Source organism: Pristiophorus japonicus, chromosome 19, assembly GCF_044704955.1.
Source record: "Pristiophorus japonicus isolate sPriJap1 chromosome 19, sPriJap1.hap1, whole genome shotgun sequence".
Taxonomy (NCBI): domain Eukaryota; kingdom Metazoa; phylum Chordata; class Chondrichthyes; family Pristiophoridae; genus Pristiophorus; species Pristiophorus japonicus.
Window position 1 is genome coordinate 71705577 of NC_091995.1, and position 144179 is coordinate 71849755.

The 144179-nt window shown below is 50.2% G+C and overlaps 3 protein-coding genes and 1 pseudogene across 5 annotated transcripts; 2 read left to right on the top strand and 2 right to left on the bottom strand.

Moving 5' to 3' along the window:
* Window positions 1-15133: 15133 nt before the first annotated feature.
* Window positions 15134-78696, bottom strand: LOC139229930 (alpha-N-acetylgalactosaminidase-like). 3 transcript variants are annotated; one of them, XM_070861573.1, is made up of 10 exons: window positions 78647-78696; window positions 78347-78388; window positions 68069-68246; window positions 64897-65071; window positions 39123-39300; window positions 36226-36320; window positions 34175-34336; window positions 29585-29782; window positions 26187-26330; window positions 15134-19151 (listed from the first exon to the last, which is right to left on the bottom strand). In XM_070861573.1, exons 3-10 carry the CDS (start codon window positions 68221-68223, stop codon window positions 18984-18986), a joined length of 1275 nt encoding a protein of 424 aa, XP_070717674.1. In that variant the 5' UTR covers window positions 68224-68246; window positions 78347-78388; window positions 78647-78696; the 3' UTR covers window positions 15134-18983. The 3 variants fall into 3 exon arrangements, with proteins under 3 accessions (XP_070717674.1, XP_070717673.1, XP_070717675.1); XM_070861572.1 differs by lacking the exons at window positions 78347-78388; window positions 78647-78696 and adding an exon at window positions 71449-71533; XM_070861574.1 differs by lacking the exons at window positions 78347-78388; window positions 78647-78696 and adding an exon at window positions 71371-71439.
* On the top strand, window positions 77537-77738 carry LOC139230791 (U2 spliceosomal RNA; annotated as a pseudogene).
* A 12476-nt stretch (window positions 78697-91172) lies between the features above and the next one.
* LOC139230484 (essential MCU regulator, mitochondrial) lies at window positions 91173-108411 on the top strand. Its single transcript, XM_070862305.1, has 3 exons — window positions 91173-91361; window positions 105588-105734; window positions 106971-108411. Exons 1-2 carry the CDS (start codon window positions 91200-91202, stop codon window positions 105723-105725), a joined length of 300 nt encoding a protein of 99 aa, XP_070718406.1. The 5' UTR covers window positions 91173-91199; the 3' UTR covers window positions 105726-105734; window positions 106971-108411.
* Window positions 108412-114160: 5749 nt separating this feature from the next.
* On the bottom strand, window positions 114161-124199 carry ndufa6 (NADH:ubiquinone oxidoreductase subunit A6). Its single transcript, XM_070862306.1, has 3 exons — window positions 124034-124199; window positions 117364-117479; window positions 114161-114365 (listed from the first exon to the last, which is right to left on the bottom strand). The coding sequence occupies exons 1-3, from the start codon at window positions 124161-124163 to the stop codon at window positions 114234-114236; spliced, it is 378 nt and encodes a 125-aa protein (XP_070718407.1). The 5' UTR covers window positions 124164-124199; the 3' UTR covers window positions 114161-114233.
* Window positions 124200-144179: the final 19980 nt, after the last annotated feature.

The following is a 144179-nucleotide window of genomic DNA, read 5'->3' on the forward strand; positions in this document are numbered from 1 at the left end:
GTCCACCTCACTGACATCTGGGGACTTGTGTCAAATTGGGCAGCTTGTTCTGTTACATGTTTTATCAGTGTTTTATATAGCTGTTGCGTTTGTGGACTACACCATGTGGGAAAATAGATCCGTGCCAGATTCAATACCGCAGTCACAGGCTCGTGGTGTACATTATCATACAATATTCTCTGATTGCCCATCAATACCAGTCCACCTTTAGGACCTGGGGTTGTCTCCAGACATTCCCAGGGTTTCAGTGTCATAGTAGTTGTCTTCGTTGAAGTTGGTGCAGCTGTGGGTACCATTCGAGTATCCTCCTCCTGCGATGGTTCCATCCCGATCACTTCCTTTGACGAAGAGGGATGGTTTTCCGTGCTCTTCACATTTTACGCATCCTGCTGCCCGTGTGCTTTCCTGGATTGTTCTGTTAATGCATGGTACACCATTCTCCGTGTTAAATTGTATATCAGAGTGGTATCGCTCACGTATACCCTCGCCGGTGGTAAGCCCAAGGCCAATGGCAACCCATTATAGCGGCCTCATGGTTGCGGTTTACTTGTGAGGATATAATATGTCTTGGTCATCACCAAGGGTTAGTGGCCATTACTGTTATACCTCTTAAACTGGGTCCAGTCTTTCCACCGTCCCTCTCTATTCATCTCCACCCATGCACACGTACCGCTTGTCAGTATTACTTCACGTGGTCCAGTCCATTGCGGGGCGAACCCTGGTTGCCCGGGTAATGTCTGGACCATTAGAATCTCCTACATTTGGGTTCTATTGCTTCTACATTCTGGTTATCTTGATCTTTAATGATCTGTTGTTCCCTGACCTCCTTTTGTCTAATATTTTTACGTAATTTCGAATTCGCTCTCTGATTGGCCCTAGCTCTGTGTTTCCTGTGGATATTCCTTCATTAACTCATACCTGGTCAGTCCCGTTGTTTGGTTGGGCGTTGCTCAAAGATGCATTAATGCACTGGGCAACACATCTGACCATGATTTTCCTGTTGCTATAATGGTTTTAGCTATAGCTGCTTTAAGGGTTTGATTCATCCATTCCACCATCCCAGAGCTTTGGGGGTGGTAGGGTATGTGGAATCATTGTCGGATTCCTAGTAATTTACCAGCATCTTTCATTACCTTTCTCATAAAATGGTTTCCTTGATCGAAGTCTGTCTGTAACGGGATGCCCCATCTCAGGATAATTTCGTACGCGAATATTTGGGCTACAGTATTGGCAGTGCAATCCTGTCTGGCCTGGTCGAGGACGCTGATGTTGGTGCGTCAGTCCTCCCAGAGGATTTGTAAGATCTTGTGGAGACATTGTTGGTGGTATTTCTCCAACGACTTGAGTATGGTCTATGTCTCTGAGCCATATAGAAGGGTGGTTATTACTACAGCCCTGTTGACATGAGCTTGGTGGTAGATTTGAGAGCCTTTGATGACTGGGGGAAAGTGCTGTGCGGCGGGGACAGGCTGGTGGAGGACCCTTGTCTTACGGATGTTTAGTGTAAGACCCATGATTTCATAAGCCTCAGTAAATATGTCGCCTATTTCCTGGAGTTCAGCCTCTGAATGTGCGCATACTGTAGCTCGACGGCAGAGGTTGGGGTGGTCTTGGACCTGGCCTGGAGACAGCGAAGGTTGAATAGCTTCCCACTGGTCTGTAGTTTAGCTACTCCAGCAGGGAGCTTGTTGACTGTGACGTGAAGCATGGCAGCGAGGAAGATTGAGAAAAGAGTTGATGGCTGTTAACTTACCAATTTTAAACTATCCCTGACGAAGCTGTCCTAAATTGAGCACAGCCACACTCTGCATTTACTTCGTGTTCCCCCTGGAGGGATAGGGAGACGGAGCAGGAGAAACCAAAACTTGGTCTCCCCCCCTAATAGAGGGAGCCCCCACCATCTCCCCGGGCCAAAAATTTAACATTTGATTGATGTTAGCATAGTCCCTACCCAAAAAAACATATACGGCTGCTGCTCAGGTCTCTCATGCGTCACCTCTTTAATATCAAACCGTCCGATCATCGGGCATTACATATTAAGATGAACTGCTGACTGTGACTAAGGCATTCCATGCAGTTTAATCGGAACATACAATAAATAAAGCAATATCTATCACTTATGTTTTTGCTCACATGTTTAATTTGTTTCCTTATTTGCATATCCCCAGCTATTCGCCAATTGCACAGCAGGTTTCTCTTCGTCCCCACAGCTCAGACCCGGCGTTCCTTCACAGCGAGCCGCTGATTGGCTCAGCAAAATGGCAATCATATTACTGACCCGTCTTTCCGTTTTGATTATTGGTTGGTCGTAATGCCACTCAACTGTATCCGAGCCATATGATTGGTGGAGCGGTGTGTGGTGGGGACTGGGATCAATGTCCTCACGGGAAGGTTAACTGGTGCTGAGGGGGAGGGTTTAAACTAATTAGGCCGGGGGATGGACACCAGAATGAAACATTGGAGAGGAGCAACCAGGGCCCGAAATTGCCCCTTCCCTTCAGGCCTGTTACCGCCGCGAACCGTCGGCCACGCTGCGGAGTACAATGGCCGCCGAGTTTTCCTGTAATGGTCGAAAGTTTGGAAATTCCGCCCCTGCGGTATCCCGGCGATGGGGTGGGACGGACCAGAGACCGGGGAAAGAGCGAGACGGGGGAGGAGACGGGAGAAGAGAGATGGCGGGGGGGGGGAGAGACAGGGTGGAGAGGGACGGGTCGGGCGGAGTCTGGGGAGGGAGGGGAACTCACACACACACACACACACACACATCATCACATCATCAGAGGCAGTCCCTCGGAATCGAGGAAGACTCGCTTCCACTCTAAAAATGAGTCCTTAGGTGGCTGAACAGTCCAATACGGGAACCACAGTCCCCGTCACCAAAGAATGACTAAAAAATGATTAAGAAAGGGAAGATAGACTATGAAAGTAAACTAGTACGAAATTATAAAAACAGCAAGAGTTTCTACAGATATATAAAAAGGAAAAGAGTGGCTAGAGTAAATGTTTTTTTTTTGAAATTCGTAGCCAATCGTTCCAATTCTTTGTCAAATCACAAACGCCAGAGGTCACCTTGCACACGCCAAGGATCACTCTGCGCCAATGCTCTTAGCCAAAAGGCCTAGAGCCACTGCACCGTTCCTGGAAGTACTGCAATACCAGGTTCGTGCCATGGAGGTGGATGGGTCAGGTCCCCCACACACCTCCGTGGAGGTGGATGGGTCAAGCCACCCCACCCACCTAGAGTAATTTTTTTTTTTTTTTTAATTCATGTCCAATCGTTATCCAATCGTTACAATTCTTTGTCAAACGCCAGAGGTCACCCTGCACCAGTCAAGGATCACTCTGCGCCAATGCTCTTAGCCAAAAGGCCTAGAGCCACTGCACCGTTCCTGGAAGTACTGCAATACCAGGTTCGTGCCATGGAGGTGGATGGGTCAGGTCCCCCACACACCCCCGTGGAGGTGGATGGGTCACCAATCCCACCCACCTCCTGTTTACAAAAATGTAAGCATATACCTTCCTGACCAGGGAGAAACCACCCGGAAGTCATGGTGGCTGGTCAGGTTAGTTATGCAGATCTTAGCCAAAAGGCCGAGACTAGAGTAAATGTTGGTCCCTTAGAGGATGAGACCGGGGAATTAGTAATGAGGAACTTGGAGATGGCAGAAACTCTGAACAAATAGTTTGTATCAGTCTTTACGGTAGAGGATACTAACAATATTCCGACAGTGGATAGTCTAGGGGTTATAGGGGGAGAGGAACTTAACACAATCTCAATCACTGAGGAGGTGGTACTCAGTAAGATAATGGGACTAAAGGCAGATAAATCCCCTGCACCTGATGGCTTGCATCTGTGGTTGGGAAAATGTTGGAGTCCATTATTAAAGAAGCAGTAGCAGGACATTTGAAAAAACAAAATTTGGTCAGGCAGAGTCAGCATGGATTTATGAAGGGGAAGTCATGTTTGACAAATTTGCTGGAGTTGTTTGAAGGTGTAACTACAGGGTGGATAAAGGGGAACCAGTGGATGTGGTGTATTTGGATTTCCAGAAGGCATTTGACAAGGTGCCACATAAAAGGTTACTGCACAAGATAAAAGTTCACGGGGTTGGGGGTAATATATTAGCATGTATAGAGGCTAACTAACAGAGAACAGAGAGTCGGGATAAATGGTTCATTCTTGGGCTGGCAAACAGTAACCAGTGGGGTGCAGCAGGGATCAGTGCTGGGACCTCAACTATTTACAATCTATATTAACGACTTGGAAGAAGCCAAGTTTGCCGACGATACAAAGATGGGAGGAAAAGCAATGTGTGAGGAGAACACAAAAAATCTGCAAAAGGACATAGACAGGCTAAGTGAGTGGGCAAATATTGGCAGATGGAGTATAATGTTGGAAAGTATAATGTTGGAAAGTATAATGTTGCACTTTGGCAGAAAAAATCAAAGAGCAAGTTATTATTTAAATGGAGAAAGATTGCAAAGTGCTGCAGTACAGCGGGACCTAGGGGTACTTGTGCATGAAACACAAAAGGGTAGTATGCAGGTACAGCAAGTGATCAGGAAGGCCAATGGAATCTTGGCCTTTATTGCAAAGGGGATGGAGTATAAAAGCAGGGAAGTATCGCAGCACTGCAGCAGTCCGCTGGTCGAAACACTCCCACGGCAGAGGATGACGAGCACGCCAGCCCAGGTGCAGCAGACTTTTATTGTAATCACCTATGCATTCCGGAACCGGCCACTGGGCAGACCTCGGACTTAAAGGACAATTTATTTGAAATGTAATGTTTGTAAACAGTAACGTTAAGATGGATTTAAAAATTGCTACTATTAACATGCGTAGCGTAAAAGCCACTACGCGATGTGTTTCCACCTTGGGGTACCTCACCAAGGTCAAAGCGGACCTGCTGTTCTTGCAGGAGTGCGGTCTGCCGCACTTCAGCAGTTACCGGCAGTGGTCACGATGGTGGGCCCATGGACCATCCATATGGTCAGGAGGCAACGATTGCCGGTCCTCCGGCCTGGGCATTCTGCTGCGGGGAGGCCACTTCACCATCACCGAAGTTAAGGAGGTGGTGGGCGGCCGCCTCCTCGTAGCAGACGTAATATACAAAAATTCCCCTCTAAGGCTAATTAACGTGTATGCCTCGCTTCTCAGAAGCGAGCGGCTGGCCCTCTTTCAGCAGCTCCCACTGTTACTGGCAACATCCAGGTCGGTCATTCTGGGCGGTGACTTCAACTGCATCATCGATGCGGCTGGACGATCCAGCAGAGCCGACAGCAAACTGGACACCACGTCCAAACTCCTGATGGATGCGGTAAAAGATGCCAAGCTGTGCGACGTCTTCAGCAACCCTGCAGACGGAGCACCGCGCAGATACACCTGGTCGAGACCAGACGGGTCCGTCCGTTCCAGAATAGACTTCCTGTTTGTGTCCCACACGCTCAAGATCAGATCCACCGACGTCACGCCGGTGTTCTTCTCTGACCACTGCCTCCTGCTGGCCGACTGTCGCCCACAGGAAAACCAGAAAGTTGGCAGAGGGATATGGAAGCTGAACGTGAAACTGTTGACTCCGGAAAACGTGGAGGAACTCAAGAGGGATTACAAAGATTGGAGAACCGTAAAACCCCTCTGCGATTCCCCGATGCACTGGTGGGAAACAATCAAGACAAACATCAAGAGGTTCTTCATCCTCAAAGGTGTTCAGGAGGCGAGAGGGAGACAGAGGGAATTGTCCCAACTCCAGACGAATATGCAAAACCTGCTCCTGCTGCAGTCGATGGGGGTCGATGTCGCGGAGGAACTCGAAGAGGTGAAGGACCAGCAAGCCTCGCTCTTTGCCTCAGAGTCCTCCAAGATCATCTTCCGCTCCAGAGTCCGCTCCGTCGAGCAGGACGAGACGTGTTCGCGTTTCTTCTTCCAAAAGGTATACAGGGGGAGCTCTGTGATCACCAGCCTAAAGGAAGAAGACGGTTCTGTGACGTCTTCGCAGCCTGACATGCTGAGGATCAGCAAATCCTTCTTTGCCGGGCTGTACGACGTCAAGCCCACAGACCGCGCGGCCTCCCAGTCTTTCCTGTCGTCTATTTCGGAAGTCTTAGACGACAGCGAACGGGAGAGTCTGGACCACCCGCTAACTCTGGACGAGATGACAAAGGCCGTCCGGTCCCTCGAGACGAATAAAACTCCCGGAAGCGACGGCTTACCGGTCGAGTTGTATTCGGCTCTGTGGGACTGGATAGGCCCAGACCTGCTGGAAGTGTACGAGGGTATACTTCTAGCCGGCAGTATGTCAGAATCGATGAGGAAAGGCATCATCAGCCTCATCTACAAGCAGAGGGGGGAGAGGGAGGAAATTAAAAACTGGCGGCCCATTTCGCTGCTCAATGTGGACTACAAGATCCTGTCAAAGGTCATCGCCAACAGGGTCAAGTCTGCTCTTGAGCTGGTGATCCACCCGGACCAGACCTGCGCTGTCCCCGGCAGGAAGATCTCTGATAGCCTGGCGCTACTCAGGGATACGATCGCCTACGTGCGGGACAGGAGGGTGGACACCTGCTTAATCAGCTTAGACCAGGAGAAAGCCTTTGACAGGATATCGCACACGTACCTGATGGACGTGCTCTTCAAAATGGGGTTTGGGGACTGTTAAGCTCATAATTAAATAATGTAACTGAGTACTGTAAGCAATGAGTAAATGTGACATTAGCTCTTTTATTCAAACTCCAGAGCGTTGGTACAGCATGGGAGGCCTGATTATATAGTGCTCCCAAGGGATGCTGGTGGCGGTATGGTACAGGTTACCTAGGGTTATGTACATAACATCACTCCCTCCCAAAGTCAACAGTACACTTATTTACAGGGTGAGATGATCTGGAGCTTTTCGTTCCCTTGTCGATCGTCTCGGTACAAATGCGGGTGTGGGTGAGTTGGTTGGTTCTTCGCTGGGTTGCTGGGCAGCTGGCCTTACCGAGCTGCTGGGGATAATGAGTTCAGCTTCGTGGTCGACCGTGATGTCGGTTGCCACTTGTGTGTGTGTTGGAGGGTCGAAGTTGGTGGTGTCCTCTTCGGGTTGCTCGTAGCCGTTTTTGAATCGCGGTTTGGTTTGGTCCAAATGCTTTCTGCAAGTTAGTCCATTTGCAAATTTGACCTGAAACACCCTACTCCCTTCTTTGGTTATGACAGTGCCAGCAAGCCATTTGAGACTATGTCCATAGTTGAGTACACATACAGTGTCATTGATCATGTTTGCGCGATCATGGTATATGCTTTGTTGCTGCCGCCTGCCCTCGACGTGATCATGGAGATCAGGGTGGACAAGAGAGAACCTTGTTTTCAGCGCCCTTTTCATGAGCAGTTTGGCTGGAGGAACCCCGGTGAGCGAGTGGGGTCTGGTGCGGTAGCTGAGCAAGACTCGGGACAGGCGGGAGTCTTCCGACACTCGTTTCAAGCTTCGCTTGATGGTTTGGACTGCCCGTTCTGCCTGGCCGTTGGATGCGGGCTTGAACGGGGCAGATGTGATGTGCTTGATCCCATTGCAGGTCATGAATTCCTTGAATTCAGCACTGGTGAAGCACGGCCCATTGTCGCAAACATGGCTCGTAGGCTTTCAATGGTGGCCTTGGACGTGCTTACAGACATTATTACACATTCAATCCATTTTGAATAAGCATCCACAACAACCAAAGCCATTTTGCCTAGAAACAGGCCTGCAAAGTCAACATGGATCCTAGACCACGGTTTGGAGGGCCATGACCACAAACTTAGCGTTGCCTCTCTGGGTGCATTGCTCAGATGAGAGCAAGTATTGCATTGGCGCACGCATTCAAAATTGACTCCAAATCCGAGTCGATGCCGGGCCACACCACATGGGATCTGGCTATAGCTTTCATCATTACTATGCCTGGGTGGGTACTGTGTAGGTTGCATATGAACGTTTCCCTGCATTTCTTAGGCAAAAACACACGATTGCCCCACAAAAGACAGTCCGCCTGTATGGACATTTCGTCTTTGCGACGCTGGAACGGCTTGATCTCTTCGTGCATCTCCGCTGGGATGCTGGACCAGCTCCCTTGGAGGATACAGTTTTTTACAAGGGAGAATAAAGGAGAGTAAAGGATCCTGGCTGGTCCAGGTCCTGATCTGGCAGGCCGTAACGGGTGACTTTTCGTTTTCAAATGCAACGATCACCAAGAGCAAGTCTGCAGGCTTGGTGGTGAGCAATGGTAACCTACTGAGAGCATCAGCGCAGTTCTCTGTGCCTGGCCTGTGGCAGATTACATAGTTACATGCAGACAGCATGAGCGCCATCTTTGGATGCGAGCAGAGGCATTGGTATTAATACCTTTGCTCTCTGAGAATAGCGATATGAGCGGCTTATGGTCAGTTTCTAACTCAAACTTGAGACCAAACAAATACTGGTGCATTTTTTTCATTCCGTAAACGCATGCCAGAGGTTCTTTTTCAATCATGCTGTAGACCCTTTCGGCCTTGGACAAACTCCTGGACGCATAGGCGACTGGTTACAATGTTCCAGATTCGTTTGCTTGTTGTAACACACACCCGACCCCGTATGAAGACGCATCGCAAGCTAGCACTAAACGTTTACATGGGTCATACAGAACAAGCAGTTTGTTGGAACATAACAGATTTCTGGCTTTCTCAAAAGCAGCCCCTTGTGATTTCCCCCATACCCAGTCATAACAGCACATGTAGGGGTTCTAGCAAGGTGCTTAACCCGGGTAGGAAATTACCAAAATAGTTGAGGAGTCCCAGGAACGACTGCAGCTCCGTCACGTTCTGTGGCCTCGGCTTGTTCTTGATGGCCTCCGTCCTGGCGCCGGTGGGTCTGATGCCGTCTGCCGCGATTCTTCTCCCTAAGAACTCGACCTGTGGCGCCAGGAAAACACACTTCGAGCGTTTCAACCTGAGTCCCACACGATCTAACTGACTTAGAACCTCTTCCAGGTTCTTCAAGTGTTCGATGGTGTCCCGACCTGTGACCAGTATGTCGTCCTGGAAAACCACAGTGCGTGGAACCGACTTTAGCGGAACCGACCTGTTCCTTTGAAAAATTGCCACGACCGATCGAATCCCAAATGGGCATCTATTGTAGATGAACAGACCTTTGTGTGTGTTGATGCAGGTGAGGCCTTTCGAAGGTCTGCCAGCTCCTGCGTCATGTAGGCCGAGGTCAGGTCCAACTTGGTGAATGTCTTTCCTCCAGCCAGGTTTGCAAATAGGTAGCAGGGACTGGTCCTGTAGCGAAAAACAGTTAATCGTTGCTTTATAGTCTCCACAAATTCTGACCGTGCCTTCACCTTTGAGAACCAGAACAATCGGACTGGCCCACTCGTTGAACTGCTCCGGTGTGATGATGCCTTCTCGCTGCAGCCTGTCCAGCTCAATTTCCACTTTGTCTTACATCATATATAGCACCGACCATGCCTTGTGGTGGATGGGTCGTGTACCGGGAACTGCACCTCGCCCCCAAGAAACTTCCGATGCCTGGCTCAAGCAACGACTGAAACTTGCACAGAACCTGGGCACATGAGGCGTCATCGATGGACGAAAGTGCTCAGATGTTGTCCCAGTTCCAGCGGATTTTTCCCAGCCAGCTTCTGCTGAACAGTGTGGAGCCATCTCCTGGTACTGTCCATAGTGGGAGTTCATGCACTGCTCCATCATAGGAGACTTTTACTGCTACGCTGCCAATAACAGGGATCAGCTCTTTAGTGTGAGTTCTTAGCTTGGTATGAATGGGGCTAAGCTTGCACCACAGCCTGTTGAAGGCCTTTTTGCTCATGATGGACTGACTCGCACCAGTCTCCAGTTCCATGGATACTGGAATTCCATTCAGTTCAACTTTTAACATGATCGGTGGACATTTTGTGTTGAAGGTGTGTACCCCGTACTCTTCTGCCTCCTCGGTTCAAGTCTCTAGTTCAGCCGGATCCTCTGCAACGTGGTGGTTTGCAGGGTTTGCAGCTCGTCTGCACATTCGCTGGAGGTGTCCCATTGTTCCACACGATTAGTGTTTGAAACGGCATTGATGGGCTCGATGATCACCTCCGCAGCATCGACAAGGTGTTAACTGCCTCGCATTAATGTTTGATGGCGGACTCTGGGTCATCTGAGGTCGTGCAGCTGCAGGCGTGTACGTTCTGCTGTATGCATTCCTGCCTGAAAACGATGTTACTTTGTGTACAGTACTTGCCGAAACCTCTTTATGCTGCGAAATTTGTTTGGTGTTATCGCCATAAATGCCTGGGCTATCGTTATGGCTTTGCTCAGGTTCGGTGTTTCAACAGTCAATAGTTTGCGAAAAATTACCTCATGGCCAATGCCAAGCACAAAGAAGTCTCTTAGCATTTGCTCAAGGAATCCATCGAATTCGCAATGTCCTGCAAGACACCTTAGTTCGGCGACATAGCTCGCCACTACCTGGCCTTCAGACCGTTGACAGGTGTAGAATCGATACCTTGCCATCAGAACGCTTTCCTTCGGATTTAGGTGCTCCTGGACCAGTGTACACAGTTCTTCATAGGATTTGGTTGTTGGTTTCAAGATTCTTCATGAAGCCATAGGTTGTTGCCCCACAGACGGTGAGGAGGATCGCCCTTCTTTTGACAGCATTCTCGTTCCCTTCCAGCTCGTTGGCCACGAAGTATTGGTCGAGTAGCTGCACGAAGGCCTCCCCCTCTGAGAATTTCTCCAGGATACCAACAGTTCTCTGCATTTTCGTGTGGTTGTTCGTTATCTCGTCGCCAGTTGTTATGCTCACAATAAAGTAATGCAACTGAGTACTGTAGACATGAGTAAGTATGACCTTAGCTCCTTTATTCAAACTCCAGAGTATTGGTACAGCATGGGAGGCCTGCTTATATAGTGCTCCCAAAAGATGCTGGGATCCCTTGGGACTCCAACAGGTATGCCCTCTGGTGGCGGTATGATACAGGTTACCTAGGGTAGCATACATAACAGGGAGGGTATCCGCAATTGGATCCAACTGCTCTACACAGACATCAGTAGCACAGTTCTAATCAACGGGTGGGAAACTGAAAGCTTTCCGATCAGGTCTGGAGTCAGGCAAGGCTGTCCTCTCTCCTCTGTCTTGTTTGTGTGTTGTATCGAGCCCTTTGCCGGGTCCATCAGGAAGGATGCAAGCATTAGAGGGGTGATGATCCCAGGCAGCGGAGGCACTCAGGTCAAGACCTCCCTGTACATGGACGATGTCGCCGTCTTTTGCTCGGATCTGCAGTCGGTCCGCAGATTGCTCACAATCTGCGATCAGTTTGAACTGGCCTCGGGAGCGAAGGTTAATCGCAGCAAAAGCGAGGCCATGTTCTTTGGAAGCTGGGCCGACCGATCCTTTATTCCCTTCACCGTTAAGTCAGATTACCTGAAGGTGTTGGGAATATGGTTCGGAACGGATGGGGCGTGCGGCAAAAACTGGGAAGAGAGTATCGCTAAAGCCAAACATAAACTGGGATGGTGGAAGCTGCGCTTCCTCTCAATTGCAGGAAAGAACCTGGTCATCAGGAGTGAGGTGCTCTCGGTGTTGTACGTGGCACAGGTCTGGCCCATCCCTCGCTCCTGTGCTGCGGCAGTCACCCGGGCCGTCTTCCACTTTGTCTGGAGGTCCAAAATGGAACGTGTTCGCAGAGACACAATGTACAAATCTCTGGACAGTGGAGGAAAGGACGTTCCGAACATGGCCCTCATCCTGATGGCCACCTTTGTGTGCGGCTGCATCAAGCTGTGCACAGACCCTTCGTACACAAACACCAAGTGTCAGTACGTGCTGAGATTCTACCTGTCCCCAGTGTTGCGAAGGATGGGTCTGGCCAAGCTGTCACGGAACGCTCCAACCAGTTGGACCATGCCTCAGCACCTGTCCTTCGTGGAAAAGTTTTTCAAGAAAAACACCTTTGAACACAAGGCCATAAACAGTGGTCAGCACGTAAGGTCCTGGACGCCCTACGAAAGAAGGAGATGATGGATCCAGTCGGGTGGTTCCCCGAGCAGACTGTCGAACTCATTTGGCAGAACATCTCATCGCCAGAGCTTTCACACAAGCACCAAGACGTAGCTTGGTTGGCGGTGAGGAGGGCCCTACCCATCAGATCCTTCATACACAGCTGGGGTTTCAGAGACATGGCACTCTGCCCCCGAGTTGGCTGTGGTGAGGACGAGACAGTCATCCATCTCCTTTGGGATTGCGCCTTCGCAAGGCAGGCCTGGAAGGAGATGCAGTGGTTGCTGTCGAGGTTCATCCCAAGCAGCTCCGTAACACAGGACTCTGTGCTCTACGGGCTGTTCCCAGGGACACACACCGAGACAGACATCACCTGCTGCTGGAGGGCCATCAACTCGGTCAAAGACGCTCTTTGGTCTTGCCGAAACTTGCTGGTCTTCCAGAGCAAGGAGATGTCCACGTCTGCGTGTTGCAGACTGGCGCAATCCAAGATCCAGGATTACGTGCTGAGGGACGCACTTAAAATTGGTGCAATTGCCGCAAAGGCACGGTGGGGAAGGGCCACAGTTTAAAGCCCTTCTGCCACGGTAAACCCAGGGGGATGGAATCAGACCCCCCTCGGCCTGTACTTGTTAATCTGCTTGTATACAAAGAGCACCATGTACTGAAAAACACCTGTGTTGTGCCATGTATAATGAAAGTCTCCGCACTGTTTAGTAACTTGTAAAGAAATGTAAATGTATCCCCATCCGTTCCGTGTACTGCTTTCGTCTGCATAGTGCTACATGTAACGTGATTAGTGATCGGTATTGAAATGTATCCTGGAATGTAATGTAAACGTGTTCCCATCTGCTCCATGTAATACCCCCATTTGCACATTACTACATGTAACGTGATTTACGGATTGTACTAAACTGTACCTTGAAATGAAATGCACGCTAGTGCATTGTATGGAACTGCTGTCAGCATCCAAACAGATTGTATGGAATTGCTGACCGGAATGTACTGAGCTATTTTCCAGTGTATTGTGAAAATTTTATATGAATAAAGTATATTTTTGAAAAAAAATCTCTGAAATCTTAGACCACAGCGAGCGGGAGAGTCTGGATCACCCGCTAACTCTGGACGAGATGACAAAGGCCGCCCGGTCCCTTGCGACGAGTAAAACTCCCGGAAGCGACGGCTTACCGGTCGAGTTGTATTCGGCTCTGTGGGACTGGATGGGCCCAGACCTGCTGGAAGTGTACGGAGGTATGCTTCTGGCCGGCAGTATGTCAGAATCGATGAGGAAAAGCATCATCACCCTCATCGACAAGCAGAAGTGGGAGAGGGAGGAAATCAAAAACTGGCGGCCCATTTCGCTGCTCAATGTGGACTACAAGATCCTGTCAAAGGTCATCGCCAACAGGGTCAAGTCTGCTCTGGAGCTGGTGATCCACCCAGACCAGACCTGCGCTGTCCCCGGCAGGAAGATCTCTGATAGCCTCGCGCTACTCAGGGATACGATTGCCTACGTGCGGGACAGGAGGGTGGACACCTGCTTAATCAGCTTAGACCACCTTTGACAGGATATCGCACATGTAGCTGATGGACGTGCTCTCCAAAATGGGGTTTGGGGAGGGTATCCACAATTGGGTCCAACTGCTCTACACAGACATCAGTAGTGCAGTCCTAATCAACGGGTGGGAAACTGAAAGCTTCCCGATCAGATCTGGAGTCAGGCAAGGCTGTCCTCTCTCGTCTCTCTTGTTCGTGTGTTGTATTGAGCCCTTTGCCGAGTCCATCAGGAAAGATGTGGGCATTAGAGGGGTGACAATCCCAGACAGCGGAGGCGCTCAGGGCAAGACCTCCCTGTTCATGGAGTTTAAGGCCCTTCCGCCTTTGTACCCCGAGGTGCTGGGACCAGTATAAAAAAAAAACCTCGGGCTGGATGATGTACAAAATGTTTTCAATGAAAATGTACTTGTTAATCCGTTTGTGTAAAAGGAGTTCCATGTACAGGTTAAACTTCCTTTATCCAGAACTCCCTGATCCAGAACCATCCCTCGTCCAGAACCACTCCCAGCCACCGGGTGGCGCATGCGCAGAACTCCGAGATGAACAAATTGAAGTCCTTCCTCGCTGCTGACTCCCGCAATCGCTGGCCTGACCACCACCCCCACCATGATCTCTCTGCCACACTCCCAGCCCCAAGCCAGCCAGCCCCGCTATCCCCTTGCTCAGTACCTGTACCATCCGATTTAATATGGCCTTCCCTTATCCAGAACAGGCCAGGTTCCGAGGGTTCCGGATAAGTGAGGTTCAATCTGTATTGCTTTTATCTGTATAATGCTGGATGTAATGGGATTGGTGGATTGTACTGTAATGTACCTTGAAAAGTAACGTAATGTATTTTGACAAAATTCTATGAATAAAGTATATTTTTGAAATTTAAAAAAAAGTATAAATAAATGGTTTAGTGCCAGGAGCAGACAGAATCTCCATGTCCTGGAACAGGATCTCTTTTATAACGTGGACTTAAACGCTTGAGGGGTCCAGGTACATCGATCATTAAAATATCATGAACAGGTACAGAAAATAATCAAAAAAAGGCTAGTGGAATGCTGGCCTTTATATCCAGACTAGAATACAAGGGGGTAGACATTATGCTGCAGCTATGCAAAGCCCTGGTTAGACCACACCTGGAGCACTGTGAGCAGTTCTGGACATCGCATCTTAGGAAGGGTGTATTGATTGGCCTTGGAGGGAGTGTAGCGTAGGTTTACCAGAATGCTACCTGGACTCCAAGGGTTAAATGGACGGAGAGAATCTATTTCCGCTGGTTGGCGAGTCTGGGGCTAAGGGGACATAGTCTAAAAATTAGAGCCAGGCCTTTTAGGAATGAAATGAGGAAACACTTCTACACACAAAGGGTGGGAGAGGTTTGGAACTCTCTTCCACAAACGGCACTTGATGCTGGGTCAATTGTTAATTTTAAATCTGAGATTGATAGATTTCTGTTAACCAAAGGTATTAAGGGATACGGGCCAAAGGCGGGTATATGGGGTTAGCCACGATCTCACTGAATGGCGGAGCAGGCTCGAGGGGCCGAATGGCCTCTTCCGGTTCCAAACTTCGTTGATTCTTTGAGGTATTAAAAATATACAATGGGAGAATTTGAGGTAAGGTTTTATTTTTAGTACAAAAGCACAGAAGTAGCAACTTGATTGAAAAGCATTATTTAGTACATCGTTAACAGGAAACTTTCACATGGTTTAACATTAAAACGAATCCTTCCCTCTCCGTTAGTTATCTCCCTCCCTCAGCCTCGCAGCTTGTGACATCCCTCGACCGAGACCCACAGGGAGACCATTCATCATCATCATCACACTCAGCTTCAGCAGCAATTTTAGATTTATTTTGTGTCTTTCATGTAATAAAATTTCCCGAGGCCCTTCACCGAGGCATGGTCAGACCAAACAGGACACCGAGTCACGGGAGAGATTAGGACAGGTGATCAAAAACTCGATCAAATGGAGTTTCAAAGAGGAGCGAGAGGGAGTTCCAGAGCATAGAGCCTCGGGAATAGAAGGCACGTCCACCGATGGCGAGAAGAGGCGAGTGGGCGGGGTGCGAAAGAGGCCAGAATTGGAGGAGCACAGAGATCTCGGAGGGTTGTGGGGCTGGAGGAGGTTACAGAGATAGGGAGAGGCGAGGGCCATGGAGGGATTTGAAGACGATTTTAAAATCGAGACGTTGCCGGATTGGGAGCCAGTGTAGGTCAGCGAGCACAGGGGGTGATGGGTGAGCGGGACTCGGTGCAAGTTAGGACACGGGGCAGCGAGCACAGGGGGTGATGGGTGAGCGGGACTTGGTGCGAGTTAGGACACAGGCAGTGAGCACAGGGGTGATGGGTGAGCGGGACTCGGTGCGAGTTAGGACATGGGGCAGTGAGCACAGGGGGTGATGGGTGAGCGGGACTTGGTGCGAGTTAGGACACAGGCAGTGAGCACAGGAGGTGATGGGTGAGCGGGACTTGATGCGAGTTAGGACATGGGTCAGTGAGCACAGGGGGTGATGGGCGAGCGGGACTTGGTGCGAGTTAGGACATGGGTCAGTGAGCACAGGGGGTGATGGGCGAGCGGGACTTGGTGCGAGTTAGGACATGGGTCAGTGAGCACAGGGGGTGATGGGTGAGCGGGACTTGGTGCGAGTTAGGACATGGGTCAGTGAGCACAGGGGGTGATGGGTGAGCGGGACTTGGTGCGAGTTAGGACATGGGTCAGTGAGCACAGGGGGTGATGGGCGAGCGGGACTTGGTGCGAGTTAGGACATGGGTCAGTGAGCACAGGGGGTGATGGGCGAGCAGGGCTCGGTGCGAGTTAGGACATGGGCAGCGAGCACAGGGGGTGATGGGCGAGCGGGACTTGGTGCGAGTTAGGACACAGGCAGTGAGCACAGGGGGTGATGGGCGAGCAGGGCTCGGTGCGAGTTAGGACATGGGCAGTGAGCACAGGGGGTGATGGGTGAGCGGGACTCGGTGCGAGTTAGGACACAGGCAGTGAGCACAGGGGGTGATGGGCGAGCGGGACTTGGTGTCAGTTAGGACACGGGCAGTGAGCACAGGGGGTGAGCGGGACTTGGTGCGAGTTAGGACATGGGCAGTGAGCACAGGGGGTGATGGGTGAGCGGGACTTGGTGCGAGATAGGACACGGGCAGTGAGCACAGGGGGTGATGGGTGAGCGGGACTTGGTGTCAGTTAGGACACGGGCAGTGAGCACAGGGGGTGAGCGGGACTTGGTGCGAGATAGGACACGGGCAGTGAGCACAGGGGGTGATGGGTGAGCGGGACTTGGTGCGAGTTAGGACACGGGCAGTGAGCACAGGGGGTGATGGGTGAGCGGGACTCGGTGCGAGTTAGGACACGGGCAGTGAGCACAGGGGGTGATGGGTGAGCGGGACTTGGTGCGAGTTAGGACACGGGCAGTGAGCACAGGGGGTGATGGGTGAGCGGGACTCGGTGCGAGTTAGGACATGGGTCAGTGAGCACAGGGGGTGATGGGCGAGCGGGACTTGGTGTCAGTTAGGACACGGGCAGTGAGCCCAGGGGGTGATGGGTGAGCGGGACTCGGTGCGAGAACTTGAGGTCATCCAAATCTTAGCTGCCTGTGTCGTGACTCGCATCAAGAGAGCTCATTTTGTCAAATTCGGGATTTATTGACAAGAGAGCCAGGAGGGGGAGGTGAGGGTACTGCGCGGCGAGTTATGATGGTCTGGGACGCCCCAAGCCTGAAACTGTGGTGGAAGCGGGTTCAATAGTAACATCCAGATAAGGCAATTGGGGAAATAGTTACAGGGCTGTGGGGAACGAGCGGGGGAGTGGGGACTAACTGGATCGCTCGTTCAAAGAGCCGGCATGGACACGATGGGCCGAATGGCCTCCTTCTGTGGCTGTATGATTCTATGACGGACACCGTTTCGTAGCAATGCTGCGCCCCCTCACTTCCCCAATCAGGCCCAACACGCTTTAAACGGAGAGTCGAGCACCCCAAGGATCAGGAACATCACAGACGAAGGCAGTCACGCGCAGTAAGACTGCCCCTACCCAAATGCATCAAACTGGGCCAGTGGCCGCTGTTCCGTTGTTGTTAATTCTATTTACGAAAAAAGTGTTTTACCCCCTTAAAATTTGAAGACATCAGGAGCCCAACATTGCCAGACGTTAATCAGACAGCACCGACTTGAAAAACATGGACCACCCTTGCCCTAGGCCCCCGTGCCTCCACCCCTCGAGTTTTCCCCACTGTAATGTATACCCCCGTGAGTATGCACACGGGTTTGTGGAGCTGTTGAATTATGAGTGGCTTAGCCAGTCACGTGATGTTCACAAGACTCAATAAAACCCCAGCCAGTTGGGTTCGGGGGGGATCCACGATGGGGCAGGCAGTTGTGAGCCTGGTGGATGAACTGGGTAATGTGCAGTGCGACTGTTAAAAACCTTTCGCTAATAAACCAACTAGTTCTTGATAGCCAAAGCAAAATCCTGCGGCGTCTGGAATCTGAAATAAAAAAACAGAAAATGCTGGAAGTCTCAGCGGGTCAGGGAGAGTGTCTGTGGAGAGAGAGAGAGAAACAGAGTTAACGTTTCAGGTCGATGTCTCTTCGTCAGAACACGAAGGGACCTGAAACGTTAACTCTGTTTTTCTCTCCACAGATGCTGCCTGACCCGCTGAGTATTTCCAGCATTTACTGTCTTTAGTTCTTAACAGTAATGTGTTGCCATGAATTCTTAAGCAAAGGACCCACAAAGCAAATACATCACACCTACCCCTGTCTGCCATGATCGTGTCCACAGGCATAGTTCATATGTGAGCGGAAACAGAGGGAGGACGGCAGGATATTCGAACATGGCCTTGAAAGGAAGTGTCTGAGCAAGTGTCCTTCCACGGTGTATCAGGTCGGAAACTGCACACAGCAGGTAAAGCACGGACTATTATTCCAAACTTTACGCAGAGCAGGAAACAGGGACATATTAGAAAGAGGCAAATTTTGGTAGTGCTATCAGGAGGTTGTCAGAGAGAGAGGGGTTGTGGGGGTCACTGGACGGCGATTGACCTAGAGATCACGTGACTGAGTGGAGAATTCCCGTGCCGCTTGTTTAACCCCTCGAGTACTGGAGACCCCATAATTCAAGGAAGGCTGTAAATTAAACAGGGCACAAAACGAAAAAAAAACCCATCAAACCCTCTGATTAAAATTCTCGCCCCAGAGGATTTGCAATACGCTCAATTAAAACATTTTTTAAATGGACATTCAAAGGGTTAATATGCCCGAGAGGATTAAAAAAAAGTAAGACTAGCTGTCACCAAGGTGGGAAAGCACCTTTCACAGCGGCACTAAGCAGGCTTCGGGCCTTCTGTTGCCATGGTGATAGCAAGGAGCAGGCTTTGGGCCTTCTGTCATCATGGTGATAGCAATGAGCAGGCTTTGGGCCTTCTGTTGCCATGGTGATAAAAGCCCCTTCACAGCAGCAATTGGCCAGCTTCATGCCTTCTGTTCCTGGCGTTCAGCTCGAGCCGCTTTTCGGGATACACGTACAGCATAACCACGCCGCTCGGGTTGATGGTGACGGTGAACTTGGTGTCGACCTCTAGGTTGTGCAGGGCCTCCCCACTGTACACGTCCATAGCCTAAATACAGAAGAAACGATAAAGAGAGACAGATCATGTCAGGGCAGCACTCTCTCACAAACTGCACATTCTGCTTCAGACTGGCCATTGAGTCCGTGATGGCGGAAAAATGTATTCGAAAGAGAAACAAAGAAAGAATTTGCATTTCTATAGAATCTTTCAAGACCCAAGGTGTCCTAAAGCACTTTATAGCCAATGAAGTATTGACACTATTGCAATGTAAGAGACGCTTTGCAGACTATTTGCGCACAGCAAGCTCCCATAAACAACAATGTGATAAAATGACCAGATAATCTGTTTTAGTGATGTTGATTGAGGTACACCAGGGGCTAACTCCCCTGCTCTTCTTCAAATGGTGCCACGTGATCTTTTGCATCCACCTGAGAGAGCAGACGGGGCCTCAGTTTAACATCTCATCCGAAAGACGGCACCTCCGACAGCTCCCTCATGACTGCACTGGAGTGTCAGCCTAGATTTTTCTGCTCAAGTCTCTGGAGTGGGACTTGAACCTGCGACCTTCTGACTGAGAGACGAGGGTGCTACCCACTGAGCCACGGCTAACCCCCCCAGATCTGGGGCCTGGACTTCCCGACGTGTCAACTTTTTGACTTTTTGTTGCCTGCCTGTTCCAATGGTGAAGACCCCGCCCGTGATCGAGGCCCATCGCCAACACGATAAATCGTGGGGTCGCGATCGCGGAGGGTCTGGGCGCTGGATGACAGCGGCCCAGATTATTTTGTGAGGACCTCGGAGGTTCCCTCATTTAAAAAAAATTAGTTCCTGGGATGTGGGCGTCGCTGGCAAGGCCGGCATTTATTGCCCATCCCTAATTGCCGTTGGGAAGGTGGTGGTGAGCCGCCTTCTTGAACCACTGCAGTCCGTGTGGTGAAGGTGCTCCCACAGTGCTGTTAGGGAGGGAGTTCCGGGATTGTGACCCAGCGACGATGAAGGAACGGCCGATATATTTCCAAGTCTGGATGGTGTGTGTAACTTGGAGGGGAACGTGAAGGTGATGGTGTCCCCATGCGCCCGCTGCCTTTGCCCTTCTAGGTGGTAGGGGTCGCGGGTTTGGGAGGTGCTGCCGAAGAAGCCTTGGCGAGTTGCTGCAGTGCATCTTGTAGAAGGTACACACTATTGTGTATCTGTAAAGCATGCTCTGCCATGTTCTGCCACCAGGGAGCGCATCCCCTGAAGTCCCAAGGGATCCCAGCATCCCTTGGGAGCACAGTATATAAGCCGGCCCCTAAGGCCTGTTCCTCATTCTGGAGTGTCTTAATAAAGACTGAGGTCACTGTTACTTTAACCTCCCTGTGTGCAGCCTCATCTGTGTTAGGAACACAATAACTGGCGATGAGTATACGAATCCAACGCAAAGATGCAGCAAACTGTGGACATCCTGGAGAAGTTCTCGGAGGGTGAGGACTGGGAAGCCTATGTCGAATGGCTAGACCAGTACTTTGTATCCAACGAGCTGGACGGAGAAGGAAGTGCCGCAAAAAGGAGAGCGGTCCTCCTCACGGTCTGCGGGGCACCGACCTACAGCCTCATGAAGAATCTTCTGGCTCCGGTGAAACCCACAGATAAGTCGTATGAGGAGCTGTGTACACTGGTTTGGGAGCATCGTAACACGAGGGAGAGCGTGCTGATGGCGAGGTATCGGTTCTACACGTGCCAGCGATCTGAAGGTCAGGAAGTGGCGAGCTACGTCGCCGAGCTAAGGTGACTTGCAGGACAATGTGAGTTTGATGGCTCCCTGGAGCAGATGCTCAGAGACTTTTTTGGACTGGGCATTGGCCACGAGACCATCCTATGAAAACTTTTGACTGTAGAGACACCGACCCTCAGTAAGGCAATTGCGATAGCACAGGCGTTTATGTCTGTGATAACACCAAACAAATCTCTCAGCACACAAATCTCTCTAGCAATGTTCATAAATTAACTGGAACTGTGTTTGCGAGCAGAAATGTTCAGGGCAGAAACCACGAGTCTGCAACTGCCAGCAGGTCTCAGGTGACCCAGATGACTCAGAGTCCGCAACAAAGGATGAATGCAAGGCAATTCACATCTTGTTGGCGTTGTGGAGGCCTATTCATGCCACTTCAAAGGGTATGTTTGCAAGAGCTATGGAACAATGGGGCACCTCCAACAAGCTTGCAGACGAGTTGCAAGCTCTGCAAAACCTGCTAATCACCACGTGGCAGAGGAAGATCAGTCCATGGTGGATCAATGCAATTTCGAGCCTCAGAGAGAGGAGGTAGATGCTGAAGTACACAGGGTGCCCACATTTTCGACGAAATGTCCACCTATAATGCTAAATGTAAAATTGAATGGCTTAGACGTAGCCATGGAACTGGACACTGGTGCTAGCCAATCCATCATGAGTAAAAAGATGTTTGAGAGACTGTGGTGCAACAAGGCATTCAGACCAGCCCTGAGCCCCATCCACACTGAAACTGAGAATGTACACCAAAGAGCTTATCACTGTCCTGGGCAGCGCCATGGTCAAGGTCACCTACGAGGGCACGGTCCACGAACTGCCACTCTGGATTGTCCCGGGCGATGGCCCCACACTGCTTGGAAGGAACTGGCTGGGCAAAATCCGTTGGAACTGGGATGACATCCGAGCGCTATCACATGTCGACGAGGCCTCATATATCCAGGTTCTTAACAAATTTCCTTCCCTTTTTGAGCCAGGCATTGGAAACTTTTCTGGGGTGAAGGTGTAGATCCACTTGGTCCCAGAGGCACGACCCATTCACCACAAGGCGCGAGCGGTACCTCACATGATGAGGGAGAGAATGGAAATCGAGCTGGACAGGCTGCAACGCGAGGGCATCATCTCCCTAGTGGAATTCAGCGAGTGGGCCAGCCCGATTGTTCCAGTACTCAAAAGTGATGGCACGGTCAGGATTTGCGGCGATTATAAAGTAACTATTAATTGTTTCTCGCTACAGGACCAATACCTGCTACCTAAGACAGGCGACCTACTTGCGACGCTGGCAGGAGGCAAGACGTTCACCAAGCTCGACCTGACTTTGGCATACATGACGCAGGAGCTGGAGGAGTCTTCGAAGGGCCTCACCTGCATCAAAACGCACAAGGGACTGTTTATCTACAACAGATTCCCTTTTGGAATTATTTCGGCTGCAGCGATCTTCCAGAGAAACATGGAGAGCCTACTCAAGTCGGTACCACGCATGGTGGTTTTTCAGGACGACATATTGGTCACGGTTCGGGACACCGTCGAGCACCTACAAAACGTGGAGGAGGTCCTCCAGCGACTGGATCGCGTAGGGCTGCGGCTGAAGAGGTCGAAATGCGTTTTCATGGCAACAGAAGTGGAGTTTTTGGGGAGAAAGATCGCGGCGGACAGCATTCGGCCCACAGAAGCCAAGACAGAGGCTATCAGAAACACGCCCAGGCCATAGAACGTCACGGAGCTGCGGTCGTTCCTGGGACTCCTCAACTATTTTGTTAAGTTCCTACTGGGGTTAAGCACCCTCTTAGAGCCCCGACATGTGTTATTGCATAAAGGTGAGAATTGGGTATGGGGAAAAAAACACGTAATTGCTTTTGAGAAAGCCAGAAACATTTTATGCTCCAACAAGCTGCTTGTATTGTATAACCCGTGTAAAAGACTTGTGCTAGCATGTGATGCATCGTCGTACGGAGTCGGGTGTGTATTACAACAAGCTAACGTTGCGGGGAAGTTGCAACCTGTCGCCTATGCCTCCAGGAGCTTGTCTAAGGCCGAGAGGGCCTACAGCATGATTAGCGTGTGTGTTCGGGGTAAAGAAAATGCATCAGTATCTGTTTGGCCTCAAATTTGAGCTGGAAACCGATCACAAGCCCCTCATATACACGTTTGCTGAAAACAAGGGGATCAATACTAATGCCTCAGCCCGCATACAAAGGTGGACACTCGCGCTATCAGCGTATTCCATCCGCCACAGGCCAGGCACCGAGAACTGTGCTGATGCTCTCAGTCGGCTACCATTGCCCACCACGGGGGTGGAAATGGCGCAGCCTGCAAACTTGTTGATGGTCATGGAAGCATTTGAAAATGATAACTCACCTGTTACGGCCCGCCAGATTAGGACTTGGACCAGCCAAGATCGTCTGCTGTCCCAAGTAAAAAACTGTGTACTGCATCGGAGCTGGGCCAGCATCCGTGTTGAAATGCAAGAACTAATCAAGCCGTTCCAGTTGCGAAAGGACGAGCTGTCCATTCAGGCAGACTGCCTGTTGTAGGGTAACCGCGTAGTGCTACCCAAAAAGGGCAGGGAGACGTTCATCTCGGGTCTCCACAGCACACACCCGGGTATAGTAATGATGAAAGCGATAGCCAGATCCCACGTGTGGTGGCCCGGTATTGATTCTGACTTAGAGTCCTGTGTACAGCACTGCAGCGTGTGTGCTCAGTTGAACAACACGCCCAGAGAGGCACCACTAAGTTTGTGGTCCTGGCCCTCCAGACCATGGTCGAGGATCCATGTCGACTATGCGGGCCCATTTCTCGGTAAAATGTTCCTGGTGGTGGTGGATGCTTTTTCAAAATGGATTAAATGTGAAATAATGTCGGGAAGCACTGCCACTGCCACCATTGAAAGCCTGAGGGCCATGTTTGCCACCCACGGCCTGCCTGACATACTGGTCAGTGACAACGGGCCATGTTTCACCAGTGCTGAATTTAAAGAATTCATGACCCGCAATGGGATCAAACATGTCACCTCGGCCCCGTTTAAACCAGCCTCCATTGGCAAGGAAGAGCGGGCAGTACAAACAATCAAACAGAGCCTGAAACGAGTCACAGAAGACTCACTCCAAACCCGCCTGACCCGAGTACTGCTCAGCGACCACACGAGACCCCACTCGCTCACAGGGATGCCCCCGGCTGAGCTACTCATGAAAAGGACACTTAAAACCAGACTCTCACTGGTTCACCCCAATCTGCATGATCAGGTAGAGAGCAGGCGGCAGCAACAAAATGTAAACGATGGTCGCGCCACTGTGTCACGGGAAATTGATCTGAATGACCCTATGTATGTGTTAAACTATGGACATGGTCCCAAGTGGATCACGGGCACGGTGATAGCTAAAGAAGGGAGTAGGGTGTTTGTAGTCAAACTAGACAATGGACAAATTTGCAGAAAACACCTGGACCAAACAAGGCTGCAGTTCACAGACTGCCCTGAACAACCCACAGCAGACACCACCTTTTTCGAGCCCACAACACAGACCCAAAGGATCAACGACACCACCCCGGACCAGGAAATCGAACCCATCACGCCCAACAGCCCAGCAAGGCCAGGCTCACCCAGCAGCCCTACAGGGCTAACAACACGCCAGCCCAGCGAGGGCACAGCCAACACACCAGAACAGACATTTGTACCGAGGTGATCCACCAGGGAAAGAAAGGCTCCCGACCGCCTCACCTTGTAAATAGTTTTCACTTTGACTTTGGGAGGGCGAGTGATGTTGTGTATCTGTAAAGCATGCACTCCCATGTTCCGCCACCAGGGAGTGCATCCCCTGAAGTCGCAAGGGATCCCAGCATCCCTTGGGAGCACTGTATATAAGCCGGCCCCCAAGGCCTGTTACTCACTCTGGAGTGTCTTAATAAAGACTGAGGTCACTGTTACTTTAACCTCCCTGTGTGCAGTCTCATCTGTGTTAGGAACACAATACACACTGCAGCCACGGTGCACCGGTGATGGAGGGAGTGAATGTTTAAGGTTGTGGATGGGGAGCCAATCAAGCGGGCTGCTTGGTCCTGGATGGTGTTGAGCTTCTTGAGTGTTGTTGGAGCTGCACTCATCCAGGCAAGTGGAGGGTATTCCATCACACTCCTGACTTGTGCCTTGTAGATGGTGGAAAGGCTTTGGGGAGTCAGGAGGTGAGTCACTCACCACAGAATACCCAGCCTCTGACCTGCTCTTGTTGCCACAGTATTTATGTGGCTGGTCCAGTTACGTTTCTGGTCAAAGGTGGCCCCCAGGATGTTGATGGTGGGGGATTCGGCGATGATAATACCGTTGAATATCAAGGGGAGGTGGTTAGACTCTCGCTTGTTGGAGATAGTCATTGCCTGGCACTTGTGTGGCACGAATGTTACTTGCCACTTATCAGCCCAAGCCTGAATGTTGTCCAGGTCTTGCAACATGCAAATGGAACTGAACATCCCCACTTCTGACCTTATGATGGAGGGAAGGTGGTTGGGCCTAGGACACTGCCCTGAGGAACTCCTGCAGTGATGTCTTGGTGGCCAATCATCTAAGCCCCAACAACCACAACCATCTTCCTTTGTGCTGGGTATGACTCCAGCCAGTGGAGAGTTTTCCCCCTGATTCCCATTGACTTTAGTTTTACTCAGGCTCCTTGATGCCACACTCGGTTAAACGCTGCCTTGATGTCGAGGGCAGTCACTCCCACCTCACCTCTGGAATTCAGTTCTTTTGTCCATGTTTGGACCAAGGCTGTAATGAGGTCTGGAGCCGACTGGTCCTGGCGGAACCCAAAATGAGCTTCGGTGATCAGGTTATTGGTGAGTAAGTGCCACTTGATTGCACTGTCGATGATACCTATCTGCTCACTAAAAGAATGTGATGCTTGCCTCTGGATGGGCTTCCCATTGCCTGTGGGACTTGTCGGGAGCGAGCACGGTGCAGGCACGGAGGGAGTGCTGCCCTGTCGGAGGGGCCGTCTTTCAAATGAGACATTAAACCGAGGCCCCGTCTGCTCTCTGAGGTGGACGTAAAAAGATCCCATGGTACTTATTTCGAAGAAGAGCAGGGGAGTTATCCCCGGTGTCCTGGGCCAATATTTATCCCTCAACCAACATCACTAAAAACAGATGATCTGGGTCATTATCACATTGCTGTTTGTGGGAGCTTGCTGTGCGCAAATTGGCTGCCACGTTTCCCACATTACAACAGTGACTGCTCTCCAAAAAGTACTTCCTTGGCTGTAAAGCGCTTTCCTGAGGCCGTGAAAGGCGCTATAGAAATGCAAGTCTTTCTTCCTTCTTGCACTCACCGAGAACACCTCAGGGGTGGTGATATTGAGCTGGCTGAAGCTCGTGGAGTAGTGGTACGGCATGTCTGTCCGCTGACTGAAGACAGCCAGGGCCATGGTCTCCGAGGAGAGTTCTCGCATCCAGACTTCAATGTTGTCTTTACCCTGGGGCGTGGGGAGGAAAAATAACATCGATATCGAAACCATATCAGCCCGCAACTTGCTGGCAAAGGTAACAGCGTTTTAATGGTGCAAGCCGTTATTAATGTGCAAAGCAGCCAGCAAACTCGGGGGATTAAGAGATACGCCGTGAGTTGCAAATCTTCGGAACTTGTGGGTCGATTTACACCGCTCCCTCAGCCTCCCCGTTATTTTAAAGAACTTGCTGCATTTGCACATTAATCGCCCATTAAACTCGTCGCGGAAAGTTAAATCTGGTTATTAATAGCGTCAGTACCTTTGAACAACGTGATAATCATGACTGCCGCTCAACCTCTCTGGCCCAGAAAAGGAACCATTTAAACTGTGGAGTGTCATTCCTCCAGGTAATAGATAAGAACGTAAGAAGTAGGCCCTATGGCCCCTCGAGTATGCTCCTCTGTTCAGTAAGATCATGGCTGACCTTCGACCCCAATTCCACTTTCCCGCCCTTAATTCCCTTAGAGTCCAAAAATCTATCGATCTCAGCCTTGAATATACTCAATGACTGAGCCTCCACATCCCTCTGGGAGCAGAGAATTCCAAAGATTCACAACCCTCTGAGTGAAGAAATTCCTCCTCATCTCAGTCCTAAATGGCCGACCCCTTATCCTGAGACTATGCCCCCAAGTTCTAGGCTCTCCAGCCAGGGGGAAGCAACCTCTCAGCATCAATTGATGTTGGAGATTTAAAACTGCCAAATTTTAAATGTTCTTACTTTTCCTGTCTGTCTCTTTTTTTTCTCTCTCTCTCTCTTAATCCAATCTTTCATTCTCTTTCAGTACCTGATTTGACTCTAATTCACCCGATTTACTTCTCAGTCCTTTCTCGGTTTCTTTCTCAGTCTTTTAATCTCATTGGTTAACATAAGAATTAGGAGCAGGACTAGACCATTCGGCCCCTCGAGCCTGCTCTGACATTCAATGAGATCATGGCTGATCTTCGACCTCAACTCCACTTTCCTGCCTGCTCTCCATATCCCTTAACACCCTTAATATCCAAAAATCTATCGATCTATTGAAGATGCTCAAAGACAGAGCCTCCACAGCCCACTGGGGTAGAGAATTCCAGAGATTCCTCACTCTCTGGGAGATGAAGTTTCTCCTCATCTCAGTCCTAAATGGCCGCTTCTTTATTCTGAGACTGTGACCCCTGGTTCTAGACTCCCCAGACAGAGGAAACATCCTCCCTGCATCTACCCTGTCAAGCCCTGTAAGAATATTGTATATTTCAATGAGATCACCTCTCATTCTTATAAACTCTAGAGAATATAGGCCAATCTACTCAATCTCTCCTCATAGGACAATTCCCCCCATCCCAGGAATCAGTCTGGTGAACCTTCGTTGCACTCCCTCTTTGGCAAGTATATCCTTCCTCAGGTAAGGAGACCAAAACTGTACACAATACTCAAAATTCGGTCTCACCAGGGCCGTATAAAATTGCGGTAAGAAGCATTTACTCTTATACTCAAATCCTCTTGTAATAAAGGCCAACATACCATTTGCTTTATTAATTGCTTGCTGTACCCTAAGGAGAGAGACTGTTGCTCCTATTGTTCACCGAGGTCCCAGATTGTTGGCCTTTATTGCAAGGGGGATAGTGTATAAAAGCAGAGAAGCCCTGCTGCAACTGTATAGGGTATTAGTGAGGCCACATCTGGAGTACTGCGTACAATTTTCATCTCCGTATTTAAGGAAGGATATACTTGCATTGGAGGCTGTTCAGAGAAGGTTCACTAGGTTGATTCTGGAGATGAGAGGGTTGACTTATGAGGATAGGTTGAGCATGTTGGGCCTATACTCAATGGAGTTCAGAAGAATGAAAGGTGATCTTATTGAAACATATAAGATAATGAGGGGGCTCGACAAGGTGGATGCAGAGAGGATGTTTCCACTCATAGGGGAAACTAAAACGAGGGGACATAGTCTCAGAATAAGAGGCCGCCCATTTAAAACTGAGATGAGGAGGAATTTCTTCTCCCAGAGGGTTGTAAATCTGTGGAATTCTCTGCCCCAGAGAGCTGTGGAGGCTGGGTCATTGAATATATTTAAAGCGGTGATACAGATTTTTGAGCGATAAGGTAGCAAAGGGTTATGGGGAGCAGGTGGGGAAGTGGAGCTGAGTCCATGATCAGATCAGCCATTATCTTATTGAATGGCGGAGCAGGCTCGTGGGCCAAATGGCCTACTCCTGCTCCTATTTCTTATGTTGTTAAGGCCCAATACCCTCACACCTCTGGCAAGTTACGGCACAAAACAGTTTGAGTTTTGAGTTGAAGGTTGCAGGAACAAGTCGAACTAACAGAACGCCGTGAGCTGTCTTGCTCCAGAAAGTTCTGGCTAATTGTATCACCACAGCGGTTGGTGATGGCCTGATTTCTAACCAGTGACAACCATTGATCTCTTTGTTCTTCCGACAGCCTCTCTCAAACCGATTGTTCCATTCCAGCTGGGGTCCCGACTCCATGACCCTTGACCCTGGTCGCTAACCACAAGCACCCAACCCCTCCAAGTCTCTGCCACCGTTGGGAATCAAGGTTGGGACCAGACTGATTCCTAGGATGGGGGGATTGTCCGATGAGGAGAGATTGAGTAGACTAGGCCTATACTCTCTTGAGTTTAGAAGAATGGGAGGTGATCTCATTGAAACATATAAAATTCTTGCAGGGCTTGACAGGGTAGATGCAGGGAGGATGTTTCCCCCGGGCTGGGGAATCTAGAACCAGGAATCACAGTCTCAGAATAAGGGGTCGGCCATTTAGGACTGAGATGAGGAGAAACTTCTTCACTCAGAGGCTGGTGAATCTTTGGAATTCTCTACCCCATTGGGCTGTGGAGGCTCCGTCTTTGAATATATTCAGGACAGAGATCAATAGATTTTTGGATGTTAAGGGAATCAAGGAGATGGAGAGCGGGCAGGAAAGTGGAGTTGAGGTAGAAGATCAGCCATGATCTCATTAAATGGCGGAGCAGGCTCGAGGGGCCGAATGGCCTACTCCTGCTCCTACTTCTTATGTTGTGTCACACGCACATGCCACAATCTATTCTAGCCCCTCTAGTTTACCCCGTGAAATTCCACGTGGCTTAAATGGTGCCCCAGACCTTTAGCCCAGTCAGCCAGCAGGAGAACGGCCAACCCACGTTCCTTCAGTCTTGCTTTGTACGTTGGGGCTGGGCCCGATGCCCCTGGAAGCCCCCTCGGCACCCCCACCCGCCGCTCACCTTCAGTAACCTGTGGCCCTGCAGCCCCAGCGGATCCTGGTTAATCATGATCAGCAGCTTGTTCTGCAGGATGTACGAGTCCTTCTTGGAGATAGTCCGCAGGTCGTTGGACATGAATAGCGGAGCGGCCAGAATGGCCCACAGAGCCATCTGAGACTTGGACTGCTCGTAGCTGAGACCAAAGTTCCCGATAATCAACTGGAGAGGGAATAGAAGAGTGTGAGAGGGGCGGAGGCAACACACTGCTGCGACTGACGGCAGAACAGATATCACAACTTGCATTTATCTAGCGCCTTTAACATGGTAAAATGTCCCACCCGACTGAGATCAGGCAGAATTTGAGGCCGCGCCATATGAGGAGATATTAGGACGGGTGACCAAAAGCGTCGGTTTCAAGGAGAGTCTTAAAGGCAGGGAAGCAGAAGCGGAGAGGTTTAGGGAGAGAGTTCCAGAGCCTCGGGCCTAGTCAGCTGAAGGCACGGCCACCAATGGTGCGGCGATTAAAATAGGGAAGAAGCAAGAGGCCAGGATTGGAGGAGCGCAGAGATCTCGGGGAGGTTGTAGGCGATGTTCCCTCTCATTTTTCTTTCGTGCGCAGTGTCTGTAAAGTTGCTGTGCGTGGTATCTCCCAGCAGCAACAGCCTGTGAGCGGCCTGCGCGGAAACTCCTGATTGATACGTGGCCACGAGCCTGCTCACCATAGGGGGAGCATTGGTTGTGGGGCTGGTTACAGAAATTGGGGGGGGGGGGGGGGGGAGGGTGGGGGGCGAAGCCACGGAGAGATTAGAAAACCAGGATGAGAATTCAAGGCACTGCGGGACCGGGAAGCACTGTGCGTCAGCGAGCACATGGGTGACGGTCCAACAACTCCTCCAGTGCAGCCTTTGGCCACCTGAGGAAGAGTGTGTTTGAAAACCAGGCCCTCAAATCTGGCACAAACTCATGGTCTACAGGGCTGTAGTAATAACCGCCCTCCTGTATGGCTCAGAGTCATGGACCATGTACAGTAGACACCTCAAGTCGCTGGAGAAATACCACCAACGATGCCTCTGTAAGGTCCTACAAATCCCCTGGGAGGACAGACGCGCCAACGTTAGCGTCCTCGATCAGGCCAACATCCCCAGCACTGAAGCACTGACCACACTCGATCAGCTCCGCTGGGCGGGCCACATTGTCCGTATGCCCGACACAAGACTCTACTCGGAAGTGAGTCAAGCGCTCTACTCGGAACTCCTACACGGCAAATGAGCCCCAGGTGGGCAGAGGAAACGTTTCAAGGACACCCTCAAAGCCTCCCTGATAAAATGCAACATTCCCACCGACACCTGGGAGCCCCTGGCCAAAGACCACCCAAAGTGCAGGAAGTGCATCCAGAAGGGTGCTGAGCACCTCGAGTCTCGTCGCCGAGAGCGTGCAGAGACCAAGCGCAGGCAGCGGAAGGAGCGTGCGGCAAACCAGACTCCCCACCCACCCCTTCCCTCAACGATTATCTGTCCCACCTGTGACAGGGACTATAATTCCTGTATTGGACTGTACAGTCAGCTGAGAAGTCATTCTAAGAGTGGAAGCAAGTCTTCCTCGATTCCGAGGGACTGCCTATGATGATGTTGATGATGATGATGATGATGATGACGGGGGAATGGGACTCGGCGCGGGTCTGGTCAGAGTTTTGGATGAGCTCTCTTTACGGCGGGTGGATGGTAGGTAGACGGTCAGGAGTGCGCTGGGATGGTCCCGCCTGGAGGTAACAAAGGCCGGGACAAGGGTTTCAGCCGCAGCTGAGCTGAGGCCGGGACGGAGTCGGGCGAGGTTACGTTGTGGAAGCAGGTGGTGCTGGTGACGGGAGAGAATTGGGAGCTCAGCTCGGCGACAGCAGAGGGGAGAAATGTGCGTGGTTTGTGCCTCCCGGGGGAGTTAACGGGGCGCAAACGCTTTCTCGCTCGGGGCCGCTAATGAGACATTCGGCGGGAGTTAGCGGCGGTGCAAAGCGTCAACGTTCCACGCGCTCAGCGGCACGTTTTCACCCCGGGGCGGAACGTCGGGAGCGCCCCCGTGAGGCTGCGGCGGGCGATGCCCGTGCCCATCTCGTGGACCGAGCCGCACTGCCCTCGCGGGGCGAACATTAAAGGCGGGGGTGGTGCGGGGCGCCATTTTATTTCCACGGCCGACTCACCGGCTGCGGACTCGCCTCGTGGAATTGGCGGAGTCCGTGCCGCCATGTTGGTGCCACGGCGCGCCGCTCCCCAGTGGAGAAGTGGTGGCCCCCCCTTTAATGGACAGGGAGGGGCCCTGTGCTTCCGGCTGTGCACTGGAAATTCCCCCCCTGGAGAGGAAGTGCAGCGCGCGACATTACCCTCCACTCCACTTCCTGTCGGGGGCAGGACCTCAGTGCGGGGCACAGGAAGTCCCGCCCCACCCCGGTTACCACCCGCCCCTCCACCCATGATGGCGAACTATTTGGCTCAACCTCCGATCGTGGTCAGGGAGAGGGATGGAGTCAGTGTCTGGGCAACGCAGCTTGTGGAGGGTCCAGAGAGACATTAATCTGGCAGGTGGAGTACAATGTGGGAAAATGATAGATTATCCACTTTGGTAGAAATAATAGAAAAGCAAATTCTAATTTAAATGGAGAAAAATTGCAAAGTGCTGCAGTACAGAGGGACCTGGGGGTCCTTGTGCATGAACCACAAAAAGTCAGTATGCAGGTACAGCAAGTGATCAGGAAGGCCAATGGAATGTTGATCTTTATTGCAAGGGGGATACAGTATAAAAGCAGAGAAGTCCTGCTACAACTGTACAGGGTATTGGTGAGGCCACACCTGGAGTACTGCATACAGTTTTGGTCTCCGTATTTAAGGAGCGATATACTTGCATTGGAGGCTGTTCAGAGAAGATTCACTCGGTTGATTCCGAAGATGAGGGATTGACTTATGAGGAAAGGTTGAGTAGGTTGGGCCTATATTCATTGGAGTTCAGAAGAATGAAAGGTGATTTTATTGAAACATATAAGATAATGAGGGGGCTCGACAAGGTGGATGCAGAGAAGATGTTTCCACTCATAGGGGAAACTAAAACTAGGGGACATAATCTCAGAATAAGGGGACACAATCTCAGAATAAGGGGACACCCATTTAAAACTGAGATGAGGAGGAATTTGTAACTCTGAGGGAGTTGTAAATCTGTGGAATTCTCTGCCCCAGAGAGCTGTGGAGGCTGGGTCATTGAATATATTTAAGGCGGAGATAGACAGATTTTTGAGCGATAAAGGGGTGAAGGGTTATGGGGAGCGGGCGGGGAAGTGGAGCTGAGTCCATGATCAGATCAGGCATGATCGTATTGAATGGTGGAGCAGGCTCGAGGGGCCAAATGGCCGACTCCTGCTCCTATTTCTTATATAAATGCTCGAGGTGATGCTGTGCGACACTGGGATAAGAACACTCCCTGTGTTAACCCAGCCAGAGGAATTTCTCGCGTTGCTGCAGCCTGGAAGCGCCAGTCAGAGGTCCTCGGTTTCCCGCTGGGATTGTCCCGATCTCCCACCGACACTCCGGGAGAAACGGTGTGGGGCCCGTCAGCCGATTCCCTGCGGGTTCCTACAATCATTCAACCCGCCCCCCCTCCCCCTCCCCCAATGCGATTGGCTACTCCTGCGAGGAGGTTTCAACAACAACAACTTGAATTTATATAGCGCCTTTAACGTAGTGAAACATCCCAAGGCACTTCACAGGAGTGTTATAAGACAAAACAGATAAATTTGACACCGAGCGACACAAGAAGCAATTATGACAGATGACCAAAAGCTTGGTCAAAGAGGTCGGTTTTAAGTAGCGTCTTAAAGGAGGAAAGAGAGGGAGAGAGGCAGATCACAGGCTGCAAACAAACTTTCCAATCTCCAGCCACCAGGGCTGGTTCCAGGGACAGATTGGGCCGATTGTAAAGTCAGTTATGCTGCAAGGACACCGGCCGACACACTCAGAGAGAAAGGACTTGCATTTATATAGTGCCTTTCACAAACACCAAAGCGCTTTACAGCCAATGAAATACTTTTGGAGTGTAGTCACTGTTGTAATGTGGGAAACGCGGCAGCCAATTTGCGCACAGCAAGCTCCCACAAACAGCAATGTGATAATGAGCACATTATCTGTTTTTAGCGCTGTTGGTTGAGGGATAAATATTGGCCAGGACACCGAGGATAACTTCCCTGTCCATTTTCAAAATAGTGCCCCGCAATCTTTTACATCCACCTGAGAGAGCAGACGGGGCCTCGGTTTACCTCTCATCTGAAAGGCGGCACCTCCGACAGTGCAGCACTCCCTCAGCACTGCACTGGGAGGGTCAGCCTAGATTGATGTGCTCAAGTCTCTGGAGTGGGACTTGAACCCACAACCTACTCAATGGAAACCGGCAGTCCCCAATATAAATGTGGACAGAGGAATGTGTAATGGAATATACAAGGACTTTAAAAAGGGGGCGGGGTTCCCACAGCGTGCCCTGGTCCAATCAGCGCGCAGCCTCGAACCCGCTTTGTCTGCAGACTCGGTGTGCGGCAGTGCGGGAGATGACGCAGCGATGTGAGCGAAGGCGCAGTACCATGTCTGGGTCGTTCCACCTCCCCGGGCCCGCTGCTGGCTGCAGCACTTGCTGGTGGTTCCCGTACCAGTTGATGATGTTGCGAACGCTGTCCCACGAGTCCTGGATGTCATCGTAGTTCCGCCAGAGGTTGCAGATCTCCCCCAGCAACGTATAGTTCACCTGCGGGACGGCACAGGGCGACAAAGGGTTAACCTTAAACCCCCAGCAACCATCAACCAACCGCTCCTCATTCTGATCAGGATTTGCCCGCTGATCTCGCCAGGCCCCGTGAGGGAGAGGGGGAGGGAGGGAGGGAGTGAGGGCAGGGAAAGAGGGAAAGAGGGAAGGCAGGGAGTGAGAGGGAGGGAGGGAGTGAGGGCAGGAAAAGCAGGGAAAGAGGGAGGGCAGGAAGAGGGGAAAGGCAGGAAGTGAGGTGGAGAGCAGGGAGTGAGAGGGAGGGAGGGCAGGGAAAGAGGGAAGGCAGGGAAAGAGGGAAGGCAGGGAGAGGGGGAGGGCAGGGAGAGGGGGACGGACAGAGGTGAGGGACGGAGGGGGGCAGAGGGTGTAAGTCAGTGAGTGAGTGGGTGAGTGTGAGGGAGGAAGGGGGTAGAACTGAAATGCATTTCTATAGAGTCTTTCACAGCCTCAGGATATTCCGAAGTGATGAAGTACTATTTAAAGTGTCGTCACAACGTAACGTTGAGAGACGAGGAGCTGTGGAGAGATTGAGGTGCCCCTGATCACCAATCACTAAAAGCCAGTGCACAGGCCTTTATGTCAAGGGCCTGGAATACACTGGGGAGCCAATGATGCTTCAGCTGTGCAGAGCCTAGGTCAGACTCCTCCCCTGGGTCAAACTCCCCCGGGTCAGACCCCCGCTGGGTGCAGCTCAGGTCCCCGCCCCAGGGAGGCGGAGTGGCGCAGATTCACCAGAATGGGAGCAGGGCTCAAAGGGTTAACGTACGAGGACAGGCTGCAGAGATTGGCCTTGTGTTCCCTCGATTTTAGAAGATTCAGGGGTGACCAAATCGAGGTGTTTAAGATGAATAAAGGAGTCGATGGGGTCGACGGAGAGAGACCATTTCCTCCGGTGGGGCAGTCCAGAACAAGGGGGAATAACCTGAAACAGAGCCAGGCCTCTCAGGAGTGGTGTCAGAAGCACTTCGTCACACAAAGGGCAGTGGGAATCGGGAACCCTCTCCCCAAAATAGCTGTGGATTTTGGGGATCAATTGGAGCTTTCAAAACTGAGATCGATGGTTTTTGTTGGGTCGGGGTATCGAGGGATACGAGCCGAAGGCGAGTGACTGGTGTTGAGGTACAGATCAGCCCTGGTCTCACTGAAAGGCCGATCGGGCTCGAGGGGCCGAGTGGGTGGGAAAAGGCACAGAGCAGGTGGGCCGAACAGGCTGTTCCTGCGCTGGGCCTTCGATGTATTTCTGGCACTGGCTCCCTCCTTTTCCACAAAGCTGTTGCAGTTCACTCACTCGCCCCTGGCTCCCCCACCCTGGCTCTCCCTGGACCTCCCTCGCTCTCCCTCCCTGGCTCCTCCTTGTTCCCCCTCTCCGGCTCCCTCTCTCTCCCTCGCTCTCCCTTCCTCCCTCGCTCCCCCTCCCTCGCTCTCCCTCCCTCACTCCCCCGCTTCCCCTCCCTCGCTCTCTCACTCTCCCTCCCTCGCTCGCTCTCTCGCTCTCCCTCCCTCACTCGCTCTCCCTCCCTCCCACCCTCGTTCTCCCTCCCTCACTCGCTCTCCCTCCCTCCCACCCTCGCTCTCCCTCCCTCCCACCCTCGCTCTCCCTCCCTCGCTCGCTCCCGCGCTCTCATTCCCTCCCTCCCGCGCTCTCATTCCCTCCCTCCCGCGCTCTCCCTCCCTCCCGCGCTCTCCCTCCCTCCCGCGCTCGCTCTCCCTCCCTCCCGCGCTCTCTCTCCCTCCCTCCCGCCCGCGCTCTCTCTCCCCCTCCCTCCCTTGCTTTCCCTCCCTCTCCCTCCCTCGCTCTCCCTCCCTCCCTCGCTCGCTCTCCCTCCCTCACCGCCCACAGGAGCGGCAGCCTGTGGGTTATTGAGCCTTACCCGAGGCGGCAGTCCTCCTTCGTAGGCTGGCCAGCTGCAGGAGAAGGCGATCGGTCGGCCCGTGATGTTCAGTGCCATCGACATCAGCGGATACCCTGCGCCAGGAGAAAAAACCGAGGGGGGTTAAAAATCCATCAGTCCTGCAGCTTCCTGCGAGTTTAGCCGGAAAGCAGCACGAGCGTACAGCCCAGGGAGATACGAGGAGAAAGTTCTTCACCAGAGGGCGGTGGGGGTCTGGAACTCACTGCCTGAAAGGGTGGTAGAGGCAGAAACCCTCACCACATTTAAAATGTACTTGGATGTGCACTTGAAGTGCCGTAGCCTACAGGGCTACGGATCAAGAGCTGGAAAGTGGGATTAGGCTGGATAGCTCTTGGTCGGCCGGCATGGATACGGTGGGCCGAAATGGCCTCCTTCCGTGCTGTAAATTTCTATGATTCATTATTCTGAGACTGTGACTGGTTCTAGACTCCCCAGCCAGAGGAAACATCTCCCAGCATCTACCCCGTCAAGCCCTGTAAGAATGTTGTATGTTTCAATGAGATTACCTCTCATTCTTCTAAACTCGAGAGACCCAATCCCAGGAATCAGTTTGGTGAACCTTCAATGGCAAGTATATCCTTCCTTAGGCAAGGCGACCAAAACTGTACACAACCCTCCAGGTGTGGTCTCACCAGGGCCCTATCTAACTGCTCAGCTTGATCAGCTCCGTTGGACGGGCCACATTGTTCGCATGCCAGACACGAGACTCCCAAAGCAAGCGTTCTACTCGGAACTCCTTTACGGCAAGCGAGCCAAAGGTGGGCAGCGGAAACGTTACAAGGACACCCTCAAAGCCTCCCTGATAAAGTGCAACATCCCCACCAATACCTGGGAGTCCCTGGCCAGAGACCACCCTAAGTGGAGGAAGTGCATCCGGGAGGGCGCTGAGCACCTCGAGTCTCGTCGCCGAGAGATTGCAGAAATCAAGCGCAGACAGCGGAAGGAGCGTGCGGCAAACCTGTCCCACCCTCCCCTTCCCTCAACGACTATCTGTCCCACCTGTGACAGAGACTGTGGTTCAGCCACCTAAGGACTTATTTTAAGAGCGGAAGCAAGTCTGCCTCGATTCCGAGGGACTGCCTATGATGATGATGATACAATTGCAGTAGTATGTATTTATCTTCTACTCAAATCCTCTTGCATGGCCTTATGTTGACTGGCCATACTTCAGTAACATGCACTCAAGTGGACCATTCTTCACGGGCGAGTCCAGTAATTGGCGTGTTGGCCAGCTCTTCAACCACATGGGGCATTGTGGCCATGCCCAATTCTGCTCTCACCAGATGCCCGCACATCTGGAACGCGCTGGCTGAAAGGCCGGTGGAAGCAGATTCAATAACTTTCAAAAGAGAATTGGATAAATACTTGAAGGGAAAATCTGCAAGGGCTTCGAGGAAAGAGAAGGAGCAGTGGGACTAATTGGAGAGCTCTTTCAAAGGGACGGGATGGGCACGATGGGCCGAATGGCCTCCCTCGGTGCCCTGTTATTCCGTGCCGCGGGTCGGGAATGCCAACCTCGGCACCGATTCCCCGATCTGGTCCCGGCAAACTCCATGCCGGGGATTGAGCGGAAACTCGGGGAATGTTAGCCTCTTGTGGGGGGGGACTGAAATTGCCCCTTGTTTTAAGAGCAATTACCGCGGTAACGGGGCGGAAATGAGTTCTCGCCCAGTCGGGTCGGACTCTCCGACGATCGGAGAAGGTATCCGGCCTGCTCCTGTGCGCGCGGCGGTAGTGATGTCATTCGAGCGCGCTCCACATGGTCCCCGCCCCGGGAAGTGACATTGCCCTCAAACAGTTGATCAACCGCCGCTCGGTGTCCCCCACAGCTTTGCGGTGGGAAGCGCGCCCGGTGGCTGGGCAGCGTGTCCGCTCTTAAGGGGGAGGGCGCACCGCCGCGGCCGCCATTTTAATTTAATTGCTAGCCGACTCTGCAGTCGGCCCGACAATGGCGGCCACGGGTTCGGCCGGACCGCCAACAGGCAGCTTGGGACCCCCCTCTTGGGTACCAGCCCGCTGGCCCGACCGAAACTTTCCCTGCTGGCCCAGTGGGCATCGAGTAGGCCTCACAGTGGCCCTCCCCTTTAAGTGAAGGGGAGGGGTGTTGTTAAGTGTCAGCGCGGTGCTGATGACATCGCCCGCCTTCCGCCCCGCTCCCGACTCGCTTCCAGCGCCCCAATGATTTTTAAGAAGGAAAGAGGCCAATTTCCCTCTGTTTCCCGCCCCATCGATTGTGGCTGCTAATTCGCCAACTAATTCTAATTATCCGTTCAGCGAAGGTTCACTCGGTTGATTCTGCGGATGAGGGGATTGACTTATGAGGAAAGGTTGAGGAGGTTGGGCCTCTACTCATTGGAATTCAGAAGAATGAGAGGTGATCTTCTCGCAACGTATAAGATTATGAGGGGGCTTGACAAGGTGGATGCAGAGAGGATGTTTCCACTGATGGAGGAGACTAGAACTAGGGGGCACGATCTTAGAATAAGGGGCCGCCAATTTAAAATTGAGATGAGGAGAAATTTCTTCTCTCAGAGTTGTGGATCTGTGGAATTCGCTGCCTCAGAGAGCTGTGGAAGCCGGGACATTGAATAAATTTAAGACAGAAATAGACAGTTTCTTAAACGATAAGGGGATAAAGGGTTATGGGGAGCGGGCGGGGAAGTGGAGCTGAGTCCATGATCGGATCAGCCATGATCGTATTGAATGGCGGAGCAGGCTCGAGGGACCGTATTACCTACTCCTGCTCCTATTTCTTATGTTCTTAAATGGGGCGAAGGGCAATTTCTGCTCCTTCAACCGCGGTTGTGCTGATCAAGTGACGCGGTGGCAGCTGAATCCCCGGCTCCCGCTCTCACCCTCGGCCTTGTAGGAGGAGTTGGAGTAGCAGCCGTCCAGCTTCAGCATGTCCACATCCCAGGAGGCAAAGGTGTGGGCGTCCAGTTCAACCAGGTCCAGCGTGGTGCCCGGGTACCCACCGCAGGTTTTCGTGCCAAGGTCGCCGTAAATGCCCAGCTTCAAGCCTCTCAAATGGACCTTTGAAACAACATGGAGAGAAAAACACTTTATTTTGGTTGGGGGGCGAGGGTATTAAGGCGGATGATTCACAACCCTCTCCGAGTGAAAAAAATTCCTTATCCTGAGACTATGCCTCCTGATTCTAGACTCTCCAGCCAGGGAAAACATTTTCTCAGCATCTACCTTGTCAATCCTCCTCAGAATCGTGTATGTTACAATGAGATCAACTCTCATTCTTCTAAACAAGGTAGTATAGCATCATCATCATCATCATCATAGGCAGTCCCTCGGAATCGAGGAAGACTTGTGTCCACTCTTAGCATGAGTCCTTAGGTGGCTGTACAGTCCAATACGAGAACCACAGTCCCTGTCACAGGTGGGACAGACAGTGGTTGAGGGAAAGGGAGGGTGGGACTGGTTTGCCGCACGCTCCTTCCGCTGCCTGCGCTTGCTTTCTGCATGCTCTCGGCGACGATACTCGAGGTGCTCAGCGCCCTCCCGGATGCACTTCCTCCACTTAGGGCGGTCTTTGTCCAGGGACTCCCAGGTGTCGGTGGGGATGTTGCACTTTATCAGGGAGGCTTTGGGGGTGTCCTTGTAACGTTTCCTCTGCCCACCTTTGGCTCGTTTGCTGTGGGCGAGTTCCGAATAGAGCGCTTGCTTTGGGAGTCTTGTGTCTGGCATGCGGACAATGTGGCCCGCCCAGCGGGGCTGATCAAGTGTGGTCAGTGCTTCAATGCTGGGGATGTTGGCCTGGACAAGGACGCTAACGTTGGTGCGTCTGTCCTCCCAGGGGATTTGTAGGAACTTGCGGAGACATCGTTGGTGGTATTTCTCCAGCGATTTGAGGTGTCTACTGTACATGGTCCACGTCTCTGAGCCATACAGGATGGACTTTAGCAAGGCTTTTGATAAGGTCCCACATGGTAGACTGGTCATGAAGGTTAAAGCCCATGGGATACAGGACAAAGTAGCAAGTTGGATCCAAAATTGGCTTGGACGTAGGAAGCAAAGGGTAATGGTTGATGGATGTTTTTGTGACTGGAAGGATGTTTCCAGTGGGGTTCTGCAGGGCTCAGTACTGGATCCCTTGCTTTTTGTGGTATATATCAACGATTTAGATTTGAATATAGGGAGTATGATTAAGAAGTTTGCAGACGACACTAAAATTGGCTGTGTGGTTGTTAATGGAGAGGAAAGTCATGGGCTGCAGGAGAATATCAATCTACTGGTCAGGTGGGCAGAGCAGTGGCAAATGGAATTTAATTCAGAGAAATGTGAGGTGAAGCACTTTGGGAGGGCTAATAAGGAAAGGGTATACACATTAAGCGGGAGGCCACTTAATAATGTAGATGAACAAAGGGACCTTGGAGTGCTTGTCCACAGATCCCTAAAAGTAGCAGACCAGGTGGATAAGGTAGTTAAGAAGGCATACAGAATGCTTGCCTTTATTGGCCAAGGCATAGAATATAAGAGCAGGGAGGTTATGCTTAAATTGTATAATAATTTGGTTAGGCCACAGCTGGAGTACTGCGTGCAGTTCTGGTCGCTGTATTATAGGAAAGATGTGATTGCACTGGAGAGGGTGCAGAGGAGATTTACTAGGACGCTGCCTGGAATGGAGAATCATAGTTATGAGGACAGATTGAATAGGTTGGGTTTGTTCCCATTGGCACAGAGGAGGTTGAGAGGAGACCTCATCGAGGTGTACAAAATATTGAGGGGCCTGGACATAGTGGATAGTAAGGGTCTATTTCCATTGGTGGAGGGGTCTATTACGAGTGGGCATAGTTTTAAAGTGGTTGGTGGAAGGTTTAGAGGGGATTTGAGGGGGGGGCTTCTTTATGCAGAGGGTTGTGGGGATCTGGAACTCGCTGCCTGGAAGAGTGGTGGATGCAGAATCCCTCACCACTTTTAAGAGATGGTTGGATGGGCACTTAAAGTGCAGTAACCTGCAGGGTTACGGACCTAGAGCTGGTAATTGGGATTAGACTAGATAACCTCTTGTTGGCCTGCGCAGATATAATTATAAGTACTGCAGAGAATAGAATACGGCCAGGGTGATCTCCTGGACTAGTTTCAATCACGTGGATGGGTCGGAGAGGAACTTTCCCAGATTTTTTCTCCCTAAACTGGCCTGGGTTTTTAATCTGTTTTTTGCCTCTCCCAGGAGATCACATGGCTCCGGTTGGGGTGGAGTGTAGAATGTTTCAGTGTAAGGGATGTCGCCGTTGTGTGAGGTGGACTGATTGGGCTGGGTGCTCTTTGCCTTTCCGTCATTGTTCATAGGTTTATATGTAACATTTAGGGCTGCTGACCGAGGGCCGTGCGGCTCTTTGTCGGCCGGCGCGGACACGATGGGATGAAATGGCCTCCTTCTGCGCTGTAAATTTCTATGTCTCTATGTAAACTCCAGAGAGTATTGGCCCGTTCTACACAACAGCAGGACACGGAGTGGAGCAGGGGATGGGCCCTTTGATCCCGTCAGCGTGGGCTGCATCAAAGCTAGGCCCGAGAGGTGAAAGGTCAGGGATACCAGCCCACTGCGCCCCTTGAAGTAAAGCGGCTCTGCACAGCGGGGCCACTGCAGGAGCTGCCAATCAGTCCGGGCCTCAAAGGACCTGCCACTTATACAATGGCCTCGGCCGAAGGTTGGGTCAGTGAGGAACAGAAGGCGAGGGAGGCACTGAGCAGGTGGTAACCCGAGACCTCGGCCTTCAATGGAGCAGGAGGGGCTGAATGAACATGCTGGAGATGCAAGGCAGGGATCCGGTGTTCTTGCTTTGTGCTTTCTGCCAATGTTTCCGTCTCCTGAAGGTACGGGGGTGGGTGGGGGGGGGCAGGGTTCACTGGGATGGGGGGGGGAGGGACAAGCTTGCTTTGAGCTCCTGGCGTGGGGCCCACATCACCAGCGTGCATGTTGGGAAACTCATGTGCGTGAAGCTGAGGCACAAAAATATACTGACACATGATGTACCCTCACCCCGATATACTGACACCCCGATATACTGACACCCCGATATACTCTCACACCGATATACTGACACCCCGATAAACTGACACCCCGATATACTGACACATGATATACCCTTACACCGATATACTGACACCCCGATATACTGACACCCCGATATACTACACCCCGATATACTGACACATGATATACCCTTACACCGATATACTGACACCCCGATATACTGACACACCAATATACTGACACATGATATATCCTTACACCGATATACTGACACCCCGATATACTGACACCCCGATATACTGACACCCCAATATACTGACACCGATATACTGACATATGATATACCCTTACACCGATATACTGACATCCCGATATACTGACACGTGATATACCCTCACACCGATATACTGACACCCCGATATACTGATGAGAATGCATACTGAACATGGATATTAAATGTATACAGACATTAAAGTCGAGAAGTTGAGAATGTGGGAATTATATATGGACAGTGTAAGCTAACAAAGAATTCATGGAGGAATAGCCATGACATCTCAGACTCGAGACTGCAAAATGTTACAACACGAACACATATTGAAACAAAACTCACAGCTTGCAGAAAAACCTCAAGGTCTTAGTAACTCATAATGGGCCTTTGTGTAAAATCATACCATTCTTAGATCGGCTTATGAGTGGACAATGGTAAAGAGGGATCAAAGAGGATAGGCTGAAATAGGATGTCACTCTAATTGTATCTCGTTATCTTTTACCGAAAATGTATAACCGTCGTCCCTTTACAATGTAAACTCACTTTGTCCGTAGGAAGTGAGTGCGATCTATCAGAGTTGCATTCCTTCTGTCTGATAAGGTCCCCGATCGGGATTTGCTTTTTAAATAAAAGCTTGCTTTGTTTAAAGCACAATCGGTATTCGACTCAGTGATTTCACTGAACCAGATTGAGGGAAAAGAATCCAGAAATCAACATTTGGTGTCAGAAGTGGGATCTCAACGGACGACTGCTGAAAAATTGCGAATTAAGAGCCAGACTAGCCTTGGACGAGACGAGGGGAAAGTGGCCACTGGAGTAAGTATAATTTCAATATTGCTCCAGTTTCCCCCGGTTTCAAAAGTCTGAGGAAAGTTTAGCCACTCGCTGGTTCTCAGGTAGTGTCTGAACGAGATCCAGGACAATCTGGTGAATACCTTTCAAACTTAGAATAGGGATAGATAGGGAAATTGCACGGAGACGCAAACCGAGCGGCGACTCAGAAAGATAGGTTAGAATAGGTAAATTTGGAACCTGAAACAAAGCGAGAGAGAGAGAGATATGGAACCTGAAACAAAGAGAGAGAGAGAGAGATCCAATCGCGGGGCGATGCGATCCACGTGGCGACGCGGAAGGTAGGGCTAGATAGGGCTAGATAGGGTTGATCCGATCGCGCAGCGACGCGAACCGCGGGGCGATGCAAGATTGCGCGGTGACGCGAACCGCGGGGCGACGCAAGATTGCACGGTGACGCGAACTGCGGGGCGACGCAAGATTGCGCAGTGACATGAACCGCGGGGCGACGCAAGATTGCGCGGTGACGCGAAGCGCGGGGCGACGCAAGATTGCGCGGTGACTCGAACCGCGGGGCGACGCAAGATCGCGCGGTGACGCAAACTGCCGGGCGACGCGGGAGATCGCGGGGACGCGATCCGTGTGGCGATACGGAAGGTAGGGATAGTTAGAGCTAGATAGGGATAGATTAAATCACGGGGACGCGATTCGTGCAGCGACACGAACAGGAAAACTGTGCGGCAACACAGAGGAATAGAGAATCGCGCAAACCGCATAGGGAAACGCGGAGGTTAGGGAATTACGTAAAATTAAGCCGTGGGACTACGCGGGACTGTGTAAATTTTAAATTGTACTTACGCCAGGTACGGCGTCGATCTTGTATATCACTTGGTCCGCCTAGGCTCTGGGTAAGATAACTGAAACCACCACTGGGCGACGTGGAGACAATCAAGACTAATTAGGACCCTGATCCAACGTGCATCGACACAGGATGGGTAATTTAGATAAAACTACGAATTCCCTGAAAGGTCATGGATCCAAAAATAGAGCTGGCCAAAACAATTAATAGGAAAGAAGAGAGACTCTTGTGAACGCCTGTTTTAAATGAGAAATGCTTGTGTGATTTTTACTGTGGAAAAGAAAGCCGGGGAGTTGTGATTTGTTTTAGCTCCACCCACTTTTTCAAACAGAATGAAAGTTTTTTTAACCCTTCGTAGTGTTGTCCTGTATGTGGGAAGTTTAAGAGTGTGAACCTTATTGAATTATGTATATTTGGATGATAAGTTACGGAGCCAGGAAATGCACAAAGGATAGGTTTGTTGAGTAATAATAAAAAAAAATACATGGTCCCGGTGGTTAAAAAAAAGGATTTGACATGCTCACTTACTTGTCGAAAGAAAACATGCAATGATTGATTACATGCCTTAAAAAAAAAAGCTTCTAAGCTCAAAAAAAGTTTTAAATAAAGATTGAAATTACAAAGTTTGAATCGGGATTTTGAGATATTCAGAGAAGGCACAGAAAATACTGAGATGGATTCAAAAGGATTCAAAAAAAAATGATTATTATATTAAATCTGCAGTTTAGAAAAGATAGTATAACACAACCTTGAGGCTGGAACAATTGAGATAACAAAAAGCAGTCCACAGCCTGCGTGCCAGGCTTCCCGCTAGTTATGGAACAGACGAGAAAAAAAGATGTAACGTACTAAATAGGTGCTGAAAAAAATTGACAGAAGGAGGACATATTAAAAACCGTAGACGTCTTAAAGAAAGAGTGCGCGCACGAGAAAAGTACTAAGAGTTCCACTGGGACCTCTGAGAAAGATATCGATAGACTACGTAGTTAAAATGGTTGGCTTTGCATTGACCGAGGCTGATGACGAAATTGAATTTCAGTAAACAAATAGCTATTAAAAATGTGTGGTCTCGTTTTAAATCAATTAAAAAAATATCTTTGGCAAGTACTTGAATAAGAAGTTAAAAAATATTGGAGTTTAATCAAATGCTGCCTTTCCTGATGAAAAGATTTTTTTTTTCAGATGGTTACGTGAAGTCACGTAATGACATCAGGTCTTCTTACAAACCTGTAAAGGAGTTAACCCTTTCCATTGACAGCCGTTTCATACTGAACATTATTAATTTGGATTTCTTAATAGAAAAAAGACTCACCTAACAGAGGAAATGGTGCGATAGTCAGAATAAAAAATAAAAACAGAACTAGCTTATGTAATAATACTTGCCTGATACAATAAAGAAATAGATACTCAAACAAAACAAATTGAAGAGTTAAAAGGCTAAGATAAATAAGCTGAAAGAGATCCACAAACCCAACTTAACCCTGACCTCCGATTTCACGGAGTGACCTGACATGCATGGATATAATGCAGAATCAAGGGACCTGTGGGCCCTGGTAAAGCAAACCCTGAGCCCAACTGAGCATGCCCGATTTCTAACTCACCTAGGACGTGCTACTCATGATGCATTGGTGGTTGCTCACCCTAACGATGTCCAGGATCACCTAAACGTTATCTTTAATGCTCTCACCACGACCCTTCAGAAGCCCATCAGTATGGCCGCAGTATTAGAAACTAAACCCAAACGAGAATAAACTGCCGATGAATTCATGGAAAGATTTATTGAAATATACGGAAGTCAATCAGGAGATAATGCCTTCAGGGCAGGAGAGGATTCTCCTCAATTCTGCGCTATCCTACTTTAGTGCCTGCCCTATTCGATTGCTCATGCTATCCGGACAAATAATATGAATTGGGCAGATAACAGTAAAGCCCAGATGGAAAGGGCGGTTAGATATTATTGGCAGGAAAAGAAAGGAGAGGGGGGAGGTGCGCCCCCAACCCGGGTCAAGACTGAATACATGACTAGAAAGGAAGAGCCGCCTCGGGTGGAAGGACCAAAACCCGACCCAAGGGGATACCAGATGGAACCGCAGTGTTGCGTGCAGGGTTGGGTGGATAAACAGGGATGCGGTTATATCAAATACCCAAACGGCCCGGGTCCTGCTAATTACGGACCGCCCTACTGTCCCCGGCCTGGTATGGGAAGAGGTCGGGGCTCGGAAAGACGAGATGGATGCTTTATTTGTGGGCAAGAAGGACATTGGAATAGAAATTGTCCCTCCCGTCAGCACGAAGGAGGAAGAGGAGGGGGACAAGGGGGGGAGAGGACGGGGATCTTACACTAACTTCTCCCAGAACAACCCCTTTGGCCAACCATCCCCCGATTATTCGTATTGACTACGTAGCTTGATTGTGCAGGGACCCTCCCCGGATGACGAACCGATGATATTGTTAAAAATTCGGAATGAGTGGCAACCCTTCTTGATAGATACGGGAGCCTTCAAGTCTTCTGTACAATCAAAGCTTAAACTCCCCACCTTCACTGAAACACAGGGACTGTCAGGATTCCTGGGACAAGTCTCTACATTCCCGGTGTCAGAACCGCTTAAAATGGGTTACCAGGAAGAATCGGTGGAACATCGATTTGTTATTACAACCAATCTGGACTGTAACTTGATGGCTAGAGACCTCCTCTGCAAATTCCAGTTGCATTTGGAGTGTGGAGATGATGGGATTATTGTAAAACAGAGAACCCTTAAGCGGCAGTATTATACCACTAGAACCCCTCAGTGGTGGTCTCTGGACCTGCCGCAGGCACCCTATCACATGACCCTAGCATACAATCCCAGTGGAAAGAATCAGGACCTACAGAACTTTTATCAGGATCACGAAGGGGAAGTGAAGGAAATTCTATTAAGGACTAGAGTGACTGGACCGGAGGGAAGGCAGATTTTGTGGAAATGGACAGCCCCCAACGGTGGCACCACATATTACTTGTGAAGTATTACCTCCCCACCACGCTAAAGATTTGGGAGTTATGGTGCGCCAGGCTATAGACGAGGCTGACCCTACCAGCCGGGATGTGCAAATTGTAAAACATGGCCGAACAGTCCAATTCCACGGGACCCCGAGAAGGTCTTAACGACTCTGCAGCATCATACTGGCTCTGACATACCTGACTATGTGGATCCTCATGTGTGGGCAGAGGGCCCCTCCCAAGTGGGTTATACTCCCATTGATCCGATTGAGATCGCAGTGCAGGGCAATCACAGGCAATACCGAGTATCCACCGAGCTTTGGAGGCTAGCCGAGTCGAACCAATTTGCCAGTTTCCAGTCCCTAGCACGGCTAAACAAATGTGAGAGTGGTTGGGGATGATCAATTACTGCAGATCCTGGATCCCTAATGTTGCCCTGATGACTAAGCACCTCACCCCGTATACAAATAAGGAAGGCAGCTTTGAAATAGAAACCGCAGACGTCCAAGCCTTTAAGGAACTAAAGACAGCCCTGCTGCAAGCTCCAGCTTTGGGCCGGCCCCTCTATGACCGGCCCTTTCAACTGTACTGTACAATCCTGAAAGACTGTGCTACTGCTGTCTTTACTCAGAAACACGGGGATAAGCATAGGCCTGTTGCCTACTACTCTTCCAAAATAGACCCCGTTGTCTTGGGGCACCCTGTATGCACTCAAATATTAACCGCCATCTACAATAGCCTTCAATCTGCTGCCAACATCACCCTCCAGCAGGATATTGTTGTATACACCTCTCACTCCGTGGCTGCCCTCCTGGGCCAACTGCAGACTCAACACCTTACCATGGCCAGGCAAAGCAGATATGAGATCTACCTATTAAACAATCCTAAGCTGACCTTTCGGCACTGTACGGCCATTAATCCGGCCTGTTTTCTTACTGAGCCACCCCAAGATGAGGAAGAACCCAGTCATGATTGTTTATCTTTAATTCAAGAGGCCACATCAGTCAGGGAAGATTTAGTTGATGTACCAATGGAAGATCCAGACTGTATTATGTATGTTGACGGAAGTTCTTCTATTAATCCAGAAGGTACACGAATCTCAGGATACGCCATAGTAAAACAGGAGAATCAGGTCTTGGAATCTGCCGCTTTTGAAACCGCCTATTCTGCCCAACAAGCTGAACTATTCGCCCTCACCCGAGCCTGTATCTTGGCCAAAGATCTCAAAGTCAATATCTATACCGACTCTAGGTATGCCTTTGGGGTGGCCCATGATTTTGGACAATTATGGAAAAATAGGGGATTCCTAACCTCACAGGGGAATGAGATATCCCATAAGCAACTAGTATCTGATTTGTTGCAAGCCCTCATGCTCCCCAAGCACATTGCCATTGTTAAATGTACCGCCTACACCACCAGAAAATCCCCGGTTGATATAGGGAACCACTGTGCTGACAAAGAGGCTAAACAGGCCTCTCGTGACCAACAGATGGTAGTGCCCAAAATGATGAGTCAGACTAAAAATCCTGCGAAGGATAAGTTAGCCTCGGAAAAACCAATGTCAACCATCCAAGATGTTATTAAAGCACAGGAGGACGCTCCTGAAAAAGAAAAACTGTTGTGAAAAAATTATGGATGTACTTATGACAATGTTTCTAAACTCTGGACCACTCCCGCGGAACATACTTGCATGTCTGACGAGTTGGCTCTATGGGTTATTGAATGTATGCATTTTGCTACTCATTGTGGAGCAAGGACCACGAGTGACACACTTTTGGCCACTTGGTGGCACCCTAGACTCCAGGCGCTCGCCCAGAACATCAGTAGTCATTGCCTGGTTTGCCAGCAACATAATCCAGGGAAGGGAGTCCCCTGTGATTGGGGTAAAACGCCCCTACCCGAAGGTCCCTTTGAGACATTTCAGTTGGACTACATTGAGTTGCAAAAAGTTCAGTGTTACAAATATGTGTTACTAATAGTAGATGTGTTTAGTAGATGGATTGAAGCCTACCCTACCCTGGACAATAAGGCTCAAACTGTTGTTAAGGTGTTAATGAGGGAAATTGTTCCTAGATATGGTATCTCAGCTCGACTGATGACCACCTATGTTCTTTCTCTGACTCAGGCTCTGTGACTAGCTCACAACCAGGTTCGAGAGGCTCACCTCGACCTCCCAGTTTTACCCGAATCGTCCCTCGTGGTACCTGGGAAGTATGTCCTGATTAAGAAATGGATTCGGAAGGGATTAGAGCCACAATGGGAGGGGCCTTTTCAGGTGATACTCACTACCCCCACTGCAGCCAAGGCACTGAGGGGAAAAGTGCCTGGGTTCACCTGCACCACTGCAAGCTCACCACCCTCTAACGAACCTATTTTACTGGTTATTCTAATTCCTGTTTCTGTTCCAGATTTCCTCTTCTCCATAGCTGAACAAGACCATTGGCATCCTAATTGGAACATGGGTCCCGAGGAGACCAGTTTGAACTTTTACCCGTAGTGATAGACAGCCAGCTACACCGACAGTGACCTGAAAAGAGAGACGGGAAAACCAAACTCTTTTAATCAGCAAAATATCCTAAGTGTTATCATGGAATGATAAAAGGGGGGAATGAGAATGCATACTGAACATGGATATTAAATGTATACAGACATTAAAGTCGAGAAGTTGAGAACGTGGGAATTATATATGGACAGTGTAAGCTAACAAAGAATTCATGGAGGAATAGCCATGACATCTCAGACTCGAGACTGCAAAATGTTACAACACTAACACATATTGAAACAAAACTCACAGCTTGCAGAAAAACCTCAAGGTCTTAGTAACTCATAATGGGCCTTTGTGTAAAATCATACCATTCTTAGATCGGCTTATGAGTGGACAATGGTAAAGAGGGATCAAAGAGGATAGGTTGAAATAGGATGTCACTCTAATTGTATCTCGTTATCTTTTACCGAAAATGTATAACCGTCATCCCTTTACAATGTAAACTCACTTTGTCCGTAGGAAGTGAGTGCGATCTATCAGAGTTGCATTCCTTCTGTCTGATAAGGTCCCCGATCGGGATTTGCTTTTTAAATAAAAGCTTGCTTTGTTTAAAGCACAATCGGTATTCGACTCAGTGATTTCACTGAACCAGATTGAGGGAAAAGAATCCAGAAATCAACATTGACACATGATATACCCTCACACCAATATACTGACACCCCGATATACTGACACACCGATATACTGACACCCCGATATACCCTCACACCGATATACCCTCACACTGATATACTGACACCCCGATATACTGACACCCCGATATACTGACACCCTGATATACCCTCACACCGATATACCCTCACACCGATATACTGACACCCCGATATACCCTCACACCAATATACTGACACCCCGATATACTGACACACCGATATACTGACACACCGATATACTGACACACCGATATACCCTCACACCGATATACTGACACCCCGATATACTGACACCCCGATATACTGACACACCGATATACTGACACACCGATATACTGACACACCGATATACTGACACACCGATATACCCTCACATCGATATACTGACACCCCGATATACTGACACACCGATATACTGACACACCGATATACTGACACCCCGATATACTGACACACCGATATACTGACACACCGATATACCCTCACACCGATATACTGACACACCGATATACTGACACCCCGATATACCCTCACACCAATATACTGACACCCCGATATACTGATACCCCGATATACCCTCACACCAATATACTGACACCCCGATATACCCTCACACCGATATACTGACACCCCGATATACTGACACCCCAATATACTGACACCCCGATATACTGACACCCCGATATACTGACACCCCTATATACTGACACACCTATATACTGACACCCCGATATACCCTCACCCCGATATACCCTCACACCGATATACCCTCACACCGATATACTGACACCCCAATATACTGACACCCCAATATACTGACACACCGATATACTGACACACCGATATACCCTCACACCGATATACTGACACCCCGATATACTGACACCCCGATATACTGACACACCGATATACTGACACCCCGATATACTGACACACCGATATCCTGACACACCGATATCCTGACACACCGATATACCCTCACACCGATATACTGACACCCCGATATACCCTCACACCGATATACTGACATCCCGATATCCTCTGGAAACCACATTCAAGGAGACTCTCTCCATCAGCGAGGGGCGGTGATGCGGGCTGAATGGCCTAATCCTGTTCCTCTGTTCCTCCCCTTAGTGTCAGCCTTGGCTCAGTGGCCAGCACCCTTGCCTCGGAGTGAGAAGGTTGTGGGTTCAAGTCCCACTCCAGGGATTTGAGCACATAAATCCAGGCTGACACTCCCAGTGCAGTGCTGGTGGAGTGCTGCACGGTCGGAGGTGCCGTCTTTCGGATGAGACATGAACCGAGGCCCCGACTGCCCTCTCAGGTGGACGTAAAAGATCCCATGGCACTATTTCGAAGTAGAGCAGGGAGTTCTCCCCGGTGTCCTGGGCCAATATTTATCCATCAAACAACACAACAAAAGCAGATTATCTGGTCATTATCACATTGCTGTTTGTGGGAGCTTGCTGTGCGCAGATTGGCTGCTGCGTTTCCCACAATACAACAGTGACTGCACTCCAAAAGTACTTCATTGGCTGTAAAGCACTTTGAGGTGGTCCTGAAAAATGCTATATAAATGCAAGTCTTATTTTCCTTTCTTTCCCCCCATCCGTTTGAACACAAATCTTTGAAGGTGGCAGATCAAGTTGAGAAGGCTGTTAAAACAGCACACAGCATCCTTGGCTTTATAAACAGAGTATAGAGTACAAGGTGAGACGAAGAGGGGTGGGAGGAGGCTTGTTACGCGGCCACCCCACGTTAAAAGAACTCGCGCACAAGCATCTTCCACTCCGTTTATGTTTTCAGTACGACCTCACAAACACACAGGCTCGAAGATAGCTGATAACTTCAGCAACCAGTCAGGTGACCTGTTCCCTCTTTATTGTTGTAAACAGCAATGGGCTGCAATGCCACAGTCGTCCATTGGGTGGAGCTGCAGATATTACACTGTGGATCGTAAACACCACATTGGGTGTAGTACATTGAGTATTGGGCTAGGCCTCAGCTCGAGTACTGGACTAGGCCTCAGCTCGAGTATTGGGCTAGGCCTCAGCTCGAGTACTGGACTAGGCCTCAGCTCGAGTATTGGGCTAGGCCTCAGCTCGAGTATTGGGCTAGGCCTCAGCTTGAGTACTGGGCTAGGCCCCAGCTCGAGTATTGGGCTAGGCCCCAGCTTGAGTACTGGGCTAGGCCCCAGCTCGAGTATTGGGCTAGGCCCCAGCTCGCGTATTGGGCTAGGCCTCAGCTTGTGTATTGGGCTAGGCCTCAGCTCGAGTACTGGGCTAGGCCCCAGCTCGAGTACTGGGCTAGGCCCCAGATCGAGTATTGGGCTAGGCCCCAGTTCCAGTATTGGGCTAGGCCCCAGCTCAAGTATTGGGCTAGGCCTCAGCTCGATTACTGGGCTAGGCCTCAGCTCGATTACTGAGCTAGGTCCCAGCTCGAGTATTGGGTTAGGCCTCAGATGGAGTATTGGGCTAGGCCCCAGCTCGAGTATTGGGCTAGGCCTCAGCTCGAGTATTGGGCTAGGCCCCAGCTCGAGTATTGGGCTAGGCCTCAGCTCGAGTATTGGGCTACGCCTCAGCTCGAGTATTGGGCTAGGCCTCAGCTCGAGTATTGGGCTAGGCCCCAGCTCGAGTATTGGGCTAGGCCTCAGCTCGAATATTGGGCTAGGCCCCAGCTCAAGTATTGGGTTAGGCCTCAGATGGAGTACTGGGCTAGGCCTCAGCTCGAGTATTGGGCTAGGCCCCAGCTCGAGTATTGGGCTAGGCCTCAGCTCGAGTATTGGGCTAGGCCTCAGCTCGAGTATTGGGCTAGGCCTCAGCTCGAGTACTGGGCTAGGCCCCAGCTCGAGTATTGGGCTAGGCCCCAGCTTGAGTACTGGGCTAGGCTCCAGCTCGAGTATTGGGCTAGGCCCCAGCTCGAGTATTGGGCTAGGCCTCAGCTTGTGTATTGGGCTAGGCCCCAGCTCGAGTACTGGGCTAGGCCCCAGCTCGAGTATTGGGCTAGGCCCCAGTTCCAGTATTGGGCTAGGCCCCAGCTCAAGTATTGGGCTAGGTCCCAGCTCAAGTATTGGGCTAGGTCCCAGCTCAAGTATTGGGCTAGGCCTCAAATGGAGTACTAGGCTAGACCTCAGATGGCGTTTTGGGCTAGAAATTTGTCCGTTTAGCGCCAGAGAGGGGCGATAAACACTTCGCGCTGCGCTATGACAGCCTGCCGCAAACTTCGCTGCTGGTTCAGCGTCGGCGCTGTCTTCGAGCGTCGCGCACTCTAGCCCCGCCCACTCGGTGAAGTCACGTGCTGTAACGCCCCCTCAGTGCCACGTTCATCCACTTGGCTGCTTCCGCCCGCCATAACACCCGACGCTACTCCCGACAGGGAGAGCAAGGGGCTGCATAGACGGTCTCGCGGCCGGTGGGGGGGAGGTGGGGCGGCGATATCTGCAGCGCTGACCAGGAAAGTGTCCAGATTGCATTTTATTGACAGTTACATAGAAACATAGAAAATAGGAGCAGTAGTAGGCCATCTGGCCCTTCGAGCCTGCACCACCATTCAACATAATCATGGCTGATCTTCTATCTCAACACCATATTCCCGCTTTTTCCCCATACCCCTTGATGCCTTTTGTGTCTAGGAATCTATCTATCTCCCTCTTAAATATATTCAGTGACTTGGCCTCCACAACCTTCTGTGGTAGAGAATTCCACAAGTTCACCACCCTCTGAGTGAAAACATTTCTCCTCATCTCAGTCCTAAATTTCCTACCCCATATCCTGAGACTGTGACCCTTTGTTCTAGACGTCCCAGCCCGGGGAAACATCCTCCCCGCATCCAGTCTGTCCAACCCCGTCAGAATTTTATACGTTTCAATGAGATCCTCTCTCATTCTTCTAAACTCTAGTGAATACAGGCCTAGTCGACCCAGACAGTCCTGCCATCCCAGGAATCAGTCTGGTGAACCTTCGCTGCACTCCCTCGATGGCACTGACCTTTCCGACCTCTAGACCACTGTTTCCTCACTTACCTCGCAGTTTTTGCCGGGTCCGCCTCGCCTCCTCTTCAGGCGCGGGGAGGCCGGAGTCCGAGCGCCTCGACTTCAGTCGCGTCCCGCGCTCCCGGCCCATTAGCGCCCCTTGAGGAGTGTGCGACGCTTCCCTCAGCGCCTCACTCCCCTCCCGTGGCGCTAAAAGCGAATATCCCGGGTGGAGGTGGCAAACACACGCCCGGAGCTAAAGTTAGTGACCAGATGGGGTCACCGCCTTAATCTGGGTCGGACTGAATTTTTCGCATAAAGGGCCGCATTTCGGCTTTGCTCGTTTCATAGAAACATAGAAAATAGGTGCAGGAGTAGGCCATTGGGCCCTTCGAGCCTGCACCACCATTCAATAAGATCATGGCTGATCATTCACCTCAGTACCCCTTTCCTGCTTTCTCTCCATACCCCTTGATCCCTTTAGCCGTAAGGGCCACATCTAACTCCCTTTTGAATATATCCAATGAACTGGCATCAACAACTCTCTGTGGTAGGGAATTCCACAGGTTCACAACTCTCTGAGTGAAGAAGTTTCTCCTCATCTCAGTCCTAAATGGCCTACCCCTTACCCTTAGACTGTGACCCTTGGTTCTGGACTTCCCCAACATCGGAACATTCTTCCAGCATTTAACCTGTCCAGTCCCGTCAGATTCTTGTAAGTTTCTATGAGATCCCCTCTCATCCTTCTAAACTCCAGCGTATAAAGGCCCAGATGATCCAGTCGCCTCCTCATATGTCGGTCCTGCCATCCCAGGAATCAGTCTGGTGAACCTTTGCTGCACTCCCTCAATAGCAAGAATGTCCTTCCTCAGATTAGGAGACCAAAACTGAACACAATATTCCAGGTGAGGCCTCACCAAGGCCCTGTGCAACTGCAGTAAGATCTCCCTGCTCCTACACTCCTTTACTAGAACGGTACCCGGGATGAGCGACTTCGGTTACGTCTGGACTACAGAAGCTGGGATTGTTCTCCTTTAGACGACAAGGATTCTCAACTGGGGGTCATCGAAAAGGTCATTGAGTCCGGTCCTTCAGAGTGCCACCACACTCAGCAAGAACCCCGGTCGATAGTTTTGCTGCATTAGGGAGCGCAGGAAATAAAGTTTGTGCAGGTGAAAAGCCACTTGAGCAACAGAGCGGTAAGCAGGGTGTCATGTATGTACATGCTGTTTGTAGCCACCATTGCTGGAGACCATTGAGCAACATGCACAACGGGCGGCTCTGGTATAAAAGGCCAGCCATTTTGAGAGTTAGGCACTTTGGGCCTAAATAAAGCAGAGCCAAGGTTGCACCTTGTTCAGTTAAACAGTACTCAGTTTGTACCTTTATTGCATACATAACATTTGGCGACGAGAATACAAGAACCTTTGTTTGCAAAATGAGCACGATTGGATTTTTAGAGCGATTTGTGGAGGGAGAAGATTGGGCAGACTTTGTGAGCCGTTTGAACCAGTACTTCGTGGCCAACAAAATGAAGGAGGTTGACGAAGCAGATCGGCGCGGGGTCGTGTTCCTCACTGTGTGCGGTTCGAAGATCTACGGTCTGATAAAGAATCGACTCATGCCGAGTGATCCAACAGAGAAAACGTACGAGGAGTTGTGTACATTGGTACGGGAGCACCTCAAGCCAGACAACGGCATCATCATCTCGAGATACAGGTTTTATACACGGGTTCGATCGGAGGGCCAGACCGCGGCGGAATTCGTTGCTGACCTGAGACGTCTAGCGGGACCGTACAAGTTCAGGACGGTGTTGGCAGACATGCTGCGGGACTTCTTCGTTATCGGTATCAACCACGAGGTGATCCTGCGCAAACTTCTGGCGGTGGAGGAGTTGGATTTAGAAAGGGCCATCCAGATCGCTCAATCATTGTATGACGACGGACAGGAGTCTAAAGTAAATAGCGGTGAGGAACCGAACCTCGGCAAGTACTGTAAATGCGATTGATTCGGCGATCGGCAGAGCGGCACACGGCAGGGCCTATGCGGCTACGTTCGCGAAACCTGTGGCTGCCCAAAGTCCGCCAGCGGGAATGTATCCGACTTCTCCGTGTTGGCGTTGTGGGGGAAATCATCAGCATCAGCAGTGCCGATTTAAGCAATATAGTTGCAAAGGCTGTCTGAGAGTGAGGCATCTCCAGCGCAAGTGTCCACAGATGAACAAGCGAGCTGCGACACACCACGTGGAGGATGAGAGGCAGACTAGCACGGATCCGGATACGCAATCTGAGATGCCAGAGGAGTAAGTGTATGGACTGTACTCTTTCATAACCAAGAGTAAACCAATTTTGATTAACGTGAAGTTTAACGGGATACCGGTATCGATGGAACTGGACAAGGGCGAGTCAATCGATCATGAACGAGAGCTCATTTAATAAGCTGTTAATGCCAAGCTGCGCACGTACACCAAAGAACTGATAAAGGTGATTGGCAGTGCACAAATTAACGTGTTATATAACGGTGCGGTTCATGAGTTACCGCTGTGGATTGTTCCAGGCAATGGACCAACGCTGCTCGGCAGGAGCTGGTTGGAGAAAATCAAATGCGACTGAAACGGCATAAAGGTATTGTCGTCGGAGGAGGATACATGTGCCCAAGTATTGAGCAAGTTCCCCTCGCTATTCAAACCGGGTATCGGCAACTTCACGGCAGATCCATATGGACTCAGATGCAAGACCTGTCCATCATAAAGCTCAGGCAGTGCCGTATATGATGAGGGAAAAGGTCGAAATTGAACTAGACAGACTCCAGCGTGAAGGAATCATATCACCGGTCGAATTTAATGAATGGGCCAGCCCCATTGTTTCTGTGCTGAAAAGTGTGGCACCGTCAGGATCTGTGGAGACTACAAGGCTACGATCAACAGGGTTTCAAAACAAGATCAGTACCCGTTACCGAAGGCTGATGACTTGTTTGCGACGCTAGCCGGAGGGAAGTCATTCACAAAACTGGACTTGACGTCGGCCTATATGACGCAGGAGTTGGTCGAGACGTCGAAGAGACTTACGTGCATTAACACGCACAAAGGACTGTTTATTTACCACAGGTGCCCGTTTGGAATTCGCTCGGCTGCAGCAATATTCCAGAGGAATATGGAAAGTCTACTGAAGTCCGTTCCCAGAACCGTCGTGTTCCAAGATGACATCCTGATCACCGGTCGTGACTCCAAGGAATATTTGAACAACCTGGAAGAGGTTCTACTGCGTTTGGACAGAGTGGGACTCAGACTGAAACGCTCGACGTGTGTCTTCATTGCACCGGAGGTCGAATTCCTCGGGAGGAAAATCGCCGCTGATGGCATCAGACCCACTGACGTGAAAACCAAGGCCATCAAGAATGCACCCAAGCCGCAGAATGTGATGGAGCTGCGTTCGTTCCTGGGTCTACTCAACTACTTTGGTAACTTCCTGTCTAAATTGAGAACCTTACTTGAACCACTGCACATGCTATTGAGAAAAGGCAACAACTGTGTGTGGGGCGCATCGCAAGACAGAGCTTTCGAGAAAGCCACCAATCTGCTTTGCTCGAACAAGCTGCTGGTTAATCATGACCCATGTAAACGTTTAGTTTTGGCCTGTGACACATCGTAATATGGAATTGGTTGTGTGTTACAAGCCAATGAGTCGGGGAAACTTCAACCTGTCGCGTATGCATCCAAAAGTTTGTCTAAAGCAGAAAGAACCTACAGTATGATAGAAAAAGAAGCTTTAGCGGTGTTAAAAAGATGCATCAATACCTGTTCGGTCTGAGGTTCGAATTGGAGACCGATCACAAGCCGCTCATTTTGTTGTTTTCCGAGAGCAAAGGTATCAATACCAACGCTTCATCCCACATCCAAAGGTGGGCGCTGACATTATCTAGCTTTGATTATGTAATTCGCCAGAGACCTGGCACAGAGAATTGTGCCGACGCTTTGAGCCGGTTGACGTTGCCCACACCGGAGGTAAAAACACCACAACCGGCAGATTTAATGTTAATCATGGATGCTTTTGAGAGTGAAGGTACCCCTGTCACGGCTCAACAAGTTAAGACCTGGACCAGCCAGGACCCGATATTATCGGTGGTAAAGGGTTGCATCCTCAAAGGGGATTGGTCTGCCATACTTATGCAAATGTGCAAGGAGGCCAAACCGTACATTCGTCGCAAGGACGAACTGTCTATTCAAGCAGATTGCATATTGTGGGGCAATCGAGTTGTAATGCCTAAGAGGGAGAGAGAAGTTTGTGCGTGAGTTACACAGCACACATCCTGGTATAGTGATGATGAAGGCCATCGCCAGGTCCCACGTATGGTGGCCAGGAATTGATCAGTGCAACACCTGCATGCAGCTCCGCAAAGCATCAGCGGAATCGCCGCTGAGTCTGTGGTCATGGCCATCCAAACCTTGGTCCATAATCCATGTAGGTCCCTTCCTGGGCAAGATGTTTTTAGTGGTGGTGGATGCTTATTCGAAGTGGATAGAAGTGAATAGAATGCATAATCATGTCATCCAGTACGTCCACTGCAACCATAGAGAATCTCAATGTCACGTAAAAATAAAAAAGGGAAGGTGGCTCAACCGTGGCTATCTAGGGAAATCAGGGATAGTATTAAAGCCAAGGAAGTGGCATACAAATTGGCCAGAAATAGCAGCGAACCTGGGGACTGGGAGAAATTTAGAACTCAGCAGAGGGTTTGATTAGGGCAGGGAAAATGGAGTACGAGAAGAAGGTTGCAGGGAACATTAAGGCGGATTGCAAAAGTTTCTATAGGTATGTAAAGAGAAAAAGGTTAGTAAAGACAAACGTAGGTTCCCTGCAGTCAGAATCAGGGGAAGTCATAACGGGGAACAAAGAAATGGCAGACCAATTGAAAAAGTACTTTGGTTCAGTATTCACTAAGGAGGACACAAACAACCTTCCGGATATAAAAGGGGTCAGAGGGTCTAGTAGGGAGGAGGAACTGAGGGAAATCTTTATTAGTCGGGAAATTGTGTTGGGGAAATTGATGGGATTGAAGGCCGATAAATCCCCAGGGCCTGATGGACTGCATCCCAGAGTACTTAAGGAGGTGGCCTTGGAAATAGCGGATGCATTGACAGTCATTTTCCAACATTCCATTGACTCTGGATCAGTTCCTATCGAGTGGAGGGTAGCCAATGTAACCCCACTTTTTAAAAAAGGAGGGAGAGAGAAAACAGGGAATTATAGACCAGTCAGCCTGACCTCAGTAGTGGGTAAAATGATGGAATCAATTATTAAGGATATCATAGCAGCGCATTTGGAAAATGGTGACATGATAGGTCCAAGTCAGCATGGATTTGTGAAGGGGAAATCATGTTTGACAAATCTTCTGGAATTTTTTGAGGATGTTTCCAGTAAAGTGGACAAAGGAGAACCAGTTGATGTGGTATATTTGGACTTTCAGAAGGTTTTCGACAAGGTCCCACACAAGAGATTAATGTGCAAAGTTAAAGTGCATGGGATTGGGGGTAGTGTGCTGACATGGATTGAGAACTGGTTGTCAGACAGGAAGCAAAGAGTAGGAGTAAATGGGTACTTTTCAGAATGGCAGGCAGTGACTAGTGGGGTACCGCAAGGTTCTGTGCTGGGGCCCCAGCTGTTTACATTGTACATTAATGATTTAGACGAGGGGATTAAATGTAGTGTCATCCGCAAATTTGGAGATACTAAGTTGGGTGGCAGTGTGAGCTGCGAGGAGGATGCTATGAGGCTGCAGAGTGACTTGGATAGGTTAGGTGAGTGGGCAAATGCATGGCAGATGAAGTATAATGTGGATAAATGTGAGGTTATCCACTTTGGTGGTAAAAACAGAGAGACACACTATTATCTGAATGGTGACAGATTAGGAAAAGGGAAGGTGCAACGAGACCTGGGTGTCATGGTACATCAGTCATTGAAGGTTGGCATGCAGGTACAGCAGGCGGTTAAGAAAGCAAATGGCATGTTGGCCTTCATAGCGAGGAGATTTGAGTACAGGGGCAGGGAGGTGTTGCTACAGTTGTACAGGGCCTTGGTGAGGCCACACCTGGAGTATTGTGTACAATTTTGGTCTCCTAACTTGAGGAAGGACATTCTTGCTATTGAGGGATTGCAGAGAAGATTCACCAGACTGATTCCCGGGATGGTGGGACTGACCTATCAAGAAAGACTGGATCAACTGGGCTTGTATTCACTGGAGTTCATAAGAATGAGAGGGGACCTCATAGAAACGTTTAAAATTCTGATGGGTTTAGACAGGTTAGATGCAGGAAGAATGTTCGCAATGTTGGGGAAGTCCAGAACCAGGGGTCACAGTCTAAGGATAAGGGGTAAGCCATTTAGGACCGAGATGAGGAGAAACTTCTTCATCCAGAGAGTGGTGAACCTGTGGAATTCTCTGCCACAGAAAGTGGTTGGGGCCAATTCACTAAATATATTCAAAAGGGAGTTAGATGAAGTCCTTACTACTCGGGGGATCAAGGGGTGTGGCGAGAAAGCAGGAAAAGGGTACTGAAGTTTCATGTTCAGCCATGAACTCATTGAATGGCGGTGCAGGCTAGAAGGGCTGAATGGCCTGCTCCTGCATCTATTTTCTATGTTTCTATGTTTCTATGTTCGCGACACATGGTCTGCCTGACACAGTGGTGAGCGACAATGGGTCGTGCTTCACCAGTCAGGAGTTTCAGGAGTTTGTAAAACTTAATGGCATAAAACATGTAAGTTCAGCACCGTTCAAGCCTGCGTCCAACGAACAAGCAGTACAAATTATCAAGCAAAGCATGAGGAGAGTAACCCAAGGGTCACTGCAGACTCACTTGTCCTGTAACTCAGCAGTATGCAAGACAAGACCCCACACACTTCCAGGGGTCTCGCCTGCTGAACTCATGATGAAAAGAGGTCTTCAGACCAAGTTATCTCTTGTACAACTGGATTTAAGTAATCATGTTGAATACAGAGTACCATGATCGTGCAACTGTGTCACGCGAGATTTCTGTGAATGATCCTGTATATGTGTTGAATTATGGTCAGGGTCCCAAATGGATCGCTGGTACAGTCATGGCCAAGGAGGGCAACAGAGTATTTGTTATTAAGCTCAAGAATGGGCAAACATGTATCATGGATCAAACAAAGCTGAGGTACACAGATAAGCCAGAGCAGTCGGACGAAGAAACCGTCGACGACCAACCAACCTACCAGCAGCCTTCAGTGGACCCAAGGGTCATCAGTGAACCCGGAATTTCCATCACGGACTTGTTCAGTAAAAATGGACTTGCAATTCCTGACATGGCCACTGCCACCCCCAACAACTCAGCCATCCAGCCATCAGCCACGACAGACCCCGCACATTCACCCAAAACCGGAATTGAACTGAGACGGTCAACTCGGGAGCGTAAAACACCGGACCGTCTCAACCTGTGAAACACATGGTGCTGCTCTGGTATAAAAGGCCAGCCATTTTGTGAGTCAGGCACTTTGGGCCAGAATAAAGCACAGCCAAGATTGTACCTTGTTCAGTTAAACAGTACTCAGTTTGAAGCTTTATTGCATATATAACACAGGGCCGCTGGGAACAATGTCCGCAGAACCTTCATCACCCAGCTCCATCCACATTCGCCATTCCTCAACCCCCGCCTGATGCAGCAGCTCCCTCACTCTGCCATCAGAACCTGCTGCACACCACAGGGGGGACATTCGTAACCTCAGCAAATCCCAGATCAGAAACTCCAACCGGCAAGATCTCGGGAATTCCCAACCTCAAGGCTCGGCAAAGTCCGATCCTGGAGTGAAGCAGTTGGCTCGGGTAGGAACATATATAAGAAATAGGGACAGGAGTCGGCCATTCGGCCCCTCGAGTCTGCTCCACCATTCAATAAGATCATGTCCGATCTGATCATGGATTCAACTCCACTTCCCTGCCCGCTCCCCATAACCCTTCACTCCTCTGTCGTTCAAAAATCTGTCTCTCTCCACGTTAAATATATTCGATGACCCAGCCTCCACAGCTCTCTGGGGCAGAGAATTCCAAAGATTCATGACCCTCTTGAGAGAAGAAATTCCTCCTCATCGCCATCTTAAATGGGCGACCCCTTATTCTGAAACTATGCCCCCTAGTTCTAGATTCCCCCATGAGGGGAAACATCCTCTCAGCATCTACCCTGCCAAGCCCCCTCAGAATCTTACATGTTTCAATAAGATCACCTCTCATTCGAATAAACTCCAAAGAGTACAAGCCCAACCTGCTCAACCTTTCTTCATAAGACAACCCCTTCATCTCAGGAATCAACCGAGTGAAACTTCTTGGGGCAGCAGCAATCACGGACCAGGCACGAGGAGGGCCTCCATGAATCCGGGAGGGAGCGAGGGGAAATCAGGGTCCGGGAACTGGGGGAAGGCAACACTTTCTCCGCCGGGAATGAAAAAATGCACAACATGTTGCCCCAATCAGCAATGTCCCAGTGACCTCGGCTGTGATTGCGATCTAAACTCCGACAAGAATTCGATTATTATATAAAACCAGCTCAATTGCAACTCGTTGGGCCGCTTCCTCCAGTGTAACTACTCTGCTTACTGTAACATTTGTATCTTGTGTCGACTGTGGTCCAGTGGGCAGCACACTCGCCTCTGAACCAGAAGGTCGTGGGTTCAAGTCCCACTCCAGGAACTTGAGCACATAAATCCAGGCCGACACTCCCAGTGCAGTGCTGAGGGAGTGCTGCACTGTCGGAGGTGCTGTCTTTCGGATGAGTCATTAAACCGAGGTCCTGTCTGCCCTCTGAGTTGGATGTAAAAGATCCCATGGCACTATTTTGAAGAAGAGCAGGAGCGTTCTCCCCGGTGTCCTGGGCCAATATTTATCCCTCAATCAATATAATTTAAAAAACAGACGATCTGGTCATTATCACGTTGCTGTTTGTGGAATCTTGCTGCGCGCAAATTGGCTGCCGCGTTTCCCACATTACAACAGCGACGACACTTCAAAAGTACTTCATGGGCTGTAAAGAGCTTTGGTGGTCATGAAAGGCGCTATATAAATACAAGTCTTTTCTTTTCTTATAAACAATTTAAGACTGGAAGGTCAAACTCTGAACAGCATTTAAGCAAGGCTTCACGGTCGAAACTCTCGGTTACCCTGGTCAAGTGGTCACTTTGCTTGGACAGTAAGTGAAACCAAATGAAACTTTTATACAGAAAAATACTTGTGTTATGTAGCCGGGGGGGGTTTATAACTCGGGAGGGGGGGGGGGCTCGGAAGCAAAAGGTTTGCAAACTCCTGCTTCAGGCCATTGACGGTGACGGGGAGAATAGGGGGGTTCAAAGTCATGGGAAACGGTTCCCACTGTCGGCAACCAGAGGACACCGAGTTAAGGCAATTGGCAAAAGACCCAGAGGCAACACAAGCAACATTCCCTACCTCTGTAATCCCCCCCACCCCCGAGCTATCCGCGCTCCTCTAATTCTGCCCTCTTGAGCATCCCCGATTATAATCGCTCAACCATCGGTGGCCGTGCCTTCTGTTGCCTGGACCCAAGGTCTGGAACTCCCTCGCTAAACCTCTCCGCCTCTCTTTCCTCCTTCAAGACACTGCTTTCGGTCATTTCTAATTTCTCCTTATGTGGCTCGGTGTCAATTTTTTTATCTCATAACACTCCTGTGAAGCGCCTACGTTAATGGCGCTATAATAAATACAAGTTGTTAATTGTTTTGGGGGGGTGTTTTAAGGCCCATTCAAACGATCGCCCGAGCGCATTTTTTTTCCATTTAAAAGCCAATGAGCTGGATGCCAGGAGCGCCAGAGCGCTGCGCGTCCGGACAGCGTAAAAAGAACACGGGACACAAGGAGGGCTTGTTTAACGCGGCGAGTTGTGATCCGGGATGCGCTGCTTGAAAGGGCGGTGGGAGCAGACTACAACGGGAATTGGATAAATACTCGAACAGGAAAATTCACAGGGCTTTGGGGAAAGGGCGGGAGAGTGGGACTAATTGGATCGCTCTGTCAAAGAGCCGGACAGGTACGGTGGGCCGAATGGCCCCCACCCTCTGCACAAAAGCAGAACTAACAGAAGCAGAAGCCAGACCTCAGAGCGACACTGTGCAGAAGGAAATCACCACCACATCCGGGTTCCATCCCATCCCGACTCATTCACTGCCCAGGGCAGCTGCAAATCCAACAGGCACGTGACCAAACTCCCTCACCCTCTCCCCCACCACCACCACCAGGCAGAGTGGTACCGTCAAAGAGGGAGAGACATGCATTTATATAGCGCCTTTCACGACCATCGGACATCCCGAAGCACTTTACAGCCAACAAAAGTGTGGTCACTGCTGTAGTGTCGTCAGGGTCACTGAAGGTCACACACCGTGCAATGGGGAGAGGGAGAGGGGAGAGGGAGAGCGGGGGAGAGGGGAGAGGGTCAACGGGGAGGGGGGGAGGCGAGAGGAAGGGGGAGGGGGAGAGGGAGGGGGAGAGGAGGGGGGAGAGGAGGGGGGAGAGGAGGGGGAGCAAGGTGGAGGGGGTTAAAATTCAGACTCACATATTGAGCCAGAGCTTTAATTCCACTGGGGAATCGCTGGGGATCGGCCACCAGGCGGCCCAGTGAGTCCCGCTTCTTTGCAGCCCAGCAGTCGTCGATATTCACGTACTGGTAGCCCAGCTCCTTCCAGCCATCCTCCGCCAACCGGTCCGCCATGTCCATGAACAGGCGCTCACTGTTGGAAAACAGAGGATAACGAGTTAGCCTTCCTGCCCAATGGGCCTTGCGCAGAGTAGTGCTGGTGGAGGCCCCGACAACAGGCCTAGGCCTCAGACAACAGGCCCAGACCCCCAACAACAGGCCCAGACCCCCAACAGGCCCAGACCCCCAACAACAGGCCCAGACAACAGGCCCAGACCTCAGACAAAAGGCCCAGACCTCAGACAAAAGGCCCAGACCCCAACAACAGGCCCAGACCCCCAACAACAGGCCCAGACCCCCAACAACAGGCCCAAACCCCCAACAGCAGGCCCAGACCCCCAACAACAGGCCCAGACCCCCAACAACAGGCCCAGACCTCAGACAACAGGCCCAGGCCCCAACAACAGGCCCAGACCCCCAACAACAGGCCCAGACCCCCAACAACAGGCCCAGACCCCAACAACAGGCCCAGACCTCAACACACAGGCCCAGACCCCAACACACAGGCCCAGACCCCAACAACAGGCCCAGACCCCCAACAGGCCCAGACCCCCGACAACAGGCCCAGACCTCAGACAGCAGGCCCAGGCCCCAACACACAGGCCCAGGCCCCAACACACAGGCCCAGACCCCAACAGGCCCAGACCTCAGACAACAGGCCCAGGCCTCAGACAACAGGCCCAGGCCCCAACACACAGGCCCAGACCCCAACAACAGGCCCAGACCTCAGACAACAGGCCCAGGCCCCAACAGGCCCAGACCTCAGACAACAGGCCCAGGCCTTAGACAACAGGCCCAGGCTCAGACAACAGTTGCATTTAGCAGACCACAGGATCATTGCAAGATCATAACTCTGGGGTTTGCAGATCACTCCATGAGGATAGGTGTCATGTGGTGTGATATTGCCCCATAGCGCACGGTTAGGAGCACTTGTCTCTGCTCGCAGCTGATAGTCAACATCTGGGGTAAGGGACGGAAGGACAAGAAATGAGACAAGACTCCGGCTCCTGAACCCGATCCTGGATGCCTGCTGGAAAGACTGACATCGGTGTGATCGCCCCTGTGGTCCAATAGACACTGGAACTCACTGCCTGCGCACGCATATCAAGAATGGCCACGTTGCAGGCAGCTGGTATCTGTGAAACAGAACTCCAAACCTAATTCCCCAAACGGTATAACTGTACCCCAGTGAGAGTCAGTGTCTGTGGGACTGTACCCCAGTGAGAGTCAGTGTCTGTGGGACTGTACCCCAGTGAGAGTCAGTGTCTGTGGGACTGTACCCCAGTGAGAGTCAGTGTATGTGGAACCCGTACCCCAATGAGAGTCAGTGTGTGTGAGACTGTACCCCAGTGAGAATCAGTGTGTGTGGGACCCGTACCCCAGTGAGAGTCAGTGTCTGTGGGACCCGTACCCCAGTGAGAGTCAGTGTGTGTGGGACTGTATCCCAGTGAGAGTCAATGTGTGTGGAATTGTACCCCAGTGAGAGTCGGTGTGTGTGGGACTGTACCCCAGTGAGTCAGTGTGTGTGGAACTGTACCCCAGTGAGAGTCAGTGTGTGTGGAACTGTACCCCAGTGAGAGTCAGTGTGTATGGAACTGTACCCCAGTGAGAGTCAATGTGTATGGGACCCATACCTCAGTGAGAGTCAGTGTGTGTGGGACTGTACCCCAGTGAGAGTCAGTGTGTGTGGGACTGTACCCCAGTGAGAGTCAGTGTGTGTGGGACTCGTATCCCAGTGAGAGTCAGTGTGTGTGGGACTGTACCCCAGTGAGAGTCAGTGTGTGTGAGACTGTACCCCAGTGAGAGTTGGTGTGTGTGGAACTGTATCCCAGTGAGAGTCAGTGTATGTGGAACTATACCCCAAATGAGTCAGTGTGTGGGACTGTACCCCAGTGAGAATATGTGTGTGTGGAACTGTACCCCAGTGAGTCAGTGTCTGTGGGACTGTACCCCAGTGAGAGTCAGTGTCTGTGGGACTGTACCCCAGTGAGAGTCAGTGTGTGTGGAACTATACCCCAGTGAGAGTCAGTGTGTGTGGGACTGTACCCCAGTGAGAGTCAGTGTGTGAGAGTCAGTGTGTGTGGAACTGTACCCCAGTGAGAGTCGGTGTGTGTGGAACTGTATCCAAGTGAGAGTCAGCGTGTGTGGAACTGTACCCCAGTGAGAGTCAGTGTGTGTGGGACTGTACCCCCAGTGAGAGTCAGTGTCTGTGGGACTGTACCCCAGTGAGAGTCAGTGTGTGTGGGACCCGTACCCCAGTGAGAGTCGGTGTGTATGGAACTGTATCCCAGTGAGAGTCAGCGTGTGTGGAACTGTACCCCAGTGAGAGTCAGTGTGTGTGGAACTGTTCCCCAGTGAGAATCTGTGTGTGTGACTGTACCCCAGTGAGAGTCAGTGTGTGGGACTGTACCCCAGTGAGTGTCAGTGTGTGGGACTGTACCCCAGTGAGAGTCAGTGTGTGGGACTGTACCCCAGTGAGAGTCAGTGTGTGTGGAACTGTTCCCCAGTGAGAATCTGTGTGTGTGGAAATGTACCCCAGTGAGAGTCAGTGTGTGTGGGACCCGTACCCCAGTGAGTGTCAGTGTGTGGGACTGTACCCCAGTGAGAGTCAGTGTGTGGGACTGTACCCCAGTGAGAGTCAGTGTGTGTGGAACTGTACCCCAGTGAGTGTCAGTGTGTGTGGGACCCGTACCCCAGTGAGTGTCAGTGTGTGTGGGACCCGTACCCCAGTGAGAGTCAGTGTGTGTGGAACTGTACCGCAGTGAGTGTCAGTGTGTGTGGGACCCGTACCCCAGTGAGTGTCAGTGTGTGTGGGACCCGTACCCCAGTGAGTGTCAGTGTGTATGGGACTGTACCCTCAGATGGGACTTGCCTGTGAAATGAATTGTGATGAGGAGGTCACATCTTCACCCGTAATATGTTTAGGGACAAGGCGGCCTGAATCTAGTCTCTGCCCAAGTTGCCTTGATGTTAGTCGGGGGTCATGGATCGGCGGTGGGGGGGGGAAAAGAGGTTCCAGTCCCGGCCTCACCTGATGCAGTTTTCGGGATCGTTGTCGCAGTCGATGTTGCAGCGAAAGCGTTCCCAGGCCAGCCATCCCATGGGCGGGGTCCGCATCAGGCCGTTGTCCAGTGACTGGCCGCAGCGGACCAGCAGCAACACGAGAGACACGAGCAGCAGTTCCATCCCCGGCCGAGCCAAAGCCTCACCTGTCGCGGCAATAACGGAAAAGACGCAGTGAGACAGGCCGCCAATCACGTGGAGGCCATTCGGCCCATCATACATTGTGCTGGCTCTTTGAGTGAGCGATCCAATTAGTCCCACTCTCCCCTGCTCTATCTCCACAGCCCTGAAAATGTTTCCTTTTCAAGTATTTATCCAGTAACCCTTTGGAAAGTTACTATTGAATCTGCCCTTTCAGGCAGCGTGTTCCCGGTCACAACAACTCGCTGCGTTAAAATTCTCTTCATCTCCCCGTCTGGTTCTTTTGCCAATTGCCTTAACTCTGTGTCCTCTGGATCCCGACCCTACTGCCACTGGAAACAGTGTCTCCTTATCTACTCTATCAAATCCCCTTCGTAATTTTGAACGCCTCTTTTAAATCTCTCCTTAACCTTCTCTACATTACAACAGTGACTACACTCCAGAAGTACTTCATTGGCTATAAAGTGCTTCGAGACATCCGGTGGTCGTGGGACTGCGCTATAGAAAGCCAATAAGGAGGTTCTGCTTATAAAGGAGAACAAGCCCAGCTTCTCCAGTGTCTCCACCCGACGGAAATCCCTCATCCCTGCCGCCACTCAGAAGCGGCCCAAACAGAACGCGTTTCATCTGAGTAGTGCCAGACTCTCCCCCGCCCTCACTCCCGATCGTGAGTGCCCCCCAAACTCCACTCCGCCCCGCCCTCACTCCCGATCGTGAGTGCCCCCCAAACCCCCCTCCGCCCCGCCCTCACTCCCGATCGTGAGTGCCCCCCAAACTCCACTCCGCCCCGCCCTCACTCCCGATCGTGAGTGCCCCCCAAACCCCCCTCCGCCCCGCCCTCACTCCCGATCGTGAGTGCCCCCCAAACTCCACTCCGCCCCGCCCTCACTCCCGATCGTGAGTGCCCCCCAAACCCCCCTCCGCCCCGCCCTCACTCCCGATCGTGAGTGCCCCCCAAACCCCCCTCCGCCCCGCCCTCACTCCCGATCGTGAGTGCCCCCCAAACCCCCTTCCGCCCCGCCCTCACTCCCGATCGTGAGTGCCCCCCAAACCCCACTCCGCCCCGCCCTCACTCCCGATCGCGGGTTGCCCCCTACCCACTGTACGATCCTGCCCTCCACCTCCACCACCCCCCCCACCTGGTGTGAGTGGGTGGGCTTCAGGCTGCACGGGCGGGTGGGCCGTCGGCCGAGAGCGTGCGCGGGGTTCAAATGAGGCTCGGCTGTTAAAATCAGGCGGAAAGGTATAAAGGCAGCAACCGGGGCAGACAGAGCACCTCACCATCATCATCGGCAGTCCCTCGAAGAGAGGATGACTTGCTTCCATGCCAAAAAGGGATGAGTTCACAGATGTTTCAATGATGGACCTAATATTCCAGATCATGAACTATATCCTGAAGGGTGGAAGATGCCTGTGGGTGGATCTTTTTCACGTGGGGTGACCGTTGCACACCAGCCACCACACGGGCTTGACAGAGCTAGGCCTTGATCCGGTGGCAAGGATTACCCAAGACCAACTGGAGACCAGCTCTGCTGCACGGACCTAGTGCACACATAGCGCAGTGTGGGCTGGCCCGTGCTGCCCCTGGGCCCTCGCCTCTCCCGGGCTCCGATCACGTTGCTCCATGACCTCGCCGCTGTGTCTGCCCACGCTCCAATCACCGACCTGGACCGTGATGACGTCACTCTTCGCTGCCGTCGCCCTCCTGCGCCAGCTCGTGCTGTACCTTGCCGTGGTACACCGCCACGCTGCCCATGGCCGCCGCTCACCGCTCCTTTTCCGGCCCCGACCTGCCGCTGAGGGTCTCTCGCAGGTCGGGGCCACCACGCTGCGAACAGGCAGCTGCTGACCTCCCCCCGCCAGCCCAGGCCCCTGACCCCTGACCCTCATTCCCTTCCGACCTCTCGGGCTTCACACAGCGGGTTAACAGCCGGGCCAGGGTTGGTGCTCGCTCCGAAGCCACCCACCCGTTCCCAGCGACAGGACCTCCTCCAGATCCCCTTCCCCTGGCGGGTCAACGCAACCGTTGGCCAACTGCAGGTGCATCCTGCTCACGGAAATCTCCGGCACACAGGGTCAGCCGTGGCTCAGTGGGCAGCCCTCTCGCCTCGGAGTCAGAAGGTCGTGGGTTCAAGTCCCACTCCAGAGACTTGAGCGCAAAAAAAATCCAGGCTGACACTCCCAGTGCAGTGCTGAGGGAGTGCTGCACTGTCGGAGGTGCCGTCTTTCGGATGAGACGTTAAACCGAGGCCCCGTCTGCCCTCTCAGGTGAACGTAAAAGATCCCACGGCACTATTTTGAAGAAGAGCAGGGGAGATATCCCCGGTGTCCTGGGCCAATATTTATCCCTCAATCAACATCACTAAAACAGATTATCTGGTCATTATCACATCGGAGTTTGCTGTGTGCAAATTGGCTGCTGCGTTTACCACATTACAACAGTAACTACACTCCAAGAAAAAGTATTGTAGAGCGCTTTGAGGCGTTCGCTGGGCAGGCCACATTGTTCGCATGCCAGACACGAGGCTCCCAAAGCAAGCGCTCTACTCGGAACTCCTTCACGGCAAATGAGCCCCAGGTGGGCAGAGGAAACGTTACAAGGACACCCTCAAAGCCTCCCTGATAAAGTGCAACGTCCCCACTGACACCTGGGAGTCCCTGGCCATAGACCGCCCTAAGTGGAGGAAGAGCATCCGGGAGGGCACTGAGCTCCTCGAGTCTCGTCGCCGAGAGCATGCAGAAATCAAGCGCAGGCAGCGGAAAGAGCGTGCAGCAAACCTGTCCCACCCACCCCTTCCCTCAATGACTATCTGTCCCACTTTGACAGGGACTGTGGTTCCCGTATTGGACTGTTCAGCCACCGAAAGACTCTTTTTAAGAGTGGAAGCAAGTCTTCCTCGATTCCGAGGGACTGTCTATGATCACAATACTGACTACACTCCAACAAAATGTAATGTAAAGCGCTTTGAGACGCCTTGTGGTCGAGAAAGGCGCTATATAAATGTAAGTCTTTCTTTCATTTTCCCCCCTCTCAGGGCCACCTTGGTTGAAAGCTCGAATAATCCGACACATCGTAACCATGGTTACCCCAGAGATACGCTCCCCCGCTCGCTCGCTGCGAACACTCACTCACTCTCGGTCGTGTCTAGGTCGCAGCAGAAGCAGCAGACAGCTCCACTTCCTGCTCCGTTCAGTACAAACACTTACCTGATCACTGCCGTCACATGATCGCTTCTCCTCGGCTCAGAGCAGAGCTTCCAGCTCACCGGGACACTGGGAGAAAGCCACACCCCTCCCCGAACCACAATCAAAGCCCCAGGAGCTGCACAAGATCAACAGCCGAGGCCCCGAGAGGCTGCGATACCTCCGCGCACACTGCCACCTACAGCTGGCATCTGGCAGGGCCCCAGCTTAACTGGACAGGCTCGATGCAGGAAGAATGTTCCCGATGTTGGGGAAGTCCAGAACCAGGGGTCACAGTCTAAGGATAAGGGGTAAGCCATTTTGGACCGAGATGAGGAGAAACTTCTTCACCCAGAGAGTGGTGAACCTGTGGAATTCTCTGCCACAGAAAGTTGTTGAGGCCAATTCGTTAGATATATTCAAAAGGGAGTTAGATGTGGCCCTTACAGTTAAAGGGATCAAGGGGTATGGAGAGAAGGCAGGAATGGGTTACTGAAGTTGCATGATCAGCAATGATCATATTGAATGGTGGTGCAGGCTCGATGGGCCGAATGGCCTACTCCTGCATCTATTTTCTACGTTTCTATGTTTCTGGCCAAACCTCACAGCGAGAGTGCCACCTACCAATGCTGTTTGTGTTTACACGACAACAACCACTTGTATTTATATCATCACCATCATAGGCAGTCCCTCGAAGCGAGGATGACTTGCTTCCACGCCAAAAAGGGATGAGTTCACAGATGTTTCAATGAAGGACCTAATATTCCAAATCCAGAACTACATGTTGAAGGGTGGAAGATGCCTGTGTGTGGATTTTTTTAACGTGTGGTAGCTGTTGCACACCAGCCACCACACGGGCTTGACAGAGCTAGGTCTTGGTCCAGTGGCAAGGATTAACCAGGACGACTGGAGACCAGTTCTGCTGCACAGACCCAGTGCGCACACATATCGCAGTGTGGGCTGGCCCGTGCTGCCCCTGGGCCCTCACCTCTTCTGGGCTGCTCCTTCGGCCCTCCTGCTGTGCTGTGTATTTATATAGCGCCTTTAACGTAGCAAAACATCCCAAGGCACTCCACAGGAGCGTTACACGATTAAAAATTTGACACCGAGCCGCATAAGTAGAAATAACGCAGGTGACCAAAAGCTCGGAACTCCTGCAGGGCAAGCGAGCCCCAGGTGGGCAGAGGAAACATTGCAGGGACACCCTCAAAGCCTCCTTGATAAAGTGCAATGTCCCCACTGACACCTGGGAGTCCCTGGCCAAAGACCGCCCTAAGTGGAGGAAGTGCATCCGGGAGGGCGCTGAGCACCTCGAGTCTCGTCGGCGAGAGCATGCAGAAATCAAGCGCAGGCAGCGGAAGGAGCGTGCGGCAAACCAGACTCCCCACCCACCCCTTCCCTCAACGACTATCTGTCCCACCTGTGATAGGGACTGTAATTCATGTATTGGACTGTACAGTCAGCTGAGAACTCACTTTTAGAGTGGAAACAAGTTACTCGATTTCGAGGGACTGCCTATGATGGTAAGCAAAGTAGGTTTTAAGGAGCGTCTTGAAGGAGGAAAGAGAAGCGGAGAGGTTTAGGCAGCGAGTTCCAGGGCTTGGGGCTCAGGCAACAGAAGACACGGCCACCGATGGTTGAGCGATTACAATCAGGGATGCTCAGGAGGGCAGAATTAGAATGTTCCACACACAATTCAGTCCTTTCACAGTGCTTTGGAAGCAGCCATTCCACACTGGGGAAGTGTCACAAACAGCAGCAAGAAGCACGGCCTGTTAATCTGCCTGCTTCACTCAAGCCCTACCCTAGAGCCTTGAGTGCACAATCCAGGCTGACACTGGTGCGGTACCGAGGCAGTGCTGCACTGTCGGATGAGACGTTAAACCGAGGCCCCGTCTGCCCTCTCAGGTGACGTAAAATATCCCGCGGCACTATTTTGAAGAAGAGCAGGGAAGTTATCCCTGGTGTCCTGGCTGACAGTTATCCCTCAATCAACATCATTATCTGCTCATTATCACATTGCTGTTTGTGGGAGCTTGCTGTGCACCATTGCCGGCCGCATTTCCCTACGTACAAAAGTGGCTCCATGTCAAAGGTACTCCACTTGCTATAAAGTGCTTTGATCTGAGATTGTAATCATCATCATCATAGGCAGTCCCTCGGAATCGAGGAAGACTTGCTTCCACTCTTAAAATGAGCCCTTAGGTGGCAGAACAGTCCTATATGAGAGCCACAGTCCCTGTCACAGGTGGGACAGACAGTGGTTGAGGGAAAGAGTGGGTGGGACAGGTTCACCGCATGCTCTTTCCGCTGCCTGTGCTTGATTTCTGCATTTTTTTAATTTCAAAATATACGTTATTCATATAAAAAGTTTGCACAATACATTGGAAGACAGTTCAGTACATTTGGATGCGGTCAGCAATCCCATACAATACATTTGGATGCTGTAAGAGGAAAATTTGGCATTGGGGTACCAGTGGGACAAGGGTTAAAGTGCTGGTTCCTGCACTGGCCCATAAGGAGATAAAGACCTTTCTTCTCACGCCTTGTACAAGGCTCCAGAAGGTACTGTTATGGGTTGGGATACCAGATAGTATTCCAACATGGAATGTTAATAGGAGAGAACCTAAACAGACCGCTGAAAAGGACGTGAGAAGAGACCCGAGATAGACTTCATGGCACCAAAGGAAATGTATAACAAACTCCACCCTAGAGATACCATTCTGGGAACGGTCTAAGATGGTCACGAGATCATGGCCTGTCAGTCAGAGCTCATGACTTGTCAATCCGGAGTAGTACTGATAAGATAATCCAATTAGAAATCTAGGGAGGTCTTGACTGGGAACAGAGGGGTTTTTGAAATGTATAAAAGTTGTATGATTGTGCTGTTCGGGGAGCATCTCCACCCACAGGCGGCTGTGATGAGGGGTGTTCCCGGACGTTCGTAATAAAGATCGTTATACTTCGAGAATTGCTACGTGGGCTGGGGCGAGCGTCGACCCTCTATATCAGTGGGCCCGCTCGTGGGAAAAGAAGCCTTCCCTCTCTCCCCTCAACATTTGGTGCTGCGAGCAGGGTACGGACTTCCCGAACGGAACAATGACCCAGCTGTTGGGGTGAGTATGTTTTAATTTACCACCTTCAAGTTAGAGCTGTGGCATTGTAAACCGCAAGGGAAGGACATCCGTACAAAAGAACCAGCTGTAGTGAGTCCCGGAGGGACGGAGACGGAGGACAGGGACGATCTAGGGGTGAAAGGGGGTCAAAAGGTGCATCCTAAAACGTGCGCGTATAGGTAGCACGCAGTGCGAGGGTATGGCACAAGGGAAGATATATAGATATAAATAACGTCCTGCATTCCTAACACGAATTTAAAGGAGTACCCAAGACCCTCATAGCCCGAAGAAGATGGGTAATACGGCTATTAAAAAGGCGAATAAAACCAATTGTAACTACGTAATGCCATAAAAAAGCTGATAGTGACTATTTTAAGTGACACATGGATCCAAAAATAGAGCCGGCCAAACAATTAATAGGCTTTGTTGAATGAAGAGAGACTTTTGTGAATGTCTGTCGTTGAGTGAGATTCCTTGTGTGATTTTTTGACTGCGGAATGAATTTTTCATGTTTCTGAAAGCCTGTTTGGAAAAATAGTGCAGCTCCACCCACTTTTCCAAACAGAGTGAAAGTTTTTTTAACCCTTTGTAGTGTTGTCCTGTGAATGTTTAAAAATGTATAGAGACATTGAAGTTGAGAACGTGGAAATTGTATAGGGACAGTATAAGCTAACAAAGAATTCATGGAGGAATAGCCATGACATCTCAGACTCGAGACTGTGAAATGTTACAACACTAACACATATTGAAACAAAACCCACAGCTTGCAGAAAATCCTCAAGGTCTTATTAAATCATGTTATTAACCTGAAACATTAACAGAAGGTCTTTGTTTAAAATCAGACCATACTTAGGTCGGCTTATGAGTGGACAAAGGGAAAGAGGGATCAAAAGGGATAGGCTGGACTAGGATGTCACTCTAGCCCTATCTTGTTATCTTTTGCCGAAAATGTATAACCGTCGTCCCTTTACAATGTAACGTCACTTTGTCCGTAGGAAGTGGGTGCGTTCTATCAGAGTTGCATTCCTTCTGTCTGATAAGGTCCCCGATCGGGATTTGCTTTCGCCGTCTTTTGCTCGGACACGCAGTCGGTCCGCAGATTGCTCGCAATCTGCGACCAGTTTGAACTGGCCTCGGGAGCAAAGGTCAACCGCACCAAAAGCGAGGCCATGCTCTTTGGTCACTGGACCGACCGAGCCTCCATTCCCTTCACCGTCAAGCCAGATTTCCTGAAGGTGCTGGGAATATGGTTCGGAGCGGACGGGGCGTGCGCCAAAAACTGGGATGAGCGCATTGCCAAGGTCAGACAGAAACTGTCATTTTGGGAGCAGCGCTCCCTTTCCATCACAGGCAAGAACCTGGTCATCAAGAGCGAGGTGCTCTCGGTGTTGTTGTACGTGGCGCAGGTCTGGCCCATCTCACGCTGCAGCGCCGCGGCAGTCACCCGAGCCGTCTTCCACTTTGTCTGAAGATCCAAAATGGACCGTGTCCGCAGAGACACGATGTACAAATCTCTGGACAGTGGAGGAAAGGACGTTCCGAACGTGGCCCTCATCCTGATGGCCACCTTTGTGTGCGGCTGCATCAAGCTATGCACAGCCCCCCAGTACGCAAACACCAAGTGTCACTCCGTGCTGAGGTTCTACCTGTCCCCGGTGTTGAGAAGGATGGGTCTGGCCACGCTGCCGCGAAACGCCCCCACCAGTTGGACCATGCCTGTCCACCTGTCCTTCGTGGAAAAGTTCTTCAAAAGAAACCCCTTTGACCACAAGGCCATCAAACAGTGGTCAGCACGTAAGGTCCTGGACACCCTACGAAAGAAGGAGACGGTGGACCATGTCGGGTGGTTCCCCGAGCGGACTGTCGAACTTGTTTGGCAGAACGTCTCATCGCCAGAGCTTTCGCACAAGCACCAAGACGTAGCTTGGTTGGCGGTGAGGGGGGCCCTACCCGTCAGAGTGTTCATGCACAGCCAACGCCTCAGCAGCACGGCACGGTGCCCCCGAGTCGGCTGCGGGGCGGACGAGACTGTCACCCATCTCCTTCAGGATTGCGCCTTCGTAAGGCAGGTCTGGAAAGAGATGCAGTGGTTGCTGTCGAGGTTCATCCCAAGCAGCTCCGTAACACAGGACTCTGTGCTCTACGGGCTGTTCCCAGGGACACACACCGAGACAGACATCACCTGCTACTGGAGGGCCATCAACTCGGTCAAACACGCTCTTTGGTCTTGCCGAAACTTGCTGGTCTTCCAGAACAAGGAGATGACCACGTCCGCATGTTGCAGACTGGCGCAATCCAAGATCCAGGAATACGTGCTGAGGGACGCACTGAAAATTGGTGCAGTCGCCGCAAAGGCACGGTGGGGTAGGGCCACAGTCTAAAACCCTTCCGCCACGGAAAACCCGGGGGCAGAAATCAGCACCAAACTCCCTCGGGCTGTATTTGTATTTGTATTTGTAATTTACACTTTGTGTACATAGAGCACCAAACCTGTAAACATCAATGTAGTGCCATGTACAATGTAAGGTGTGTTATGAAATGCAAGTTTGAAAAGAAAAAATGTAAATGTACCATCACCCATTCCGGGCTCTGTATTGTAACACATGAAATGTAATTTGAGTAAATGTACCACAATGTACCCTGTTTATTGTACTGAATCGCAGTTGAACAGAAAAACGAGAAATGTAACGAACGAAACTGCCGTCGGCACCCAGATGTATTGTATGGGATTGCTGACCGCAGCGAAATGTAATGAAATGCCATCGAATGTACTGTACAGATTCTTTTTATGAATAAAGTATATTTTGAAATAAAAAAAAAAGATTTGCTTTTTAAATAAAAGCTTGCTTTGTTTAAAGCACAAACGGTATTCGTTTCAGTAATTTTGCTGAACCAGATTGAGGTAAAAGAATCCAGAAATCAACAGTCCTGTATGTGGGAAGTTTTAAGACATTTTAAGTTAGAAACGCAAGTGTGGATTTATTCGGATGATAAGTTACGCTTCTCGGCCTTTTGGCTAAGATCATGCGTAACTGACCTGACAGGGGAGTAACCATGACCCCAAAGTGGTTCTCCCTGGATCAGGAAGGTGGTTCTCCTATGCTTTTTGGAAATAGGAGGTGGGTGGGGTGGCTTGACCCATCCACCTCCATGGCACGAACTTGGTATTGCAGTACTTCCAGGAATGGTGCAGTGGCTCTAGGCCTTTTGGCTAAGAGCATTGGCGCAGAGTGATCCTTGGTGTGTGCAAGGTGACCTCTGGCGTTTGTGATTTGACAAAGAATTGGAAAGATTGGCTACGAATTTAAAAAAAAAATAAATAAATAAATAAGTTACGGAGCTAGGAAATGCACAAAGGATAGGTTTGTTGAGCAAAAGATAAAAAATACATGGTCCCGGTGGTTAAAAAAAAAAAGAATTTATTTGACACGCTCACTTACTTGTCGAAAGAAAACACGCAATCACTGATTACATTGGGTTGAAAGACATAAATTTAGTCTAGGAATGAGATAAAGAATGCCTTTTAAAAAAGGCCTGTGAGGATCTCTCGCGGCTGCGGGCTGGGGAAGTACACTCCCATTTTCCTTTGTGTAAAACCTTGACGCAAAAGCTTCGAGCTCGGTAAAAAAAAAGAGTTTTAAATAAAGATTGAAATTACAACATTTGAATTGGGATTTTGAGATATTAAGAGAAGGCACAGCAAAATACTGAGATGGATTCAAACTAAAAAAATTAATTATTAAATTAATCTCTTAAAGAAAAAAGGAGAAATAAAACTAAAAGGTTTGGAAACAATCTTGAAATACCTTCACGGATCAGGTCAAACTCCTGGGCGAGTGGCGAGGTATCTGCGAAGTTGTAAAAGTGCAAGCTTTAGCAGTTTAGGAAAAGACATTGTAACGACTTTGAAACTGGAATTTGAGATAACGAAAAGCAGCCCTCAAAGCTTACGCGCTACATTCCGTTCTAGTTATGGAGAAAAGAAAAAGATAAAGACGCCACTTTGAAAGTAAACAAATTGAACGAATTTGAAAGAAAAAGTGTCTTCGATTGTCTGATGATTTTAAATTAACAAATTTACGAGCCCTCCGTGTAAAATACAAAACCTAATTTGAAGAAAGATGAGAAGACTTTTATTATGACGGCTTTACGAATGATTTCTGCTGTTTTAATGGATTCCTAATTTCTAAGCAAGTTTTGAAGGCACAAAGACTTAAAAAAGAATATTTCGGATGATTACGCAAAGTCACGTAATGACATCAGGCTTTCTTACAAACCTATAAAGGAGTTAACCCTTTCCATTGACAGCTGTTTTATACTGGACATTATTAATTTGGATTTCTAAAAAGAATAAAAAAGACTCACCTGACAGAGGAAATGGTGCGATAGTCAGAATAAAAATAAAAACAGAACTAGCCTATGTAATAATACTCGCCTGATACAAATAAAAGAAAAATACTCAAACAAAACAAATTCAAAGAGTTAAAAGCTAAGATAAATAAGCTGGAAGAGATTTTTTTAAATGGGACCAGACGGATAGTGCAGTGCGCAGCTACAGCACCATCACCTATGGCAATAGAGCCCATGGTGGGTAAGTGTAGTCCACAAACCCAACCTAACCCTTACCTCCGATTTCACAGAGTGACCGCAACATGCATGGATAAAAGATGAGTAGACCAGAACCTAACACCTGGTGACGACCAGGCTGTCTGTTTAAAATTTGCAGATAAAACACTCACTGAGATGGGACCACAGCGGCTACTTCGACTCTGGAGACTCAGGATACTGGGTACCTTGAGGCCCACGCAGGCACTGGATAATACAGATGGACTACGAGAGATATAGCACACGCAGGAAAGACACAACTACATGAACTAGCTTTGTTTAATTTGACTGCCGAAATATGCATCCCAGCAGCCAAGGACTGGAGCAAGGACAGAACTTATTTTAACGCATGACTATGTATAGTGTATTAAGTAAGGTTGTAATGCAGCAGGTTGCCGATGCCATGGGCGCCAGTAGATTCCGAGCACAGGAGCAAGTTCATAGGACCAAAAGGGGAAGGGCGCAGAAATCCAACTGGATGGAATTTCAGTTCGAGAAGCTCATGCCTGGACGGACGAAGCTGCAAACAAGCCGCCAAATCCACCCGCAAGTACAGAAGGGTGGGAACAGAACGGAGCAAAAAGGGGGTGGGACCCCAGGATGTTTAGGAAAACTGGCCAGTGGGATAAAATGAAGACCAAGGGAGGTCTCTGGAATATAAGGCATATGTCCTGAAGCGTGACACGGTAACAACACGGAGAAGCCGGTATTGATCGTGTGCAGCGTAAACAAGAAGGAATACAACCTAAAAAGGTTGGAGTGTGGAGGATGACAATAAAGGTCGGGCTGGGACACCAAACACGCCCAAAGGGACCCTGGGAAGCCCTACCACTGCCCCAACAACCACCCTGGGGACAACGACTCTTCCCAGCACAACCACGCAGTTCTCCAAAGAGCCCGTCCATAAAGACTGGAGCCAAAGGGGGGCTAGTAATAAAAGAATCTAAAGAAAGGATATAATTTGGGGTGCGTCAGCGACTACTTAACCTAAATCTAATGGATATAATTTTTCCTAGCTTCTGTGGGAATGAAACTATAAGTCTATACCAGAACCTGGCACAACGGATCCTCGAAGGCCCGGAACCCACTACCCTGAGATTTAATGTCAGAAAGGGAACAGGGCAAGGTCGAACAAAAAGGGGAATACTGGAAACACTAGGCAGGGATTATGCGGCAGGGGTTACGACGATGAATTCCATAGACCTGTATGCAATATATGACCGGGCTAACAACTTAATGGCGTAGTCTTCAGGGGTTTACTGGGGAGGGACTTGGATAACCAAGCCCTACAAGCGCGGTTGGGCGATAGCCCGGAAGGGGAACTGTTATAGGTGGCCCATACATTGCAGAAACATGCCAAGACAATAAATTTCATCCATGCAATGGGGAACGACATAAGTAAACGATGACAAGCTGAGATAGTTTGCTCCGGGTATGGGGCCTGGATTAAGTGAAGTACAACATAACTTGCAGCAACTCCAGAATGGGGACATACCAGATTGGATCTCGAACAGCATACTTAACAATTGGACTCTAGATAAAAAATTGAATATGCAAGGTATGAAGAAATAGTCATGCATGGGTGCCGAAATTCAGATGTATTACTGGGCGGGTGAATATGATCGGATTTGTCCATACCACAGTATGATGTAACAAAGGGAGACCCCTTATACCAGATTGATAATATCCGTGAAGTGAGAAACCAAACTCGGTTACGTTACCATCAGCCTGCCAGATGGGCGATTAAAGTTAACAATAGTACCAAAGGCATTGCCATAACTGACTGCTATAAAAATAACCAAGTGGTTTTGTGTTGAGGTACGCCACGAATGACGAATGATGATTGTGGATTCCACCAGATAAACGGATGTATGCTGAGTATCACTCCTCTTGAACACGATCTTGAGACCATTGCTGCCCCACAAGGGAACGGAGAGTGGTGCGTGAGCATGGGGCAGCCAACTTAACCATTAAGACCAGGGGAGGAGTCACCCCCTGTGTCCTCATTACTCCTAACTTCTGCTTCAGACCCAAGGGAGAAATAGACATAGACGGATATCACATACATCCCGAGACAACGGAAATCATCCACGGAACAATCACGGATACCCTCCGAGAAGGGTACGAAGAGGCGGTATGGGAACCGCAAGGCAAACAGATACCGGAACTAAATGAGGAACAATTACGTTTGGTGCAAGGAATCCAGAATCAAAGACGACAGTATGTCCGGCTGATGGAAGAAATAGACAACTTACAGAGAGACACTAACGCAATGCTGGCTGATCAGCCCTGGTACTCAAAGCTGTGGGACATTGGACTTAATATTCAAATTCACCCATGGATAAGAATGTGCTTGTAGTAATACAGGGCCTGGTTCTGATGGTCATGATTGGATTAACATGTGCACGAATTAAACAGACCAAACGACATGGTAGAGCCTGCGCTATGATTAAGGCCAAAAGGGATAAAAATTTCAGCAGTCCTACTCTGTGGGAAGGTTTCACGAGGTCCCGAAGCTTGGGAGATGGCCACCCAGGTGAACGAACCTATCTGGAACTTGCCTACAGGGAGATAGTTATCGGGAAATATGGCCAGCTTGGCGTATAGCCAAGGGCCAAAAGGGGGGAATTGTAAGAGGAAAATTTGGCATTAGGGGTACCAGCGGGACAAGGGTTAAAGTGCTGGTTCCTGCACTGGCCCATAAGGAGGTAAAGACCTTTCTTCTCACGCCTTGTACATTCCAGCACCAAGGCTCCAGAAGGTACTGTTATGGGTTGGGATTCCAACATGGAATGTCAATAGGAGAGAACCTAAACAGACCACTGATAAGGACGTGAGAAGAGACCCGAGATAGACTTCATGGCACCAAAGGAAATGTATAACAAATTCCACCCTAGAGATACCATTCTGGGAACGGTCTAAGATGGTCACAAGATCATGGCCTGTCAGTCAAAGCTCATGACCTGTCAATCTGGAGTAGCACTGATAAGGTAGTCCAATTAGAAATCTAGGGAGGTCTTGTCCGGGAACAGAGGGGTTTTTGAAATGTATAAAAGTTGTATGATTGTGCTGTTCGGGGAGCATCTCCACTCACAGGCGGCTGTGATGAGGGATGTTCCCGGACATTCGTAATAAAGATCGTTATACTTTGCCATCCGTCTCTGTCTGCTAACTTCGAGAATTGCTACGTAGGCTGGGGCGAGCGTTGACCCTCTATATCAGTGGGCCCGCTCGTGGGAAAAGAAGCCTTCCCTCTCTCCTCTCAACAGATGCTGATGACAGTTCTGTTCAATTCATTTGCTTGCTTTACATTTCGAGGTACAATTCAGTACAATCCAGGATACATTGTAATACAGTCATCAAACTAATTTACTAATGGCACTATACAGTACATGGAATGGGTGAGGGTACAGTTACATTTCTTTGCAACATACATTACTAAACAGAACTTGCATTATACATGGCACTACATAGGTTTTTTCAGATCATGGTGCTCTATTTTTACAAAAAGTTTACAAATACAGCCCGAGGGGAGTTTTGTACTGATTCCTGCCCCCGGGTTTTCCGTGGCAGAAGGGCTTTAAACTGTGGCCCTTCCCCACCGTGTCTTTACGGCGACTGCACCAATTTTAAGTACGTCCCTCAGCACGTAATCCTGGATCTTGGATTGCGCCAGTCTGCAACACGCAGACGTGGACATCTCCTTGCTCTGGAAGACCAGCAAGTTTCGGCAAGACCAAAGTGCGTCTTTCACCGAGTTGATGGCACTCCAGTAACAGGTGATGTCTGTCTCGGTGTGTGTCCGTGGGAACAGCCCGTAGAGCACAGAGTCCTGTGTTACGGAGCTGCTTGGGATGAACCTCGACAGCAACCACTGCATCTCCATCCAGACCTGCCTTGCAAAGGGGCAATCCAAAAGGAGATGGATGACAGTCTCGTCCGCACCACAGCCAACTCGGGGGCAGAGTGCCGTGTCTCTGGAACCCCGGCTGTGCATGAAGGATCTGACGGGTAAGGCCCTCCTCACCGCCAACCAAGCTACATCTTGGTGCTTGTGTGAAAGCTCTGGCGATGAGATGTTCTGCCAGACGAGTTCGACAGGGTCCACCCTCTCCTTCTTTCGTAGGGCGTCCAGAACGTTATGTGCCGACCACTGCTTTATGGACTTGTGGTCAAAGGGGTTTTTTGTGAAAAACTTTTCCACGAAGGACAGGTGGACAGACATGGTCCAACTGGTGGGGCCGTTTCGCGGCAGCATGGCCAGGCCCATCCTTCGCAACGCCGGGGACAGGTAGAACCTCAGCACGTAGTAACACTTGGTGTTTGCGTACTGGGGGCCTGTGCACAGCTTGATGCAGCCACACACAAAGGTGGCCCTCAGGATGAGGGCCATGTTCGGAACGTCCTTTCCTCCACTGTCCAGAGATTTGTACATTGTGTCTCTGCGGACACGGTCCATTTTGGACCTCCAGACAAAGTGGAAGACAGCCCGGGTGACTGTCGCGGCACAGGAGCGAGGGATGGGCCAGACCTGTGCCAGGTGCACCAACCCCGAGAGCACCTCACTCCTGATGACCAGGTTCTTTCCTGCCATGGAGAGAAAGCGCATCTTCCACCATCCCAGGTTTTGTTTCACTTTGGCGGTACGCTCTTCCCAGTTTTTGGCGCACGCCCCATCCGCTCCGAACCATATTCCCAACACCTTCAGGTAATCTGGCTTCACAGTGAAGGGAATAAAGGATCAGTCGGCCCAGTTGCCGAAGAACATGGCCTCGCTTTTGCTGCGATTGACCTTCGCTCCCGAGGCCAGTTCAAACTGGTCGCAGATTGTGAGCAATCTGCGGACCGACTGCGGATCCGAGCAAAAGACGGCGACGTCGTCCATGTACAGGGAGGTCTTGACCTGAGCGCCTCCGCTGCCTGGGATCGTCACCCCTCTAATGCTCGCATTCCTCCTGATGGACTTGGCAAAGGGTTCGATACAACACACAAACAAGACAGAGGACAGCCTTGCCTGACTCCAGATCTGATCGGAAAGCTTTCAGTTTCCCACCCGTTGATTAGAACTGTGCTACTGATGCCTGTGTAGAGCAATTGGATCCAATTGCAGATACCCTCCCCGCTTGATTTCTGCATGCTCTCTGAGATGAGACTCGAGGTGCTCAGCGCCCTCCCAGATGCACTTCCTCAACTTAGGGCGGTCTTTGGCCAAGGACTCCCAAGTGTCGATGGGGATGTTGCACTTTATCGAGGAGGCTTTGAGGGTGCCCTTGTAACGTTTCCTCTGCCCATCTGGGGCTCGCTTGCTGTGAAGGAGTTCCGAGTAGAGCGCTTGTTTTGGGAGTCTCGTGTCTGGCATGCGGACAATGTGGCCTGCCCAGCAGAGCTATACAAATGCAAGTTTATTTTGCCTTTCTATTGGATAGAGTTGGTTGAGAGGGGAATGGGACAGGACACTGGGAGAACTCCCCTTTCTTTTAATAACACCTCAAGATCTTTGACACTCACCTGAACCACATGAGCCGGCTTCAGTTTAACATATGCAGTTGAGATGTGAAATTAGGATACCGATGAAGTGGAGATTATGAGGGGAATAAAAACAGTGCACATTGATCGAGCATGAATCTGTTACCCTGGACACTCGGACACACAGCTGGGAGCTGGAGACCCCACTGTCAGCACACACATTGATATGACTGAGGGACTCGCTTGACCACCAGAGAGAAGTTAATAGTCAGCCACATTAGTATGGGACTGGAGTCACATGTAGGCCCAGACCAGGTAAGGGTGGCAAGTTTCCTTCTCTAAAGGGCATTAGTGAACCAGTTGGGTTTTTATACAACCAGGCAGCTTCATCACTGCCTTTATGAGTACAGGAGGCAATATATGTGGGGGGGAAAAAGTCCTTATAATTTTCCAAATGTAAAGAGCTACAGGTGTAGCGTCCAGAATCCGGAACCCTCGGGACCAGAGCCGTTCCGGATTCCGCATTTTTCTGGACTTTCGATCGTCTTTCTGACGTCACGAATCCGGAAACACCTGAGCCCAGGTTCGGGTATTTCCGGATTTCAGAATGTCAGAAATGGGGGGGCTATATATATGCAGACTATAGATATACTCCCTATGTAGTCACTGTACAGTTGCATAAGATGGAAACATGTTACCTGATGTACTATCAATAAGGTTTACACTGTGTATATACTATGCTGGCACCACTAGAGGATGCAACTGGTGGAGGCCGGGATTTCGTGCCCCTGTGGCAGAGGCTGACCACCAGAGGGCACTGTGGTGGGAGACCTGAGGGTCACCTGCATAGGTGTGCAGGGCCCAGTATAAAAGGCTGCCCACCTTGCTTATGCCTCACTCTGGAGTTACGAATAAAGGACCAAGGTCACTACAACACATTGAGGTCATCGGGCGGGGCCCCGCTGAAGAGGAGCTATTTGGGTGGGCGGTGAGGAGGTCCTGATGTAAGGGCAGCTGTGGCGAGCGAGGGGGCGGTATGGCGAGGCCCGAGGTCGGCAGGGTCGGCGGGTCCGGATTCCGGAACATTTTGCGGATTCCAGAACTCCGGGTTTTGGATGTTGTATAAGCGTTCCATCTGACCGAGACTGGGTTACAGCTTTCAACCTCACAGTTGTGTACGAACAATTTCTGTTTTGATGGTGTCTGGATGTACCTCTTGGGGCCTGTTTTTTCCCCTCCCTTCCTGTGTTGAACCGGATTCAGTAATTCAGGCTCCCAAAACAGCAGGCCTCAAACCGTGAGCCCACCACCGACCCCGCTCATTTCCCACCCACCTGCTCACTTCTGTGCTTCTTCAAGGGCAACGATTCTGACGAGAAGGTGATCCTACTGAGCTATTCAAGATTCTGAGATAAACGTCAGATTGTTTAACAGATTCGATCACAAGAAGGCAGCCTCAAACTTTGAAGAAGGAGGGTGAAGAGTTTCGAAAGAAAAGAGAGAGCTTGCATTAATATAGCTCCGTTTCTGTGGTCAGAACGACCCTAAGCATTTCTCAGCCAATGAAGTACTTTTGAAATGTAGTGTCTGACCAGATACTGTGAGCTCAAAGTAAAGTGTGACCTTAGTCTTTTATTGCAGGTCTCCAGAGTGTGTCTCCAGTCTGTGAGGCCTCCTCAAGTACAGGTGCTCCCAGGGGATTGTGGGATCCCTTGGGACTCCAGGGGATGAACCCTCTGGTGGTTAAACAAGGTATTTACAGGTTTACATATATAACAGTTGTATTGTAGGAAGCGAGGCAGCCAAGTTATGCACACAGCAAGCTCCTACAAACAGCCAATGTTTTTTGATGGTATTGGTTGGGGGATAAATGTTGGCCAGGACACCAGGAAAACTTCCATGCTCTTCCAATAGTACCATGGGATCTTTTACGCCACCTCAGAAGGTAGACTTGGTATAACATCTCACGGCACCTCCAGCAATGATGCACTTCCTCACTACTGCACCTCTGACAGTGCAGCGCTCCCTCAGTATTGCACCTCCGACAGTGCAGCGCTCCCTCAGTACTGCCCCTCCAACAGTGCAGCACTCCCTCAGTACTGCCCCTCCAACAGTGTGGCGCTCCCTCAGTACTGCCCCTCCGACAGTGCAGTGCTCCCTCAGTGCCGCGCTCCCTCAGTACTGCCCCTCCGACAGTGCGGCGCTCCCTCAGTACTGCCCCTCCGACAGTGCAGTGTTCCCTCATTACTGCCCCTCCGACAGTGCGGGAGCACTGCATGGTTGGAGAAGCAGCACTAAAACAAGGGGACATAAGTATAAGACAGTCATTAACAGATGAAATTAAGAATTTAGGAGGAATTTATTTTCACAGAAAGAAAGATTTGCCTCTATATAGCGCCTTTCACGACTACCAGACGTCCCAAAGTACTTTGCAGCCAATGAAGTACTTTCTGTTGTAATGTGGGAAACGTGGCAGCCAATTTACACATAACAAAGAAATAGAGGGATACAGTGAGCAGGGTGGAAGTGGGAGGAGACCCATGCAGAGTAGACACACCGGAACCGAGTTCTGGTTCTGTGGGGCGGATTCTGTGAAATCTTAAATAAACAGTCCATGTTCACAGATTTTGTAAAATGTGGAACAGATTTTCCCTGGCAATAATCTTGTCCAAATGATGAACCTGACACTGGGCACAGGTAATCATTTTAAACAGTGCTGGGATTGTCATCTTCACCCAGGAGCCTGTCTGAGAGAGGGGCGCAGGATGGGGAGGGGCGCGGGGAGGGAAGAGGAGGGGCGAGGGGAGGGGCGCAGGGTAGGGAGGGGAGGGGATGAGAACGGGGAGGGGAGGGGAGAGGCGTGCGGAGGGGAGGGGTGTGTGGGGCTGGGGGAGGGGAGAGGAGGGGTGTGTGGGAAGGGGGGAGGCGCTGGGAGGGGAGGGAAGGGGCGCAGGGAGGGGAGGGGCGTGGGAGGAGGGGAGGGGAGGGGCGCGGGGAGGGGAGGGGCGTGGGAGGAGGGGAGGGGAGGGGAGGGGCGCGGGGAGAGGCGTGGGGGGAGAGGCGGGGAGGAATATCCCTGCTCCAGGCCTTACACAAGGGCAGACTTTACAGAGGACAGCTGGGAAAGGCAGCCAATTATGTTTGCATCTTAAATAGGTAACTGGCCGAGTGTAAACTATTTAAAGCGAAGAGAAACTATTTTCACTGGCGGAAATAATTGGCGAAACAACTGGCGGGTGGGGGGAGATGAGGAGAAACTATTTTACGCAGTGAGTTATGATGATCTGGAACGCACTGAGAGGACGGTGGAAGAAAATTCAATAGTAACTTTCTAAAGGGAAATTGGATAAACACTTAAAAAGGAGAAATTTGCAGTGCTGTGGGGAAAGAGCCAGAGAGTGAGAGATTGGATCGCTCTGTCACAGAGCCGGCACAGGCATGATGGGCCGAATGGCCCCGTCTATGCTGTTTGAGTCTATAATCAATCACCTTTCAATTAACTGAGCTCAGTATGTGAGGGATTTAAAAGTGAACCGCCCGCCCCAACCCCCCCGCTTCCCCCTCCCTCCTTAGTAACCTGTGCTGTGCTGTGTTGTTTGACGTAGTTCCTTCATTAAAATCCTAGAAGTGGCAGGGACGGAGGGAATTTGGGGAAAGGGCTCCCTCCCTACTTTCCCACCTGCCCCTCTCCTACCTGCCTGCTCCAATACCGCCTCAAAATAGGCGGATACATTGAGAAAATGGTCACCTTAAAGTCTTGATTAAAATACAAGTCCAACTTATCCCGTGTCCTTATTCATGCCTTTGTTACCCCCAGACTTGACTATTCCAATGCACACCTGGCTGGCCTCCCACATTCTGCCCTACATAAATTTGAGGTCATACAAAACGCAAAACTCAGCAGCCAGTGTCCTAACTTGCACCAAGTCCCGCTCACCCATCACCCCTGTGCTCGCTGACCTACATTGGCTCCCGGTCAAGCAACGCCTCGATTTCAAAATTATCATCCTTATTTACAAATCCCTCCATGGCCTCGCCCCTCCCTATCTCTGTAATCTCTTTCAGCCTCACAACCCCACAGGATGTCTGTGCTCCTCTAATTCTGACCTCTTGAGCATCCTTGATTATAATCGCTCAACCATCGGTGGCCGTGCCTTCAGCTGTCTGGGCCCAAGCTCTGGAACTCCCTCCCTAAACCTCTCTACCTCTCTATCCTCCTTTAAGACGCTCCTTGAACCTACCTCTTTGACCAAACTGTTTACGGTCATCTGCTGTAATTTCTTCTTGGATGGCTTGGTGTCAAATGTATTTGTTTTGTCTTCTAACACTACTGTGAAGCATCTTGGGATACTTTACTATGTTAAAGGTGCTATATAAATACAAGTTGTTGTTCTATGATTCAGAGAAGTCGTTTATTTAGAGATTTTGGATGAATTCTCTTTACCAACCAAACAAATGCCAGAACTGAAGTATCCTACATTACAACAGTGACTATACTTCAAAAGTACTTCTTTGGCCGAGAAGCGCTTTGGGACATCCTGAGGTCGTGAAAGGCGCTATATAAATGCAAGTCTTTCCTTCTCATGGTTTTAGTTTCAAAGAGCAATGCTTGATTTATGTTTTGTAACCGAGATGAGAATTATCACAACCCTGGTTATAAAGTGAGTCAGTAATCATTTAATTGCTGTGGGTGATGCATTCAGGAATGTAAGTAACCCTGCTCCACCCCTATCCTGTTCTTGTCTTCAATTCTGGATTACACAACAGATACCGATCCCTATCTCATTCTACCACTAACAACAACTTGTATTTATATAGCATCTTTATGGGGCCCAGACAACAGAAGGCACGACCACCAATGGTTGAACGATTATAATCAAGGATGCTCAAGAGGTCAGACTTAGAGAAGCGCAGACATCTCGGGGGTGGGGGGGGGGGTTGTGGGGCTGGAGGAGATTACAGGGATAGGGAGGGGTGACACCATGGAGCGATTTGAAAACAAGGATGATCATTTTGAAATCGAGTCGTTGCTTAACCGGGAGCCAATGTAGGTCAGCGAGCACAGGGGTGATGGGTGAGCGGAACTTGGTGCGAGTTAGGACACAGGCTGCCTAGGCCCCAAGCTCTGGAACTCCCTCTCTAAACCTCTGTGCCTCTCTACCTCTCTTTCCTCCTTCAAGACGCTCCTTAAAACCTGCCTCTTTGACCAAGCACCTGCGCTAATTTCTTCTTATGTGGCTCGGTGTCAAATTTATTTGTTTTGTCTTAAATCACACCTGGGATGTTTTACCACGTTGAAGGCGCTATATAAATACAAGTTGTTGTTGTTGTAGATCATGGCTGATCTGTTTCTTAACTCCATTTACCTGCCTTGGTTCTGTATCCTCTAATACCCTTACCGAACAATAATCCACCAATCGGTATCATTGACTCTTTCCAACACATTAGCCCTGAAATTCCGTTCGACCTCTTCCCGCGGGGAAACAACCTAAAAAAAGCAAAAAGATACGCACTAACCTGCTGCTGCTGCAACTGTCCGAACTTCCGAGCCTTGAGGCCCAGAGGTGACTGCGTGCGCAGCTCGTGCACGTGAGGACGTGCGCAGGCCGGGATCTAATGTCAGCAGCCAATCAGGTACAGTATAGTTTCTCAGTAAGGACGGAACTCCTATTGCTATGAATGAGAAACCCCCCAAAACACTTAAAAACTAATTAAAAATAGGAAATAAAGTACACAATTAACATGCATTTAAATTAAAGTGGTTATAAAAAAATAGTTTTCCAACTTGTTAAAAAAATGTTTTATTAACCCTTAAAATAAACTTACCGTAGTGGGGAGGGTTTTTAAACATAAAACGTGCTTTTATAACTTTATTTTTTATTTGTATGTGTATTTTTAACCACTTGCGCCTGTAAAAGTAGGCCACACCTTGAGTATTGTGTGCAGTTTTGGTCTCCTAATCTGAGGAAGGACGTTCTTGCTATTGAGGGAGTGCAGCGAAGTTTCACAAGACTGATTCCCAGGATGGCAGGACTGACATATGAGGAGAGACTGGATCGACTGGGCCTGTATTCACTGGAGTTTAGAAGGATGAGAGGGGATCTCATAGAAACATATAAAATTCTGACGGGACTGGACAGGTTAGATGCAGGAGGAATGTTCCCGATGTTGGGGGAAGTCCAGAACCAGGGGACACGGTCTAAGGATAAGGGTAAGGCATTAAGGATCGAGATGAGGAGAAACTTCTTCACTGAGAGAGTTGTGAACCTGTGGAATTCCCTGCCGCAGAGAGTTGTTGAGGCCAGTTCATTGGAAATATTTAAGAGGGAGTTAGATATGGCCCTTACGGCTAAAGGGATCAAGGGGTATGGAGAGAAAGCAGGAAAGGGGTACTGAGGGAATGATCAGCCATGGTCATATTGAATGGTGGTGCAGGCTCGAAGGGCCGAATAGCCTACTCCTGCACCTATTTTCTATATTTCTATGGTGATAGTGGGACCATGGTAACAGGTTGCCCTGAGAACCGGGTCAAAGGTCACGCAGCCTCCTGTGACGTCAAACGCCGCCTCCCTCCTTCGCTGCACAAACATGGCGGCGTTCGGGCGCTCCCTGATCGGTGTTGGCGGCTCGCTGCGACGCGAGGTAACCCGGGGCCTTCGCCATCCCCAAACCAAATCTGCCATTCGGCTCAGCCCAGCCAGGAACATCGTGGTGTCAAAATCGGGAACCATTTTACCCAAACCCGACAAGGTGAGGCGCCGAGCTGCCGGGCCGGCGGGGGCGGGGAAACTCTGATTGACGGCGCGCTGCGCCAATCACCGAGCGGAGCGCGCTGATCGACGTCTCTGATGGCCATTGGCGGACGAGCTGGGCGGTGACGACAGCCAACGCGCGTCAGTGGTCGGCCAATGAGCCACCGCCGGTGATTGGTGGCTTTATCGACCAATTACTGTCCAGGGAGCTGATTGGTTGAACCAATCAATTGAACCTGGGAGTGGGCAATGGGACCAGTGCCAGAGGGAGGATTCAGGATGTGTTTTAAATGGCTTTACTGCCACAGCAAAGAAGATTATAGGGAGATTTAATCATAATCAAAATCATAAAGGGTTTTAGATAGGGAGAAACTGTTTCCAGTGACATTGTCATCATCATAGGCAGTTCCTTGAAATCGAGGAAGACTTGCTTCCACTCCAAAAGTGAGTTCTCAGGTGACTGTACAGTCCAATAGTCCCTGGCCCAAGACCGCCCTAAGTGGAGGAAGTGCATCCGGGAGGGCACTGAGCACCTTGAGTCTCATCACCGAGAGCATGTAGAAACCAAGCGCAGGCAGCGGAAGGAGCGTGCGGCAAACCAGTCCCACCCTCCCTTTCCTTCAACCACTATCTGTCCCACCTGTGACAGGGACTGTGGTTCTCGTATTGGACTGTTTAGCCACCTAAGGACTCACTTCAGGAGTGGAAGCCAGTCTTCCTCGATTCCGAGAGACTGCCTATGGTGTACAGTCCAATACGGGAATTACAGTCTTTGTCACAGGTGGGACAGACAGCTGTTGGAGGAAAGGGTGGGTGAGGGAGTCTGGTTTGCCGTACGCTCCTTCCACTACCTCCGCTTGCTTTCTGTATGCACTCGTCGACGAGACTCGAGGTGCTCACTGCCCTCCCGGGTGCTCTTCCTCCATTTAGGGCTGTCTTTGGCCAGGGACTCCCAGGTGTCGGTGGGGATGTTGCATTTTATCAAGGAGGCTTTGAGGGTGTCCTTGAAACATTTCCTCTGCCCATCTTGGGTTCGCTTGCTGTGTGGTAGTTCCGAGTCAAGCGCTTGCTTTGGGAATCTTGTGTCAGGCATGCGAACAACGTGGCCCGCCCAATGGAGCTGGTCAAGTGTGGTCAGTGCTTCGATACTGAGGATGTTGGCCTGGTCGAGGACGCTAACGTTGGTGCATCTGTCCTCCCAGGGGATTTGCAGGATCTTGCGGAGGCATCGTTGGTGGTCTTTCTCCAGCGATTTGAGGTGTCTACTGTACATGGTCCATGTCTCTGAGCCATACAGGAGGGCGGGTATCACAACAGCCCTATCGACTATGAGCTTGGTGGCAGATTTGAAGGCCTGATCTTCGAACACTATTTTTTCCTCAGGCGGCCGAAAGCTGCACTGGTTCACTGGAGGCAGTGTTGAATCTCCTTGTCGATGTCTGCCTTGTTGTTAATACAGGAATTACAGTCTCTGTCACAGGTGGGGCAGACAATCGTTGGAGGAAAGGGTGGGTGGGGAGCCTGGTTTGCCGCACGCTCCTTCCGCTGCCTACGCTTGGTTTCTGCATGCTCTCGGCGACGAGACTCGAGGTGCTCAGCGCCCTCCCGGATGTTCTTCCTCTACTTTGGGTGGTCGTGGGCCAAGGATTCCCAGGTGCCAGTGGGGATGTTGCACTTTATCAAGGAGACTTTGAGGGAACGTTCCAGTGACAGGAGCGTCGGTAACCAGAGGACACAGATTTAAGGTGACTGGCAAAAGAACCAGAGGCGAGATGAGGAAAAATTTGACAGTGAATTATGATGATCTGGAATGCGCTGCCTGAATGGATAGTGGAAGCAGATTCAGTAGTAACTTTCAAAAGGGACTTGGGTAAATACTTGAAGGTTAAAGAATGACAGGGCATTGGGGAAAGTGGGACTAATTGGATAGCTCTACCAAAGAGCTGGCACAGGCACGATGGGCTGAATGGCCTCTTTTCTGTGTTGCATCATACTATGATTCCCTATCACCAGTCAACTCTTTAATGCAGAAAGATCTAATTCAGGAGCTGTTAAGCAGACCATTTAGTTTAAGGATGTTATCCTATTTTTACATATGTAAGCCTTGGGGACCATCTGGGCAATAAGGATGACATCTTTATAAGGTTTTAAGATTTAAAAAAAAAAATTGTTCCTGGAATGTGGGCGTCGCTGCCCATCCCTAACTGCCCTTGAGAAGGAGGTGGTGAGCCGCTGCCTTGAACCGCTGCAGTCCGTGTGGTTAAGGTGCTCCCACAGTGCTGTTAGGGAGGGAGTTCCAGGATTTTGACCCAGCAATGATGAAAGAATGGCAATATATTTCCAAGTGAGAATGGTGTGCAACTTGGAGGGGAACTGTCAAGTGATGGTGTTCTCATGCACCTGCTGCCTTGTTCTTCTAGGTGGTAGAGCTCGCAGGTTTGGGAGGTGCTGCCGAAGAAGCCTTATCAAGTTGCTGCAGTGCATCATGTAAATGGTACACACTGCAACCATGGTGCACCTTTGGTGGAGGGAGTGAATGCTTAAAGTGGTGGCTCGGGGGCCAATCAAGCGGGCTGCTTTGTCCTGGATAATGATGAGCTTCTCGAGTATTGTTGGAACTGCACTCATCCAGGCAAGTGGAGAGTATTCCATCACACTCCTGACTTGTGCCTTGTAGATGGTGGAAAGGCTTTGGCGAGTCAGGAGGTGCGACACTCACCGCAGAATGTATGTGGCTGGTCCAGTTAAGTTTCTGGTCACTGGTGACCCCCAGAATTTAAATATCAGGGGGGGAGGGGGGGGTGTGGTTAGCACCTCGCTTGTTGGAACTAAAGAAAAGGCATACACTAAAGTACATATGCAGTAAAGGAGAGGATGACTAAAGGGAATGCAAAGTGATCAGGAAATAAGTCAAAAATAATTAGAAAAGAGGAACTATGAAATTAAATTATAAAAGATTATCAAAAGAAATAGTAAAATATTCTACAGACACAAATAACAAAAAGAAAATTAAGATAGGGACAGGAACAATAAGGGATGCACAAGATAATCTCTCAGGTAATGACAACAACAACAACTTGTGTTTATATAGCGCCTTTAATAGAGTAAAACGTCCCAAGATGCTTCACGGCAGTGTTATAAGACAAACAAATACATTTGACACCGAGCCACATAAGAAGAAATTACGGCAGATGACCAAAAGCTTAGTCAAAGAGGTAGGTTTTAAGGACCGTTTTTAAATGAAAAATGAGAGGTAGAAGCGGGGCGGTTAGGCAGGGTGTTCCAGAGCTTAGGGCCCGGCAGCTGAAGGCACGGCCACCAATGGTGGAGCGATTATAATCAGGGATGCTCAAGAGGGCAGAATTTGAGGTGCGCAGAAATCTCGGGGTGGTGGTGGTGTGATGATGGTGTGGGGCTGGAGGAGATTACTGGGATCGGGAGGGGTGAGGCCATGGAGGGATTTGTAAACAAGGAGGAGAATTTTGAAATCGAGGCATTGCTTAACCGGAAGCCATTGTAGGTCAGCGAGCACAGAGGTGATGGGTGACTCCTACATGGCAAGCGAGCCCAAGGTGGGCAGAGGAAACCCTCAAAGCCTCCTTGATAAAAATGCAACATCCCCACCGACACCTGGGAGTCCCTGGCCAAAGACCACCCTAAGTGGAGAAAGTGCATCCGGGAGGGCGCTGAGCACCTCGAGTCTCATCGCCAAGAGCATGCAGAAAACAAGCGCAGGAAGCGGAAAGAGTGTGCGGCAAACCAGTCCCACCCACCCTTTCCTCAATGACAGTCTGTCCCACCTGTGACAGAGACTGTAATTCCCGTATTGAACTGTTCAGTCACCTAAGAACTCACTTTTAGAGTGGAAGCAAGTCTTCCTCGATTTCGAGAGACTGCCTATGATGATGATGGTGGGCGAGCAGGACTCGATGCGAGTTAGGACACGGGCTGCCAAATTTTGGACAGTGAAATGGCAGAAGTATTGAATAAATACTTTGCATCAGGGAAACTAACAGGGTAGACAATGACATCAGAAGAGATTAAAAAAGATAGCAAGACATTTAAGATAGAAAGGTGGGAGATAACGGATAAACCAGATAAACTTAGAGAAGGTAAAGGCGCATACTAAAAAAGCTATGGAAGAGCTATATGTAAAAAAAGTAGGCGGAACAAGTTCAGGGAACTATAGACCAGTTAGCTTAATGCTTTACAGCCTTATTGAATTCTTTGAAGAAGCAACAGAAAGCGTAGACCCGGGTAATGCAGTGGATGTAGTATATGTGGATTTTCTAAAGGTCTTCAATAAGGTACCACATAGTCGACTCACGACTAAGGTCAGAGCATGTGGAGTTGGGACAAACAGCAGAATGGATAACAAGCTGGCTACAAAACAGAAAGCAGGGGTGAAAGATATTTATTCAAAATGATGAGAAGTGGTGTGTTCTACAGGGATCGGTGCTAGGACCACTGTGGTACACTATTTAAATAAATGATTTGGCCTCGGGAATCGGAAGTACAATATCAAAATTTGTGGACGCCACCAAATTGGGGGCTAGAGTTAATACTGAGGAAGACTGCAACAAAATGCACAAAGACGTTTATTAAACTTGCAGAATTGGTGTGTAAATAGCAAATTAATTTCAATCTAGGTAAGTGTTAGCTGGTGCATTATGGTAGGAAGAATATGGTGGCCACATACTGCTTGGAAAATAACAGTCTAAATGGGGTTGAGGAGCACAGGGATCAAGGACCATAGAAACATAGAAAATAGGTGCAGGAGTAGGCCATTCGGCCCTTCGAGCCTGCACCGCCATTCAATGAGTTCATGGCTGAACATGCAACTTCAGTACCCCATTCCTGCTTTCTCGCCGTACCCCTTGATCCCCCTAGTAGTAAGGACTTCATCTAACTCCTTTTTGAATATATTTAGTGAATTGGCCTCAACAACTTTCTGTGGTAGAGAATTCCACAGGTTCACCACTCTCTGGGTGAAGAAGTTTCTCCTCATCTCGGTCCTAAATGGCTTACCCCTTATTCTTAGACTGTGTCCCCTGGTTCTGGACTTCCCCAACATTGGGAACATTCTTCCTGCATCTAACCTGTCTAAACCCATCAGAATTTTAAACGTTTCTATGAGGTCCCCTCTCATTCTTCTGAACTCCAGTGAATACAAGCCCAGTTGATCCAGTCTTTCTTGATAGGTCAGTCCCGCCATTCCGGGAATCAGTCTGGTGAACCTTTGCTGCACTCCCTCAATAGCAAGAATGTCCTTCCTCAGGTTAGGAGACCAAAACTGTACACAATACTCCAGGTGTGGCCTCACCAAGGCCCTGTACAACTGTAGCAACACCTCCCTGCCCCTGTACTCAAATCCCCTCGCTATGAAGGCCAACATGCCATTTGCTTTCCTAACCGCCTGCTGTACCTGCATGCCAACCTTCAATGACTGATGTACCATGACACCCAGGTCTCGTTGCACCTCCCCTTTTCCTAATCTGTCACCATTCAGATAATAGTCTGTCTCTCTGTTTTTACCACCAAAGTGGATAACCTCACATTTATCCACATTATACTTCATCTGCCATGCATTTGCCCACTCACCTAACCTATCCAAGTCGCTCTGCAGCCTCATAGCATCCTCCTCGCAGCTCACACTGCCACCCAACTTAGTGTCATCTGCAAATTTGGAGATACTACATTTAATCCCCTCGTCTAAGTCATTAATGTACAGTGTAAACAGCTGGGGCCCCAGCACAGAACCTTGCGGTACCCCACTAGTCACTGCCTGCCATTCTGAAAAGTCTCCATTTACTCTTTGCTTCCTGTCTGACAACCAGTTCTCAATCCATGTCAGCACACTACCCCCAATCCCATGTGCTTTAACTTTGCACATTAATCTCTTGTGTGGGACCTTGTCGAAAGCCTTCTGAAAGTCCAAATATACCACATCAACTGGTTCTCCCTTGTCCACTCTACTGGAAACATCCTCAAAAAATTCAAGAAGATTTGTCAAGCATGATTTCCCTTTCACAAATCCATGCTGCCTTAGACCTATCATGTCACCTTTTTCCAAATGCACTGCTATGACATCCTTAATAATTGATTCCATCATTTTACCCACTACCGATGTCAGGCTGACCGGTCTATAATTCCCTGTTTTCTCTCCCTCCTTTTTTAAAAAGTGGGGTTACATGGGCTACCCTCTACTCGATAGGAACTGATCCAGAGTCAATGGAATGTTGGAAAATGACTGTCAATGCATCCGCTATTTCCAAGACCACCTCCTTAAGTACTCTGGGATGCAGTCCATCAGGCCCTGGGGATTTATCGGCCTTCAATCCCATCAATTTCCCCAACACAATTTCCCGACTAATAAGGATTTCCCTCAGTTCCTCTTCCTTACTAAACCCTCTGACCCCTTTTATATCCGGAAGGTTGTTTGTGTCCTCCTTAGTGAATACTGAACCAAAGTACTTGTTCAATTGGTCTGCCATTTCTTTGTTCCCCGTTATGACTTCCCCTGATTCTGACTGCAGGGGACCTACGTTTGTCTTTACTAACCTTTTTCTCTTTACATATCTATAGAAACTTTTGCAATCCGTCTTAATGTTCCCTGCAAGCTTCTTCTCGTACTCCATTTTCCCTGCTCTAATCAAACCCTTTGTCCTCCTCTGCTGAGTTCTAAATTTCTCCCAGTCTCCGGGTTCACTGCTATTTCTGGCCAATTTGTATGCCACTTCCTTGGATTCACAAATCATTAAAAGTAGCAAAGCGATAACAAATATAATCATAGCACTTGGGTTAATAACCAGAGATATAGAATTGAAAAGCAGAGAAGTTAGGTTAAACTTTTATAGAACCTTGGTTACACCACACTTCGAGTACCTGTGCGCAGTTCGAGTCTCCATTTAAAAAAAAAAGGACTGGAGAAAATGCAAAAAAGATTTACAAGGATGATACCAGAACTGAGCAGTTCTAACTATCAGGAAAGACAGCAGATCGGGGCAATTTTCTCTAGAAACGAGAAGGCTGAGGGTTGACCTGAGATCTTCAAAATTATGAAGGGGTTCCGATAGGGTAGACTTAGAGAAGACATTTCCTTTTGCAAGGGAGATCAGAACTAGGGGCCATAAATATGAGATAGTCGCTAATAAGTCCAATATGGGAATTCAGAAGAAACTTCTTTACCCAGAGAGTGATGAGAATGTGGAGCTCGCTACCACAGGGAAGTGGTTGAATAGCGTAGGTGCATTTAAGGGGAATCTGGACAAGTACATGAGGGAGAAGGGAATAGAAGGTTATGTTGATGGGGTGGGAGGAGGCTCGCGAGGAGCATAAACACTGGCACGGACCAGTTGGGCCGAATGTCCTGTTTCTGTGTAAATTTGATGGAATGTATATGTGTGGTCAACAGCAAGGACATTCTCTTTGATCCCAGGTGCTTGTAACTGTCTCTCTGTCTCTGATTGTATCACGCTCTCGGCCATCGAATCATACACTACAGAAGGAGGCCATTTGGCCCATCCTGCCTGTGCCAGCTCTTTGAAAGAGCGATCCAATTAATCCCACTCCCCCACTTTTCCCCCATAGCCCTACGCAAATGTTTTTGCTTCAAGTATTTATCCAACTCCTCTTTGAAAATCACTATTGAATCTGCTTCCACCGCCCTTTCAGGCAGCGTGTTTCAGATCGTTAAAACTTGCTGTGTAAAAAAAAAAAGGTTCTCCTCATCTCCCCACTGCTTCTTTTGCCAGTCTCCTCTGGTTACCGCCCCTCCTGCCAGTAGAAACAGTTTCTCCTTCTATCAAACCTCTGTCAAATAATTGTGGATGCCGCTATTAAATCTCCCCATAACCTTTAAAGGAGAACAACCCCAGCTTCTCCAGTCTCTCCACATAACTGCAGTCCCTCATTCCTGGCACCATTCTGATAAATCTCTGCAGCGCCTCGAAGGCCTTCACATCCTTGCTAAAGTGCGGTGCCCAGAATTGGACACAGTACTCCAGCTGCGGCCTAACCAGAGATTTATAACGGGTCTTTTTCTTTCATTGTCTTTCTGATCATCATCCACTCTGTCTTCCTCATTTCGTCGTCTTTCTGTGGCTCTCGCACACTTTCTCTCGCCTTAATTAAATCTATATAATCTTATGATCCTGTTAAACACACACCTTGTTTTACAGAGGGAAACTCGGACACAGGTAAGCAACATTGGAGTTCGATGACCCGCTATCGAATCATTGATTGTGTGAGGTGCTTTCCAACATTGTGATAGCAAACCCAATAATTATTATAATACGGACAATGATGGACAGGTAACGACCCTCTGGTCCATCCAGCCTGTCCCACATGATTGCAATTACTTGTGTATCACAACATACACTCCCCACCCCTCCCGAAACCATGCGACCTCCTGAGAGAGGAGAATTAACCAGATAAAAAAACCCAGGCCAATTTGGGGGGACAAATATGGGCGATTTCTCTCTGACCCATCTAGTGAAACTAGTCCAGGAGATCACTCTGGCCCTGAATTCCCTGCAGTACCACCTTCTGTAAGGGGTGCTCTCCGCCCCAGCCAGAAACAGGTCCAGCTCTCGCTTGAAGCAATTCAGCGAATCCACCACACAAGCCTGTTCCAAGGGTATTACTTGCACTGTGGTACATTTGAGAGCGTACTGTTCACCCTTTTCTTCAATCCTTACTGTAATTCCATAGATGCCGATCCCCTCTGTCATCATGTCCAAAAGTCTGGTCTTAATGTGTGCAGCTGAGACAGAGTGTTGGCACACTGTGACAGTGGCAGGCATCAGCAGCCAGCCCAGTTTTGTCCGTGTGTGCTTTTCTCAGCAGGTTTAGAGTTTGTTTATTTCCCTCGACCACTGACACTCTCACGCACACTTACTGACACACACACACGCTGACACACACACATGCTGACACACACACACACATGCTGACACACACACACACACGCTGACACACACACACACACACGCTGACACACACACACACATGCTGACACACACACATGCTGACACACACACATACATGCTGACACACACACACACACGCTGACACACACACACACACGCTGACACACACACACACACTTACTGACACACACACTTACTGACACACACACACGCTGACACACACACACGCTGACACACACACACACTTACTGACACACACACGCTGACACACACACACACTTACTGACACACACGCACACGCTGACACACACACACACGCTGACACACACACACACTTACTGACACACACACGCTGACACACACACACACTTACTGACACACACGCACACGCTGACACACACACACACGCTGACACACACACACGCTGACACGCGCACGCTGACACACACGCACGCTGACACGCGCACGCTGACACACGCGCACGCTGACACACACGCACGCTGACACACACACGCTGACACGCACACACACACGCTGACACACACGCGCACGCTGACACACGCGCACGCTGACGCACGCACGCTGACACACGCACGCTGACACACACACACACACTTACTGACACACACACACGCTGACACACACACACACTTACTGACACACACACGCTGACACACACACACACTTACTGACACACGCGCACGCTGACGCACGCACGCTGACACGCACGCTGACACACGCACGCTGACACACACACACACACTTACTGACACACACACACGCTGACACACACACACACTTACTGACACACACACGCTGACACACACACACACTTACTGACACACACACTTGCTGACACACACACACACACACACACTTACTGACACACACACACACACGCTGACACACACACACGCTGACACGCGCACGCTGACACACACGCACGCTGACACGCGCACGCTGACACACGCGCACGCTGACACACACACGCACGCTGACACACACATGCTGACACGCACACACACACGCTGACACACACGCGCACGCTGACACACGCGCACGCTGACGCACGCACGCTGACACGCACACGCACACTGACACACACATGCTGACACGCACACACACACGCTGACACACACGCGCACGCTGACACACGCGCACGCTGACGCACGCACGCTGACACGCACGCTGACACACGTACGCTGACACGCACACACGCTGACACACACACGCTGACACGCACGCTGACACGCACACACAAACGCTGACACGCACACACACGCTGACACGCACACACACACGCTGACGCTGACACACACAAACGCTGATACACAAACGCTGACACACACACACACTGACACTGACGCACACACACACACGCTGACACGCACACACGCTGACACACACACGCTGACACGCACACACGCTGATGCTCTCACACACGCTGACACGCACGCTGACACGCGCACGCTGACACACACACACTCACTGATGCTCTCACATGCTGACACGTACACGTGCTCACACATAATTATAATCCCAATGTTTTCTGATAGTCTTGTTCATTCACCGTACATTGCCCCGCTGTGAGCCTCGACACTGGGTGTTGATGTACAAACTCCCCCAATATCTCAATCGATCCCAAACTCCCCAGTGCGACTCGAAGGGAAGGAGACTAAGTAAAGTCTGTTAGTGGCTATTTGTGTGCATGTATTTAATTCACAGACAGTTTTGCGAATTGGGCATTGATTCAGAGATAAAGGAACTCTTTTCAGCTACAATTGGGTAAAGCCAGCTTTCAGCATCACATTTACCTTGCCTATCTAAACTCCTTAAAAAATATATTGCAGAAATTGTCCCCATATGGCACAGGACACATGCAGCATTGCAGGTTTAATCTGAGCTGTTGAGGGCAAATAGAAGGAAAGACAGTCCGTGCAAGTGATCATCTTCTTGTAATGCCTGAACAGTGAGCAAGGAGCAAAAACCTGCTCACTCAGAAGATGGTGCAGACCTTAAAGGAGGAGAAGTGTGGGACCGGCATTCAGCACGGCGGCCCCGACCAGCGAGGACCATCAGCAGCAGGTCAGGGCCTTAAAGGAGGAACAGCGTGGAGCATAACACGAACCTCAGGGTGCAGCGCAACTGGTCGGTGATTGGAGCGTGGGCAGGTACAGCAGGAGCGGCGAGGTCGGGGCGAAGGAGCGGAGAGTGATCGTGGCATGATGTGATCGGGGCCCAGGAGAGGCGTGAGTTCAGGGCTCAGCAGAGGCAAAGGTCCAGGGGCAGCACGGACCAGCCCACACTGCGATATGTGTGCGCACTAGGTCTGTGCAGCAGAGCTGGTCTCCAGTCGTCTTGGGTAATCCTTGCCACTGGACCAAGACTTCGCTCTGTCAAGCCCGTGTGGTGTCTGGTGTGCAACGGCAACCACACGTTAAAAAAATCCACACACTGGCATATTCCACCCTTCAGGATGTAGTTCGGGATCTGGAATATTAGGTCCTTCATTGAAACACCTGTGAACTCATCCCTTTTTGGCATGGAAGCAAGTCATCCTCGTTTCGAGGGACCGCTGATGATGATAATGTATTGAGTAATAATTGTTCCTGTAGCCATTCTAACGTCAATCACACGTGAATTTAGTTAAAGTGAATGCATGGGCCATTTTCCTTGCAGAGAGAGAAGAGAAACTGAGTAAGAGTTGGAGGCAGAGATCTAGAGAGGCAGAGAAAGAAAGAAGGGAAGACAAACCGGGAAAGGAGACAGAGAGCAAGAGAGAGTGGAAGGCTGGGGGAGACAGGAACAGGAGGAAGCATTTTTAAAACATGTTTAGAAGCATAGATGTTTACACAACAGTAGGAGGCCATTTGGCCCATTGTGTCTGAGTCACTTCTGCCCGGCAGTGTCTCAGGAGATCATCTAGTAACTATAAATGTCCTTACGTACACTGCTCGGGATTGCGATAGATGGTGCGTGCCACAGCTAACATCGGGTAATGAGTGTCTCACCTCTGCATGCTGTACTGCCCGGGAAATGGGGACAGGAGTCCGGGAGTGCGCGAGGGGGGCGGGGGGGGGGGAGTCCGGGAGTGTGCTGTGATGCTCCCCGCACTGCTCAAGACCCAGGCTGGCAAGCCTGCTTTGTGAGTTTAACGGTGCTGACAACTTTGATTTAAAAACTGCAGTTTACTTTAACAGGTTGTTAGCAGCAGAATTGGTCTGAATACTAATTCCGCCGCTAACAGTCACAACTCAGAGGATGTCTCATCAAAGTGTTGCGCGTTGTGTTCCACCTGTACCTCAGCGGGTAAATGCCTTACCCTGAATTGTCCAACACCGCCTCCAGTGCGCCAGCGCAGCCTTCGGTCGCCTGAGGAAGAGAGTGTTTGATGATCAGGACCTCATGCGTCAACAAGCTCATGGTCTACAGGGCAGTAGTGATATCCGCACTCCTGTATGGCTCAGAGACATGGATGATGAACAGCAGACACCTCAACACGCGGGAGAAGTACCACCAACGCTGCCTCCGCAAGATCCTGCAAATCCATTGGCAGGATAGACACGCCAACGTCAGTGTTCTCGATCAGGCCAACATCCCCAGCATCAAAGCACTGATGGGCGGGCCATATTGTCCTCATGCTCGACACGAGACTCCCAAAACAAGCGCTCTTCCTGGAGCTTCGACCTGGCAAGTGAGCCCCAGGTGGGCAGAGGAAATGTTTCAAGGACACCCTTAAAGCCTCCCGCCGACACCTGGGAGTCCCTGGCCCACGATTGCCCAAAATGGAGGAAAAGCATCTGGGAGGGCGCTGAGCACCTCGAGTCCCATCGCCGAGAGCATCAGAAAACAAGCGCAGGCAGCGGAAGGAGCGTGCGGCAAACCAGTCCCACCCACCCTTTCCTTCAACCACTGTCTGCCCCACCGGTGACAGACTGTAATTCCCGCATTAGACCCCTCAGTCACCTGAGAACTCACTTAAGAGTGGAAGCAAGTCATCCTTGACTCCAAGGGACTGTCTATGATGACAACTACAATTATTTGAGGCTTTAGTGAGACCACACCTGGAGTACTGTGTACAGTTTAGTCCTTATCTCAGGATAGGTTTGCCTTAGAAGCAGTGCAACAAAGGTGCATTAGATTGATTTCTGGGATTAGAGGGCTGTCCTATGAGGAGAGGTTGAGTCGATTGAGCCCATACTCTCTGGAGTTTAGAAAATGAGAGGTGATCTCATTTGAAACATACAAGATTCTGAGGTGGCTTGACAGGGTAAATACTGAGAGGATGTTCCCTCCGGCTGGAGAGTCTAGAACTGGGGGGCACAGTCTCAGGATAAGGGGTCGGCCATTTAAGACTGAGATGAGGAGGAATTTCTTCACTCAGAGGGTTGTGAACCTTCGGAATTCTCTGCCCTAGAGGGCTGTGCATGCTCAGTCATTGTGTATATTCGAGGCTGAGATCGATGGATTTTTGGACTCTCGGGGAATCGAGGGAGAAAGTGGGGTTGAGGTCGAAGATCAGCCGTGATCTAATTGAATGGCGGAGCAGGCTCGAGGGGCCGTATGGCCTACTCCTGCTCCTTGGTCGGTACTGAGTTAGCAGATCACAGCCAGGGCAGTGGTTGGAGCAGCATTGCTGCTGCTGATTGCTATCTGGTGACCTCCTCTGGGAAAGGAAAGGACATTTATATGGTACCTTTCACCACTTCAGTACATCCCAAAACGCTTTACAGCCAATGAAGTACTTTTTAAAATGAAGTACTTTTTAAAGTGCAGTCACTGTTAGCTGGAGAAATGCGGCAGATCATTTATTGACAAGCTCCCACAAACAGCAATGTGACAATGACCAGATAACCTGTTTTAGTGATGTTGGTTGAGGGCTGCTAGGTGACCAGGATACCGGGGATAACTCCCCTGCTCTTCTTCGAAATAGTGGCGTGGGATTTTTTCATCCACCTGAGAGGGCAGACGGGGTCTCATCCGAAAGACGGCACCTCCAACAGTGCAGCACTCCCTCAGCACTGCACTGGGAGTGTCAGCCTGGATTTATGTGCTCAAGTCCCTGGAGTGGGATTTGAACCCACAACCCTCTGACTCCGAGGCGAGGGTGCTGCCCACTGAGCCACAGCTGACACCTTGGCCTGGCCCGGCTGTCGAATAGGCCGCTAACATTCGCTGAGCTGGCCCGCGACATCCAGTATCTTGCCCGTGCGACCACGCGCTGTCGGCCTCTCGTGGAGGGGGGAGAACTGCACGAGGATATGTCGTTTGAGCTTTTATTTTCTCCCCCGCAGACTTCCTTTGGTCTGATGAAAGTCTTTATCGTGGTCATCCCGTTTCTGTACATGGGCACTCTGATCAGCAAGAGCTTTGCCTCCCTGCTGGAGGAACACGACATCTTCGTCCCGGTCGATGATGATGACGATGATTAACACCGATGGGTAAAGCAACATTTCTGTAAATTTACTGTCCGTTACACAACGAACTGCTGGAGCCTTCTCACCGATCGAATGTGAGCCTCCACCTTTAGCTCGAGGAGGGGTGGGGGGCATAAATACGTGACTGGAGTCAGGCTGACCCGGAGACACTAGATGTCTGTTTTTGTGAAGCGCTTAGCATCTTCAGAGAAGTTTCCCGAGATCGATTCCTGAGGTGAAGGGGTTTCTTTATGAAGAAAGGTTGAGCAGTTTGGGCCTGTACTCATTGGAGTTCAGAAGAATGAGAGGTGATCTTATTAAAACATATAAGATTCTGAAGGGGCTTGGCAGGGTAGATGCAAAGAGGATGTTTCCCCCAGTGGGGGAATCATGAACTAGGGGACATAGTTTCAGAATAAGGGGTCGTCCATTTAAAAGGGAAATGAGGAGGAATTTCTTCTCTCAGAGGGTGGAATTCTCTGTCCCAGAGAGCTGTGGAGGCTGGGTCATTGAATATATTTTAGGTGGAGATAGACAGATTTTTCAACGATAGGGGAGTGAAGGGTATGGGGAGCAGGCAGGAAAGTGGAGCTGAGGCTAAGATCAGATCAGCCATGATCTTATTGAATGGCTGAGCAGACTCGAGGGACCTAGTCCTGCTCCTATTCCTTATGTTTTTCTACGTTAACGGTGCTGTATGAAGGTCAGTGGCCTGCGCTGGGTTTGCTGATTTGCATCTGATGGCAGCAAAATACAACTGGCTCCAGTATCCCGTGTGCTGAGCATAAACTGGAGGAGGGGGGAGGGGAGAAGGGCGGTGGGGGGAGGGGAGGAGGGAGGGGGGGAAAGGGAAAGGGGAGAGGGAGGGGCGGAAAGGGAAAGGGGAGAGGGAGGGGGGGGAGGAGGGAGGGGGCAAGGGAAAGGGGAGAGGGAGGGGGGAAAGGGGAGAAGGGCGAGGGAAGGGGGGGGGAAGGGGAGATGGGGGGGGGAAGGGGAAGGGAGAAGGGCGGGGGAAGGGAAGGGGAGAACTGTGTACCCCAGCGTAAGGCCGTGCCTTCAGGAAAGGACGGGAACAACACCAACTTGTACCTAAACAGCGCCTTTAGTAAAACCTCCTCTGGCCGTATTGGATTGGAGTCTGCCACTGAAGGTTGCTAGGTTACAGTCCCGTTTGTCATGAGAAAGTTGGGACGGGAGGAAAACCTTTCGGAACAGAAAGGAAAGGTGAAGCTGATCTCGCTCTCCCTATTTGTGTTTCAGATTCCTGCTGTGTTTTCGAGCTGGTCTCAGTGGATCGGACGTCATTGGAGCCATTAACTGTACATATTACTCCTGTACCTCAAGCCTCCCAGCTCCCACCAGCTAGGAAAAAACCAGAACTCTGAAGCAGGAATTCAATCAATCATGACCATATTTTGCATGTTTTGTACATAGTGTGTGTGTGGGTTGGAGGGAAAATGAGCACTTCTTTAAAGAGGCAGTGTCCATTCTAGTGGTATATATAAAAAGCCTGCATCCAATTTTTATTAGCTTTAAGATGAGAAAAATGATTCTTTTTCCCCCCTCTCTTTTTGAGAAAACCATCCCTTTCTCTGTTGGATCAGTTTTCCCAGAGAGACATTGGTTCGATTGAGGGCCGACAGTTGTCGTGTGTTTATTAAATCTGATTCTCTCTCTCTCCCTTCTCACCACTTCCAACTTAAGACAGAACAAATCCCCCAGGCTGGACTGCGACCGGTGTAAATGGCCCACACGTCACCGCTGCTTGTGGGTTGCGGTCCAGTCGGTGTGGGATAGTGTTAGTATCGTGTGGCTGCCGTGATGTGTTTGAATTCCGCCTGCACACCGCCCCCAGTGTGTATAGTGGGCGTGTTGGCGCGGGCACGATCTGCCCACTGTACGCGATGGCATTGAGCCTGGAGTTGGGCAGGAGCGCAGGGCGGGACCGAGATACCCTCAACCTGCTTTTTCAGCTTTCAAATCTACAAAGCGCACTTGGTGTTGCAGAGCCCGATCTCGTACTTCATTTAAGGGAGGTTAAATCAATATGGCAAGGCCTTAACATTTGGATGCAGGCAAATGGAATAATCTGAAGGACATTCTGCTCTTTAGTATTTGAATTTCAGAAGCACCAAGTGTAGAGAAATGTAATCAGTAGGTAAATTGTTTCGGCCCAAAATAAATGCAGCTCTTTAAGGCACTATAATCGGCAACTTAAGAAGCGGCGTTAATGCAGATAGGAGACGTTTTTTGGCCGCTATAAGTTCCTGTCCGTTCCCAGTGGTGGGAGTGTATAAGTTGTGGATGGATACTGTCCAACTCCAGTGATTGTTCATGTCTGTGTGTTTCTGGGTGCCTTCTCTCTCTCTCTCTCTCTCTCTCTCTCTCTCTCTCTCTCTCTCTCTCTCTCTCTCTCTCTCTCTCTCTCTCTCTCTCTCTCTCTCTCCCTCCCTCCCTCCCTCCCTCCCTCCCTCCCTCCCTCCCTCCCTCCCTCCCTCCCTCCCTCCCTCCCTCTCTCTGCTAGGCTCCACATTTTGTTTCATTTAAAGTGCACGATGTTGCGGGGTTAAATGCTTCCGTTAAATTGCCTCCTTTTGGTTTGATGATTTGCCGAGCGTGTTGCTTGAATGTTGTTGTCCGAGCTGGAATCGTTTGTGGCGGCACCAGTCGTCTAGAGCAATAAAAACCGGGTTCAACCTGACTCCGCCACTCGTGTCTTTCTGCCGCGTTACCGGACAAGCTGCGATATTGGCCCTTGTGCAGCAAGTACAGCATAGGAGGCCATTCGGCCCATCGAGTCTGCCCCGGTCCATTCGAAGAGCAATCCAGTCAGTACCGCCCCCCCGCTCTTTCCCCACATCCCTGCAATTTGATCTCCGTCACGTATTTATCCAAATCCCTTTTGAAAGCTGCTATTGAACCTGTATCATTCCAAATCACAACCATTATCATCTTCATCATAGGCAGTCTCTCGGAATCGAGGAAGACTTGCTTCCACTCTAAAAGTGAGTCCTTAGGTGGCTGAATAGTCCAATACAAGAACCACAGACTCTGTTCACAGGTGGGACAGATAGTCGTTGAGGAAAGGGGAGGGTGGGACAGGTTTGCCGCACGCTCCTTCCGCTGCCTGTGCTTGGTTTCTGCATGCTCTCGGCGATGAGACTCGAGGTGATCAGCGCCCTCCCGGATGCACTTCCTCCACTTAGGTCTTTGACCAGGATCTCCCAGGTCCAAATCCCAACCACTTGTTACGTAAAATAGTTTTTCCTCATGTCGCCTCAGGTTCTTTTGTCAATCACCTTAAATCTGAGCCCTCTGGTTATCGATCCCTCAGCCATTGGAAGCAGTTTCTCTATTTACTCTATCTGAACCCTTCATGATTTTAAACGCTTCTATCAAACCTGCTGTTAGCTTTCTCTGCTCTAAGTTTTCCTGCCACGTAGACAACACAAAGTAGCAGTTTTATACATTGCATGGAACATACGGCACAGAAACAGGCCATTCGGCCCAACCAGTCCGTGTCGCCATTTAGCTCCACTTGCGCGTCCTCCCGTCTTTTGTCGTCCAGCTATCTCCATAACTCTCTATTCATTGCTCCCTCGTGTGCTTATCTAGCTTCCCCTTAAATGTATCTGCTATTCACTTCAACTATTGTGGTAGTGCGTTCCACACTCTGGGTCAAGAAGTTTCTTTTGAATTCCCTATCTGATTTCTTGACTTATCTTAAATTGATGGCTTCTAGTTTTGCTCTTCCCCACAAGTGAAACACTCTCTCTACCTACTCTATCAATCAAAAGCTTTCAAAAAGACCTTTATTAGGTCACCCCTCAGCCCTCTCCTTTCGAGAAAAGAGACCCAGTCTGCTTTTATGACCTTATTAACCTGTGTCGCTGCTTTTAGTGATTTGTGAATTTGCTCTCTACCCAATTTAGACCCTTATTTTCTTACGAAAATGTAAAAAGAAAGATTTGCATTTATATAGCGCCTTTCACGACCTCAGCATGTCCCAACGAGCTTTACAGCCAATGAAGTACAGGTACTTTTGAAGTGCAGTCACTGTTGTAATGTGGGAAACGCAGAAGTCAATTTGCGCACAGCAAGCTCCCAGAAACAGCAATGTGATAAAGCCCAGATAATGTTTTTAGTGATGTTGATTGAGGGATAAATATTGGCCAGGACACCAGGGATAACTCCCCTGCTCTTCTTCGAAATAGTGCTATGGAATCCCATGAGAGCAGACAGGGCCTTGGTTTAACGGCTCATCCAAAAGACAGCACCTCTGACAGTGCATGCACTGGAGTGTCAGCCTGGAATTTTGTGCTCAAGTCTCAGGAGTGGGACTTGAACCCACAACCTTCCAACTCTGAACCGAGGGTGCTACCCTCTGAGCCACAGCTGCCACGTATGTGTTGGAATGAATTTGCCAATTATGTGCTCTTTCTGCAAATTTACTGTGGCCCAAACCCTTCATCTTCCCCCGCCCGTTGTCTGGATTTATTCTGGGGTATGCAGAGGTGGAAAGATACTTGGGAGTGCTCTCTTACCTCGGGCCTGCCTCACCTGTGACAGGGACTGTGGTTCTCGTATTGGACTGTTCAGCCATCTAAGAACTCATGTTAAGAGTGGAAGCAAGTCTTCCTCGATTCCGAGGGACTGCCTATGATGATGACCTGGGGTGCAGACATATGTCAACTAGATTTAATGTTTCCTGCCTTTAACACTATGCGGACAGTGGGGCAGGAGCTGTCTGTACGGCCCCGCCATTCAGCTGTCCGAGCTGTTCGAGAGGCCAGTTCCCGCACTCTCGGACTACAGAACCCATTACCTCCATCAGTCTCCCCTTTTTCATACTATTTAGTTTTGAAACTATCCTCAGTTCCTTGCTTCCCATTTACTCCTGGAGTACAATTCCACAGGCACCAGTTGCACAATACCCCCCCCTCCCCAAGGGGCCATTCGACACCTGTATGCTGTAGACAGCTGAGTGTTGGTAGGATATTTAACCAGCGGACTCATCACAGTTGAGGCTGTCCGACAGAAGAACATAAGAAATAGGAGCAGGATTCGGCCATTGGTCCCTCGAGCCTGCTCCTCCATTCAATAAGATCATGGCTGATCTGATCTTGGCCCAGCTCCACTTCCCTGCCCGCTCCCCATAACCCTTGACTCCCTTATCATTCAGAAATCTGTCTATTTCCACCTTATATTCAATGACCCAGCCTCAACAGCTCTCTGGGGCAGAGAATTCCACAGATTTACAACCCTCAGAGAAGAAATTCCTCCTCGTCTCAGTTCTAAATGGGCGGCCCCTTATTCTGAAACTGTGCACCCTAGATTCCCCCACGAGGGGAAATATCCTCTGTCAAGCTCCCTCAGAATCTTATGTTTCAATAAGATCCCCACTCATTCTTCTAAACTCCAATGAGTACAGGCTCAACCTTTCTTCATAAGACAACCCCTTCATTTCAGGAATCAACCTAGTGAACCTTCTCTGAACTGCCTCCAATGCAAGTATATCCCTCCTTAAATAAGGAGACCAAAACTGTACGCAGTACTCCAGATGTGGTCTCACCAACGCTAGTTGTCGTCATCATCGTCATCAGCAGTCCCCGAAGCGAGGATGACTTGCTTCCCCGCCAAAAACGGATGAGTTCACAGGTGTTTCAATGAAGGACCCAATATTCCAGGTCCCGAACTACATGCCTGTGCGTGGATTTTTTTAACGTGTGGTGGCCATTGCACACCAGCCACCACGCGGACTTGACAGAGCTAGGTCTTGGTCCAGTGGCAAGGGTTACCCAAGACGATTGGAAACCAGCTCTGCTGCACGGACCCAGTGCCCACACATATCGCAGTGTGGGCTGACCCGTGCTGCCCCTGGGCCCTCGCCTCTCCTGGGCCCCGATCCCCGGTCACTTCCCTCTACAAACTTTTGCGGCTCCTTCGCCCCTCCTGCTGTGCCTGCCCGCTCTGCAATCAGTGACCTGGCTTCGTAGCCGTCGCCCTCCTGCAGCAGCACGCGCTGCTCCCTGCAGTGGTCCCGGCCTGCTGATGGTCTTGCAGGCCGGGACCACGCCTGCCTGCCTGTGACATATTTTGGAATAGCTGGAAAATGAATGTAGGGCTGAAAGTGTTTCAACGTTGTCAAGATTCATTCATACAAAACACACAGTAAATAAAGTTACAGAAAAGTCAACAGATTAGTATGCGTTCACTTAGAACTTACATTTTCAATACTTTCATAGAAGGTCACATCATGGAAAGAGGCCAGTTAGCCTATCATGCTTAGGACTGCTCTGAACTATCACTGCTCCATTGTAATGGCTCTGTTGCCTTGGCTGAGATCTGATGGCTGATCATTCCTGGTCTGGGCGATGCTACCAACTCACTGAGGAGGAACGGGGAGGGGGGTCTCTCCCTGTTATTACCCCAGGCTCATTTTTTTGGCCGTCGCCGACACCCGAGTTATAAATTTAGTTCCGAGTGCAAGTCATTCTCACCGTCGGGAGTGGCTCTTTCTGCGCCTAACGGTCAGCATCAAAAGATCTTTCCTCTTGCATTGCAATCTCGTCACATTTATCCGTCAAGGCCCCAGCTCTGCAGAAACTACGCTGCGGCTGGGGAGCTCGGGTAACTATGGTGTTGACTAGATGTGTTGTGTACTGCACTGCAGTCAGGGCTCCTTGATGATTAGACCGATCTTCTCCCCATGTTAAGAGTCGTCTTAACACTAATTCAAATACTATGACCCCCAGAAGAAATGGACGACCCCTTATTCTGAAACTATGACCACTGGTTCTAGATTCCTCCACGCGGGGAAACATCCTCTCAGCATCTACCCTGTCAAGCCCCCTCAGAATCTTATGTTTCAAAACGATCACCTCTCATTCTTCTAAACTCCTGACGAGTATAGGCTGGCACTGTGTACGTATGTCAGTACTCAAGGTTGGCGCTTTTATCATCTTACTTTATGGGTGTACAGCAACCTGCGTCACTAAGCACAGTAGTGACCAGCACAGAGAGGAGACCTGCAGTACGAATTGATCATCTGCTGTGCTCGTGGAGATACCCTCTGTACTGATACCTTCAAGTAATCCAGTTCGCAACCGTTGACCGATTCTTCACAATCGCCACAAACCTTCACCGGGTAATGTGTATTATCTCAGCCAGCTCATGGGGAACCAGAGTCAGGCCTCACGAATGTAACAACTTGTATTTATATAGCGCCTTTAACGTAGTGAAACATCCCAAGGCACTTCACAGGAGTGTTATGAGACAAAACATTTGACACAGAGCCACATAAGGAGAAATTAGGGCAGGTGACCAAAAACTTGGTCAAAGAGGTAGGTTTTAAGGAGTGTCTTGAAGGAGGAAAGAGAGGCAGAGAGGTTTAGGGAGGGAGTTCCAGAGCTTGGGGCCCAGGCAACAGAAGGCACGTCCAACCAATGGTTGAGTGATTATAATCAGTGATGCTCAGGAAGGCAGAATTAGAGGAACGCAGACATCTCAGGGGGCGTTGTGGGGCTGGAGGAGATTACAGAGATAGGGAGGGGCGAGGCCATGGAGAATTTTGAAATCGAGGCGTTGCTTAACCCGGAGCCAATGTAGGTCAGCGAGCACAGGGGTGATGGGTGAGCGGGACTTGGTGCAAGTTAAGAGTTAAATCGTAAGGTACATACTATGTGTATAAAGTTTTTACATTTCAAATGATAAGAAATCTTGTTATAGTTTTAAAGTCTCCAGGTCTTAAGATCCAAAATAGTCGAGTACCATTTAATTTTAACATTTAAAAAAATATCCTTTTCACAACCTCAATATCCTAAAGCGCTTTCCAGGAAGTACTTTTTGGAGTGTAGTCACTGTGTAATGTAGGAAATACAGCAGCCAATTTACACACAGCAAGCTCCCACAAACAGCTAATGACAAGTGATAATGACTAGATAATCTGTTTTAGGTGTTGATTGTGATAAATATTGGCCAGGACTTCTCCCGTTCTTTGAATAGTGCCACGGGATCTTTCCCTTTTCCCCGGGAGGGCAGATGTGGCCTTGGTTTAAAGTCAGCTCCGTAATAGATCCCACGGCACTATTTCGGCCCCTCTTCCAGTGCGGCACTCCTTCAGTACTGCACGGGCGTGTCAGCCTGGATTATGGGCTCAAATTTCCGGAGTGGGATTTGAATCACAATCGTGCAACTCGAGGCGAGAGTGATACCCACTGAGCCACAGCTGACACTGTATACTCTCCCCCACCCCCTGCCCATCACGAAGGCACTGTCCCATACTGGGGTCCAGCAACTCTCTACCTAGATAGAGAAAATATGTGGATCCTTTGAGATCATGGGGTAGTTGAGTAACAAGACCTCACGGGATACTCTGGTATATTGGGACAGTGAGATACAGAAGGAACTACCAACCTCCCTTTAACAATAGAACCATTAAATTGAACACATTTCACGTCATAGACATAGGGTTTATTATTTTTTGAATACATTTATTTTACAATGGCCATTTTTCCTTATTATTTACACATCATGTCCCACGTAGAATCTGGAGAGGAAACCCGTGGGTGGGGGGATCTCAGTCTCATGGAAGTAACGCATGATGTGTGTCCGCTGCTTCCACACTTTAATCGTTTCTTCAAGATCCATTTTACCCTGGTAAAGAAAATCAGCAACACAAAGGAGATCAGAGAACTGGAAGAAATAACAGTGATAGGATCAGGGAACTGGGAAATATAACGGAGAGAGGATCAGGGAACCAGAAAATATGAAGGAGAGAAGATCAGGGAACCGGGAAATATGACGAAGGATCAGGGAACCAGGAAATATGAAGGAGAGAAGATCAGAGAACCGGGAAATATGAAGGAGAGAGGATAAGGGAACATTATTTCGGAGTCCTCTCTTGCAATGATTTCATCATCATCATCATCATCATCATAGGCAGAATCGAGGAAGACTTGCTTCCACTCTTAAAATGAGTCCTTAGGTGGCTGAACAGTCCAATACGAGAACCACAGCGTCTGTCACAGATGGGACAGATAGTCGTTGAGGGTAAGGGAGGGTGGGACTGGTTTGCCGCACGCTCCTTCCGTTGCCTGTGCTTGGTTTCTGCATGCTCTCGGCTCAGGTGCTCAGTGCCCTCCCGGATGCACTTCCTCCACTTAGGGCAGTCTTTGGCCAGGGTTTAAGAGTACATTAAAACATGGTCAGCTAGTTTTGGACGACCTGAAGTTGATGGGGAAGGTGGGTGGCCGGCTAGGGCAGCATCGGAATGGTCGTGTCTGGAGGAGACAAAGCATGGATGAGGATTTCAGCAGCAGATGGGCTGAGGCAGGGGCAGAGACAGATGATGTAACGAAGAGGAACAAAGGGATCTCGGAGTACAAATACACAAATCACTAAAAGTTGCGACACAGGTTAGCAAGGCCGTACAAAAAGCAAACCAAGTACTAGGGTTTATTTCTAGAGGTATAGAATTGAAAAGTAGGGAAGTTATGCTAAACCTGTATCGAACCTTGCTTAGACCACACTTGGAGTCCTGCATACAGTTCTGGTCGCCATATTATAAAAAGGATATATAGGAACTGGAGAGGCTACAGAGAAGATTTACAAGGATGATCCCAGAAATGCGAGGGTATGCATATCCGGAAAGGATGAACAGGCTGGGTCTCTTTTCTGTTGAAAAAAGGCTGAGGGGTGACCTGTTAGAGGCCTTTCAAATTATGAAAGGCTTTGATAGACTGGATACAGAGAGAATGTTTACACTTGTCGGGAAGAGCATATCTAGAGGCCATCAATATAAGATAGTCACCAAGAAATCCAACAGGGAATTCAGAAGGAACTTCTTTACCCAAAGAGTGCTGAGAATGTGGAACTCGCTGCCACAGGGAGTGAATAGTACCGATGCATTTAAGGGGAGGTTGCACAAGCATATGAGGGAGAAGGGAATAGAGGGTTATGCTGATAGATTTAGATAAATCATGGCTTTCAAAAGGGAACTGGATAAGTACCTGAAGGAAAAGGTGTGCGGGGAAGGGGTGGGGGAGTGGGACTAGCTGAGGTGCTTTCGTGGAGAGCCGGCACGGGCTTGACGGGCGGAATGGCCTCCTTCTGTGCTGTGACCATTCTATGATTCTATGAGAAAAGATGGGAGGAGGCGCGAGTGGAGCATAAACGCCAGTTTGGTCTGGTTGGGCCAAATGGCCTGCTCCTGTGTCGTTATAGCCCATGTAATCCTATGCAATGTATACGGAGGTGGATGTTGGCGGGCTTGGTGATGCAGAGGATGTGGGGCGGGGAGCTCATCACTGGGTTGGATAGGGCGCCACGTTATGAACAGTCTGGTTCACCCTCGGACCATGGCTGGGGAGGAGGATGGAATTGGTAGCAATGGGTACCGAGTCTGCATCGGGGCTCACAGACGATGGCTTTGACCTTCGCAACATTTTACCGGAAGAAATTGCGGCTCCAAGGTTGGAAGTTTGGCATCAGGAAGGCGGTGGAGGGGGGGGGGGGGGGGGGGGGAGAAGCTAACTCCATTGCCGCAGGTGATCCCGCCAAGTGACAGCGTATAGCTGGAGATGAGGAGGTGGCCAAGGATAGATCCTTGGGGGACTGCAGAGATGCGGGAGCGGGAGGAGAACCCGTTGCTGGACACGATCTGGCTACAATTGGATAGGCAAGAGTGGAACCAGGCAAGGGAAGTTCCACCGAGCTGGACAACGGAGGGGAGGGGTTGGAGGACGGTGATGTACAGAGGATGTCATTTGCGACTTTGGTTAGGCCTGTGGCAGCGGCAGGAACTGGGTTGGAGAGATTCAAACGTGGCGTGGTGGTGAAGATGCACACGGATTTGGGGCAGAACATGTCCAACGACTTTGGAGAAGGAAGGGAGTTTGGAGATGGGCATCAGTTTGCAAGAACAGATGGGTTGAAACATAGAAAATAGGAGTAGGCCATTCGGCCCTTCGAGTCTGCACCGCCATTCAATATGATCACGGCTGATCCTCTATTTCAACACCATATTCCCGCTTTTTCCCCACACCCCTTGATTCCTTTTTGTTTCTAGAAATCTATCTATCTCTCTCTTAAATATATTGAGTGACTCGGCCTCCACAGTCTTCTGTGGTAGAGAATTCCACAGGTTCATCACCCTCTTTGAGTGAAAAGATTTCTCCTCATCTCGGTCCTAAATTTCCTACCCCGTATCCTGAGACTGTGACCCCTTGTTCTAGACTTCCCAGCCAGGGGAAAACATCCTCCCCGCATCCAGTCTGTCCAACCCCGTCAGAATTTTATACGTTTCAATGAGATCCCCTCTCATTCTTCTAAACTCTAGTGAATACAGGCCGAGTCGAGCAGGAATTTGTTGTCAAAGGGGACGTCAAACTGGCCATTTTCAAAGGGAGGCAGAACCGGAGGAGAGGGAACCACTTGCGTTGTCAGCTAACATGGGGGTTAAGGTGGGATGTTTGGTAGTGTTCAGGTCCGGCAACATCACCCATCACAGAGCCACAGCTTCAGGGAGAGAAGCTGGAAAAAGACACACAGTGCCTCATTTCCATCGGGTGAACTTCCATTCCACAATGCAGGTTCACTTCTGATCACACACTCAGTATTTCTGCCCAGTTCAGGTAATCACACTTTCCCGTACCTTAATCACCAGCAGGTCGATAACCCGGGGATCGGTGACGTGGGCGTTTTTCATGAACAGTTCCCGGACTTTATCCCGTCCCTGTTTCACCGTGATATCCAGATGGAATTTCTGCACTGTGGAGAGAACGGGATGAGAGATACAGTCAATCAAATGCTGGTCAAATACTGCAGGGTTCCATCCTACAAATTACATAGTTACAGCACAGAAACAGGCCATTCGGCCCAACTGTTACCAGTGTTAATGCTCCACATGATCCTCCTCCCACCCTCCTTCATTTAAGGATTAGGAGCAGGAGTAGGCCATACAGTCTCTCGAGCCTGTTCCGCCATTCAATAAGATCATGGCTGATCATCGACCTCAACTCCACTTTCCCGCCCGATCCTAACCTTCGATACCGTTCTCCCTCACGTGCTTATCTAACTTCCCCATGGATTCCACACAACTCAATATTTAGCCTTTTTTGTTATCAGTCTGTAATTTTTTTAATACCTGCCATCTACAGAATCCGATCTCTCTACAATTCCAGATTTGTTTTTAAAGTCAGCCAGCTATCTGACGCATGTAGAAAACCATCACACTGCTGAAGCAGCTCCAAACTAGGCTAGTAAGAAATCCATATAACCAGAGTGTGTGTGTGCCCGGTATCACTAATGTCCGTTAGGGAAGGGAATCTGCTATCGGTACCCGGACTTGCTGAAATCTGCAACCCTTACCCTTTCCTTACAAGGAAAATCAAGGGTACTTAACTAGAGGGCGGCTAACTTCAGAGAGTTGAAAAGGGATATGGCCCTGATGAATTGAAATCAAAAATTGGGAGGCAACTCAGTGATTGGACAATGGGAGGCATTCAAAGAGCAGGTGGCTCCAGTACGGAGTAGACACATTCCCAGGAGAGGAGCGGAAAGGCACCCAAAGCTACAGCTCCCTGCATGACGAAAGATATAGAGGTTCAAATGAGGGGCAAAGAGGGTTATGACAAATGTAAAGTCTATAATACAGTGGAGAGCAAAGCTGAATATAGATAGTGCAGAAGAGATCTAAAAAAGGAAATAAGAGGGGCAGAGAATGAGACTAGATTAGTGGATAAAATGAAAGGGAAGCAAATATTTTTGAAGATACATAGTCATCATCATCACCGGCAGTCCCTCGAAGCGAGGATGACTTGCTTCCACTTCAATAAGGGATGAGTTCACAGGTGTTTCAATGAAGGACCTAATATTCCAGGTCCCGAACTACATGTTGAAGGGGTGTAAGATGCCTCTGCGTGGATTTTTTTAACATGCGGTGGCCATTGCTCACCAGCCAACACACGAGCTTGACAGAGCTAGGTCTTGGTCCAGAGGCAAGGATTAACCAGGACGACTGGAGACCTGCTCTGCTGCACGGACCCAGTGCGCACACATATCGCAGTGTGGGCTGGGCCCATGCTGCCCCTGGGCCCCGATCACATCCCTCTACAATCGCTCACCGCTCCTTCGCTCCATGACCTCGCCGCTCCTGCTGTGTCTGCCCACGCTCCAAATCACCGACCTGGATCTCGATGACGTCACTCTTAGCTGCCGTCACCCTCCTGCACCAGCGCTGTACCTTGCCGTGGTACACCACCACTCTGCCCAAGGCTGCCGCTCACCACTCCTTTTATGTCCCCGACCTGCCGATGAGGGTCTCTCGAAAGGTCGGGGCCGCCACGTACGAGGGTAGTAGGAGCAGACACAGCAGCACACCCAGCACAGGCCACACTGCAAAGTCCCCCTCACTGACATCTGGGGACGTACCAAAACTGGGAGAGCTATCCCACAGACTAGCAAGCAACAGCCTGACATAGTCATACTCACAGAATCATAGCTTTCAGGAAATGTCCCAGACTCCTCCATCACCATCCCTAGGTATGTCGTATCCCACCAGGGGTGGCAGCACAGTGGTATACGGTCGGGAGGGAGTGCCCTGGGAGTCCTCAACATTGACTCCGGACCCCATGAGCATGGGCAAGGAAACCTCCTGCTGATTCCCACCTACTGCCCCCTCAGCTGATGAATCAGTGCTCCTCCATGTTGGACACCACTTGGAAGAAGCACTGAGAGTAGCAAGGGCACAGAATGTACTCTGGGTGGGGGACTTCAATGTCCATCACCAAGAGTAGCTCGGTAGCACCACCACTGACCGAGCTGGCTGAGTCCTGAAGGACATAGCTGCCAGACTGGGCCTGCAGCAGGTGGTGAGAGAACCAACACGAGGAAAAAATTTACTTGACCTCGTCCTCACCAATCTACCTGTCACAGATGCATCTGTCCATAACAGCATTGGTAGCAGTGACCACTGCACAGTCATTGTGGAGACAAAGTCCCATCTTCACACCGAGGACACCCTCCATCGTATTGTGTGGCACTACCACCGGGCTAAATGGGATCGATTCAGAACAGATCTAGCAGCTCAAAACTGGGCATCCATGAGGCGCTGTGGGCCATCAACAGCAGCAGAATTGTATTCCACCACAATCTGTAACCACATGGCCCGGCATATCCCTCGCTCTACCATTACCATCCAGCCAGGGTACCAACCCTGGTTCAACGAGGAGTGGGAAGAGCATGCCAGGAGCAGCACTAGGTGTATCTAAAAATGAGGTGCCAACCTGGGGAAGTTGCAACACAGGACTACAAGCATGCTAAACAGCAGAAGCAGCATGCTATAGACAGGGCTAAGCGATCCCACAATAAACGGATCAGATCAAAGCTCTGCAGTCCTGCCACATCCAGGCATGAATGGTGGTGGACCATTAAACAACTAACGGGAGGAGGAGGCTCCATGAATATCCCCATCCTCAATGATGGCGGAGCCCAGCACGCGAGTGCAAAAGACAAGGCTGAAGTGTTTACAACCAGCTTCAGCCAGAAGTGCCGAATGGATGATCCATCTCGGCCTCCTCCCGAGTCCCCACCATCACAGAAGCCAGCCGTCAGCCAATTCGATTCACTCCACGTGATATCAAGAAACAGCCGAGCGCACTGGATACAGCAAATGCTATGGGCCCCGATTATATCCCAGCTATTGTGCTGAAGACTTGTGTTGCGCCTCTAGCCAAGCTGTTCCAGTACAGCTACATCACTGGCATCTACCAGACAATGTGGAAATCTGCCCAGTCCACAAAGAGAACGACAAATCCAATCCGGCCAATTATTGCCCCATCAGTCTACTCTCAATCATCAGCAAAGTGATGGAAGATGTCGTCGACAGTGCTATCTAGCGGCACTCACCAATAACCTGCTCACCGATGCTCAGTTTGGGTTCCGCCAGGACCACTCGGCTCCAGATCTCATTACAGCCTTGGTCCAAACATGGGCAAAAGAGCTGAATTCCAGAGGTGAGATGACAGTCAAGGCAGCATTTGACCGAATGTGACATCAAGGAGCCCTAGTAAAATTGAAGTTTGTGGGAATCGGAGAAAACTCTCCACTGGCTGGAGTCATACCCAGCACAAAGGAAGATGGTTGTGGTTGTTGGGAGGTCAATCATCCCAGCCCCAGGACATCGCTACAGGAGTTCCTCAGGGCAGTGTCCTAGGCCCAACCATCTTCAGCTGCTTCATCAATGACCTTCCCTCCATCATAGGATCAGAAGTGGGGATGTTCGCTGATTGCACAGTGATCAGTGCCATTCGCAACTCCTCAGATAATGGAGCAGTCCATGCCCGCATACAACAAGACCTGGACAACATTCAGGCTTGGGCTGATAAGTGGCAAGTAACAGTCGTGCCACACAAGTGCCAGGCAATATCCATCTCCAACAAGCGAGAGTCTAACTACCTCCCCTTGATATTCAACGGCATTCCCATCCCGAATACCCCACCATCAACACCCTGGGGGTCGCTATTGACCAGAAACTTAACTGGACCAGCCACATAAATACTGTGGCAACAAGGGGAGGTCAGGAGCTGGGTATTCTGCGGCGACTGTCTCACCTCCTGACTCCCCAAAGCCTTTCCACCATACAAGGCACAAGTCAGGAGTAAGTTGGAATACTCTCCACTTGCCTGGATGAGTGCAGCTCCAACAACACTCAAGAAACTCAACACCTTTCAGGACAAAGCAGCCCACTTGATTGGCACCCCATCCACCACCGGCGCACCGTGTACCATCTACAAGATGCACTGCAGCACCTCCCCAACCCACCTGGCAGGACAAGGGCAGCAAGTGCATGGGAACACCACCACCCGCAAGTTCCCCTCCAAGTTACACACCATCCTGACTTGGAAATATATCGGCATTCCTTCATCGTCACTAGGTCAATACCTGGAACTCCCTCAGTAACAGCACTGTGGGAGTACCGACACCACACGGACTGTAGCGGTTCCAGAAGGCAGCTCACCACCAACTTTTCAAGGGCAATAAGGGATGGGCAATAAATGTTGGCCTTGCCAGCAACGCCCACATCCCAGAACGAATTTTAAAAAAAAGCAAGGGTGAGGCCGATTAGGGCACCAAAAAGATCTTCCAGTGGTGTCAGATTTTTGTTAACCCAAAGGCAGGCAGATGGAATCAGATCACAGATTGGCCATGATCTCACTGAATTGGCGGATCAGCTGTCGGGTGTGATGGAATTGGTAGCATTCTTGTCTCTGGAGTGGGACTTGAATCCACAAGCTTCTGACTCAGATACTCGAGCACGTAAATGTAGGTTGACACTTCAGGGCAGGGCTGAGGGAGTGCCGCACTGTCGGAGGTGCCGTCTTTCAGAGGGGACGTAAAAGATCCCATAAGAACATAAGAATTAGGAACAGGAGTAAGCCATCTAGCCCCTCGAGCCAACAAGATCATAGCTGATCTGGCCATGGACTCAGCTCTACTTACCCGCCCGCTCCCCATAACCCTTAATGGTTAAAAATCTATCTATCTGTGACTTGAATACATTCAACGAGCTAGCCTCAACTGCTTCCTTGGGCAGAGAATTCCACAGATTCACAACCCACTGGGAGAAGAAATTCCTTCTCAACTCGGTTTTAAATTGACTCCCCCGTATTTTGAGGCTGTGCCCCCTAGTTCTAGTCACCCCGACCAGTGGAAACAACCTCTCTGCCTCTATCTTGTCTATCCCTTTCATTATTTTAAATGTTTCTATAAGATCACCCCTCATCATTCTGAACTCCAACGAGTAAAGACCCAGTCTACTCAATCTCCGGAATCAGCCTAGTGAATCGTCTCTGTACCCCCTCCAAAGCTAGTATATCCTTCCTTAAGTAAGGTGACCAAAACATAGAAACATAGAAAATAGGTGCAGGAGTAGGCCATTCGGCCCTTCTAGCCTGCACCGCCATTCAATGAGTTCATGGCTGAACATTCAACTTCAGTACCCCATTCCTGCTTTCTCGCCATACCCCTTGATCCCCCTAGCAGTAAGGACCTCATCTAACTCCTTTTTGAATATATTTAGTGAATTGGCCTCAACAACTTTCTGTGGTAGAGAATTCCACAGGTTCACCACTCTCTGGGTGAAGAAGTTCCTCCGCATCTCGGTCCTAAATGGCTTACCCCTTATCCTTAGACTGTGACCCCTGGTTCTGGACTTCCCCAACATTGGGAACATTCTTCCTGCATCTAACCTGTCTAACCCCGTCAGAATTTTATATGTTTCTATGAGGTCCCCTCTCATTCTTCTGAACTCCAGTGAATACAAGCCCAGTTGATCCAGTCTTTCTTGATAGGTCAGTCCCGCCATCCCGGGAATCAGTCTGGTGAACCTTCGCTGCACTCCCTCAATAGCAAGAATGTCCTTCCTCAGGTTAGGAGACCAAAACTGCACGCTGTACTCCAGGTGCGGCCTCACCAATACCCTGTACAGTTGCAGAAGGACCTCCCTGCTTTTGTACTCCATCCCTCTCGCAATGAAGGCCAACATTCCATTCGCCTTCCTGATTACCTGTTGCACCTGCAAACTAACTTTTTGGAACTCAAAAAGAGTTTCATGCACAAGGACCCCCAGGTCCCTCTGCACTGCAGCATGTTGTAATTTCTCCCCATTCAAATAATATTCCCTTTTACTGTTTTTTCCCCCCCAAGGTGGATGATCTCACATTTTCCGACATTGTATTCCATCTGCCAAACCTTAGCCCATTCGCTTAACCTATCTAAATCTCTTTGCAGCCTCCCTGTGTCCTCTACACAACCCGCTTTCCCACTAATCTTTGTGTCATCTGCAAATTTTGTTACACTACACTCTGTCCCCTCTTCCATGTATATTGTAAACAGTTGTGGTCCCAGCACCGGTCCCTGTGGCACACCACTAACCACCGATTTCCAACCTGAAAAGGACCCATTTATCCCGACTCTCTGCTTTATCCCACGACACTATTTCGAAGAGGAGCAGGGGAGTTCTCCCTGGTGTCCTGGGGCCAATATTGATCCCTCAATCAACATCACTAAAAACAGATTATCTGGTCATTATCACATTGCTGTGTGGGATCTTGCTGTGCGCTGATTACAACAGGGACCACACTCCAAAAACTCTTTGACCTGAGGATGTGGAAGGCGCTATATAAATGCAAGTCTCCCTGTCCTTCACTTAACCTCACTCAGCCTTCACTGGGGCCCTGCAGATCGGCCCGGGTTACCCCGACTGTCCGCTCCCGGCCCGGCCTCTCCCCGACCTTGAGCCCGGCCCACCGCCGCCCCCTCACCCGTGCTGGGAATCTCCCGGTACCAGGCCCGGTACAGCTCCCGCACCCGCCGCCTCGCCTCCCTCTGGTCCCGGGACAGGAGCGGCTTCACCACCCTCACCGAGCCCATCACCCCGCGGGCCGCCGCCATCGCCGTCCTCGGCCAAGCGCCCGCCTCCCGCTGCACCGATTGGTGAAAGTGGATGTCAATCACCGGGTGTTAACGGATATCCCGCCTCTGCTATGTATTGATTGGTGAATGGCAATGTCAATCATCCTATCTCAGCTGATAACCCGCCTCTGCTTTGTAGTGATTGGTGAATGCCGATGTCAATCATCTTGTGTTACCGGATATCTAAGTATAACAAGAGGTCATCGACTCTGTTTCTCTCCACAGACGATGCCTGACCCGCGGAAATTTCCAGCATTTTCTGTTTTTAATCTCATCTGATTATGGATTGGTGAAGGTCGATGTCAATCACCGGGTTTTGGCGGTTAAACCCGCCTTCCCTTTGTTTTGATTGGGTGCCGCTGATCGCGGCGGCGCTTGTCCCGCCCCAGGCACGCTGATTGGTTAACTGACACGTCGATCACAGGAGCCGCGCGGGCAATCCGCAGATGCAGGCTTTCTACTGATTGGCTAATGTTTTCAGTACCCAGCGCGGATAGGTCGGCCGCTCCTGTCACTCAGTGAAAGGGCGGGCCCTCCCTGCAATCGCCCCGCCCCCAGTTTCCCCTCAGCATTCTCTGTCCCAGCCTGTCCAATATATCCTCATGGCTGAAATTCTCCAGTCCTGGCAACTTCATAAATCTCCCCTCTACACTCTCCGGTGTAATCTGGTGACCAAATGCAGATAATGGGCATTCTTTAGAAGAATGAGAGGGGATCTCATAGAAACATATAAAATTCTGATGGGACTGGGCAGGTTAGATGCAGGAAGAATGTTCCCGATGTTGAGGAAGTCCAGAACCAGGGGACACAGTCTAAGGATAAGGGGTAAGCCATTTAGGACCGAGATGAGGAGAAACTTCTTCACCCAGAGAGTGGTGAACCTGTGGAATTCTCTACCACAGAAAGTTGTTGAGGCCAGTTCCTTAGATATATTCAAAAGGGAGTTAGATGTGGCCCTTACGGCTAAAGGGATCAGGGGGTATGGAGAGAAAACAGGAATGGGGTACTGAAGTTGCATGATCAGCCATGAACATATTGAATGGTGGTGCAGCCTCGAAGGGCCGAATGGCCTACTCCTGCACCTATTTTCTATGTACTGCATGAATGATGTGGAGGGAGACCGAGGAGTGTTAGTACATCCTCTCCACCATCACGATCGCCCTATTTCCACCTCTAACATTCGTTTCCGGCCCTGCCTCAGCCCATCCTGCTGCTGAAACCCTCGCCCAAGCCTTTGTTACCTCCAGACACGACTATTTCAATGGCCTCCCAAGTCCCGTTCGCCCATCACCCCTGTGCTCATTGACCTGTATTGGCTCAAATTTTAAATTTTATCCTTGTCTTGAAATCTTGCTGTGGCTTCACCCCCTCACTCCAGCTCTACAACCCACCCAGATCTCCCGAATTCCTGCAATTGGAGCCCCTTCGCCCCGCCATTGGCAGCCGTTCCTTCATCCGTACAGCCTCTAAGCTCATGAAATTCCCTCCCTAAACCTCTCTGCCTCCTTTAAGACACTCTTTAAATCCACCTATCTCTTTGACCAAGCTTTTTGGTCACCTGTCCTAATGTCTCCTTTGGCTTGGTGTCATTTTAATGTCTGATAACTCTCCTGTGAAGCGCCTTGGGACGTTTTACTATGTTAAAGGTGCTATATAAATGTGAGTTGTTGTTGTAGACGCAATACTGAACCTGTCCAACCAGTACAGAGCAGCAGCCAATCGAATGCTGAACTATTAGCCAAATAAGTAGAATACCTGTTAGGGGGAAGCGGCGATTAGACTATATAGGACTCTAGTCACACCGCCACCACCCCCCCCGCTCCTCCTCCTCCTCCTCGACCAGAATGGATCACCTCACACTTATATTGAAATGAATTTGCCAATTACACGCCCATTCTGCAAATTTATTAATTACGTCTTGTATTTTGTCACAGTCTTCCTGAGTATTAACTATAGCCCCGCCCCCCAATTTTGTAATTGTGCTTCTGATTCACAAGTCCAAATCGTTCATATAAATGGTGACAACAGTGGTCCCATCACTGAACCCTGTGGAACATCACTTCCCATCATTTGCCAGTCTGAGTAATGACCTTTAACCCCTGCTCTCTGTGTTCTGTTTTGTAGCCAGCTTGCTATCCGTTCTGTTACTTGACCCCTGACTCCACATGTTCTGACCTCAGTTATGACTCTACTAAGTGGTACCTTATCGAAGGACAGGGCCTTGGGTTAATGCCTCATCCGATAGGTGACTATCAATCTGTTGCTAAATTTGAAAGTTATGTGAAGTTTTCATCCCTCAAGTTAAATTTTAAATTATTGCCATGTTTTGAGATATTTTAGCCTGTTTAGCTCAGAGGGGATTTTTGAATAATTTAGATAATGGAGAGGGAGGAGGGTTCCCAACCCTCCAGAGTTGCCCGGGAGTCTCCAGGAATTCATCTCCAGAACACTGCAGTGAGCAAATCTGGGAGAAAAGCCACAGGGGCATTAAAACTAAATTCTTCATTTTATTTTTCTTCAAACACTGTTATTTATTAGTTATAAAAAAAATATTGGAGATGGAAAAAGGCTGTTTGGGCGGCTGGAGGCAGGAGGTCGTGTGATGAAGGCTCCAGGAATGTGTCCGACCAGAGTTGGCGACTCGAGAGGCTGGGGGAGGGAACGGGAGGCAGGCGAGAAAGTTGGGGGAAGGGAGAGGAGGGGAGGGAGAGGTGGAAGAGGGGAGGAGCAGGCCAAGGGAGGAGTGGGAAAGGGATGTTATGAATCAGGGGAGGGGAGAGGATGAGCAGGGGAGGGAAGGAGCAGGGAGGGGAGGGTGAGGAAAAGGAGGGGAGGGGAGAGGAGGAGTGGGGAAAGGAGGGGAGGAGTGAGGGAGAGGAGGGAGTAGTGGGGAGGGGAGGGGCTGGGGAGGGGTGGAGCGAAGGAGGGGGAAGGGAGGGGCTAGGAGGGAGGGGAGGGTGGAGTGAGGGAGGGGAGGGATGAAGGGATAGGGGAGAGGGGCGGGGGAGGGATGGAGTGAGGAAGGGAAGGGTAGGGAAGAGGAGGAGTGGGGGAAGGGAGGGGAGGGGCTGTGGGGAGGGGCTAGGAGGGAGGGGTGGAGCAAAGGAGGGGGAGGGGAGAGGCTAGGACGGAGGGGAGGGGTGGAGTGAGGGAGGGGAGGGGTGAAGGGATAGGGGGGGAGGAGCGGGGAGGGGAGGAATTGGGATGACACTCCCAGACATGCCCAACACTCTAACTCGGTACCGGGAACCTCTTCAACTCCCGGCTCAACCGTTTCTCTTCTTCGATCAACAGTCTCCAGATTTTCTTCAGATCCTCCAACGCTCGGAGATTCCTGGACAGATCTCCCTCCTCAATTATCACTCTGCAATAAACAATGGCGCCTGATGGTTATGCCTGTAATTGTTACCCCCCTCCCCCACTCCCCTCTATGGGTCAGGCGCGGGTGGGGGGGGTGTACCTTGGGTCATGGGTCAAGCCGAGGACCTTGGGTCATGGGTCAGGGCATGGACCTAGGGTCATGGGTCAGGCCATGGACCTAGGGTCATGGGTCAGGCGGGGGACCTTGGGTCATGGGTCAGGCCATGGACCTAGGGTCATGGGTCAGGCAGGGGACCTAGGGTCATGGATCAGGCGGGGGACCTTGGGTCATGGATCGGGCCGAAGACCTTGGGTCATGGGTCAGGCAGGGGAGGGGAACTAGGCAGGGCTCCAGCTCCTGATGGGAAACGTGGCTGTGGCTCAGTTACAGTGCCCTCCACAGTGGAATAACCGGCTCGCCCTCACCCTCTAACCTCACGCAGGGAGAATGGGCATTTGGGCGAGGTACTGCAGGGAGCCGGCTCCTGATCCCCAACAAGGGGAGTAGATGGCGGCGGCGAGGGAGGGAGCGGGAGCGGGGGAGGAAGGGGTTAGAGTGAAGAATTGAACAGAAAATTAATGATGGCATCAGTTCCCCACATGCACTGCAACTGAATCACATGCGAGCCAATCGCTGAGGGAATTGACTTATGAGGAAAGGTTGAGTAGGTTGGGCCTATACTCATTGGAGTTCAGAAGAATGAGAGGTGATCTTATTGAAACATATAAAATAATGAGGGGGCTCAACAAGGTGGATGCAGAGAGGATATTTCCACTCATAGGGGAAACTAAAAGTAGGGAACATAGTCTCAGAATAAGGGGTCGTCCATTTAAAAATGAGATGAGGAGAAATTTCTTCTCTCTGAGAGTTGTAAATCTGTGGAATTCGCTGCCTGAGAGAGCTGTGGAAGCTGGGACATTGAATATATTTAAGACAGAGATAGACAGATTTTTGAATGATAAGGAGTCAAGGGTTATGGGGAGCGGGCGGGGAAGTGGACCTGAGTCCATGATTGGATCAGCCATGATTGTATTGAATGGCGGAGCAGGCTCGAGGGGACGTATGGCCTACTCCTGCTCCTATTTCTTATGTTCACCTTTGTCTCTCTGCAATCTGATTGGCCCACTCCAGCACGTCCAATAGATGGTTGCGGTACTTCCTGAGGACCATAGCTCGAGCCACCTCCTGTTCCAGGTGGCTGCTCACCTGCCATCGCTGTGACAGCGTCTGATTCTGCAGGTTCTGGTGGTAACTGTACTTTGCCCTGAAACACAGAACAGGCATCTGAGCAGAGGCAGAGGGGGAGGAGAGGGGAGGGGAGGGGAGGGCGTGAGAGAGGGTGCGAGGGAAGAAAGGAACATAGGAACAGGAGGAGGCCATTCAGCCCCTCCAGCCTGCTCTGCCATCAATGAGATCGTGGCTGACCTGTGACCTAACTCCATATACCCGCCTTTGGCCCATATCCCTTAATACCTTTGGTTAACAGAAAGATAGCAATCTCCGATTTCAAATTAACAATTGATCGAGCATCAATTGCAATTTGTGGAAGAGAGTTCCAAACTTCTACCACCCTTTGTGTACAGAAGTGTTTCCTCATTTGACTCCGGAAAGGTCTGCCTCTAATTTTTAGACTGTGCCCCCCCCTAGTCCTAGAATCCCCAACCAGTTTATCTCTAGCGACCCGATCTGTTCCCCTTAATAACTTGAAAACTTTGATCAGATCACCCCATAACCTTCTAAATCCTAGGGAATACAACCCTAATTTGTGTAATCTCTCCTTGTAATTTAACCCTTGAAGTCCGGGTATCATTCTGGTAAACCTACGCTGCACTCCCTCCAAGGCCAATATATCCTCCCTAAGGTGAGGTACCCAGAACTGCTCACAGTGCTCCAGGTGGGGTCTAACCAGGGCTTTGTACAGCTGCAGCATAACCTCTACCCCCTTGTATTCTAGTCCTCTAGATATAAAGGCCAGCATTCCATTAGCCTTTTTGATGATTTTCTGTACCTGTTCATGACAGGAGGTGGACACACCCTGCTTTTAACCCTGCTCTCCCTCAAACATCCCCAATACCCCACTGCTCTCCCTCAAACATCCCCAATACCCCACTTCCCTCCCTCAAACATCCCCAATACCCCACTGCCCTCCCTCAAACCTCCACAACACCCCACTGCTCTTACTCAAACCTCCCCAATACTCCACTGCTCTTCCTCAAACCTCCCCAATACCCCACTGCTCTCCCTCAAACCTCCCCTCTACCCCACTGCTCTCCCTCAAACCTCCCCAATACCCCACTGCTCTCCCTCAAACCTCCCCAATACCCCACTGCTCTCCCTCAAACCTCCCCAACATCCCACTGCTCTTCCTCAAACCTCCCCAATACCCCACTGCTCTCCCTCAAACCTCCCCAATACCCCACTGCCCTTCCTCAAACCTCCCCACACCCCACTGCTCTCCCTCAAACCTCCCCAACATCCCACTGCTCTCCCTCAAACCTCCCCAATACCCCACTGCTCTCCCTCAAACCTCCCCAATACCCTACTGCTCTCCCTCAAACCTCCCCAACATCCCACTGCTCTTCCTCAAACCTCCCCAATACCCCACTGCTCTCCCTCAAACCTCCCCAATACCCCACTGCCCTTCCTCAAACCTCCCCAACACCCCACTGCTCTCCCTCAAACCTCCCCAACATCCCACTGCTCTCCCTCAAACCTCCCCAATACCCCACTGCCCTTCCTCAAACCTCCCCAATACCCCACTGCTCTCCCTCAAACCTCCCCAATACTCCACTGCCCTTCCTCAAACCTCCCCAACATCCCACTGCCCTCCCTCAAACCTCCCCAACACCCCACTGCCCTTCCTCAAACCTCCCCAATACCCCACTGCTCTCCCTCAAACCTCCCCAATACCCCACTGCTCTCCCTCAAACCTCCCCAACATCCCACTGCTCTTCCTCAAACCTCCCCAATACCCCACTGCTCTCCCTCAAACCTCCCCAATACCCCACTGTCCTTCCTCAAACCTCCCCAACACCCCACTGCTCTCCCTCAAACCTCCCCAACATCCCACTGCTCTCCCTCAAACCTCCCCAATACCCCACTGCCCTTCCTCAAACCTCCCCAATACCCCACTGCTCTCCCTCAAACCTCCCCAATACTCCACTGCCCTTCCTCAAACCTCCCCAACATCCCACTGCCCTCCCTCAAACCTCCCCAACACCCCACTGCCCTTCCTCAAACCTCCCCAATACCCCACTGCTCTCCCTCAAACCTCCCCAATACCCCACTGCCCTTCCTCAAATCTCCCCAATACCCCACTGCTCTCCCTCAAACCTCCCCAATACCCCACTGCTCTCCCTCAAACCTCCCCAATATCCCACTGCTCTCCCTCAAACCTCCCCAATACCCCACTGCTCTCCCTCAAACCTCCCCAATACCCCACTGCTCTCCCTCAAACCTCCCCAATACCCCACTGCCCTTCCTCAAACCTCCCCAATACCGCACTGCTCTCCCTCAAACCTCCCCAATACCCCACTGCCCTTCCTCAAACCTCCCCAAAAACCCACTGCTCTCCCTCAAACCTCCCCAATACCCCACTGCTCTCCCTCAAACCTCCCCAATACCCCACTGCTCTCCCTCAAACCTCCCCAATACCCCACTGCTCTCCCTCAAACCTCCCCAATACCCCACTGCTCTCCCTCAAACCTCCCCAATACCCCACTGCCCTTCCTCAAACCTCCCCAATACCCCACTGCTCTCCCTCAAACCTCCCCAATACCCCACTGGCCTTCCTCAAACCTCCCCAAAAACCCACTGCTCTCCCTCAAACCTCCCCAATACCCCACTGCTCTCCCTCAAACCTCCCCAATACCCCACTGCTCTCCCTCAAACCTCCCCAATACTCCACTGCTCTCCCTCAAACCTCCCCAACATCCCACCGCTCTTCCTCAAACCTCCCCAACACCCCACTGCCCTTCCTCAAACCTCCCCAATATAAAACTGCCCTTCCTCAAACCTCCCCAATACCCCACTGCTCTCCCTCAAACCTCCATAATACCCCACTGCTCTCCCTCAAACCTCCCCAATACCCCACTGCTCTCCCTCAAACCTCCCCAATACCCCACTGCTCTCCCTCAAACCTCCCCAACATCCCACTGCCCTCCCTCAAACCTCCCCAATACCCCACTGCTCTCCCTCAAACCTCCCCAATACCCCACTGCTCTCCCTCAAACCTCCCCAACATCACACTGACCTCCCACAAACCTCCCCAACACCCCACTGCCCTCCATCAAACCTCCCCAATACTCCACTGCCCTCCCTCAAAGCTCCCCAATACCCCACTGCTCTCCCTCAAACCTCCCCAATACCCCACTGTCCTGCCCCCCTAAACCCGGCCTTAAATCTGTCCAATACCACACCCCTTCTTTCCCCTGCCCCTTCCACGAACCTCCCTGACTGTCCTTCATTAAAATCTTAAAAGGGGGAGTGGGAGGGGACACCAAGAATCTAAATGAGGCAAAAGTAAATTTTAAGGAGAGAAAGCAACAGATTCCATTCTGACTTTAGGTTAAAACGATTAAAACTGAATAACAGGAAATGCTGAAAAATGCATTTTCCAAATCTTCAACCTGTCTTCTCTCCTCAATGCTGTTGGACTTTAAAAAAAAAAATGATTCCCAGGACCTGGGCGTCGCTGGCAAGGCCAGCATTTATTGCCCATCCCTAGTTTCCCCTGAGAATGTGGTGATGGGCCTTCTTCATGAACCGCTACAGTCCGTGGGGTGAATCTGCAGAACAGAAACAGGCAACTGGTGCATAATGGTGTATTTGGCCCAACTGGTCTGTGCCGGTGTTTATGCTCCACACCAGCACCCTCCCACCCCTTTCCATCTCACCCCATCACCATATCCTTCTATTCCTTTCTCCCTCGTGTGTTTATCCAGCTTCCCCCAAAATGCATCGATACTATTCGCCTCAACCACTCCCTGTGGCAGCGAGTTCCACATTCTCACCACTCTCCTAAATTCCCTATTGGATTTATTAGCATTTATTAGTGACTATCTTATATTTATGGCCTCTAGTTTTGGTCTCCCCCACAATAGGAAATACCTTCTCTATGCCTACCCTATCAAACCACTTCATAATATTACAGACCTCTATCAGGTCACTAATAGGTGCTGTTGGGGAGGAGTTAAACTAATATGGCAGGGGGATGGGAACCAATGCAGGGAGACAGAGGGAAACAAAAAGGAGACAAAAGCAAAAGACAGAAAGGAGATGAGGAAAAGTGGAGGGCAGAGAAACCCAAGGCAAAGAACAAAAAGGGCCACTGTACAGCAAAATTCTAAAAGGACAAAGGGTGTTAAAAAAACAAGCCTGAAGGCTTTGTGTCTTAATGCAAGGAGTATCCGTAATAAGGTGGATGAATTAACTGTGCAAATAGATGTTAACAAATATGCTGTGATTGGGATTACGGAGACGTGGCTCCAGGATGATCAGGGCTGGGAACTCAACATCCAGGGGTACTCAACATTCAGGAAGGATAGAATAAAAGGAAAAGGAGGTGGGGTAGCATTGCTGGTTAGTGAGGAGATTAATACAATAGTTAGGAAGGACATTAGCTTGGATGATGTGGAATCTATATGGGTAGAGCTTCAGAACACCAAAGGGCAAAAAACGTTAGTGGGAGTTGTGTACAGACCTCCAAACAGTAGTAGTGATGTTGGGGAGGGCATCAAACAGGAAATTAGGGGTGCATGCAATAAGGGTGCAGCAGTTATAATGGGTGACTTTAATATGCACATAGATTGGGCTAACCAAACTGGAAGCAATACGGTGGAGGAGGATTTCCTGGAGTGCATAAGGGATGGTTTTCTAGACCAATATGTCGAGGAACCAACTAGGGGGGAGGCCATCTTAGACTGGGTGTTGTGTAATGAGAGAGGATTAATAAGCAATCTTGTTGTGCGAGGCCCCTTGGGGAAGAGTGATCATAATATAGTGGAATTCTGCATTAGGATGGAGAATGAAACAGTTAATTCAGAGACCATGGTCCAGAACTTAAAGAAGGCTAACTTTGAAGGTATGAGGCGTGAATTGGCTAGGATAGATTGGCGAATGATACTTAAGGGGTTGACTGTGGATGGGCAATGGCAGACATTTAGAGACCACATGGATGAACTACAACAATTGTACATTCCTGTCTGGCGTAAAAATAAAAAAGGGAAGGTGGCTCAACCGTTCGCTATCTAGGGCAATCAGGGGTAGTATTAAAGCCAAGGAAGTGGCATACAAATTGGCCAGAAATAGCAGTGAACCCGGAGACTGGGAGAAATTTAGAACTCAGCAGAGGATGACAAAGGGTTTGATTAGGGCAGGGAAAAGGGAGTACGAGAAGAAGCTTGCAGGGAACATTAAGACGGATTGCAAAAGTTTCTATAGATATGTAAAGAGAAAAAGGTTAGTAAAGACAAATGTAGGTCCCCTGCAGTCAGAATCAGGGGCAGTCATAACGGGGAACAAAGAAATGGCGAACCAATTGAACAAGTACTTTGGTTCGGTATTCACTAAGGAGGACACTAACAACCTTCCGGATATAAAAGGGGTCAGAGGATCTAGTAAGGAGGAGGAACTGAGGGAAATCCTTATTAGTCGGGAAATTGTGTTGGGGAAATTGATGGGATTGAAGGCCGATAAATCCCCAGGGCCTGATGGACTGCATCCCAGAGTACTTAAGGAGGTGGCCTTGGAAATAGCGGATGCTTTGACAGTCATTTTCCAACATTCCATTGACTCTGGATCAGTTCCTATCGGGTGGAGGGTAGCCCATGTAACCCCACTTTTTAAAAAGGGAGAGAGAGAGAAAACAGGGAATTATAGACCAGTCAGCCTGACATCGGTAATGGGTAAAATGATGGAATCAATTATTAAGGATGTCATAGCAGCGGATTTGGAAAGAGGTGATATGATAGGTCCAAGTCAGCATGGATTTGTGAAAGGGAAATCATGCTTGACAAATATTCTGGAATTTTTTGAGGATGTTTCCAGTAGAGTGGACAAGGGAGAACCAGTTGATGTGGTATATTTGGACTTTCAGAAGGCTTTCGACAAGGTCCCACACAAGAGATTAATGTGCAAAGTTAAAGCACATGGGATTGGGGGTAGTGTGCTGACATGGATTGAGAACTGGTTGTCAGACAGGAAGCAAAGAGTAGGAGTAAATAGGTACTTTTCAGAATGGCAGGCAGTGACTAGTGGGGTACTGCAAGGTTCTGTGCTGGGGCCCCAGCTGTTTACATTGTACGTTAATGATTTGGACGAGGGGATTAAATGTAGTATCTCCAAATTTGCGGATGACACTAAGTTGGGTGGCAGTGTGAGCTGCGAGAAGGATGCTCTGAGGCTGCAGAGCGACTTGGATAGGTTAGGTGAGTGGGCAAATGCATGGCAGATGAAGTATAATGTGGATAAATGTGAGGTTATCCACTTTGGTGGTAAAAACAGAGAGACAGACTATTATCTGAATGGTGACAGATTAGGAAAAGGGGAGGTGCAACGAGACCTGGGTGTCATGGTACATCAGTCATTGAAAGTTGGCATGCAGGTACAGCAGGCGGTTAAGAAAGCAAATGGCATGTTGGCCTTCATAGCGAGGGGATTTGAGTACAGGGGCAGGGAGGTGTTGCTACAGTTGTACAGGGCCTTGGTGAGGCCACACCTGGAGTATTGTGTACAGTTTTGGTCTCCTAACCTGAGGAAGGACATTCTTGCTATTGAGGGAGTGCAGCGAAGGTTCACCAGACTGATTCCCGGGATGGCGGGACTGACCTATCAAGGAAGACTGGATCAACTGGGCTTGTATTCACTGGAGTTCAGAAGAATGAGAGGGGACCTCATAGAAACGTTTAAAATTCTGATGGGTTTAGACAGGTTAGATGCAGGAAGAATGTTCCCAATGTTGGGGAAGTCCAGAACCAGGGGTCACAGTGTAAGGATAAGGGGTAAGCCATTTAGGACCGAGATGAGGAGAAACTTCTTCACCCAGAGAGTGGTGAACCTGTGGAATTCTCTACCACAGAAAGTTGTTGAGGCCAATTCACTAAATATATTCAAAAAGGAGTTAGATGAAGTCCTTACTACTAGGGGAATCAAGGGGTATGGCGAAAAAGCAGGAATGGGGTACTGAAGTTGCATGTTCAGCCATGAACTCATTGAATGGTGGTGCAGGCTCGAAGGACCTAATGGCCTACTCCTGCACCTATTTTCTATGTTTCTATGTTTCACTGGGCTGCTGGGCAGCTGGCCTTGCCGGGTGGCTGGGGATGGTGAGTTCGGTTTCGTGGTCAACCATGATATCAGTTGTCAGTTGTGTGTGTGCTGGAGGGTTGTTCGTAGCTGTTGGTGAACCGCAATTTCATTTGGTCCAAATGTTTTCTGTGCATTAGTCCATTGGCCAATTTGACCTGAAACACCTTACTCCCCTCTTTGGCTGTGACCGTGCCAGCGAGTCATTTGGGACCATGTCCATAATTGAGCACAAACACAGGATCATTGATCTCAATATCACGTGACAAATTTGCGCGGTCATGGCACACACTTTGTTGATGCCGCTTGCCCTCCACGTGATCATGGAGATCAGGGTGGACAAGAGAGAGCCTTATGTTTAGCGCCCTTTTCATAAGCAGCTCGGCTGGGGGAACCCCCGTGAGTGAGTGGGGTCTGGTGCAGTAGCTGAGCAGCACTCAGGACAGCTGGGTCTGCAGGGGGCCTTCCGACATGCGTTTCAAGCTTTGCTTGATGGTCTGAACTGCCCGTTCTACCTGTAACCAGTATGTCGTCCTGGAAAACCACGGTGCAAGAAACCGACTTTAGCAGGCTCTCTATGTTCCGCTGAAAGATCGCAGCAGACGACCGAATCCCAAACGGGCACCGGTTATAGATGAACAGACCTTTGTGCGTGTTGATGCAGGTGAGGCCTTTCGAAGACTCCTCCAGCTCCTGCGCCATGTAGGCCGAGGTCAGGTCCAGCTTGGTGAATGTCTTCCCTCCAGCCAGCATTGCGAATAGGTCGTCTGCCTTGGGTAGCGGGTACTGGCCCTGCAGCAAAAAACGGTTAATCGTTACTTTATAGTCCCCACAAATTCTAACCGTGCTGTCTTCCTTAAGTACCGGGACAATCGGACTGGCTCAGCCATTGAATTCCACCGGCGCGATGATGCCTTCTCGTTACAGCCTGTCCAGCTCAATTTCCACTTTTTCGCGCATCATGTACGGTACCGCGTGTACCTTGTTGTGGATGGGTCGCGTACCGGGAACCAAATGAATCTGCACCTTTGCCTCCGAGAAGCTTCCAATGTCTAACTCGAACAACAATGGGAACTTGCTCAGGACCTGGGTACGTGCGGTGTCGTCGACGGACGAAAGCGCTCGGGTGTCGTCCCAGTTCCAGCGGATTTTTCACAACCAGCTTCTGTCAAACAACATGGGCCATCCCCTGGCACAATCCACAGCGGGAGTTCGTGTACTGCTCCGTCATAGGACACTTTGACTTCTGCATTGCCAATTACAGGGATTAGTTCCTTGGTGTAAGTCCTTAGTTTGGTGTGAATGGGGCTGAGCTTAGGCCTGTGTGCCTTTTTGCCCCACAGCCTCTCAAAGACCTTTTTACTCATTATGGACTGACTGGCCCCCGTGTGCAGTTCCATAGATATTGGAATACCATTCAGTTCCACTTTCAACATTATTGGTGAACATTTCGTAGTGAATGTGTGTACCCTGTACACTTCTGCCTCCTCGGTACGAGTCTCCAATTCAGCCTGATCCACAGTGGATCGATTTTCCTCTGCAACGTGATGGTTTGCAGGGTTTGCAGCTCGCCTGCACATTCGCTGGATGTGTCCCATTGTTCTGCAACCATTGCATGCATAGTGCTTGAAGCGGCACTGATGGGGCCAATGATCACCTCCGCAGCGCCAACAGCGTGTTAACTGCCTCGCATTAATGATTGATGGTGGAGCTCACTTTGGGAGTGGAAGCAAGTCCTCCTCGATTCCGAGGGACTGCCTATGATGATGATGATGGTGGACTCTGGGTCAACTGAGGTCGGGCCGGCGTGTATGTTCTGCCATGTACATTTCTGCTCGAGACCGATGTTACTTTATGCACAGTACTGGCCGAAGCTTCTTTACTTTGTGAAATCTGTTTCGTGTTGTCGCTGGTGGACATAAATGCCTGGGCTAGCGTTATGGCTTTACTCAGATTCTGAGTTTCTACAGTCAACAGTTTGCGAAGGATATCCAATGCCCAGTACAAAAAAGTCTCTGAGCATTTGTTCTAGGAATTCCTCAAACTCACAATGTCCTGCGAGGCGCCTTAGTTCGGCGACATAGCTCGCCACTTCCTGGCCCTACGATCGTTGACACGTGTAGAACTGATATCGTGCCATCAAAACGCTTTTCTTTGGATTTAGGTGCTCCCGGACCAGTGTACACAATTCTTCATAGGATTTCTCTGTTGGTTTTGCCGGGGCCAGGAGATTCTTCATGAGGCCGTAGGTTGTTGCCTCACAGACCCGTTCGGAGGATTGCCCTTCGTTTGGTGGTGTCCTCGTCCCCTTCCAGCTTGTTGGCCACAAAGTATTGGTCGAGTCTCTCGATGAAGGCCTCCCAATCATCCCCTTCTGAGAACTTCTCCAGGATACCAACTGTTCTTTGCATTTTCGCGTGGTTGTTTGTTACCTCGTCGCCAATTAGTACACTCATAATAAAGGATGGAACTGAGTACTGTGTGCAATGAGCAAGTGTGACCTTAGCTCCTTTAATAAGACTCCAGAGTGCAGGTACCTCGTGGGTGGCCTGCTTATATACCGTGCTTCCAAAGGATGCTGGGATCGCTTGGGACTCCAACAAGTGGGACCTCTGGTGGTGGTGTAATACAGGTTACAAGGGGTTAAATACATAACACCTTCCATCACAGGAATAGCTTGGCTAGAGGCACGGCTAGTTCTGGAGCACAAGTCTTCAACACGACAGCCGGGATGTTGTTGGAGCCCATAGCCTTTGCTGTATCCAGTGCGCTCAGCTGTTTCTTGATATCTCGCGGACTGAATCGAATTGACTGAAAACTGGTTTCTGTGATGGTGGGGACTCAGGAGGAGGCCGGTAAGGATCATCCACTCGGCACTTCTGGCTGAAAATGGTTGAAAACACTTCATCTTTATCTTTTGCACTCATGTGCTGGGCTCCGCCATCATTGAGGATGTGGCTGTTCATGGGGACTTCTCCTGTTAGTTATTTAAGTGGCGTCTGGATGTGGCAGGACTGCAAAGCTCTGGTCTGATCCGTTGGTTTTGGGATCACATAGCTCTGTCTATCGCATGCTGCTTCCGCTGTTTGGCACACATGTAGTCCTGTGTTGCAGCTTCCCCAGGTTGGCACATTTTTAGGTACGTCTGGTGCTGCTCCTGGCATGCTCTTCTACATTCCTCATTGAACCAGGGTTGGTCCCTAGGCTTGATGGTAATCGTAGAGTGAGGGATATGCTGGGCCATAAGGTTACAGATTGTGGTGGAATACAATTCTGTTGCTGCTGATGGCCCACAGCACCTCATGGATTTTTTTTCAAAATATACTTTATTCATATAAAAATTTGTACAGTACATTCAAAAGCAGTTCAGTACATTTAGCTGCGGTCAGCAATCCCATACACTACATTTGGGTGCTGACGGCAGTTCCGTTCGATACATTTCCTTGCTTTTCAGTTCAAGTACAATTCAGTACAATACAGGATACATTGTAGTACATTCAACAAATTACATTACATGTGTCACTATACAGTACACGGAATGGGTGACGGTACATTTACATTTTTCCTTTCCAACGTGCATTACGAAACAGACCTTGCATTGTATAATGTGGATAAATGTGAGGTTATCCACTTTGGTGGTAAAAACAGAGAGACAGACTATTATCTGAATGGTGACAGATTAGGAAAAGGGGAGGTGCAACGAGACCTGGGTGTCATGGTACATCAGTCATTGAAGGTTGGCATGCAGGTACAGCAGGCGGTTAAGAAAGCAAATGGCATGTTGGCCTTCATAGCGAGGGGAGTTGAGTACAGGGGCAGGGAGGTGTTGCTACAGTTGTACAGGGCCTTGGTGAGGCCACACCTGGAGTATTGTGTACAGTTGTGGTCTCCTAACTTGAGAAAGGACATTCTTGCTATTGAGGGAGTGCAGCGAAGGTTCACCAGACTGATTCCCGGGATGGCGGGACTGACCTATCAAGAAAGATTGGATCAACTGGGCTTATATTTACTGGAGTTCAGAAGAATGAGAGGGGACCTCATAGAAACGTTTAAAATTCTGATGGGTTTAGACAGGTTAGATGCAGGAAGAATGTTCCCAATGTTGGGGAAGTCCAGAACCAGGGGTCACAGTCTATGGATAAGGGGTAAGCCATTTAGGACCGAGATGAGGAGAAACTTCTTCACCCAGAGAGTGGTGAACCTGTGGAATTCTCTACCACAGAAAGTTGTTGAGGCCAATTCACTAAATATATTCAAGAAGGAGTTAGATGAAGTTGTTACTAATAGGGGGATCAAGGGTATGGCGAGAAAGCAGGAATGGGATACTGAAGTTGCATGTTCAGCCATGAACTCATTGAATGGCGGTGCAGGCTAGAAGGGCCGAATGGCCTACTCCTGCACCTATTTTCTATGTTTCTATGTTTCTATGTTTCTATGTACATGGCACTACATAGGTGTTTACAGATCATGGTGCTCCATGTACACAAAAAAGAAGTTACAAGTATGGCCCGAGGGGAGTTTTGTACTGATTCCTGCCCCTGGGTTTACCGTGGCAGAAGGGCTTTAAACTGTGGCCCTTCCCCACCGTGCCTTTGCGGCGACTGCACCAATTTTAAGTGCATCCCTCAGCACGTAATCCTGGATCTTGGATTGCGCCAGTCTGCAACACGCAGACGTGGACATCTCCTTGCTCTGGAAGACCAGCAAGTTTTGCCAAGACCAAAGTGCGTCTTTGACCGAGTTGATGGCCCTCCAGCAGCAGGTGATGTCTGTCTCGGTGTGTGTCCCTGGGAACAGCCCGTAGAGCACAGAGTCCTGTGTTACGGAGCTGCTTGGGATGAACCTCGACAGCAACCACTGCATCTCTTTCCAGACCTGCCTTGCGAAGGCGCAACCCTGAAGGAGATGGGTGACAGTCTCATCCGCCCCGCAGCCGACTCGGGGGCACCGTGCCGTGTTGCTGAGACGTCGGCTGTGCATGAACACTCTGACGGGTAAGGCCCTCCTCACCGCCAACCAAGCTACGTCTTGGTGCTTGTGTGAAAGCTCTGGCGATGAGACGTTCTGCCAAACAAGTTCGACAGTCCGCTCAGGGAACCACCCGACAGGGTCCACCCTCTCCTTCTTTCGTAGGGCGTCCAGGACCTTACGTGCTGACCACTGTTTTATGGCCTTGTGGTCAAAGGGGTTTTTTGTGAAAAACTTTTCCACGAAGGACAGGTGGACAGGCATGGTCCAACTGGTGGGGGCGTTTCGCGGCAGCGTGGCCAGACCCATCCTTCGCAACACCGGGGACAGGTAGAACCTCAGCACGTAGTGACACTTGGTGTTTGCGTACCGGGGGTCTGTGCACAGCTTGATGCAGCTGCACACAAAGGTGGCCATCAGGATGAGGGCCACGTTCGGAACGTCCTTTCCTCCACTGTCCAGAGATTTGTACATTGTCTCTCTGCGGACACGGTCCATTTTCGACCTCCAGACAAAGTGGAAGACGGCCCGGGTGACTGCCGCGGCGCAGGAGCGAGAGATGGGCCAGACCTGTGCCACGTGCAGCAACCCCGAGAGCACCTCACTCCTGATGACCAGGTTCTTTCCTGCCATGGAGAGAAAGCGCATCCCAGTTTTTGTTTGACCTTGGCGATACGCTATTCCCAGTTTTTGGCGCATGCCCCGTCCGCTCCGAACCATATTCCCAACACCTTCAGGTAATCTGGCTTAATGGTGAAGGGAATAAAGGATCGGTCAGTCCAATTGCCGAAGAGCATGGCCTCACTTTTGCTGCGATTGACCTTTGCTCCCGAGGCCAGTTCAAACTGGTCGCAGATTGTGAGCAATCTGCGGACCGACTGCGGATCCGAGCAAAAGACGGTGACGTCGTCCATGTACAGGGAGGTCTTGACCTGAGCACCACCGCTGCCTGGGATCGTCACCCCTCTAATGCCCGCATCCTTCCTGATGGACCCGGCAAAGGGCTCGATACAACACACAAACAAGACAGAGGAGAGGGGACAGCCTTGCCTGACTCCAGATCTGATCGGAAAGCTTTCAGTTTCCCACCCGTTGATTAGAACTGCACTACTGATGTCTGTGTAGAACAGTTGGACCCAATTGCGGATACCCTCCCCAAACCCCATTGTGGAGAGCACGTCCATCAGATACGTGTGCGATATCCTGTCAAAGGCCTTCTCCTGGTCTAAGCTGATTAAACAGGTGTCCACCCTCCTGTCCGGCACGTAGGCGATCGTATCCCTGAGTAGCGCCAGGCTTTCAGAGATCTTCCTGCCGGGGACAGCGCAGGTCTGGTCCGGGTGAATCACCAGCTCAAGAGCAGACTTGACCCTGTTGGCGATGACCTTTGACAGGATCTTGTAGTCCACATTGAGCAGCGAAATGGGCCGCCAGTTTTTGATTTCCTCCCTCTCCCCCTTCTGCTTGTAGATGAGGGTGATGATGCCTTTCCTCATCGATTCTGACATGCTGCCGGCCAGAAGCATACCTCGTACACTTCCAGCAGGTCTGGGCCCATCCAGTCCCACAGAGCCGAGTACAACTCGACCGGTAAGCCGTTGCTTCCGGGAGTTTTATTCGTCTCGAAGTACCGGGCGGCCTTTGTCATCTCGTCCAGAGTTAACGGGTGGTCCAGACTCTCCCGCTCGCTGTCGTCTAAGACCTCCGTGATAGACGACAGGAACGACTGGGAGGCCGCGCAGTCTGTGGGCTTGACGTCATACAGCCTGGCATAGAAGGATTTGCTGATCCTCTGCATGTCAGGCTGTGAAGACGTCACAGAACCGTCTTCTTCCTTTAGGCTGGTGATCACGGAGCTCCCCCGGTGTACCTTTTGGAAGAAGAAGCGCGAACACGTCTCATCCTGCTCGACGGAGCGGACTCTGGAGCGGAAGATGATTTTGGAGGACTCTGAGGCAAAGAGCGAGGCTTGCTGGCCCTTCACCTCTTCGAGTTCCTCCGTGACATCGGCCCCCATCGACTGCAGCAGGAGCAGGTTTTGCATATTCGTCTGGAGTTGGGACAATTCCCTCTGTCTCCCCCTCGCCTCCTGAACACCTTTGAGGATGAAGAACCTCTTGATGTTCGTCTTGATTGTTTCCCACCAGTGCATCGGGGAATCGCAGAGGGGTTTTACGGTTCTCCAACCTTTGTAATCCCTCTTGAGTTCCTCAACGTTTTCCGGAGTCAACAGTTTCACGGTCAGCTTCCATATCCCTCTGCCAACTTTCTGGTTTTCCTGTGGGCGACAGTCGGCCAGTAGGAGGCAGTGGTCAGAGAAGAACACCGGCGTGACGTCGGTGGATCTGACCTTGAGCGTGTGGGACACAAACAGGAAGTCTATTCTGGAACGGACGGACCCGTCTGGTCTCGACCAGGTGTATCTGCGCGGTGCTCCGTCTGCAGGGTTGCTGAAGACGTCGCACAGCTTGGCATCTTTTACCGCGTCCATCAGGAGTTTGGACGTGGCGTCCAGTTTGCTGTCGGCTCTGCTGGATCGTCCAGCCGCATCGATGATGCAGTTGAAGTCACCGCCCAGAATGACCGGCCTGGACGTTGCCAGTAGCAGTGGGAGCTGCTGGAAGAGGGCCAGCCTCTCGTTCTTCACAGCTGCGGCGTAAACATTAATTAACCTGAGAGGGGAGTTTTTGTACATTACGTCCGCTACGAGGAGGCGGCCGCCCACCACCTCCTTAACTTCGGTGATGGTGAAGTGGTCTCCCCGCAGCAGAATGCCCAGGCCGGAAGCCCGGCTGTCGTTGCCCCCTGACCATATGGATGGTCCATGGGCCCACCATCGTGACCACTGCCGGTAACTGCTGAAGTGCGGCAGACCGCACTCCTGCAAGAACAGCAGGTCCGCTTTGACCTTGGCGAGGTACCCCAAGGTGGAAACACATCGCGTAGTCGATTTTACGCTACGCACGTTAATACTAGCAATTTTTAAATCCATTTTAAAGCTATTTTTTACAGTTACAAACAATACACTTCAGGTAAATCGTTCTTTAATTCTGAGAACTGCTCAATGACCAGTTCCAGCATGCGTAGGTTATTACTATGAATGTCTACTACACTGGGCTGGCGTGGTCGCCATCCTCTGCTGTGGGGGTGTTTCGACCAGGGGACTGCTGCAGTTCTGTCATTAAGTCCGTTATGTCCTCTGCACAGTCCTCGCCTGGTGTTGGTGGTTCCCTCTTTTCATAAGTCACAGCGGTCTCGAGCTGGTGTGCTTCGATCGCTGCGTCGCTCCCGTTATTCCGGAGGTGGGGTGTGCTGGGCACTTCGCTGCTCCTGTTATCCCGGGGCTGGTCTGCGTTGGTCGC

Bases quoted from the DNA above. Each gene is read 5' to 3' on its own strand.
- LOC139230484 (XM_070862305.1), top strand. From the start codon at position 91,200: ATGGCGGCGTTCGGGCGCTCCCTGATCGGTGTTGGCGGCTCGCTGCGA. The intron at 91,362-105,587 runs GTGAGGCGCCGA...TCTCCCCCGCAG, and splicing joins TTTTACCCAAACCCGACAAG to ACTTCCTTTGGTCTGATGAA.
- ndufa6 (XM_070862306.1), bottom strand. From the start codon at position 124,163: ATGGCGGCGGCCCGCGGGGTGATGGGCTCGGTGAGGGTGGTGAAGCCG. The intron at 117,480-124,033 runs GTGAGGGGGCGG...TTCTCTCCACAG, and splicing joins CCGGGAGATTCCCAGCACGG to TGCAGAAATTCCATCTGGAT. The intron at 114,366-117,363 runs GTACGGGAAAGT...TTTCTTTACCAG, and splicing joins TCGACCTGCTGGTGATTAAG to GGTAAAATGGATCTTGAAGA.
- LOC139229930 (XM_070861573.1), bottom strand. From the start codon at position 68,223: ATGGAACTGCTGCTCGTGTCTCTCGTGTTGCTGCTGGTCCGCTGCGGC. The intron at 36,321-39,122 runs GTGAGAGCGGGA...CTCCTGGCGCAG, and splicing joins CTCCTCCTACAAGGCCGAGG to GGTATCCGCTGATGTCGATG. The intron at 34,337-36,225 runs GTAAGGCTCAAT...GCCGTCCCGCAG, and splicing joins AAGGAGGACTGCCGCCTCGG to GTGAACTATACGTTGCTGGG.